The sequence below is a fragment of the Nasonia vitripennis genome, chromosome 4 (assembly GCF_009193385.2).
Source record: "Nasonia vitripennis strain AsymCx chromosome 4, Nvit_psr_1.1, whole genome shotgun sequence".
Taxonomy (NCBI): Eukaryota; Metazoa; Arthropoda; class Insecta; order Hymenoptera; family Pteromalidae; genus Nasonia; species Nasonia vitripennis.
This window is the reverse complement of record NC_045760.1, coordinates 15031263-15135000: the sequence shown is the minus strand read 5'-3', so window position 1 is coordinate 15135000 and position 103738 is coordinate 15031263. Positions and strand designations below refer to the sequence as shown.

The following is a 103738-nucleotide window of genomic DNA, read 5'->3' as shown; positions in this document are numbered from 1 at the left end:
GTTGCATAGTTTGCGACAATAACTTTCGGCAAACTCTCTTCTCCCGCTAAAAATCAAAGGAGCATTCAGGCGATAATGGAATTCGCGCGCTCGCGCGGCCTCCACCGAAGCCAGAAGTTAGCCTTGAAACTGCGCCGCGACGACGACGTCGGGTAAAAGCCGAAGAGTTCGGCGACTCCGAAAAAAGCTACCTACACACATCTGTATCAAGTGAAAAGGGGGAAATAAAGAAGCAGAGAACCCGTGTATAGAAGTGGGTCGCTATGGAGGAGCAGAAGCAGCAGCGGCAGCCGGTCTCGTAAATCAAAGTCGGCGGTCGGCGCGAGAGCGAGAGAGAAGACGAGCTGACCGCGGCAATCCTTTCGCCGAAACAGACCGAAATAACGCTGTGTGCGGCGAGCGAGGGAAAAAGGGCCAAATCCGCGCTGCTAAGTCGATTTCTGATAAGCCGCTGCTGCTGCTGCCGCGGCTGGAAGAGAGAAAAAAAGGAGCGGAAAATCTGCTTCCACTGCTGATCCTTGAGAAGAGAGCGAGGGAGGCAAGGGGAGAAAACAACGCTTCCTTTTCGTTTAATTAAATTCTTAGATATACCAAGAGAGCGCGGGCCGGATTTCTAATGGGGAAACTGTCTGGCGTGAATCGCGCGTAGCTCGAACTATTTCGAAAATTCGCTGAAATATTCGCGCTGGGAAGACTTATTAAATTACGCTTCATCCTCGACGTGCGAGAGAGGCAAATCTCGATCCACATTTTTTCTCTTTCTCTCTTTTTCAAACGGGTTGCGGAGAAAGAGCTCGATATACCCCCGCACGAGTTGTAGACGAAAAAGAGTGAGCTGTTATATACGCATATATATATTCAACCGCGAATTACACACGGAGAGTCGCCCTCGCGCGCCGCACGTCTGCGTCGCTAAAACATTTTTACATCTCGTCGCAGTTCGCTCGCACTCGACTTTTTTACGGCCGAGTCGTCAAAGACACGTGAGTAGGGCGAGAGTAGGAGGGCCGCATAAAAACTTTCGTTCCGTTTTACGGGAAAAAGAATGCGAAATATCGCACTCGCTCGTGCGGCACTGTATACACTTGATGACTGGCTCTCCGACTCTCCAGCTTTTACACAGGGCTGAGCCATCCGCATACAGGCCATATAATTCTTCAAGGTAAATTCACTTTATTTCAGCTGCGCGCGCAGGATCGAGCGCGGGAAAGAACAAAAGGCTCTCCTAATGCGTCGTTGCGCCAGCATCAACGCGCAGCTCTCAAAGCGGCTGCGGCGATGACGCCGCGTCTCGCGGTGCGTATGTAACGTAATGGAGTGTGCAACGCGATGTATGCATTTAGCCGCTTGTCGCGTCGCTCGGATAATGGCGTGTTGCGCGTGGATTTTATTCGAACCGAAGCGCGAAATGGATTGTCAGCCGCCTGTCTTGCGTGCGCGAAGTCCCTGGTGCGTGTGCATTTACACGTTGACGAAAGGAATAGGATAACTATATATAGAGGACGGGAGAAAGAGACACGTTGCGTCCTTTTGGCGCGCGCACGCGCGAGAAACGGCTCTCGTGTTGCATCGCAGCGGCGCGTGTGTTAACTGGGAGAAGTTTCAGCCCGTTTTGTTTTGCCGAGAGACCCTTTTACGTCTCGTTGTATTTTGATGTTTTGCGCCAGAGTTCTATGAATCGCGCACATCATTCCGTTCAGAGAAAAAAGCCGAGCAAACATACGCGCACGAGCGGGAGTTCGGGAGAGTGTAAATATAAACGTACGCGCCACTTTTGATATTTAAAAGCGCAAATATAGAGGAAAAGAATGGCCGGCCGTGGCCCTTTTTGCGCAAATAATACACGAGAGTTACAAAATACTTTTCGTTTTAATTACGAGAGCTTAGCGGGTACACGCGTAAAATTTCCAACGTTAATGAGCGGTTTTACGTCGCGCAAAAGCAGAAGTAACCTCGCGGCAAGGATTTTTTTGTTTTCATGCAAATTGCGCTGCATTTTTATCACGCTGTAAGGCTCCAGCAGCTGCAGCTCTTTTAATAGTGTCACGCATATTCGTGGGAAATCCTTTGGTTTTTCTTTTATTATTGCGCGCATTGATATTTATTGGCCGAGAATATTTGCGACAGCTGCCTTTTTCTTGGAAGTGAATTTTTGTGTAAAACTCTCGAAATGAGAAATATTCACTACATGAATTAGATGGAGCATTCTTATGTAAAACGGTGAGATCTTTGGGAGTTCTGCAATAACAAAATTTCCATGCACAAAGGATACCCGGTTTTTAGCGGGCGAGCAATAACGTCCGAGAGTAAGGATGTGGATGTGCGAGACCGAAAAAAGTCTCGAGATTTCTCGTCCCGTCTCGAGAATCGCTCGACATTCCTCGGAATCTTCAAAATATTTCGGGATTTTCGAAAAACTTCGGTATAGCTAAGAGAATAAGTAAGCTACGCGGGCGGGAAATCTTACTTTTCGGCTCTGGGGTACGTAAAACATATTTTTAAACATCGTACGTGTAAGCGTTAGTATTTTTGGAATTACATTTTTTACTTATTTTTTTTAGCGATATCGAAAATTTTGAAGACAATCTCGAGACTTTTCGAGTTCGAGATTGTCGAGCGAGACGGGTCTCACCTCAATAAATTTCGATTCATCTCGAGCCTGGTCTCGCACATCCTTATCCGAAAGTAAAACGAGGCTTTTGGGCGAGTGGATCGTTTACATACGAGGCTCCAGTAGTATTCGTTGGAAAACACCGCGAACTTAAATGCTGGAGAAACAAATTTTTAACGAGAAATAAGCACAAACGACTCGTTATAACGTACGTTACATATAGCCGCACGACAGAGAGAAAAATCGTTTGCAGACATCGTATAGTCTATGAGCGTCGCGCTAAAGGTTCTCGGTATCGTTAAACGAAATGCATCCTATAGAGTCTTCCTCTCCGCGGCAGGGCGGAAATGATGCTCCAATAACCGCGTGTCCATGCTTGTGAAAGCCCTCGATCTAAATACACGGGCACACACGAGTTGGCGGCGATCGTCGAGATAAGCGCAGCCTATACACGTGTGCTTTGAAAATTAAACCGCAAGAGCGAGGCGGGTCGTATTTTTGTTGGTGCCGCGCGAGCAGCAAACTAGCGCGAGTAGTAGAGCTATAGGTAGAGGTGTATATATATATATATATATATATATATATATATATATATATACACGCCTCTCGAGTATTCTGAGCATTCTGAGAGGCAAGTATGCGAGGGGCTTCAAAAGGGCGCGTGTGCTGCAAAGCGCGCCTCCGGGGCATTAGAAGAGTACGTTGCATGTATACGTGTATGCATACATACATGTGGCATCTGTAAACCTCGAGCTTTGCGACATGCACACACACACGGAAAAAAATGGTTAGTTGTGGTCACCAAGTGATAATTGGTTAATCAAAAATTGATTATGAGAACTAGGTGCTTGGTTAATTTTACCAAGCCAATTTTTTTACAATGAAAAAGTCAACTTTATAGGTTACTAACCAATTTACTTGGCAAGGACAACAATTTTTCTGGTACATCACTGTTTTCATAATGGGTCAACCAACATTTTTGTTGTAATTACCAAGATATTAGTTGAAATCCAAGTTGCGGCTTATATTTTCAAAAATTTTCTTATCTACCATCTGGATCGCTAGCGCGACGACAGAGTCTCCGCCTTTAGACTTGAAGGACCCGAGTTCTCAATCCCCAGTGAGGTAGACATTTTTTTCAGATATATTAATTGTATTATAAAATTGTAAACATGTAAATTAAATGTAAAAAATAATAGCACACTTGTAAACGGGCCTATAAAATAAATCTGCATGTATAAATAAATAATAATAATTAATAATAAATAAATAAACAATAAATAATAAATTTAAAAAAGTACAAAAATCAGAAAAAAATGTTTTTCTTCATCGTTCTGGAAACAAGCTTGACTACTTTTTTAGTAATCAGAACTAAATTATTTCTTGAACCAACAATTATGTTGGTTGTACTGACAAATTGATTATCATTGTCGATATATTTTGTTTGTATTACAAACCAATATATTGATTAAGATAACCAAGATTAAATAGTGTTTGTCGCCTCGCGACTACACAAAATACAACCATATAGTTGGTTATGGTTACAAATTTTTCTTAACTAAGTCCACTTGGTTAATGATACCAACAAAATAGTTGGTGTGTATTTTCCCAAGCAATTTGGTTATCCCAACCAAGTACTTGGTTATCACAACTAACCATTTTGTTCCGTGCATACACACACACACACACACAACAGCGTACGAATATGTCGAATATTTTCATTTTCCGAATTGTTGCGCTGCAGCGCGACGTTATAGACATACGTATACGGTGTCTCAACAACTTTGGCCGCCTCGCGCTTTAAAGGAGCGATATAACGGTGCCGATGAGTTATCGCGAAAATTGTACCTGCCCCCGCGTCGTCGTCGCCGTCGTTGCATTCCACGCGCACTTGATCTCGCTGGGGGCCCGGGTGTGAGGCTTTGATGCGAGGAGTATGCGCAGTTTGAGATTTAGTTGTTGCGTCTGAAAGTTGCCGGGTCGATTTTCGTCTGTAAGGAATTTCGGAATGTTTCGGTTTTCGGATATATATATATATATATATATATATATATATATACACATATATATACACATATATACACGATTCTGCGCGTAAACAAAATGTCGAACCGCTGCCGAAGAGCCGAGGCATCAGGCGCTTTAATTAGGAAAACGGCGTCGAGATTCGTGGCTCTCATACAAAAACTGTGTATTTCCTGCAATAACCGCCGCGTCTATAGATATAGACCGGTCGCGTATACAGGTGCTCCGAATGGGTTAATTACCTCGTATAATTCAGGAACGGAATACTTTCGCGAGCGGGGTGCTCGCGATTAATTATAACGCGCTGCTCGCGGGGGGGGGGGGGGATTTAGCCTCTTGGAGCGAGCTGAAAAAAAAGAAATACTAGGATGAGTCGAGAGCCAAAAAAGAAGGAGCGCGAGTTTTAATAAACAATATCGCTCCCTCTCGGCGCGCGCGCTCGGATGCAAATTAGTCGCGCGCGGAAACGGCGAGTTATTTAATTGGTTTTTGAGCGCGCAAGCTCGCTCGCTCGCTTCAAAAGCCTTGTTTAATGACTAACCCGTGCGAATTCGGCGTTATTATAATCGGTCGAGTGTAGTTTGATCGGGTTATTTTTCTTTCCATTTCAGTCTTGTACTCAGCGACGTGTGCGCGTCCTCATTATCAGCGCGCATAGATGACCCCATACACACGCGCGTCCGAAGCCAATAACCGTAGAGCAAAAGTTTGCGCAATAACCGTATGGAGAGGAGAGAGGAAACCTGTATGTGCTCTCAGAAATTCCAAGCACAAGGGTCACCGCGCGGAGCCATCTTTTCATCCCCCTGCGCGCAAAAGCTACATCTGGAAGTATCGCTCTCTCGAGTCGCAGAGTCTAGAAAATCTCCCGCCGCACACGCGCGCGCGGATACTCGAAAATTCAACTGCAGTAGCAGCGGAGTATTAGCAGGCAGACAGGACGAGAGAGAGAGAGAGCGAGAGAGAGAGAGAGAGAGAGAGAGAGAGAGAGAGCGAGAGAGAGAGAGAGAGAGAGAGAGAGAGAGAGCGAGAGAGAGAGAGAGAGAGAGAGAGAGAGAGAGAGAAAGGTAATGTTACTGCCGGGCTGCTTCCGCTCGTATAACCCCCGGAGGAAGAGGGAGGGTCGTTAAGGCCATAGGAAATCACCGAATTAACTGTTTCCCGCGCTAGCGCGTACGTTCGCGTGCCGCCGCCGGACGGCTGACAGTTCGGCGAAGCGGAATTACCGCGCGGAACGTAGCCGCCGCCGCTGCCGAGATGCCGCTGCGCGGCTTGGAATAGCCGGCGACTGCAGCAGAAAGCGAAATTTAGATTAGATTAGATTGTTTATTAAAGGACTAAGGTCTCGGGGACCTTGATGGCCTCAGACATTAATAATACAATGATAATACATGGTTATAATAAAAACTCCAAATAAAGGGCGCGCTAACCCTGTACACATCATTTGCAAAAGGAAAATAACATAAATAAATTCTATAGGAAAAATAAAACTAACATAATTAACATAATTAAAAAAATATCTATAAAAACAAATGAAGAAAAATAGCTTGAATCAGTTTACCAAAGGAAGTTTGCAAGCGCTTCGCTAAAGTAAAACGTATACATAAAATTACAATTATCGCAGTAATACAATAGTATATTATGCAACAAGGGGGTAAAGTCGTTGACTATTCCCGCGGGTAAGAGTTTACTGCCCGAGCGAAGCGAGGTACTATTATAATTTTTCTATTTTTTAACATTTTTTCGAAATTTTCAAAATTTTTTCAAATTTTCTAAAATTTCCAAAATTTTGAGGAATAATGAATTTATTTACCGCATTTTGAGGAAATAAACTCTTTATTATATACAAAAAAAAATATGAGGGAATAAAATGCGACTTAAGTCCCGCTTTTCAGGCAATAAAGTGGCTATTATAGTTCAGTTGTGAATAAAAATATGTACATCGCCGAGTTAGGAATAAGACAAAAATTAATCCAATATATCGCCCGCCATTCACAAAGATGATCACAGTCACAAAATCATACATTTTTAAAAAGACAGGTAAACAATGCTTCTTTGAAATAGGGACGCTTGTACAATTGCCGAATCTCAGAAGGAATCGAGTTCCATAGGTAGGCTCCACCGATATAGTGTCTTTGCACGTTTGCTCGTTAATCGAACCTACATAGGCTCAAAGAAGACGGAAAAACACGTAAGGGACAAAATATCGCCTCGTATCAGACGTCAAAAGTCGCAGAATTCTGGGTGTCACTTATTGGGCTTTTTTAAGCCTATGCAAGTTAGATTAAGGAGAAAACGTGCCAGGGTATCGAAAAAGCCCGATAAGTTACACCCAGAATGATGCTGATGCCAAGGTCTGATGGAAAAATTGGGCTGGTCGGACCATGTTTGGAAGAACTGTTACAGGACTGTTGATTCGATAGGCAACCGTTATGTATATCTGAATCTTCTGAAACTAGCACCGCTTTTTTCATATACGCGTACACGAGTTGCCGTGTCAAAGTTCATCATTATCTCGCATCTCAAAATCTCGCGCGCGCACGTTTCAAAAGAATTCCCGGAAGAGCTTTTATTCCGAGATCGATCCGGCGGCTATAGGCAACTATCCGCGGAATTTGTCTCGCGACCAACTCAGCATAGTCCGAAAAAGCGCAAAGCGCGCTCCCAGAAGTTCGCCCCAAAGATTTGCAGCGGTGGTATAACGATACAGCCGCGGAGAGAAACAAAGCGCCCGCGAATTTCCGCGCGGACAATGGGATCGCGCAAAGGGGGGTATACGTGCAAAAGTAACGTGCGGCGACGCCGAGACTTTACAAGGAGCGAGAGTATAGAGGGTCGAGAAGTCTCGAGGAATATAGAAAAGCTAGCCTCCGGCCGTTCGATCGTATATTCGAATTCGATACGTCGCCGCGCGCTCGGCGGCTCGCCTTTGTGCGCGCGTGTACGACTCTCTCCAGAAAGGCTGTTTGCCGAACCGGCGGCAAATCGCATAGAATGCTTGATAGAAAAAATTTTGTCTCAACTTATTCGGCCCCGCGCGATATTGGCTTCTGAAAGAAAAAAACCGCTGCCAATTCATTGGCACGTAGCTTCCTCCAACTAAATTTATAGTTCCAATAGATAAAATATTATTTAAATATACAATGTTAATGCTTTTTCTAATATTTTCAATCTCGATTATTTTGCTGAAGGAGCAATTAAAAAATAATACAAAATATTGTGGATCTGAATAAGTTGGAATTGAGTACAGGGCAACTACAAAAGAAAAATTTTATTTATATTTCAATTGTATTATTAATATTTTACAATATGTCAATGTTTGTGATTAATATGTTACGTCAAATATCTCTTAGACGTAAATTTTCGATCACAAATGGTACAAACTGAACGACAAGTAGCAACGTGCCGTTTCATTGATCCACTCCTTATATATTTTTTACACTCTTCGCACCTCATCCTTTTAGAAGAGTGCACATTTTGCTCATGTTTATGTAGATTACGCACTTGTTTACCACATGTTCTGCATATTTGTTTCTCATTGTTATGAAACTTTATGTGACGATTCAAATTGCTTTTTTCCGCTCAATTTTCCGCGAAATTGACGTGTTTCTTATTTCAAAAACCCAACGACTCATTCCCATTCCTCTTTAATTATACATAATCATATTGATGAACTTTCAATAATAAAACTAGTGTATTATGTACAACAAAGATTGTAAACAAAAGAGAAATGTATATTTTATTATTTTTCTAATAAAAAGAAAAAAAACAAGTGCATGTCTTGAGACTTTATTTTTTACTCTACACCACTTCTTTTAGAACGTTGATTCACCGTTTGCATTATTCATACACAGTATCGTATATCAGAACTCCGAATACCAAATCAATCAAATTATCAGGTTCCATGATTATATATATATATATATATATATATATATATATATATATATATATATATATATATATAATTTTGACATAAATTAATAGGGAGGGACTTTAACGACGTGCAACGACACCCCTGTAAGAGGAAGAAAAAGTTTTCAGAAAAATCAGTTTTTACATTTTAGCTCTTTACTTAAGATCCGCTCGACGAAATCGTTAAAAATTTTAGCAGCAAATAGCATTTTTTATGGTTAATCACCAAATAAAATTTTGAAGCATTTGACTGCATTGTTTTAAAGATATGAGGAATCAAAAAAAATTGAAACCTTGATATCTTAAGAACCATAGTGGTTTGAAAGCTGCGCAATGAACTTAGCCAAGACACATAAAATATCTACTTTTTCCCAAAATCTCAAGTGCAATAAAGCCTTTTTACTTCCGTAATCGAGGCGCAAAAAAACTCATTTTTTCCAGTTTTCAATTTATTACTGAAAAAATAAGTAGTCAAATCACTTGAAATTTTAATGGGATATAGTTTGACACGTGACCCATCGACATGATTTTTTTCGTGAGGTTATGATGTTTAATTTCAGAGATATGAATTTAAAAAAAATCACCTTTTTCATTTTATCTGCCGAAAAAAGCGGTCGATCCCGAGGACCAAACGGGGAAAAGTAGGTAATTTTATTCTCTTTCAAATGCATATTAGCTGAATTGTTTGTAACGATGGGATGATTGAAAAAAACGCAAAATAGTGTTTTTCAAAAATCAAAAATTGTCAATAAAAAAAATAGTTAGAAAAATAAAAAATAAATGTTTTTTCCGAATTCAGAATCCAAAAATATACATGCCTGTCAAATTTTATTGATATTGATCGAGTAGTTCCAGAAATATTACAGTATACATACACACAAACACACATCCATACGGACATTTTCTAAATATACGTGATTTGAACTTCTAACACACCAAAAAGTATTTTCTAGAAGTTTTGACGAAACTCAAAATTTTACTATCACAAAGCTTCCTCTAGGAGGAAGCAAAAAAAGAAAATTCGATTCGTATAAGGTTATAATAGCGCGATCGTCTGGGATTGTGAAAAGTCGCTCCGAAGCATCTCTCGTTCCATCTCGGCAGTGTTATTTACCGGAGAGTCTGCGCAGTAAGTGTAGCGCTCGACGAGCGTCATTAAAAATTTCGATGTAAATTAATTTACGGGTTAAAGGGCTTTCGCCGCTGCCGCCACTACTGCAGGGGGGGGGGGGGGTCGGCGGCGTAATGGCTCGGAAAATGAAGTTCTTGTACGTCCCTCTCAGCCTTTCCCGGCGCTGCAATATAACCCCTTCGCAGCCCCTCCGTGGCAGCATCGCTAACCTTCAACTTCAGCGTCTCTCTTATTCTCTCTCCCTCTCCCTCGTGTAACGCTGTATACACAGGTATGCACGTAGCAGAGAGGGAGAGAAGACTCGCGCCATTATCTTGAGTAAACAGAGACTGGCTATAGGCGCAGTATAGCAGCAGCAGCGCTTTCGCTGCAGATAAAGTCGCCCGTTATCAAAATCCTGAGCCGAAGACAGCACGACGTCGTTAATTCCGTTAAGTCTCGCCGCTCCGTCCTGCGCCTGTATAGATACTGCGTTATAAGCGCCGCTGCACAGAAGATTACATAGTCGGAATATCTCGGGCTGTATAAGAGCGCGCTACGGCGAGCAAGAGGGAGAGAGAGTCTTTAGAGCATAGTAGCGGGATTCTGCAGTTGCAGTATATAGTGCGCTTTAGCTCGGACGGGAGCTTTGCTATATACATGCGCACCGTTATCGTTACATCGGCCGGCAGTGCTCTGATGGCGGATAATCGCCGTGCGCTTAGCTCCGAATGGATATTGTAATAATTTTATTGGCCTCGCGTGCTGGAATAAAAGTCTTACAGTAATAATTCGGACATTCTAGTCCTTATATACGCGCGTGCCGCGAGGGCTGGCCTCGTCGAAGTCGCATGTCCGAGTGCTGGGATTATACGCGAGGGGAATCCAACGCGCTCCCGGTATGGGGACGTCCTCTCGACGGCGGCAGCGTCTCCGCCGAGGCTCACGACGCATTCCCTACTCGCAGCCGGACGTCGATCCTTCCTCGCTCTCGAGCCTTCGGAATTCGGGAACTGTTCCACCCACGCGCGCGTGTCACGCATCGCGGATCGCTCGCGATCCCGATCGATTCGAGCGCGCGCGCGAGGAACTCTAATGTGCATTGTGATGTTGCGCGCTGCGCCGCTGCGATTCAATTATTTCGGCCTGCTTGTTTTCTCTCGACGGAATTTCAGCGAAATTAAATATTTTTCCGAATACCCGATAAATCGATACATCGATAGGGGCAGAGTGAGAGAGAACATTGACGCGACGCGCGTGCATCAAATAAATGTGTCGAATTGTTCCAGTTCGATGTTTACAAAATATGCGCGTGGATATAAATACGTTTCGATATACGATTTCGATTGCGTTTGCATTTCTTTTTCATACACTGCCATCACAGCGATTTCGACGCATACGCGTGATTGATCTCATTGCCGCAGCGTTTTTATGGAAGATGGATAGAAAAACGCGCAGTAAATCGTGTAGCAAATTTTTACCCTCAACCTATTTTTCGCATATCCGAATCGAAATAACGCCGAGTCGCACGATCAGCTACGTCTCAGCTCGCAGAGAAAACATCATCATCGAGCCACACGTAGCGCAGATAAAAAAGTCACTTGAGCGGAGCTCGCGTCAATCGCGCCGCAGCTGCACTTTTCCGAGTTGAGAAAAGTTTGAAGAGCCCGATGCGGTGCGTGTCGATGACCTTCCGCACTCGGATTACCCACCGCAAAGGCCTGGGCTGCGGAAAAATATATATTTATACTGGCGAATTATCGCGATCCCCGGCGTCACGTACGCGCGGCTGGCGGCTGTGTAACCATTTATGATCTGCTTTCTCTCTCCTATACGCTCTCCTCTATACAGCTATTATATACCGTCGCGATTTATGAAGAGAAGTGGAGCTACTCCCGCGGCTTTATTGCTCATCGGATTACCGAGAGCCGCGCGATTTTTTGCTTTACCCGCGGCGCTCTTGGATCCCGCGTTTTTTCGCGAGAGGCAGCTCTCTTTATTGTGTACTTTGTCCGCGTATGCCGCCGCGGGATATCGGCGTTGAGTGATTTCTCGATCGCTCATTACGCGGAAATGTCGCGGACATTGTTGGAACGGCGACTTACGTCTCGTATAACAAGATTATCCGCACTTCCGGCAAAAGTGAAGCAAATAATGCGCGATGAAAATCGCAGTCTCTTCGTCGGGTGTAATAGCGCGCTCGCAGTAAATCATGTTCCTGCGAGCATTTACGCCGCTGGAGATGGGAGGATCCTTCTTCATTGTTCGATAAATAGGCGGTAGCGGCTCCCTTTGCGTATAAAATATAACGTACGGCGACGTAATGCGCCGTCGCGTCTCTTTGCGCAAATGAAGAGTTCCTGCCTGGACTTAAGAAAATTAATAGTCGTGTTCAGCTCTTCTCGATGTAAATCAAATAAGCATCTCCGTGGAAAAAGTATAGCCGATAACAGTGCTACAGAAATCCTTTACGTTCTCGACTGCTCGCTCAAAAATTTTAAGAGGGAAAGGAGGTTTCGCGTGCCGACTTTACCATACAGAGTACTCTTATCGTAAATAAAGCTTACAGTTTAGCGGCTTTAAACGAAACTTTTCGTCGTTTCTAAAAAGCGCGCAGAGAATTGCGGGAGGCTGAAGTATCCTGCTCGACGAGAACTCACAGTCACCCCGAAAGAGTGAATCCTTCGAAAATCATCTTTCACTCTGAAAAAGGGTGGAAATCTCGATTCTTGGAATTTCGGATGTAAAGCTCCCCCCCCCCTCTCTCACTCTCTAGCTCTCGCCAATATCCGGGCCGAGAAAGAGAGAAGCAGCGGCATCTCGATTCCTTTCTATCGCCCTGTCACCGAATACGTGACGGAACTCGGCAAGAGCCGCGGCCGGCATTGTTCCATTTCGCTTGCTACACTACTCGTACGCGCAGGCGAATCCGCTCCTTTTTACGTTTCCGCCGGCGCAGTGATTTCGCGGTAAAGTAATTCCGATATTGCCATCGCATATAGGTATACAGTACACACCGGTAGCGACGGAGCTACGATTTTTAAGGAGACGGAGAGATCGAAAGAGGAGAGGAGTGGATCCTTGCTGCAGCTTCACCCCCCGCGGCCATACGGCAAATTGCGTTACACGCCGCTGACGCGTGAACCGAGAGCAGCGTGTTTTTCTCTTTATTTGCTTTTCGATTTGCCCTATATAACCTGCTTACACCCTCTCTGTATACCAGCCCTCCTGGGTGAAAGCCCAGCCAGCCGCCTCCAGTCACGCGGGATTGCACTTTGTGCGCGCGGAAATAATAGTTCGTTCTCTCTCTTTCTCTCTCTATTTTTTTCTTCACTTATTCGAAAATCCCACGCTTTTGTTGGCGAGGCACACACTCGCCCTCATTATACGTAGCGTGGCGATTAATTCCGAGGGCGGCATATTCTTCGCCGGCGGAAATCGTTATTAATAGGCCGAAAATCGCCCCGACCTCTAACGTAATATTCTCGGCGCGCCCGCACACACAGCGCCCGTTCATCTTTTGCCATTAGCGCCGGACCTTGAAAATTTCGCCGAGCGACCGCGATCTATTAATTGCTCCGGCGGGGCGACTCGCCGCTTTAGATCGCGCTCCGAAAGTAAAGTGCAGCGTGTGATGCTATTACGGCTCGGTCGACAGGATAGTGCATTGGGGAAAATGGCAGAATTTTCGCTTCTTTTTTTTACGTTAGCGAGTATACGACGCAATATTATCATCGGAGTAATGAGGTTACAGTAGGAACGCGCGCGTAGGGGTTTTCATTGGCTTTCCCGAGATTCGCGAGTCGATTCCCCAGGGGGGACTGCGCGAAGAGAAAGAGAAAGAAATCTGCCGTGGAGAAGGCTAGAGAGTTTTGAAACAGAGTAATGCTGCTGGTAGCGAACTAATTAGAGTCCCGGTATAATACTACTCGGTGTGCTTCCAAAGTAGCGACGTACAACTTCGGCAGTAGTGAGCCGAAAGAAACTTATGCCCCGGGAACTCGTCGAACTCGACGTGGAGCGGCAGCTTTGTTCCCTTGATTCTTCCATATCTAGCAGCTTAACCTATACCCTTGAGACAGAGCTTGCAGAGCTGGGCAGAGAAAGAGAGAGAGAGAGAGAGAGAGAGAGAGAGAGAGAGAGAGAGAGGAAGAGAGAGAGGAAGAGAAGCTACGTATAGGTGTATAGAGAGGAGGAGGAGGAGGACGACGACGTAACGAGTCCTCCCTACCCAGCAGATATACCTACCTACAGAGCCCGAAAACTTGAAATCAAGTTTGTGCTCCAGCGAGCATTGTCTATTTCCATTTGGCATTTGCAAAATCGAACCATTCCGCAGCGAGCTCGCCTCTAATGCGGGAGTCAGTTTGGAAAAAGTTCGGATTTTTATCTTGAAACTCGCGAGTCCAAGACATGATACTTTCTTACGCACAGCTAATTGAATATCGATTGTGGAAAAAAAAAACAAATAAATAGAAGAAAAAGCACGCAGAGGCATTCGATCACCTCGCGCATCAAAAGATCGCGGACTATTCTGGCCGCCCATCATACCGAGAGAGACGTCGTGAAAGCGCGATTCCCACGGACCTGGAAGAAGCAATCTTTTTGTTTCCGACGCTTGGGCGCGAAAAACCTTGAAGAAACGCTTTCGTCGTATTTTCCTCCGGGCCGCGATGTCTTTCTGCAATAGCCTCGCGCGAGCGCTAACTTTGTTGCGGCGCAAAGAGCTCTTACCAACAACAATATCCTCTCTCCCGCAGCAGACAGTCGAAGAGTGAAATTCCCAAAGCTTGCCATCGCTGGATAGATATACCTCGCTCTAGACTTTCCGATTTGACGTTTTTTTTGCCTTCCTTCCCTCACTCTTCTTTTTTCATGGCTCGCTACGGCTCTCCATTGTGCCGACGATAGATCTGGATTGCCGCCGCGAAGGTTTTTAGAGGCGGCTTGTTGGAGTCTCGCGACGGGTTTTCGCTCTCGAGGCCTGTGCGCGGGATAACGTGTTTTTCGAGGATGAAACTTTTCGGACGACGGCTCATTGAAATTATTTCAATAAGCAGCGAGGAGAAACGAATCAGAGTGTTTAAAAATTCATAAGCATATTGTTCATCGACCCGTATCAAAATTTTGTAGAATCAAATTAGAGGGAAAGAGCTTCGATTAAAAATTACGATATAACTGTCGAATAATAGGCAAATCACTTGCCAATGCGAATGGCAGCGTTACACTATATCGCTTCATCATACATCGTACATGGCACAGGTAATACGCGAACAACTGAAGCCTGCCGCGATTTCATCAAAAACATTTCCTCGCGTTATAGCCTCTCGTCCCTTAACATAGATATCTTCCGCTGCAATCCATGCTGCACAACGATCGGCCGATAATCGGGTATCTCTCGAGCGAGCCGTGCGATCGACACGTACAAAAGCGTCGAGTATATATGCGCCCCGTTCCCGGCGGCGAGCGACAATTTGACGAGTAACCGGCGTGAGTATATTATCGCTCTCTGGCATTTATACGTCCACGCGGATCGTCTGAATGACGGACAGTACGTAGAGCCCGACATGCGCCCGCGTATGCGTGCACGCCCGTCGAAGAATCGCGCGCGGAATCGATATCGGTATATCGGTAATGAAGTTGACGCCTGCGCCGTCAATCGCTATGCGGATTATGTGGCAAGCGGACGCTGCGCGCGTACTGATGTCCGGATTCTACACTGATCCGCGCGCTATGCCATATATACTGCTCTTGCTCTGTCGCGTAGCTTCACCGATTCTGCCTTTTGTGACTCATTGACAAAGTTTGCGAGATCAAAGCGACGTTGAAAACCGTTCATCGCCGGCACTGAAGTCGAATATTTTTGAACATCGAGGAAGCGTGGAACGGGTGTGTAAACAAGTTATACGCCTGCATAAGAGTCACCTTCCTCAACACAGTATCGAGTATCCTCCGCGCCAAACTCTGTGCCAAACTTTTGACGACCCTCCGACGAAGGGGTAGAAAAAGGAGTTCGAAGAAAAAAAATGTGAGAGTAGCTAAACTGCTCGATAAATACACGCGGCGGCTACAAAAAGAAGTTGCAGCGCGACGACGCTAGGATATAGCCTGTCAGCGAGCGGACAAATAAATAGACTCATTTTTCTCGGCGCGGACCGCGCGGCTCTTTTTGCCGCGAATATAAGTCGCCCGACCCGTGAAGATACTGGCCTTTGTTTTTACGTACGCCGCGACCGGACGATTTACAGTACCGAGGCGAAAGTTGTCGTTCTGCGGGCCATATAGAGAGAAAGAGAGCGAAATTTGCGGGCTGCACACGCAGCGGAATGGGAAGAACGCGGACTGAAAGGCATAGTTAACGAATGTTTCGACCGTCAACGACGAATCAATTCTCTCAGAGATGTTTGCAGAGTTATGCATTCGTCGGCCGAGGAATGAGCGATAGCTATTTGCACCGCGAGTTTTTGGCCCGAATAGTTTTGCGATATCGGGAGAAAAATTCGCGCTATGAACCGGAGTGAAAAGAAGAGAAACAAAAATCGTCACAAGTATAGCTAGCTAGTATACCATGGTATATACAGAAGACCAGTTTGGCGCAAGGTCAGTCGAAGCGCCGACGCGAGAGCGTTAAAAAATAACGACCCTGCAAACTTATTTCATTACAAAGTTTCTCGACTTATCAACTACCCGCACTCGACTCTCTCGGCCTCTACTCCCTGCGCGCGCCCTTCCGAAAAAAGCCTTCGCGAAAATCCCTTCCATAAACAAATGAATTTCTCGAGGTAAATGAGGCGCTGGTCTGTAATGTATACACACACACACACACACACACACACACACACACGTCAGGCTGCGCGCTCGCATAGCATTAATTAAGCGGCATGAAAATTCAAGGGGCAACAGCTCTCGGCGCCCGCAGTACTTCTCGCGAATAAGGCGCTGAAGCTTATGCAGTATATATATAGCAGCGGCAACACTTGACAGACGCACAGCTGCGACGCTCAATGAAGATCGAAAATGGGCTACTCCCGCTGCTCGCGCGCAAGACGTGCGATACGGAGAGAGAGAGAGAGAGAGAGAGAGAGAGAGAGAGAGAGAGAGAGAGAGAGAGAGAGCGGGCTGCGGTCGTGATGAGAAAACGCGCGGAGATAAGTTCGCGGTAAGGCAGAGAGAGAGAGAGAGAGAGAGAGAGAGAGTAGAGAAACTGCGTTGCTTATCAATCAAGCGCTGAAATTTCTCAACCTCTTGCGGGGGCTGCAGGCGATGTATATATACGCACTTAAATATATACGTAGCGCGGGTCCTTGAGACGCAAACTTTGTCGGCGCGGCATTGAATTACATTTGAGCATTGTCTATATAGCGAAAGGCAAAGTTCGGTTTCACAGCTGCCGTGCACATACAGTCACGGCCATACGCGGCAGATCTTTCGATTTTTTCCGAGGGGCCAAAATTATAAGAAACAAGCAGTAGCTTTCTAAATCAATTGCGAGCAGTGTCAGTCGCACGTCACTCTGCGCGCCACTATCGCGGCAATTTGAAATTCGACTTCCGGCCGGATTTTTCCTTCCGCCACTTCGACACTATTCGATTACACGCTGCGGGACGGCCGAATCGAATTGACGAGCGCGCCAATTATATTGGCGCACGCGAGGGAGAGCGCCGAGGCGATTTTTTACACGGGACTTGCAACCGCGAGAGCCGCGGTTAATTCAGTTATCGCGCGCTTTTTTCGCTCCCATCTCGATGGGTCAATGCAATTTTCTTGCAAGCACGGTCGACGTCCATGCGCATTAGAAGTAATACGCGAAGAAGCTTGTACGTGCTGAAGAATTGACTCATCGTTAGATATAATAAGAGCAATCGTCAAAAGCATCCCCGCGAAGCTCCTTTTCGATGGGTTAATTAACGAGCGAGCCAACACCTTATCCATTCCACAATGCGCACACGCGTGGCGTGTATCAAACAAACACACGGAGAGCGGAGCAGTAGCAGCAGGCATATGTACCTGTATAGTACACGTATATAACAGAGCACAGCGCGGCAATTCACTTTCAGCCCGATAATTGCGAGATCCGTTTAAACTACATCGCCGCGCTATTATCCATCCCGAGCGTGTATATACATATAGTCGCTCGCGCGCACAGTGAACCTCGAGAAACTTTCGAGGCCAAATCCTACACGAATAGCTATTCAGAGCTCATTCGTAGGTACGCGCGCGGAAGCGTTTATCTCTCGCCGACTAAATTATGACGCGCGCGGCCATTGTCCTGGCGGCGCAGCCGAATCGATGCGGAAAATATGGCCTCGACGGCCCGGCGAATTTTCCGGCGAGCCGAGCTATATAATCCGTACACACAGGAGAGAGAGAGAGAGTGCGAATGCTCGTGTGCCGTATACGGTGCATCGAGTTGATCGTCGGCGACGATAACGATCGCCGATATCGCCGCCCGCGTATACGTATGCGCGGTTAAGCGCTGCTGCGAGACCGGTCGATTCGTTTTCCGGCTGCTACAGTGCAGTTCGCGGAGGAAGCCCTTCTGCAGCTGTCGGCGCGCCAAGTGGCTTCTGCTGCTGGATATGACCCGCCGGAGCTTTTTATGTCGTCGATATAGATCTATATAGGTATATTTTGAACGTGGGACATCAATTCATCTCCGAGCAACGCTGATGAACTTGGAAGTGGCGAATCAGCCTCGGAGGAATACGACGACTGAGACTGCGAAAATGTATACGCGCGTTATGTATAGGGGCGGGATATGCCGTGCACCTGTGGCACCACTGCCGGCGGGTATGAATTTACTCCATTCAAGCGCTAGCTCGCTCTGCCGCTTGATGGCGTTTACGATGTAGGAGCAGCGCGTCAAAATTACAAAGTTGTTTACCGGATATCGATGCGGTATTCAGAAATTAATTCTTTGTACCGAACAAAGCTTCACATGGTTGCGGTGTACCTCTGGTTATAAATAAGTGTACTCGCCCGACGTCGTATAATTTACATTATTCACGAGGCCTTCGAATAAGTATGCGGCACCCTCGAGCCGTCGTTTCCTTTGCAAAGTCCATCACCGGATTCATCCGTGCAACGTGACAATAACTTTACCGCCGGCTTCTTCTTCCGCCGATCGACTCGCTCATCGCATAACGCTGGTACCGCTTTCATGAATCCCATATATATATATATATATATATATATATATATATATATATATATATATATATATATATATATATATACATATATATACACACACAGTTGCGAAGTATTGCGTTCGCTGGTCCGTGGAAAGCCGCGAGCGGCTGCCGCGCATACGAAAATCCGCGGACTGCGGCTGTACTTCCGAGAGTCTTTTCTTCGGGCGATCGATGGGAAACGCATGTGCATTGTTTGGAATTGAAATTCACCTTTTTCCTATACGGTTATATCCGTCTTTTTCAAGTAACGGAACATTAGCCTGCAGCCTTGGAATAGAAAATTTCTCGATATTTTTTCCACCGATCACCATCAATCTTCCGATAATTAATTAATATTCTCCTTTGGAAATGGGATATGCCAATAAACTCGGACGCTCGGCCACTGTCTATATGCGCGGCCCGTAATAGAATATAGCGGTAATTAATAACCCCAGCAGTGACACCGCGGGCTTTTTCTCCGCGATAAAAAGCTCAGCGCGCGGATTGAAAAAAAGGCCCCATCGTCCGTACAATTGCGCGAAAATCGATATGGTACTGGGCGCAAATTATTGTTTGTCGAATAATCTGCAGAAACGTGCGCATATTATATATCGAATCCCGAGCCCTCGAAAGGGTTCGCGCGAGCAGCTGAAAAGCCCTCGGAGCTTTCGGTAAAACTCTCTCCCTCTCTCGTAACACGCGTAACGGAGCCGCTGTAATAGTGTCGGAATTAAATGCGCACCGACGGGACTCGAGAGGGCCGAAAAATACAACATCCAAGGCTCACGATAGCAGCGGCACATCCGAGTAGGGAGAGAGTCATATAGAGCTGGAGCGCTGACATCGCGCATTGTTCCCTCATTATAATGATGATCGCGGTAGCGAGCGGCCTGGCTCGTACACCCTCGGTCGCGTGTCCGTAACTGGCCCTATACATGCGCACGCGTAGATATATACACTCGGTCGCTGCAGCAAGCGAGATATAGAGAAACGCGTATACGTGCGCGGGACAGCCGATGATGCATAGATGCTGTTGACACGTTGGAACGTCAGGCTCACGCGAGCTCTCCACTTCTCTCTCACTCTCTCTCTCTCTCTCTCTCTCTCTCTCTCTCTCTCTCTCTCTCTCTCTCTCTCTCTGTATATAATATATGTGTATCTATCCGGCCTTCTCTCTGGATGCAGGTCCATTATGTGCCAGTGGCTGCTGCCGCCGCCTCGTACACGACTGCGCCGCGAATTGGGACAATAACCGCGAGCGAAGCGGGTTATAATTATTGTCCGGTCTTGAGGCTAAACAATCAGGACTAAGAGCACGCCCCGCACCTCCTTACGCCGATCATTCGTGCAGCGCCGAGGCGCCTGCTGCTGGATCTATAGCCCTGCACGATGCTACTCTCTCTCTCTCTCTCTCTCTCTCTCCCACTCGCCTGTAATTGATCGGACGCCTCGTGCGGATGCTAGATGCTACTGCTGCGGACGATTGTCTCCGGCTCGAGGTGTGATGGGGGCAGCCATGATTGTTGTTATTCAGCCGGTGCGCTTTCCCGAGAATTATCGCGATGCCATGCTATATATTATACAGCGAGACTGCGGGCTGCTTCTACCGCTCTGTCTATGAGCTTTTCTTAAAATGTCAACTTAAATTTCTGACTAAATCGTTGATTCCCGCGCGCGGAAGCGCCCCTTACAGTCCGGGGACCGACCATACATTTCGCGGCCACTAACTCCATTTTTTCGTAGGCGAAAAGCGCGTGTTTTCGATGCACATGTTATGAAACAGTACATTATGCAAAATAAATTAGACGAAAGTAGAAGATTTTCCCCGCGGATGAGTGTCTGCCCGAGCGAAGCGAGAACTTGGGTTCAGGCGGGGACCTAAAAGCCGCTACAAAATCCATGGTCCGTCCCCGGACAATTATTGCCAAAGCCGCCTTAAAGCAATCATACGCGAATTCGATCGAAGGCCAGCTAGTTCCACGAAACTTATGTAAACCGATACTAATTTAGCTAATCGTTGACTTCGCTCTATCGTCCGCATGATATACACCCTCTCGTCGGCTCTCAGTCGCAGTCGCAGTCGCGCGTCACGTATCCGGTGCCCACACGCGCGCGCGTACATATCGGGAATATATATCCTTTAACGGGCAAAGCTGCGCGAGCTTTCGCGTGCTCGCTGATTATGCACAATATTGGCAAGGCTGCAGCGGCTGTATCAGCCTTCCTACACTCGCCAGACACGTGTGTGCGTTATACGCGTACACCTCCGCTGCGCTCTTCGTTCATCATCGATGTAGCTGACCAAGCGACATTTCTCTCTATACGTGCGAGACGCGATCGTCATCGCTGCAGTGTTCTCTCCGGCGTATCCTCATCTTTGTTAACGCTTGGCCCTGTGTGCTGTGTGTTATATCGTAATTAAAATTTGAATTGCGGTGTCTAATACATATAACTTGTTTCGTATAGCAGTGTATACCGAAACGAGAGCGTAGCGAAATTAATGCAAAACCGCCTGTTCAACGGACATCATAAAGCATAGGAGTGTCAACGCGTCTGACGTCTATTACCTAAAACATATCACGTGCGCCGCATAGTCAAGCAGATCGCGCAGTTTTGCGTTTCAACGAGCGCGAAATACGAGCGACTGCTGCCACTTTCGAGCGCGACGTAATCGCGCACTATTCGCGGGGAAACGAAAATAAATAAGAGCAAATTAACTGAAAATTAAAGAAAAAAACACACAGGTCGCTTGACCTGCCTCGGCAGCGTATAACTTATCCAGATCGCGCAGGTCGATTCTCTCCTGGACAGAGACACCGCGCGCGCTTTCTCTATAGCTCTGCTCGCTATACGTATCGCAGAATAGGCATAATTGCAAGCTTGCAAGCTTGCAAGCGTACAGCCTCGTCCTTCATTACCGCGTGCGCCTAGTTAACGCCCTAATTTGCGTGACTTTGACTCTGACAGGCTCTCGAGTTCCTCTGCTGTATATCCATCCATCTCCAAGCTTCTCGCCCTGTACCGTATGTACCGATGTACCCATACACACGTCGTCTTTCACTTTGTGCTGTTGAAGCCCATGCGACGCCAATCGCGTCAATAGGCTGTTGGCAAATTTTTCCTCGCCATTTCGACGCGTAATTATGCTCGAGTCGTATACACAGATATGGTATATATAGTTTGAAGCTATCCCGCATTTACAGCTCATTGTTTCCTTCCCTGCGCGCCCGCAAGCTCCTGCATTGTCCCGCCACTGACCTGTGCTATACTAGCCTATTCTATATATAGCTGCAGCCATCCGAAATCTTTGGCAAACTTCTGGCTGCACGCACCTAGTATACCCATGGAGTCCTGCAGAAGCTCCGCTCAAAATTCTCTTTATCGCCGTCGTTATATGCGCGAGGGGGCGGCCAAACTCTGCGCAAGGGATAATTGCGCCGCGCGCGCATAGCCCGCGGGTATTAATTACTATCCAGCCAGCAGAGGGCTACGAGCATTTGAATTCCGGCGGCTTACCTCACCCTCGCGGGCTGCACTTCAGCTCCGCGTCCAAATTATATGCGTATACCTGTACATCTGCGAGTGTATACACAACGTCCCTATATACGTATATAGATAGCGCAAGCTTGCGAGAGCCGAAAACCGACTCTTATACTCGCGATACGACGGCCGGGCGGGCTATTAACGAAGAGCTGCTGCAGCCGCGCGGTATCGGGACAATAATGCCATTGTCTCTCGCCGCATGGGCGTATAATAGCGCGACCGAATGAATGCGGAGACGTCTCAGTTCGTGCCTATTACGCGCATATCTATATATATGTGCATCGGCTTTAGCTCCACTTAAATTCGCCGAGGTATAATGAACGCCTGGAGGGGATGCTGCCAGCTACTTACGCATAAGCGGGGCGCGAAGATGTGCGCGACGTGCGATGCAGCGAGACGTCCTCGAGGACGTCTGCTCGAGAGCCACTAGTCGCGACGACGATGCGTTAAGACTCGGAGACGCGACGCAGGGCTTTGAGCTTGTGAACCGACGCTGATGATTAGCTGAATCGACGCAGCTTGAGAAAATGATAAAGTTTAATCGCGCGCGCGGATCGTTTCGAATAATCAAGAAAAAATGCCGGTTATCACAGAGTATAGTAGTGCATGATAAATATCGAACGATTACACAAAACGCCGCGCATATTTCACGCGGTAAAACTTCGCCGCGGAACTTTCGGTATTTATGCTTTAATCATGCGGTCACGCAAGCCAAAAGGGAGCATGCAGAGCGTAGCGTCCCCGGAGATAACAGGAAGCGGGAATCATTTTTCACGGTCATTAATAACTCATTAAGGGGCCTTCCTCTTTTTCGCTCAATTTATTGAAAACTGCGACGCGCCTGCTCGGTCACACGCGCGCACACACACACACACACACACACGTACGGCATGCCGAGTAATTAGTCACCGATTTGTCTTCAAACTCGCTTTTTTTCAAACGCTGCCGTTATCCCCCTAAACGCTCGCGCGATGATATACCGATTTGCAGCCTATGGAAAACTGAATGGAATTTCATTGCAGTGAGGGACTTTCACCAAGGTATATCGTTGCTTTTTCGTTCGACAAGTCGAAGACGATCCTTTATTTTCATATAAAATAGTCATTATTCACAGTATGCTTCAATAAGTTAAGACTTAACAACTAATATCAACCAACTAACGATTATTATAGACCGTTGCAAATGTCCCTTATTAAGACTCCAGCGTCTATTTGTATTTTAGCTCTCATTGGGCATTCGAATTGGCGCAGGCATGCATGACTGACGACTCTATTTTTGTTTTACAAATGATTCGTTCTTGTCGATTAATATTCTTTGACGAACTATTGCGAGACGCAGATCACAAGAGCTGATTAGGAAACAGACTGTTGTCAAAACTACAATGTGACAGGGTTGATTTCAAATGAACGTTTGAAACCAATTTATCTTCAGTTGGATTACAATGCATGGTGCAACAGGCAGCAAATGGATTAACACTGTCTTAAAGCTAATATACGACAAATTTTTGCACATCACGACACTATACTACGAGTAATATATACATCTCAAATTTTACATACTTATGAACAATTCGTAGCATGAGAAAATAGAGTTCCACTGGGGCAGTATAAAGTTCAGAGAGTATTTGATCACGAATATTATTATATAACAAGTATAATTCGCGTATTATTTTTCAGCTCGCTGTCGAAGCTTTAACTTTATATTGTATAGCAGTGTGTTAAAATCTTCAAGTCTTTATCAAAGACAGAGTAACTCTCACTTTTTGTCAACTGTGAAGTCTTCTTTCAAGAACTTCACAATTTCATGCAAGCATCTTTTATCGTCGAAATCGGTATTTAAGATTAAATAAGAATAAGTTGAACTAACTTCTATATCAACGTTGAATAGTACTCGTCGATATGCTTGTTTTTACTGACGTCGAGCTTTGGCTTCTTATTTTTCGGAAGATCACTCGCAGATCTTTTTAACTTGTTGGGAGAACTTTTGGGGACCGGGAAAGTGTCAACCCTTGAATGGCCTCCAAATCCATCGAAAGTTTCGCCCCTCTCCAACCGAGTCTAAAAGGAAAAGCATATACCTTCATTACTTGTGATTAGTCAGCTTTGTGGAAGAGTTAAAAAAAAATTATTCACCTTCGATGATACAAGGTTAGACAAACCAGCAGGGCGCTTCGATGTAATAGTAAAAGAACCACGTTGTCCATGCCTTTCTTTCAACGCCATTATACTTTTGGACTTGGTAGGAAGATACGGCGAGTTTTCCTCGTTTTCCTTAGTCTTCTTCACGGTCGGCTATAAAATGAATTTTCCTTAAACATCAAGGTTTTTTCCTCTAATAAATCACAAAAACTTGTGCTCACCGAAACTATCACAACATCTGAGTCATCTTGGTGAACAGTAGAGTTTGACTTGGTTTTTACCAGAAGACCTTTCCTGATTTTTTTCGGTAATATCTCATCGAAATCAGATGCGATATCAGTTTCGCGTTTACGCGATGGAGGAATTTCAGATGTTAAATTAATAATTTCTTCGACGTCCCTTGCTCCATTTCCATTTTTCGATTCCTTTAACCGCCTCTGAAGCTCTTCCTTTTCGCTTCGACACATTACTAACTCTTCTTCTAGTTGTTCCCTAAAAAAAAAGAAAAATTATTGAAATAAAAAGTAATAGAGTATACACGTATAATAAAAATTTAATCATATTAAATATTCATACACTCGTTTCGCGCAATTATTGTTGTAAGAATCTCGTTTCATTTTTGACGTTTGCAATTCATGCTGTAGTCTCTTTACGGTACTTCTAAGCTCTCTTCTCTTGTCGAGAGTCGCTTCTAACTCCCTAAACAAGAAATCATTTTAGATCATTCAGATAAAAATCAATTGTAAAATTTATTTAATTGATCATTAGTATCACTAACTTTTTCATAATGGCAACATAAGTTACCAGTGTGGCTTGATCTGTACTTTTCTTTAGTAGTTGTTCGACTTCAGCAACAGTTCCAAGCAGTAACACTTTTATGCTAAAATTAGAATTAAATTAAGTATAATTAATCAAATATGGCAATAAATGTCCAATACCCACCAGCATTAATGGCTATACTCACTTTTCATATAGATCTACTTTCTTTTGTAACTCAATTTTTTCACTTTTTATTTTGTTATAATCATCAAATTTGGCTTGATAATATTGATTTTGCTCCTTCATTGCCCTAATGACAGCATTTTTGTCATTAATAATGCTTTCGTTTTTTTTCACCTCTTCTCGGAGTCCACTGTTTTGCCTTTTCAACGTCACATTCTCTTCCCTACAGTTCGATAATTCTTTCTTCTTGAGCTCAACTTGGAAGGAAAGACTATCAACCTTTTGCTGTAGAGTGCATGAATCCTCCTTTATGACATCTGCGTTGGATGAAGTAAAATATACTCTTGTGATTCTGTCTTTTCTTGTTGTTTGTCTACATTGTGGACAACTCTGTGATCTAAATACAGAAAAGTTGCAGGATAAGGATTTTCAAAGAATTAAGTGACTGTTTGGGTTATCTAGATCAGTAAAATTAACAGACTAACAGACAATTTATAAGTAAAATAAAAATGAAAACTATCATCTTGAAAAGCGATCTGTCATTAGAACTAATTAAAAGAAATGCAGCATTTGTAAAACTGACTTTCCAATTGAACAATAATCAGACTGCAAGTGCCCATAAAAACTGTTTACTTATTTGCATCCACTTGTTAGGTATTAAAATTGGAGTAGGGAGCAGGAGGAATAGCGTTATACTTGAACAACAAAAAGATTTTATCTTAAATAGCCATTTAAAGCTCAGAATTTTTTGATACATCTTAAATATCTCGTTAAATCAGGGCCTTTTCAAGAAACAATTGTTAAAACTTACTTTTCCAGCCATTGTACGAGACAGGGGAAGTGAAAGACGTGTCCGCAGGGCGTCACGAAAATATCGTGGGACGATTCAAGCAGATCTTGACAAATTGCGCACAAAACATTCATCTTGCTTTCTTGTTCAAGTGCGTACTCGGTAAAAAAACCAGAAGAAGTAAGATCCTCTCGTCCCCAGAAATTCTCTCGTCGTCGTTTTCGTTCTTTCCGCGGTTACCTCATCTTGGCTGCGGTGCGAAAAATTATCTCTACTCGAGGAGAAGGAGAAGCGTCGTCGTCGAGCTGTTTATTTTTGTGCGTATCCGTCTCTTCGAGAAAACGCGTAAACACGTATTATATACACGGGACCACGGGAGATAATGCAGCGATTCGTCAAACAAAAACGAACAAATGCAAGAGAGCATAACCTATAAAGCAGCGCGAACGGCCGCGGAAAGATCGGAAACTGCGCGCGGGAGACACCAGCGCCGCCTGATGGCGCCACCTATCAGTTTTGGCGGGAAAAGGAAGAAATTCGAAAGTGTGAACTTGGCGAACAGTTGGACTTTATTCGAATTCGGAAAGTACATGCATGCGTTTGAATAACGTTAGGTACTTTTCGATACATAGTATGCGAAAATCCCGTCTACCGAGCGCATTATTTTTCGATCGCCGCGCGCGGTTAAACCTAAAGTTATGTCGGGCACGCATTGCCGAAACTACAAACTTCTTGTATATAATAAATATAAATTTATATTTTTAAACCTAATGGGGCTGTATAATAATAACAATAATAATGATATATTACAAAAAATGTACACGAATTTCATTATGGGATCGGCCAATCCATGTGAATTCGAATGCGAATTACATAATTGTACAAATTTCGTTTGAAATTCCTCTTGGACCACTGTACGGCGCTCTTCTCGTGCTCTATCGCGAATGACATACACATTGTACAGGTACGTGCTCTTACTCGCGTAATAAATCTATTTACAATATTTACACGATGTTTTATACCAGCTATTGTATAACGGACACGGCGCGTGCCCAAGAATTCGCGGTGACATAAACGCCGCGAGAGAAGCAAATGTTCATAAGTTGGCTCTTTGTATTTACCCCGAGAGCGGCTAGGACTAATAAATATTTAGTTGCACGTGTATGTTACGCAGTAAACTAGTAAAAGCCAAAATGAATATACGTAAAGAGAAAATGTGTGTATAAATGGTAATTTATTTTTGCTTTTTTTCGTTGCGCGCGCGCGCGCGCGCGTGTGTGTGTGTGTCTGTGTAGAGGCGAGATTGCGTAAGAAGGCAAACATAAAATGCATTCAATTTCGTGGCTTTGACGTACACCTCTACGTATATAGGTGTGTATACGTATCGACGTTCAGGGGGATTATGTTCGCACGTGTCACATGCACTTCTGACAGTTATGCGGCTGCGAAATAGTAAATGTATAAATACCGACGTTATTCTTTTCTTAGCGATTATTTCTATCTTCTTTACACTTTCTAGGTTTCTACGTGTACACGCGTTAAATGTAGTACAATAGTCTATTAGGGAGTGTGTGTGTGCATACGTGCTCATTCGGGCTCCGATTTTCTCTGCGGTCTGCCTATTCATATATATTTACAGGAAAAACAAATACTGTTAATTAAATTCTCAAACTACGGATGCTAGCTCTACTTGGCTCGAAAATTCGTCCTCTTTGTAAAAGGCGTATCAAATATCACACACGCATAATACAACGTATATTATATCTCTGTATTATTTGCATCTGTGGCATGAATAGTAAAGTACAACGCGCCATCAGGACCTCTCGACGACGACGTCCCGCATCTCGTCGTCGTCGTCGTCGTCGTCGTCGTCGTCGTCGTCGTCGTCGTCGTCGTCGGTGCCAGTGAAGAACCTGGCGCGAACGCGTTCGCCCAGCTCCACGTCGAGCCTGAGCTCCGGCGAACTTTTGGACAAGCTGAGGTTGTGGGAATCGGCGCTCGGCAGCGTCATCGGCAGAACGGCGCGCTGTCGCTTCACCAGGATCTTGGGAAAGCTGTTGAATCGCGCAGCTCGAGACTTGCCGGAACGTTTCTTCGTCCGTGATGGAGCAGCGACAGCTTGGCGCGCACGGGAGGAAGACGAGACGACGCTGCTCGTCGAGCTGTACGGCTCTTGCGTCTCGTCGATGCTCGCTTCCCGGCCCAGGTAGCCGCGGTTCGCCTGGCCGCTACGCGCGTCGAACATCGCTCTGAAATCGATGCTTAGCGCGTTAAACAATCAGAAGGAGGTTGCTTGTACGACGAGTGCGCGAAACTCACTGCGATCGCTTTCTGCCGACGGACTCCTCGACCGATGGCTCCTCGTCGTCGTCCTCCTCGTCATCCGGCCCATCGAGTACGTCATCGACGGACGACTGTCTGACAGCGATGCTGGGAATGTTGAAAGACCTGCTCTGCAGATGCAGCGACTTGCTGTCCATCTCCGGCTCGGTCCAGTCCGATCCGGCGACCGGTTCGGCCTTGAGATTGGTAGCACTGGGCCAGGGCTGCAGATTGACCCTGGCTGCTTTCGCCAAGGCGAAGAAGGGCTTCCGACCCTGTGCCAAGTGATCGGTCAGTTTGATCTTGCTGGAGAACATCTTCACCGCTGCCTCCGCGAGTCCGCTCGATGGCCGTCCTTGCGTTTTTCCCTGCTGTAGATCAATCGGTGGTGGCTGTTGCTGCTGCTGCTGCTGCTGCTCGAGGTCCTCCCGAAGATCCAGCGTAACGACCGTGTCGCGAGCCAGCCGACGAGAAGGCAGAGGGCTGGAGCCACCCTGGCTGAAACAAATGGACCTACGTCAAGGAAGTGCGATGGGCAATTATACGCTGCTTCTCTGTCAGACTGAATAATGGAATTTTAAGTGAGCGTATAGGCCTACCGCTTGCCGGTCGCCGGTGAGTCGTTATTGTGCGTTGCCAGACTTGCCGTGGAGGTCCGGGGGGTTGCACTCGTCGAGACGTTCTCCTCCTCTTCGGTTATGTTGGGCAGAAACATCGTCTGTTTCTCTTCGGGCACACTGCGCAAACGAATGAAAATATCGAGAGCCGATTTAATGTGAAACAAACAAGTCGTGATAAAGTGGAGATAACGTCGCATTGAGAAGTAGAAGGAGCGACTCACGTCATGTTGGCAACGCTGCCGCGGTACGTTTTGCGCTTGTAGGCGGCCGCGGCTTCGGTGTAGGGCAGAATCAAGTTCTCCGAATCGTAATAAATGTCCTTAACGAGTGGCGGGCAGCGATTCATCAGCGTGTCGACGCCCAGATACGAGACCTTTAACCAAAGTTTTAATATATAGCAATGATGCGCAGCTCTCGCGTGTACGCGCTCTGCACATACATACCTTTGTGTGGCGATCTATCATCCAGTTGAGCTCGAAGTCTTCGTCGTCGTCGCCGAACGGATTTATGAGCTGCTCGGCGACCTTCGTGGAGCGCGAAAGACAAAAATGTCGTTATCCATCGAGTTTGAGATTTTTGCATGAATAATAAGTGTATACCACTGCGGCGTACTTTGAGCAGGCCCATGAAGAAGAAGAACTGGAGTATCGTGAAGACGGGGAAGTAGATGTCGACCTTCATCTGGAAGGGTTTGATGACGCCCTCGATGTACTGGCGCCCGACGAGGGCCACCGCGAAGAAGCTGTACGTCGCCAGCGTGACCACCTGCGTGTAGACCAACGGAATCGAGACCCAGTCGTAGCTCCAGAGCAGACCGCAGTGCGAGCGGAACTCGTTGAATTCCTGCAGCGATAGGGAAGGATAATCAAAGAGCTTGCACGGCAAGTAGAACATCGAATGCACTCTCTCTCTCTCTCTCTCTCTCTCTCTCTCTCTCTCTCTCTCTCTCTCTCTATACGTAACGTGCATAAGCATACCTCCATTATGATTTTCAGGCCTTGCGAGTCGGGCAATCGATGGTTCGTCCGCGCCTCCTTCAGCAAATTTATGAACCACGTGCAGGGGATCCAGTAGGTATTGAACTCGAGGCTCGGCACGGAGGTGAAAAGCTCGAGCTCCAGCGAAGTCATAAAACCTATGCAGAGACAGAGGCGTTAGTAGGCCGGGGGTATGATGTGCGATAATTAGGGAAACATTTCCGGGCCTCTACCCGAGTCCACGACGTGATCCAGCGTTGGAAATCGTCTCTTGACGGCCGAGCTGATGGATCGCAAGACGAGAATGAGCGACAGGTTGAGGTAGCGCATCAAGGCTCGCCGTACCATGCGCCCGTACTCGTCGTTCCCGATGACGTAGAGAGCGACCGAGTGCATCACCCTGCGGAGAATTGGTTTTTGGCGAATTTCAAAACTAGCCGAAGACTAGCAGGCAAATTACACGGACGATAGAAAGCAATACCAACTTGTCGGGCCAGGGGATGGCCATGTACTGCTGCCACCAGCGACTGGCGACGTAGGCCACGTAGAAGCCCAGCACGAAGCTCAGCGGTATGAGGTTGATGAAGGTGTCGCAGTAGACGACGATCTGCTCGAAGGAGCGCTTCTGCTCGACGCTGAGGACGTTCCGGTAGAGGGCCGAGATCGTGCCGAAGAAGGCGAGGAAGAGCAGCAGCTCCCGGTAGATGAGCTTGTAGAGGGAGCCGCGCCACATGAAGAGCAGCCGAGTGAAACCGCCGCTCGTCGAGCTTGCGACCTCATACTGGTAGGACACCGTCATCCTCGCACGGGATCTGTACTACAGGAAGAGTACAGCGTCGCTCCGGGCGACGCTGCTGCCGGCACTCGACAGGAGCGACCAGCACTGCACTCGCAACGAACGCACCCTCGTGTCCTTCTCCCGGCTCGGACTCTGCATCGTCGTACCTTCGTTTTCTGTCGACAGTTTTTCACTTGATAAATATACAAAAATCATCAAATACAATCGAGACGAGTATGCACGCAGAGAGGCAAATTTGAGTGCATACGCGCGCCTGCACTGCTCACAGCACGGCATAATAGGTTTATAGCTTCGCCGGCAAAAATAGCCCGACTCGGGATAATATCGGGTGGCCTGAACTTTGTAACTGCACACGCCTGTATAAGGACCTATCCTAGACCTACATAGATAAATATCGCTGCGGATTCATTGTCGTCGTTAATCTCCCGGCGATTGGGAGCTACTTCGGCTACCTACATACTGCATACACCACAACGAGAAATTGCTTTGCATTTTTTATTTATTCGCGAGATTCCTTCCGCTCGATCGCGCATGCGAGTAGGTGTGCGGGGTCGCGGTAATTATTCCTCGAGGAAACGCTGAAGGGCAAGGCTGTACATGTATAATAATTTTAATTTGTCGTAAGTAATCGCGTTTCTAGATGAGATTATGAGCATCTTTTTCAAAAAGAACTAATTAGATTCTGATTCAAAGTCGGTTTTTATCTCTCGAGCAATCAATTTGACATCTGTTACAGCTGGAGATTGAAGAAATCGTCGATGCACCAGTTTACGTAAGCGGCCGAAGTGCAATTGATACCCGCGGCTGGAAATGTGAAAGCAAACGATGTTCTCTCTCGCGCGTTATCAGACACCCTCGTCTGATGCAACCAATGCAAATGATACATATACTGTGCCAAATTGATCGGCTCGGGCGATCGATAGCAGCAATAATTACCTCCGCGCCGGAGTATTTCCTCAGCCCTCGGATACTAATTAATTCCGCCCGCAACAACGAGAGCCCCCGAAATTCGCTTATCCGTGTTTCGGTAGTGAAAACATCGTGACACCGCACTAAATCAACAGCAGCTTACAGACTCTATTATCGGCCGACTACAATCGAACCCGATTAATCGTCCAGGAAATTGCTGCGCTGCGAAGATCGCGAACAAAAGCAGAGGTAAAGACTGCAGCACACCGGGACGACCTATCATTCGCGCGCTCGCGACACTTCTGAACCAAAGCCAGTTACGGCTCGCGATGTAAATATAGCCTCGCTCGGTGTTGCACGTGCGCGCGCCTCTCACGCTCACGTTTGTCTCTTGGGGCGGCGAAAAAATCATGTTTTGTCTGTATAGGCGAAAAGTCGCTCTGGAGTCTGACGCAGCGTCACGTGAGTTTATTAGAGCTTGTGCCGCGCGATGTGCGCTGCCGGCATCGCGGGGCCCGTGTTTAGCGTTTGTGAAAGGTTTTAAGGAGATGCGTATTAAAGAGTATTGAAGACACGCCTTGCGATTCCATTGCGCGATCCCTACAACCCTGCAATCAAAATTAAATCGCGCTCGAAAGTATAGCGTGTCTTATATACTCGGCCTCCACTAATCCCCTTTAAAGCGGGGCGTTTAAAAAATTTGCTTTTCAAATGCACCTTCGACCGAGATTTGATACTAAAGTATATCATCGCGTGTGCACGCTCACCCCCTGTATCCACATCCTCCTCTGCATGCGCGTACAGCTCTCTTGATTTCTGAAAGTGAGCACACTCGAACTACTTGAATATATCGGTTTGAACCCATTTCGCGATGCATTTATAAGATTTATACGTTCTTGTGCTCAAATGCCATTGGCTAATTTTATCCTCATTAAAGCGGAATCACAACGTTGAAAAATTTGATTTTCAAAACAAATAAAAGTGTTTGCTTGAGTAACAGTTTCTAATCAATACAAGTCAATAAGAACATTTTTTATAATGGCGTGTCTGATCTAAGCAGCCTGAAAGTGGCGAGGGTGAAATTAGTTTCCCTTTTTGACCCACGCAACCTATATAGCTGGACACTCACTAATACGGAGAATCGTATAGGGGTTTTTAAGAAAGATTCGCTGATCTTCTGAAAAATCATATTAAAAACCGCATATTACAATACAATTCCCCGTGTATGATTTATCCCGACTTCGGCATATAATCGTAAAACTCGCTGTTGTTATCGAGTGCGGCATATTCCGTAAACGCGTTTCAGCGTCAGACACACGACGAAATTATTTATCGTCCCAATAAGTACGTGCGCCAGTCTCCTCGCTGAAGTTTTCCAATACAATCGTCAGCGAGCGCGACTGACGTCCAGAAGGAAAGGTTCTCGCTCGCGTGTAATAATTTTAGAAGGACGTGTACGCGCGTTGCATAAAAAAAGTCAAATATTTGCAAAGGAGCTCGAGACGCGCGCGTTTTACACGCGAGCCGAATTTATGCGCGTGTTTGTTCACGAGCTCTCCGGATATTTATTTACACTCTCGCGGAGTAAAAATAAATTCACTAGCCGCAACTCTGTTTACCGCGCGGCGGCCGCGAGTGAAGAAGCGCGGATCGCACACCGATTTCATCGCGCAAGCGCGTCACATATTCGTCCGCAGAAACATCGTAACTTATATGCGCCGCAGATGTGATAAAGACTGCATACGCGCGCGCGGGCCGCACGAGGTCTTTGACAGTAGTCGGCCCATCGGCATCAGATCGGCGAGGCCGCTCTCGCTTCTCTCTTTCTCGCGTCTTTTTATTTTGGTGAAAGGCCAAGCTGCTTCCTGGCTCCCATTGTGCTCTCTCGCGCGAGCGCGCCCGCCCGACTGCGGGTTAAATATATATTTTACGCGAGAGATTCTAGGCCTTCGAATCGGCCGATTAGCTGCACGCGGCGGCCGGTATGTAGCCAAAAGGACGCGCTCGCGGCTTTTGATGCGTATCTCGATCGTCTGCTCTTCAGAGTTGCGAAAACGCGCGCGCGATCCGTAAAAGTTGCTAATATGCGTCTATGTGGGAACACGCGTTACGTATAATTTATTTATAAACAGTAAACTCAGCATACGTGTGCCCTGGTAGAAATGACCCTAAGAACTGGCCATTTATTAGGTAGTACTAGCCTGTTCTTAGATTCATTTCGACCAGGGTGCCTATTGCAAGCTCGAGATCGAGCCAGTGCAGCCTCGTAATAAATACACCTAGAATATGTAATAGAGGGGTGTGGACTCGGCGTTATACGGGCAAAGTTATTTGCCTGTACGATATATATATATATAGACACACACACACACACACACACACACACACACACACACACACACACGGTGTGCACCGCACGCGAATTCACATGCCGAGGAATTAGCTCAGCACTCGTTTGTACGATGCTCTTATACATTTGGTAGCTTACACGCGTCGTAAATTTTCGTCCGTGGTAAACCGCACAACAACGCGTCAGACATATAAGTATGCGTGTACGAGTCGTTGAATATCGCTCTATCTCGGAGGGTGTATAGCTGAATGAGCGCGAAATTGATCGTAGACGTAGAGAGGCCGAAAAGCTCCAATTTTCCGTATACGGGCGCTTAAATATTCCCGAAAACATATAGCGGTACATAAGCGCGTTATTGGCAATGGCATTGCCGCTTAAAATTAGAAGCAAAGACTGCGCGCGCGTCAACGACATATTTTCGCATACCCACTCGTCGCTTCTTTCCCTCGAAACTAATAAACCGTCGCGCGGCGGGAAATCTCTCGGCGAGTATACATACGCACACACGAAGCATCAGACGCTTTTATGCGAAGTCGAATTTCCAGAAGCACATATCGCGCGCATCATAAAAGCTCTGGATCAATAAACGATAGAGCATTACTCGCGCGCAAACATTTCGATGCGATCTCAATCGATATAGGCCCCCGCGCGTACGATAATAACAAACAGCGCTCGAGTCTACGCTAAAGCTCTTAATGCAGCGCGACGAGAAGGATATGTAGAGTGTGTGATGCGTATAACGGATGCATTCGATATGTATACATCGCTTTCCCATCGATCTTCCTCGCGGCCGCGCGCTCCCCTTTGTGCTCTATCCTATTTCAGGAATCCACGCGCGAGCCTAGATCTCTCTCTCTCTCTCTCCCACTCTCTCGCGAAATTTGAAAAGTTTGCCGACAAGGTAATAACGTTCAAGCGAGCGACAGGGATCATTTTCGAGGCTTCTTCGTAGCTAGCTCTTATTTCGAGCTTGCAGTGGCTGCTAGTCGGCACAAGTATGACGTTCCAGATGTTACAGGAGGAAGGGAAAATTTGAGATATCGGAGAGACCTTTACTGGCTGGACTTACCGGAAGGTGAAAGTATCCCGGTTACCGGCTCGAGTTTATCAGGCAAAGCTCCCGCTGCGGCCTTCAAGCTCATGGTCTGTCTCTTGCACAGCTGACCCAGCTGCGATTTCCGACTGATAAATAGTAGCCAGAGTACCGATGATTCGCATCGTATCGCGAATCTTGTTCACTTATTCTATATAATTCAACACACTCGGATCGTCCACCGCAATTGCAATTTATTGAAAAACTGAAAAAGAACGTGCGCGTATCTCGAGCTTTTTTCAAAAGTCCGATCACACCGCGATCACATAACGCATACCGCTAACTGGGAGAGCACTTTTGAAAAGTTGGCCGATGCGCGGGAGTCACGGTATAGAATACGAAAAAAAAATATCTGCGGAATCGAACCCGACCGCTCGCTCGTTGGCGAACAACTAACTGGCTTTGTGACGCGGCGCCGGAGGCCCGAAAGCTCGCGCGCCGAGCGCTATTATATACACGCATATGCACACACCTCACGTGTATTGTGTGCTTGCGCCGTTGTTGCCGTTACGCTTCTCTCTCCTTCGAATTGTAACACAGACTTTTATTTAGTGAATGGATCATTTTTCTTGAAAAAAGTTATATGCTGTTCCAGATCTGTATTTTATATAGCCAGGGCTCTTTTTTAGTTTCTCTTCCTGCCTGCGCGAAGCACTGTATACGTATCTATATACTTGAGCTTCGGTGCGACTCTCTTCGGGCAGTCGCCCAAGAGTCTAAAAAGGCTCGAATGTCAAGCACAGGTGTGTCGTACATAGCGCAGACTCATGCGCGTCGCAGCGTCGCTCTCCTCTTCTTCTCTCGCTGGCGAACTATAAAGACTATACCGATGCCTGCGTGTGCGTGTAATCGTGTATTTATGTAGACAGCTTCGCGGTGATTTACGAGGAATGAGGCGAGACAGTGTTCCGATGGAAGATTTACATCGCGGGGGCACTCGCTTTTGGCTGACCGGCTTCGGAGTGTAACGTTTTTTGCACGCCCTCGTATAAATACCTACATATGTATACTTTTATTATATATATATATATATGTGTGTGTGTGTGTGTGTGTGCGTGTGTGTGTGTGTGTATGTGCACATACCAAATGCCTTCGGGCTAGTTGTTCTACACTCGATCGGGATTTTGTTTTGTCGCTGCATGATTCGAGAGTTCATTTTTAGCGCCAAAAATGAATCAGCTGATCGATCAGCTGTTCGCATTGTAGCAGACGCTAAAATTCAAAGATTCAAACGGCGATTGAATATAAAACACTGTGACTCGTTGAAACGATTGTCGTATAATTTACGGCTCAGGGGAAATGTTTAAAAAAATACTTACGATTCAAAGCTGTAAATCAATTTATTAAGTATTCGCGATTATACATCAATAATAGAACAACAAGAGGAGGAAGCTTTAGACCTCAGCGCCACTATTTCAACTCAGCGCCGCAGGCACGCAAAAGCAGTCATCGACGTTCTCGTCTCCCACCAGCACACATTCTCAGACTAAAGAGCCGAGCGCCCTAGCTCGCACAATAAATATAAGTATTTGAAATTCTCGTCCACGGTGCAATCGACGAAACATCCAAAGACACGTGCTACGTCGTTATAGTAACGTTAACGAGACGTAAATCAATCTCCCAGTGATGTGCTACTGAACCCCCTGTACATTATACCCCGTAGAGAATGTTGACTTCTCTAACCTAGACAGCTTTCCGTCCGAGAAATGAGCTGGTTGACGCCGATTCGCATGTAAGAACTAAAATAAGCTAACGCCGGTGCTTTCTCGACACAATAACTTGCCCTGTTCTCTTTTGTCCGAGATTCCATTCTTGCATACTTAGCCCCGCGACCGGCGCATGCTTGCCCTCTCTCGCTTACGTTGTACTTGCGAGTATTTTGGGAAACTAATTTCTTTTTCTCTCGCGTATTTTCGGCGAACAGAAAGACGTGGAGATGGACAAGTCAATTCTCTTGCAAAAACAGATTAGGGACAACTCGGAGGATCTGCAGAAGGAGCTTCGGGATATGGAAGCATGGGAGGAGCAGATGAAGAAGAAGGACATGGAAATGCGATTTTTGAAAGAGGACAAGGTAGCTAAATTTATTCTTCAATCGTTTTAGATGTACTCCGCGGGCTTCTGTTCTGAGTCACTGATGTTTGCTTTTCAAGGCGATACCACCTATCAGAACCAAGAAGAAGAAGAAAGCCGAACCAGCTGCAGATGTGTCTCGCGATCAGAAGCCAAGCAAAACAAAGCGCATAGAAGGCTCAGATTATAAATCTTGGGATAAGTTTGATGCTGTGAGTAATTAATTTAATGCGATTATTGAAAACAACTTGTCAAGGATCCAGGTAAACTGATTTGGTAATTACTTTGTTTAAAGGACAAGGTCTGCAACGAGATGGAAAAGAATGACAAATCAAATGAAAAAGTGGAGAAAATATTGGAGATTCCTTCCAAGGAACAGTTGGAAAAGGAACATGCCAAAGCAACAAAACTCAAAGATGAGGGAAATGCTTTAGTGCAAAAGCAACAGTTTACCAAAGCAGTAGGCAAATATAGTGAAGCCATCAGAATATTTCCTCATGACGCTGTATTCTTTGCTAACAGAGCACTCTGTCAATTAAAAATAGACAAGTGAGTATATACATATGAATTTACAACTGATTTTATTCAATAATTCACATCTATTTCATGCCTTTCTACAGTTTGTACAGTGCGGAATCTGATTGTACGGCTGCAATCAAACTTGATGAGACTTACGTGAAAGCTTATCATAGAAGAGCTTCTGCTCGAATAGGGCTCAAGCGTTACAAGGATGCTGAACAAGATTTAAAAAAGGTTTTGGAATTAGAGCCGGCTAATAAAGAAGCTGCAGCACTGTTAAGACAAATACAAACAAAAATTGAAAAGACCTCTGCTCCTATGATCATTTCTGGAGGTGAGAAACCTGAAAATAGTACAATAGAAAAACAAATTGGAGAAAAGTTGTTAGGTAAAAAATCGTCTCCCACATCGCTGACTAAGAGCAAAGCACTTGTTGAGCCAAGTGAAAGCAAAGTTGAAAAGATAAACACAAAGGAAACGAGTAAAAATGAAAATCATTCAAAGCAAGAAAAAGTAAACAAAATTTTTTCCGACGAAGAGCTGGAGAAAGATCATCTGGAAGCAAACAAATTTAAAGACGAAGGAAATACTTTGGTACAAATGCAACAGTATGCTAAAGCAATCGAAAAATATAGCCAAGCTATCAAAATTTTTCCATATGATTCTGCATACTTTGCTAACCGAGCTCTTTGTAAGCTTAAATTAGACAAGTAAGTTTTACCATTGAAATTTCAAATCTTTTACAATATACCATAATTCTAGATTCTCATAAAATTATTATGCTTGGAAAATTGTCTAGATTCCAAGATGCTGAAAGTGATTGCAATTTTGCTATTGAACTCGACAATAGGTATGTGAAAGCTTACCTTAGAAGAGCTACTGCACGGTTAGAACAAAAGAACTATGAAAATGCTTTGAAAGATGTGAAAATGGTTATGAAAATCGCACCTACCAATAAAGAAGCTGTGGTAATGTCAAAACAGATTCAAATGAAAATTGAAGAGTCTTCAAGGGTTTGTAAAAACATCTGAGATATAAAGTATGCTTCAATTGTTTTAATTCGTTTATTGTTCACACAGGGTAGTACTTCTGCTGATGAGACTGTAATCAAGAAAGTAGTCAACAAGGCAAGCAACAGTGTGGAGAGTGAATGTATAAAAATAACACACAAGCATGCTGAAAAACAAAATCAACTACTAGGTTCTGTAAAAATACCTAGTCAAACAGAATCAGCTAGCAATAATGGACACCCAGCTTGGCTGCCTAAGTTAAAAGAAGGTGTCAATATTGTTGAATCTTCATTAGAACCTACTAGTCGTCAAAAACAAGTGAGATAATGGAGTAAAATTAAAAATAGCTGCAAAGATCAATAATGAATCTAACACAGCATAAACATTTGTTTTGATTGTTTTAGACAATGAAGAGAATAACTATAAAAGAAATACCTAATGATGAATCAATATTTGAAGGTGCTGTAAAAGAGAAAAATAAAGAGAAGCCAGAACAAGTTGTTACGCAGGATGTAAAGACTACGTATCAAGATGGCAAAAGTCAGACAAAAACTAAAATAGTAGACAATACACAATCATGTATGAATAATATGGAAAAGATACCTCCTCCACCAAAGTCATCTGTGGCATTTCTTCTAAGTTGGCAAAAAAACGTGTCCCCCGATTTCAGATATAAATATCTGAAGGTATAGTATTGAAAGAAAAGTAATATATTTTAATATAATATGACAAGAAAACTAAATTAAATTTACTATTTGTTAGCAAATAACGCCAAAAGATTTGCCGGATATATTCAAAGAATCCATGGAGTCTAACATTTTCAGTGAGATTGTGTTCATTCTGAATACTAAATTCATAGGAAATCAAGATAAAATCTATGATTATCTGTATTACCTCGCAAAATTAAAAAGATTTAGAGCTCTGATACTCTTTATGACCCAAGCAGATAAAGAAGGTATGTTATCATGATTCATTATCTTAGTTAATCTGTTATGGCATTTCCACGTTTTTATCTAATATTCTTGTTGCAGCACTTAAAAATCTCTTCAGTCATTGCAAATCAAACGAGGGCAGAACGGAAAACGAAGTAAACAATCTGTATTCTGCATACGAGATGTAAAAAAAGCTTCTTTGAATTCGTCTTGTTTCGGCAAATAAGATCGACGAAAATCATTTCTCAAAAGAAGCACAATAGGCGTCGATTAAAACTCACACAAAAACAAGGGCACGCATGCGCAGTGCGAGATTCCATTGTCGTGCTGAATCGCAACTAAGAAAAAAAAGAAAACTTTATATCGAGACTAAATGAATGCTTCAATATTAAAACAACGGAGGGATGAAAAGGAAGAAACCGCCTTAAAAGTTACACTTCCAAAAATTTCTTTTAACTGTTCGTGTATTAAGAACGATAATCGTTTCAGTTTTTGATTTAGTTCAGAATTAAGTTAAAAGTGATAAGGTTAGAAAATAAGTAGCAAAATAAATAAATATTTTGATTTAAAAAACATTAGTGCTGATTATTTTTATCAAAATTTCTAGTTTGACGTTTTTTCCTGCACTACTTTTGTTCCTAGCGTACAATTCCAATTAAAATTCTTCACCGTCCGCGCATAATCTGAAGCGAATCTCGTTCGAAGTATAACATTCCCACGCGAGCGACGGAACGACGACGACGACGACGACGACGACGACGACGACGATGATGACAGAGACGGAGAACGCATGTAGAGAGCTTCTTGGGCGCGCGCGCCGATCTGGCGCTCAGTCTACACGCGACAGTCGTCCCGTGAGTGGAAATAAAGTTGAACTGTGTGCGACTCGACAGAGAGCTTATCATGAGGTATGTTGCGGCTCTCGACGTTGGCACTACGACCATTCGCTGCCACATCCTCAACGAAGCAGGCGAAAATGTTGCCATTAACTCCGAAAAGGTTTGCATATCTTTTTGCTTGTTGATATGTATATAGAGGTGACCGCTGTTCGGGTTATTGATCTCGCGGACTCACCCGATACTGCTGTTATCTATGTTAAACTCGTCTGGAGTAGCACTTATTTTATCTATTATACCGGGTATTTGAATTGTATGCAGCTTTGATTTTTTTCCAATCCGAGAATTAAGTCTGCTCTTTAGAATGTTTTTTGCAATCGTTGGAGGATTTAAAAGGATAGCATACGCCTTGAAAAAGTACTTAATTTATACGTTTTATAAGTCCTTTTTTATGAAAGAATACACTATATAGTTAAGATAAAAATTGATGTCCAATGTATTATTTTTGAAAAAACAAACAACAATGGAATGATAGCCATCAGTTGTAAAATTTTGTTTAGAATGTCGAAAGCTGCTCAATAATTTCTGCCTTTGAGATACGCATTTTTTACTGTGCAAGGCATGATTTCAAACTTTGACTTATTCTTCATTTGCATTTTGTTTTGATCCAAGGCTAGATAAAAAAAAAGAAGAAAAAACTTTATTAGCTCTTGTAAAATTTAATTTTTAGCAACTTTTTCTTTATATACTTTGAATTGAGCGTGTTCTTTGACGTCGAGTACGGTGTTACGTAGCCAAACTATTGGTATTCGTATCGAGTTTATGTAGTAACGGGTTTTTACTTTCACTGACGTTAAATTATGTTTATATAGGTTCTGTAATTATATAATCGATTACGTTTTAATTTTGTCGAATAAAATCGTTAAAACCGCATGTGTATTTTACACAAAAAAATTTGAGACTGATAGTGCAGTGGTCAGGTGCAGAAGAAAATCAGCAAGCTAGTTACAATTGAACATTTTTCCTTACATCGATTACCAAGTTGTTCTGTTTTCGCGTTTAGTCGATTAAGCGAATCTATCAGAAAAATGTACAGTTAACGGTGTAAACGAATGATGCATTGCGAATGAGAAATCGTTAAGTACACGTACAAACTTCTCCCTTACTGTTGCAAATAAAACTTTAGATTTATTACATTTTTCTGTCACAATGATTTTCCCTCAGGTGAGTTGGATGAATATTTCGATTAAATTTAAATGCTTTGAAATCATGGAAAAAGAGCCCAGACGGTCGTACTCATAGAACCGGTTTGCCGGAGGAAATTAAATATTGTGCCGAGTTATTAAAGGTCAAGGACTTTGATAGTAACGACGCACGTTCATAATTCTACACTAAAGTCTATATTACACGTGTCTAATGCATCAGTAAAGATTATCGCAATAAAGTGCACAGATTAGTGATTTGCATGATGACTATCGTATTCGTATTATTTATGTGCTCACAATAAAAATCATTTATAAAATTGCATGCTGCTACGCCAACGGTTTATGCTGATTTATAAAAAAAAGTATGATAATAAATAGTTACGAAACGCAATTAATGAGAGAATATATACGTATAGAGGAAATTCAAGATATAAAATTAAAGAGATTGTGGAATATCCTAAGCCTATAACATTGAATTCTAAGCTTTCTCACATTATTTCTTTATGTAATCTGATATTTACATATGTATTTTTTACTACTTCTTACACTCATAGGTTTTATTTATTTATCAGCTCAGAAAGTATTTACTATCAGCTCATAAGCGTATATTATTTATTGTTGCAGGTGGAGCTGTTATATCCAAAGCCCGGTTACGTGGAAATTGATCCGGACTGGCTGTGGGATAGCATAGTTCGAGTAATTCAGCAATGCATCAAGGGTAAGATCATAAATTACTAATAGCCTCGAAGTTTTAATCGCTTATAAGGCTAAAAGCTCTTGCTTCGATTAAAAGGTTCGATCTTAATTATATGCAAATTTCAGAAAGTGGTCTTGAACCATCGAAGATAGAAGCTCTGGGCATATCGACGCAGCGCAGCAGTGTAATTACATGGAACACTGATAGCGGCAAACATTATCACAAGTAGGAAAATACCCAACTTCTATAATCTCCGTCAAACTATAAATTCCCGGATATCTATATTTATATAGCTATAGAGCATAAACAAACACCAAACTTGTAGCACTCGTCATCTATTTCAATTTTTTGATTAATCGACAAGTATACGATGGAAAACGATATAATCGCTTAATGCACGCAATAAAACGTTCGCATTTGATTGCACAAGTTCGTAATTAGAAAAAAAGTCATAATGAGTGTATACAATAATTCAAATAACTTTCCGCGTGAGAGTTGCGAGTCACAATAATAATGAATCTATATTCAATAATGATGACAAAATGTAAAAAATTTTCAAGCTTCATAACATGGAAGGATCTACGCGCAGACTCGATGGTCAACTCGTGGAACTCGTCCCTGACGATGCGGGGCTTACGCCTGGGCTCGAAACTCCTCTACGCGGTATCTCGCAACAAGCGATATCAAGCTGGCAGTGTCCTTCGATTGATGAATACCCAGGTACGGAATCACGGCAACTTCCTCTTTTCAGTAATTAAAAATTACTAAGTATATTATAGAGATTTAATCGAGCGCAAACGTATTGCAGATGACGCTGCGGCTGTTGTGGGCACTGGAGAACGTGGACGGCCTGCGGGAATCGGCTGACGCCGGAAAAGCGGTCTTCGGCGGTGTTGATTGTTGGCTTCTCTACAAATTGACCGGTAAGCGGCGATTAAGTATGCGTGCAGCAGCTGTGCGTGAGAAAAGTGAAGGCGATCGTTGCGTATTACTGCAGCGCAATGTTAAACTGTACTCATTATAGTCTATATATGGATGTATTAATACGGTTACACGCTGAGGTGATCGCTGTCATATCTAACTTATCTATCATAGCGAGTACTTGAACTTTTTTACTTACATGAATTTGATAATCACCCACCTGTAGTTTTTTTTATCATTTGAAGGTTCGATGCACAGATATTTTTTAATGTGATCTGCTAGAGAGCATAAAGTTTACTCTGAACTATTTGATGACGTTTACACGTATAGATCATTCTATTAAGGTAGTTCACCAGCTACAGTGGTGCTCAATCAGGGTTTTTATTAGAAAATTCCTTTTTTAAGATATTATGCAGTGTTATCTAATGACAAAACCTTACAATTCATAGTATCAAACATTAGAATGGTGATATAAATTGTTTAGAGTACAAAATACTCTTAAAACTTGTAAGAGGGAGAAACACTGCGCAACTATATAGATATACTGATAGCATGGGATGAAAACTTTGAATGGTTGTATCTTAAAAAAAGCCTCGTTTGCCCTATCCAACTTTTTCTCGATGATTTGTATTGCTACTTTACACCATAAGCTAATTTTTTAAAAATATTCTAAGAAAATTCGCTTCGCAATTCAACTAAACGTCATCAAAATTCGGACTCGGTATAGGCTTCCCATGTTAAAATACAAAATTTCAAGGTTCAATATTTCTAAAAATAATGTCGCTTGGAGGGTAAAAAAAAATTGAACACATAAACAAAGTTTGAGCGACATCCTAAGAAAATAAATATTCCGGTGAACTACCTTAAGTATTTCGCAAAGTAGAAATTAGAAAAAACGACTTTTGTAATTTGATTTAGTTTTTTTAAACCATATTGAATGTATGGATTCGTGTCCAGTAAATTTCTGACTCAAATGGGAAAAATATTGATTTTTAAGGGTTTTTTCCAATACGGCTATTTTTGGTTGAATTTTATTTTATTAATAAATTTTGAATATGCAAAAGTTCTTTATGTAATATCAAGTTGAGGTAACTTTTGTGACACTTGCTATACTTGAAACTTGATAAAAGTTAGATGTATGAGATTTTTTCAATATCCTGTGTTATTTTCATTACTAAATAAATAATATACACTTATTTTGTTCGTGGTAAAATAATAAGGTTTCCAAAAATGAAGTTATTAATATTAAAAAATCTGTAACTTTTAAAGGCCAGCATATAACAGACGTATCGAGCGCTTCCGCTACGGGACTCTATGATCCGTTCACTCTGAAATGGGCTGGCTGGTCCCAGAATCTCTTCAACCTGCCCAGCTCGATGTTTCCGCGTGTTGTCGACACGGCTGGTAATTTCGGTCGACTACCGGCTTCGCTTTTTGGTGCGGAAATACCTATCGCTTGCTTGATGGCGGATCAATCTGCTTCGCTTTTAGCCTCTGGCTGTTTCAAACCTGGAGACCTCAAGCTAACCATGGGCACTGGTAGCTTCATTAATGTCAATACCGGTGACGAGCCCCATGCTTCTGTTTCAGGTCAGTTTTTATTTTTGAGAATATGATAAATTGTTTTCTACATCTACTCATATGTTTATTCTTCACAGGTCTTTATCCCTTGGTTGCCTGGCGATTAGGAACTGAGTTAGTTTATGTTACCGAAGGTTCATCGAATGATACTGGTACCATTATCGAATGGGCTAAATTTTCAGGTAAGCTATTTTTGCGTTGCGGTCGGAATGTTATAAAATATTCTATTGTTAAAAATTCAGTATAGCTCTATTAGAATGAATTATCAAAATTTTAAATTTTCTACTGGACTTATTTTAAATGTCATTGAATGTTATAGACCAAGCTTTCGTAGTAATTAATCAATATATTGTTACAGGAATCATTCAGGACGAATCGGACACTTACACGTTAGCTACTTTCGTGAAAGATTCAGATGGAGTTTGCTTTGTTCCCGCCTTTAGTGGTCTGCAGGTATGTTCGATCATAAACGAATCTTGTTCGTGTTTCTTAAATCGTAGAAACACATCCTACATTAATATTTATCTCTTATTTTCTAGTCACCGATCAATGATCAGAATGCTGCAGCAGGATTTATCGGTATAAAGCCAACCACACAGAAAGCTCACCTTGTTCGCGCGATGATGGAGGGTTTAGTTTTCAGAGTAGTGATGATTTATAATTGCTTACAACGCGAAACATTTTTTTCGTACCACAAGATAAGGTATGACAACCTCTTAATGAATCTCCAGGTCATATAATAAAACAACTATTAAATCGATATATGTACATATGTTTGATTAGGGTCGATGGAGGAGTATCACAAAATGACTTTACCATGCAGCTTTTGTCTGATATGACTGGATTAGAAGTTGAGCGTAGTACGAGTAGCGAAATGTCAGTTTTAGGTGTAGCCTTTTTAGCTGGATTACATCAAGGTACATTTTTTCGATTCAAGAATGGATTTTTAAAGATAATTAATCAACTGCCGGTAATCGGTTATCATATATACGTTATATATATACATCAGTAATTTATTCTGGTATTGCAGGTATTTGGAAAAGTAAGGACGACATCCTAAAGCTTCGCCGTGTCGAGAAAACATTTTATCCCAACATGGAGAGGAAAGCTTCCTATGCGAAGTCGTTCGAAAACTGGAAAAAGGCCGTAGAAAGGGTCAAAGATTGGTACTGACCAAGCGCTCCCTCCAAGTTGCCAGACCTTGAAAAAGACGACGAAGCTTTAATAGCAAGACAAGAGAGAAGGTGGAGTTGCATGAAAATCTTTATAGGAATTATCATATTGATATACATAGTCAAAGTATTGCGAACTTTTTGAAAGAATTTTTTGTGTACTTTAAAAGTATTTTCATAGAAAATGCTGAGATTATAGCCAATTTAACGTATTGTACCTATGTAATACGCGTGTATAGGAAAAAGTCGTACAGTATGACTCCACTTAGAGTAAACATAGGCTAAGACTTCCTTGTCATAATAAACAGGGTTGTAATCTTTTTAGCTCGTATATTTTCTTACGACAAATCACATGTAAAGTATATTAGGGGTGTCATACTGTTGGACAAACTTTTGTACAATAATAATGTGATAATTAAGAATTGAAGATTTACCGTGAAAAAAGTAGAGAAATCTTACGAATTGACACATAAGTCACTTATGTAAACACTAGTAATTTACAAGTGCCTTATACACAAAAATCTCTGTTACGGAGAGAATCATATGTAAATTGTGTATTTTGATACTCATATTTTCTAAAAAAAAATAAAAAAATATGCTTAGTTCATCCACAAAACGAAAAGATTCTTCTATCTATAATCATGTATTCACTCTTAGACCTATATAAACAAAAATACATTCCAAGAACTGTCGAGCGACACAAAAGAACACAATGGGAAACAAAAGAACCTGCGAGATTACGAAAAGAGAAAAAAAAGTCGGCCGACGCTCTGCTCTCATTACTATAACGAATGGAACGAAACATGGATGAAGAGAGCGAGAGAGGGAGTTCGGTAGGCCACGACGGCTTACCTATTGTTATTCATCGTTTCCGAATCGGTCTGCCGAGGGTCTCGCAGGTCGCGTCGCGGCGCTCGTTCCAAATAAAGCGCCACAGAGACTTGGCGTCATTTGCGCGACTACGTGATTTCGATTTCCATACATCAGTGATCGCACCGGGATTTTCTATGCTGAGTTCGTTTTTTACTTTCGTTGGCTTTAGTGCTGTAAGCGACGGCATCGATGTTTATACGGTATTTACATTCGTCTTGATCAAAATACGACTTGTCGTCATTACTTTTAGAAAATTAATCCACATTCGAATTCGAAAATAAATTAGTAAATGTAGGTTATAGGCACTCGGTCGCATCGATCCAACAAAATTCCATGGATACCTACCGTGTTCTAGTAAAACCTCGTCATTACTACATTAGCAGTATTGCAGTAAAACCATGCGATACTGTGCATGTTAAAAAACACGACCAATGTTTGTAGAGCAATCAAAGCTTTGTTAAAGAGCTAAAGCGAGGGAAAAAAAATTTCGGGAGTTGTTTAAATATATTTATAAAATCCGCCAGTCGACTATATAATACATGCTACATATACGTACGCACTCAGCGAAACCTCTCACATTTACAGCGAGGCATGTACTGCAGGATCAGCTATATATCGAGCCTTGGCGTCACACATACGTATCATACGGAAAAAAGACTGTCGCAAAATCGAGCTGAATTGCTAAATTTGGGAAATGAAACGAAAAAGTATATTTGATAACGATCAGTCAGCACGCAAGCAGCCGGCACCGGCGCACGTTGCGCAACGCGCCTGCGCTATCGGAGATCGCGCGGCGATGAACTTGCCGTTTTCCATTACATAGTTTAAACGAATTCTCCCGCGAGTCGCACGCAACGCATCGATCGATCGGATTCGCGATCGGACATCGAGTGCGCGTCCTCCTCGACGTCGCGCGCCCAGCAGCAACGCTTCTCTCTCGTCGTGGGCCACGTTATTTTTTCTTCCCTTTGGACACTGGTTATCAGTTTTTTTTTCTCGAAGAAGGAATCAATTTTGTTTGCTATCATGGTGAGTAATTTGACAGTTTCTCTTTGTCGTGATAGGTATTATTTTATTACTTTTGATTCGAGTGTTTGGAGTGTATTCAGCAGTGATCGAATTGCCGGCGAACAATTGCGAGTGATATTTTAGGAACATTCCTATAATTGCGGTCGAGCTTTAGTCGTTGCGATTTTTAGACGATTCGTATCGTGACAAGCGTCTGGCAGACACGTTTGTGCGAATTTACACGAAAAAGTATCTGTGCGGATCACCTTTGACGTCAAAAGTGCTAAATATTCGTGCGTTTAAGAATATGTATTGTGGTCGAATGGAAATAAAGCTACAACGAAAAATACACTACTACAACGTTCTTGATAATCCGTCGATCTTCCCAAAGCAACTTGAAGGGAAACAAAAAACTGCCATTATTTTCTCCTTTATCATCGACGTTTCGGCCATCAATGTCACCCTCGTTATTATAATCTTCTCCGAATTTCTTCTTTTTCTCGAACCCCTGGAAAATTTGATAAATTTTCAAGAATAATTTGGAATGTCCACCGGTTCGAATAGAGTCAACTAACACAGAGCGGAAACTAACTTTCCCCTTTATACAACACTGAAAAACTATTGATCGGCTTAATTTTTACGAATGAAAATATAACGTCGTTCGCGGATAAAAACACCGGACAAAAAGCACGCTATTGTATGTTGAACTTATGTTTGTGCTACACTTTTATCGGCTCCCATCGCATATATGTGCCCGTGTGATGGTGAAAGAAATTTAAAGACATTTAAAAGTTTAGTAAATGCTATTTCTTTGTACGAGTTTCATTTTCCTAATGCGTTTTAAATTATATCTGAAGCCATTAAGAGTTCAACGTGCATATTAATGCTGAAGTATAGGCCTACGCGTATAAGATCAAAGTGAGAATATCCGTTCGTGCATTGCTCAAAGTGAAATAGACATTGGCAGTGTGTGCAGTTTCTGAATAGCATTGTGCCTCTGGAGAAATAGTTGAAATTCTTCAAGATATTTGATAAAGTCGTTAAAATGCTGCATACCTTACAATTGTTAAGGTAAATCTTATATATCTACTGAACTATTTTCCGAAGAGATTGTGTGATTATAAATTCCTCATTTGTTTCTCGCGTTTAGACTAGTTAATAAAATTCTTACAAATAAACTATTCCACCTACATCTCCGGGAAACGGCAGTAAAAGAAAACACGTGCATTTACTGCGTGCAGTGGCGCCAATTTCGCCGAGGTACAGGTTTTACGCATCGGCAAAAAATATTGACCATTAAATATACGCGCGCAGAGCCGCACAACTTTGCTTCGTTCGTCAATTCTGCGTTGCAAAACACAGCAGACTCTAAAGTTTTCCAGCTTTATAGTGAAAGTGTCAATTTTTAGCATTACGAATATAAATTCAACTTCTGATGGTGACTACTTATATATTTTTCATCCTGTAAAAAATTAGAACCGGTTGTGCAGAACCATACTGATACTTATTGCTTTCATTGGCTTACATCTCTCGGCGTCGAAAAAGCTGCACTAAAGTATAGACTGCTTTATAAAAGTTCCAGCCAAGTGAAATATAAACCGGTGCATGAATACCTGGTCAGCAAGGTTATATAGCTGATGCAGACGAATTTTTCTCGAAACGACGCGTTTTCAAAATAATACTATATATATATATATATATATATATATATATATATATATATATATATATGCATTTTATGTATACAAATATATTTTGTATTGTAATACAGCGCGATGATTCTGTTACAGCAATAATACCGAGACCTCGTAAACGAGACGGATATAACAGACTTGCTTATCAATAATAACCATCCGTTAATTTATATATTGTATTTCTCCTAAGTTGAATTATGCATAGGGTATGTATTATGTAGGTGCAGGATATACTTATACGTGCACGCGCGCTACTCTCGCGAGCGCTTATATATTATCCCCAATCATCGAAACATCTTTATTTTGTCGATCACGCGCTAGTTAACGATTTGCATTATCCGAATTGAATGAGCATAAGACTTAATTATACGAATCGACGAATCTTCATATACAAAGCGCACTGTTGTGTAAACCAAAGATGATTTGGACCTGTTCCGGGTTATGTTATATTTATACTTTTTGCATTCCTGCATGCAAAAAGAGGTCGTTAACCTTGCGATTACAGCGCCGATTGGTGAGAATATTATTGAACGAACATAAACTTGACCTTGATAAAGTTCAGTAGGATTAGCAAATTTAGCTTTTTAAATTTGAAGCTGCAATGCAACGAGTAAATAATAGGTAGCGATCGCATTGATTAATTAGCGATTTTAAACCAAGATACGAAGCCCGATGAATCGAGAGACAGAAATAAAACGATTGAAAAATTATAGCCAAGATAATATAATGACACACGCGACGCACGCGATACTTGCCCGTATCTGATTAAATCGTCAACACGTAAGTAATACCGAAAGCAAGTATAGTTGAGAATGCAATCAATTATACAGTAGACGAACGAGACGACGAAAGCGCGCGCTGCACAAGTCGCGAAATCGGCCGCGACTGATAATAGAATACGAGAGCTATATCGAAATCGCCGTACCAGCGCCGCCGATGTATATAGAGAAATAATTTCACCGGTTTTGCGGGCGCTTCCGCCTCGGGCTTGTAATCACCGGCAACACTGTTTTTCTCTTTCGCTTGGCTCGCACACTTTCCCGCGCCGTCGCGCGACTCTGACAAGCTGCAGCAAACCCGCATGTCGCGTTGGACCTTTTCTAATCTCCGTCCCTCCCTCTCTCCGAGCGCGCGCAGATACAAAGCGAGAGCTATTAGTCCATATTGACTCTTTTGGTCAACATAGCCCCTTCTCTCTCTCACACACACACACACCCACACACACACACACACACTCTCTCTCTCTCTCGAGCCATGCAGCCGATAGCTAACCGCGGCGCAGTCTCTCGTTAACTAACTGGCCGATCGGTCGTGTGTATCTCGCGACTGGCGCGCGCGCGCGCGCGGATGTGCGCCCGATTGTTGTCATTGTTTCCCCGCTCGATCTGGAATTGACAATATTGTGCTTTTCGGCTGCTACAGGCGGAAGTGGTGCTGGACATGAGCGAAGTGAACGGCCGGCTGGCGGAGCCCGAGACTCAGACGCCCGAGTCCGTCGCGCTCGACATAGGCGAGGAGACGGAAATATGCCGAGTGGACCTTGAGCCCGAGGAGGCTGCGGTGCTGATACAACCGATGACCGAAGGTGAGTGAGTTTAGCCGATGTGTGCAAGTAGCCATAGTTTCAAGCGTGTATATGCGCGGGTATATTATAAGGAGCGCGGGCCGACGCTTGTTTACAAAGCCACGACTCGATGAGGTGCCTGACTGAGGATGTCGGGAATTCAGCTTGTTCGCGTATAATAGATCGTTTTTGTCGAGTTCTTTGATTTTCGAGCGGGAATATTATAAAAAAGTACAAAACATCCTGAGAAATTACGCATTATATATTTGAAACGCCTCGCGTAAGCTGAATGACCTGCCTCTATACGCTATACCCTCGCCGGCCAATTGTCGCATTAACCGACGCTGCTGAACATAAATAGACTCTCTCTCTCTCTCTCTCTCTCTCTCTCTCTCTCTCTCTCTCTCTCTCTCTCTCTCTCTCTCTCTCTCTCTCTCAGATACTATGAGAGCTCGGGCTGCAATCGCCTCGGTCAATGCCCCGCGCATTTTGGTGTCGTTGAGAAATAGTCTAGACTTTTGCGATGATCACTGCGCAGATGAGTTCTTTGAAGCGTATTCCTCCAGACTGAATTATAGTGTGTAGTGTCAGCGCATCTATACTGACATGAAAAACCGCGCATACCGATTCGTTGCCGTTCAAGGAATACTGGAAGATGCAAAAGGAATCTACATCGTGTCAGGGTTTTCTCTCTCTCTCTCTCTCTCTCTCTCTCTCTCTCTCTGTCTCTCAAAAAGTCGATTAACATTCGAAATTGCTGATGTGCAGTCTGCGGACGGTACTTACCGATTCGCAATTTCTGGAAACGTTCTTTCGCGCTTGCGTAAGAGAACTCCTCTGCATTCTTTTTAATCTTGTAAACAGCACTGGAATCAATTGCAAAAAATGGCAAGGTATGGTATAATAGATACAGGTAAACGATCGATCCCTCGACTATAGCTCTCGAAATTTCCATTCGATCTTATATAGGTGTGACGACGGGCGACAAGTAGTATAGTACGATCCTTATAATAGCATAATGCGCGATACAGGTCACGAGCGAGCGGAATCGCAGTGCTGTTCAAAGTTAAAACTTCTGCAGGACATGAAAACTTAAATGAGTCGAGACACGAAGGCACCACCGCGCGACAAATGCTTCTAATTCCAATTTTTCTCATAAAAGCTCTATTTTCTCACCCCAGCATAATTTTCGAATAATTTTGTCCACCGACCCTCGTGCTTGATGAATTTAGCTTCGAAAATAGCTTTTATGAATTTGTGTGCTGAAAAATATGACATTTGTTGAACAAATCTATCAGAGAGAGAAAGCGGCGCATACTCACAATGCGGAATAACTCTCGTAGTTGATCCACGAGCTTTTATTCTCTTGTTGCAATAAAAACTACTATTGATTGCGAGCAATCCATCAATAACCTACAGTTAACAATTTTGTTGTAATCTATACGATCCGCAAATGAATCAAATAATCAATGAAACATTATAATCAATGAAGATTCCACGCCAGTGATCATAAAAAACAATTACGTATTGTAATCGAAAACCTATCATTACTTTTCGGAAAGGATTATTAAATCGCTACATGATGAATTGCCTTGTTCCCACGCTAAAGTCTCCTCAATATTTAGCCGGCGCACAATCAAACATCTCTCGTCGCTATATTTACACGTATACAGGAATTTTACGAACGTCCTCCCGCCATTTATATCAGTGTTACACATTAACTCCATTAGAAGCTGTCGGACTATACTCGAGCTATATAGAATCTGAAAATATAATCAGAAGCATGCGCTTGCTCATAGCTGCACATTTTGTGTGGGATTTTTTCTGCGTGTTGGAGAAAAAAAGTTCTTCTTCGCCGTTGCTTTCAGCGAGCGTACATGCAGTGATTTGCATTTATTCTCTTAGTAGAGTCTCCTGCCGAACGTCTTTCCGCGACGATCGGTTGCAGACAAGTCAGTTCTTCGCTGATACACGTCGACTGCGGCGATTTCCAAACGTGCGTTGGGACAGGTTCTTTCGGCTTTGCTGACGATAAAGGCAGGTATTTGCTTTGTTGTGGTCTTATAAAGAATCAACTCGATGTGTCGTGATAGAATTCTTAAGGTGCTGGGTTGCGAAAGTTTCAAAAGAATGTAGCAAATAGTAATTGGATGACTTATATGCGTGGAACAAAATTTAGTATACGGAACAAATTGACGATCGCTGTGCCATTAACTTTTTTTGTCTTACGAAATAGCTTGAATAATTACAATTGATCGACGTTTATCAACATTGACATTCTCGTGTGCTCCCTTTGTTTTATCTTATGCTAATTACTCAAGTATTGATTCCTGAGGTTACGTCATTCGAATTGCAACAGTAGAAAATGTGAATATACTCATTTGCTAAATTTTCAACATTGCAAATTTTTCTGACAACGAAAAAGTACGCATAAACTATCAATATAATGATCGTGGCCGATAATGAATTTGCAAGTCAATTATCCAAGTTTCTTGCTCATTTTGAGCATCTTAAGAATAAATTAACGCCTGTGCGAGGACAACCCAGTCATCGCACAAGTATCACAAGTTTTAATATCCAACGAATATCTTTCTCGTTTCAATCGAAAGCGCGATTTATCAATCATACACTTATCATCTTCAGCCTTTGAATATAACGCACCATCAGTATCGGCAAAATCTCGGATGGCAAACTCTCGTATACGTCATCAGCGTCGTTCACGCAGCGGGGAAACTTCCGTAAAAAGCGCTTTCCGCGCGCCTTGTTTTGTATATAGTATACTCGTGTATTATTATTAAATCATCTCTCACGTACGTGACGTTTCTCTCGCAACAAGCGCAAGTCATCTTCCGTAAATAAAACACGCTTTTTTCACCTCTAGTTCTCGCCCAAGGGGTTGTCTCCAATTGATTATTCTCCGGCAATAAGACAAGGTCCCGCTGCACCTGCGCTTACATAGTATAAAATTCAAGTGTCGAGGAAAAGTCTGATGGCTATAATATACATACTTAGCGGGCGCGCTAAGGAGGGTCTAGTTAAGCCTCTCGCGATCTATTAATCCCTGCGACTTGAATAATGCATCAACGAGTTACCACCTCGTTCACCTTCAGTGCTAACTCGACGAGGGATATAAGCAGCTTGTATTATAATATATATATATAAATAATACGCGAAAACCTTATACACAGTGTTTCGCGAACTCGCAGCTAGAAATGCGCTCGGCCAGTTCGAGAGTCTCTCCGGAGCAGAGCGTCAGACGGCCTCGTCTGGAGCGTTCCGGTTTTTTTTTTTCATCGGGAGACGTCGATTAAGTAGCACGCGGCGTTCTTGTTCTTTTTTTCGTATCGCCTCGAAGATCCTTTTTTGTTGGAAGAGAATTTTAATGGCGATTTGATTGCCTTGGTTGAGGTTGATTTCGAAGAAGATCGGGATTGCGTCGATCTACGCGTTATTAAGGTATTTATATGTGCTATCATGGCATTGCAAAAAATTGACCGATCGTAATACATACAAAAAAGGAATTATAATTTAAAATTATTTTTTTCTTGTTGGACTGAACGCGTTTATATTAGGATATTTATTTGCGTATAAACAAATTTTAAAATAGAACAAATTTCAGATAACGGTAATCTGATGAAATTCAGACTTTTTTTTGCGGTGTTAAGCGATTCTTTTTTTTAGAGTATAATAGGCAGTCTCGGTTGGATTTGTCATTTATCATTGAATAAAAGAAATTCATTTGTATGGTTATTATAGGCGACAAAAAATTGTTACTACTGCATTGCGCCTTCGCTGCGTAATCTGTTTATGTTTTTTGTACGATAACGGGAATAGCAAGAGAATAAAATCAAATTATTTTTAACGTGACATCATAAATCTGTGACTAAATTTGTTTGTAAAAAAAAGAATGTTCCGTCAAAAACATTTTATCGCCATTTGAATTGAAATGAATGATAGCACAAGCTCTAGAATAAAAAAAATATAAGTATAGGAGGAATCGTCAGTCACTGAATCATCCGGCAACGATATCATTGCAAAATAACAAAATAAGAGAATATCCATTCTTTATTACAGTTTGAAATAAAACGACATTTTTACTAATCATAATGACGCAAACGATTGAACAGACCGTGGAGTCCAACGGAGATGCCGTCAGAATTCACGTCGAGGCTGCGAAAGTCGCTCATTACAATGGCTACGGTATAGGATGTAACAAAGAATTTTCCTCGACAACGTGTTCTTAATGTGGCACAAGTTACTGTGTTATTATATCATTCATCTCAAAAGCTATTATTTTTTTAATTTACCTCATACACGCGCTAGTTGTTTACTGCTTATAAATGGTTTCAAACATATTTTATGTTAACAAATATTCGTTTACGCTTGTTGACTTTGAAATTTTTTCATTAATCACGGCGAAGAAATTGTAAATTAATAAATTACTTTAACATATAGTGCAAAGTTTTGTTCAAATTATTCCAAAATATAGTAATATTTTGTGAACCTTGAAAGCTTTAGAACGCAAATTCAGATCTGTTTACATATGCAGTAGCACGAATGGTAAATACACATTCGATTCGGCATTCCGATTCCGCGACACCTGTATACACACACCTGAAGCTACTGAATTACCTTTACCCACTGCGCGGCGGAAGTGGCGTATCTCATATGTATAGTCCAGTAAAATTAGCTTTGAAATTGAAATGCGATAGAAATGGCTGCATTTTGGTTATAGGCAAATCGAGGTCGAAAAAGACGATTCTGAAATTTGCAGCTTCCTAGGTCAAGGGGTTCTATGCGAAAACAGTGTGCAAACATTAATTTTGCTTATAGCTCGAAAACGGCTTAACGTACTGTAAAACGACCTGCACCGGTCGAAAGAGCGTTCAATTTTGCATTGGAATCGATTTTTTACTCGTTTTCGTACAGGGCTTGTTCGCGCGACGCGTACAAGCCCTGTACCAGAGGCGCCTCCCACTCCTTCTACATTTAGATAATTTCTTTCTTATTTATTATCTCGGAACTTTGCACTCATCGAACTCGAGTAAAAAATCGATTCAAAGCTAATTTTACTGGACTATGTAAGGTAAGAAATACCTACATAATATGTTTGCTCGATATTAGCGACCTCTTTTGAGTTTTTTGACAAGCCACCGAGCAGTAACAGCTGACCGCTGACGGGGACAGTCGGACAGTTCGATTCTCCTCAATGACAGTTGGAAAATAAAAACAAAACTTTGGTCTCGTTCACAACAAAAAAGTCGAACTTATCATCCGTGCGACCTCTAAGTCTATTTATAGCTTCTTAACGTACTTATCAAGCAATTGCATCCACTGGCTGCACTTGCACGCTGTCGATATTTGTACAAAAATGCGTAAATAATAAACGGCCTACACTACGCACGAGTGAGCACGCATACACACGTGACACGCACCATAGATATACACTACGAGCTATACGAGATTGCGAGAACGAGAACGAGACGGAAGAGTGAGAGAACCGACCGTTTCGAAATGGGTGCGTCTTGTGTGTGTAGCAGTGGTGGAGCTGCGGAGCACAGTTTATCTCGGACTGCGCGACAAGTGGAAGCGCGCCGCGAAGCAAGAGATACTCTGTTGGACTGCAGTTAGACAGCAGATTCGCATCACGCATCAAAGAGAAGCTGCGTCTGCACTGCGCGGCGAGTTGTTCGCAACCTATCTCGTCCGATAAAGGAAGATAACTTACACTTCTGTCAGGTTTTCGATCGTATAACGCTTTGAAGTGAGTGTTTTTTTTATTATTGTTTATTTAGTACACGAGTACACTTGTCTAGAAATATATTATATAGCTGATACAAACGCGATTTTGCAAACCGGGCAATTCACGTTTCTTTTGATTATTATACGCATATTATAGCATTAGAAGAGAAATTTCTATTAGCTGATGTTTTCCACAAACGCATATTAGTCGTTACGAACTCACGGTGAGTTTCGAGTTTTCGGAGCCGCAAGCGCGCCGAAACTGAAAGTACACGACGATGATGATGATGACGATGATATGGCGCGTACGACTTTCCCTTCGACCGGGACTTCTGGTCTTGCGACATTAAACCATAAGTATCTCTTTCACCAGCGCGTTGACGTTGTCTATCGAGCGAATCCGTATGCGTTTACACATATTTTTGTATCTATACGTATGTATCAGGAGAACCGTCTGGAACGGGTATTTCTTGAAGTCTTGTATTAGATATATGTACATACGTGTATACATATAGGTGCTGTCGACCTTGATGTATGCATGACAGAGTGCATTTCAAAAAATGCAGTGTACTTAAGCTGGAAGACACTAGATAAAAGGATATTATATGTCTGAACTTTAAGCCTTTTCACTTTTGCATGCTAAACGTTAATTTTAATTATGTAAGGCTGTTTTAATGATTCTTTGACATTATCTGCGCTGAGCTATCAGTAACACTCAGAATAGATAAGTTTTTATCACTCTTTGGTTCTGTATTATTTTTCTTGTTATTTCTTTGCTTGCTGTTTCACTTGTGGTTATTAGATTTATAAATTCATTTCCTTTTCTTTAATGGAAATTTATAATTTGTATACATATTTTAATTCTCTCACTACAAGGAAAAATTTTATTTTGCTCAAGTTATTACCATTCAAATAAGTTACCAATTTTGTCATTCCTTTCAGTTCCCATCAACGGCAAAGACATGTCCAACTTTGCAGAGGTGAGTTTTTCAAACATTCATTTTCTGCATTACAAAGAATATTACATTACAAATGGAATTTCTTTTTTCAGCTCGTGCAGTCTACAAGAGAGACATTTTATAGTGGAAAGACTCGTCCACTGGAATTCAGGATTAAACAATTGCAGGCACTCAAGCAGATGCTTGAAGAAAACAGACATGAATTCCATGCTGCCTTAAATGCTGATTTACGAAGAGTATGTGTTAGATTTCATATTTTTTCTTTTTGTTTTAATTGACTTGTGTAGATGATTAATATTTTTTCAATCATCTATTATAGAGTAAATTTGAGAATTACGTACTTGAAATTGATTACACCATCAACGAAATCATTCATTTACTGAGGCATTTAAAAGAATGGGCTGCTCCAGAAAAGGTAATATTTTTTCTCAATTTATATCTAATATTATGCCAGAGTTATCTTTAACAATTATAAAGTTAATGATGTATCTATAATTTAGCCAACAAGAACATTTGTGAATGCTTTGGACGAAATTGTCATTTACAAAGAGCCTTATGGTGTTACTTTGATCATGGGAGCTTGGAATTATCCTCTACAGTTAGCAATAGCACCAATGATAGGAGCAATTGCAGGTGGCAACTGTGTGATTCTTAAACCATCTGAAGTATCCGTTGCTACTGCAAAGCTCATAAATGAACTCATACCTAAATATTTGGATAACGTATGTCTGTTTTTAAGTAAATAGTAAACTTCCCAGTTGTGTACAGATTTTAATAGTCAATATATTCATCTTATTTAGGAATGTTACAAAGTCGTTTGTGGTGGTACTAACGAAACCACTGAACTTTTAAAACAAAGATTTGACTATATCTTCTTTACTGGTTCAACAACAGTTGGACGTATTGTGCGAGAAGCATCAAATAAATTCCTCACACCGGTAACCTTGGAACTTGGTGGAAAGAGGTAAACTATACCTAGAATATAACATTTTTGTATTGAGAATTTGTGCAAATTAATAAATTTATTATTATTTTCAGTCCTGTCTACATTGACAATACAGCTGATTTAACAGTCACAGTCAAAAGAGTTTTGTGGGGCAAATTTATTAATGTTGGTCAAACTTGCATAGCACCGGACTATATATTGTGCACACCGGAAGTTCAAAATGCATTTGTTAAAGAGGCAAAAAAAATTATGAAGGAGTGGTACGGTGAAAATCCACAAGAAAGTCAAGATCTATGTCGTATTGTCAGTGACAAGCACTATCAGTAAGTTAAAAATGTCAAACTAAGACAGGCTTAATGCCAGCCAAAATATATTCATTATTTTATTATATTTTAGGCGTCTAACGGCTTTCTTATCTAATGGTGAAGTAGCTATTGGTGGTCAAGTTGATCCTGCTGATAAATACATTTCACCAACCATTCTCATAAATGTCAGACCATCAGAACCAGTAATGAAGGAGGAGATTTTTGGACCGATTTTACCAATTGTGAGCGTTAGCAATGCATATGAAGCTATTAAATTTATCAATGAACGGTAAGATATTAACTATATAATTTCCATTCTATTTAAATAATTAATTATATAAAGTTTATGAATTTGAGTTACTGTGCATCTGAAAGTATTTTAACTGGTCTTCCTCAAGTGTTTTCAAAATTTTTTAATTCAAACATTATCAGATAAAATACATAAAAATATTTTGCTTCATGTATTAATTGACAATGATTAATTGTTTGGTATAATATTGTTTGTTTATATCTTTTATCATTCAATCTTGCACGTAAATAAGAGTTCACAAAAATAAAATAGCAAATGTAAAATAGCAAATACCACAGAAATTAAATTATTGCATTTTCTACTTAAATATTTCACTTTTATTTGGTGTAGTGATTGCAATTTTATACATCATTTTTTCTGGCAAATAACAAATTTAAATCTGTTCCCTATGTAGAGATAATCCCCTTGTATTGTACCTGTTTACCATGAAAAAGGATGTACAAAATCTGATCATAACTCAAACAAAATCTGGCTCGGTGTGCGTGAACGATACAATCATGCAATACAGTGGTGAGTTATGCTAAGGTTTTAGGTGGTGGTTATTATACGCGAAACGCGTATGAATAATAAAAAATGCAATCTAAAATTTTGAGACACACTACTATGTAATGATCTAAAACTATTGGCATGCTATTACCGCTGATAACCCTCTAACTTGACTCAAAGTGTTTTAATTGGTTCTCACAATTGTATTTGTAACGTTTTATGTTTCTTTGCATGTCTGGTTCTGATGATTTGTTGGTTTAGGGAAAAGCCATTAGCGCTGTATATTTTCAGTACAACTTTAGAAGATGTTAACTTGATATTACAAAATACATCAAGTGGAAATGTGGTGGTTAATGATACTTTATTACACATGACAGGTAGGCTGGGTAACTGGTAGTTTTTTTTTCGGTGTCAACTGCTATTATGCTATCTCTTTAGCACTGCTTTTTGTTTGTAAACGTTGCTTAACATTAGGATTACGTCTGGCAGAAGATAAATAATTGCCTATTTTTAGTTGATACCTTACCATTTGGAGGTGTTGGATTATCAGGCATAGGAGCCTATCACGGAAAATTGTCGTTTGATACTTTCGTGCATCCTAAGGGATGCCTTATAAAGAATTTTAACATTATTGGAGAAACTCTGGCATCGTAAGTAGATTTCAAATTTAACTGTAAAAATGTTCTAATATTTTTAAACTCAATACTTATAGAAATAAAAAGTCACTACGTCAGGCAGTTTTAACTTAAATATACATGTTAATTTTCAGCGCACGTTATCCACCTTACTCGGAGAAAAAGTTGAAAGTGCTGTCTCTCTTGGTTGCTAAGAGGCCCGATATTCCTGGAATGAGATATTTGCCACACTTGCTAATGTTCGGACTGGGAGTTGCCGCGACTTTTGGCATCAGAGCTCTTATGAAGGTACAAAAGACAGGGGTGCGATAAACATCATTTCATCTAATACACATTTGGATAATGGAAAGTCAATTATAAAAGCACAAAAACGTTGCTCTCACATAGTAATTAAACGTACTATAGAGGAAAATTTCGTTTGATATTAGAGATCCTTTTGATCTTATTATCTTTTTGGATTGTAACTTTTTTTATAAATAATAATTTTTACTGTCAGTTTTCTTTAGTGCTTATCCATAGAAAACAGTATTACAATCTTGTTAAACCTGAGATGTCTAAATGTTTGGTTGAACATATTTACGCATTGTTTACAAAGTTGTCACGCACATATTAAGTTTTTGTAATTTTAACGACTTAATGAATAAAGAACTAAACTTGTCAATCTGCTGCATACGTTTTTCCCTTTTTTAACGAGAACAACTTCAAAGCACAAAACGCCAATATACATTATATCAGGTAGAAAATTAAATATGAAATAGCTGATAATATAACGCTATTATTACATTTTTCCAGGATTCCCCTTACGAGGACCAGCCGTGATGTGGCTAAAAGCGGAAAATATTTGTCACAAATGCACGCAAAATATATTATTTTTGTTTACGCATATTTTTATAAAACCCAGTCATAAAAACTCAGAAGTAAAAATGTTCGCAGTTACGGTCCGATAATTCCAGATGTTATAATTGACAAAGACTAGTGGATACATACTGCGATCAGTTTTTCTTTTTGTTTACTGAATAATTACGCAAACATCACGTTAATTTAAGATTTATAATGCAAACATCACACGTTTGTTTCTATCAAAGTAATTTTATCTGTAAATGTTTGTTTGTACTATTTTGTAATGTTAAGTTTTAACGATTTATGTGCTAGCAATTACTATGTAGTCGTTTTGCGAAAAGAGTTATTTAACTATTCTATTTTATGAGTTTTTTATTTTGTGCGCGTGAAATTTCAAAATTAAAATTTTGTTTTTAGTCGCAATTCTTGTTTTAGAATGTTGCAAATTTTTTATCAACTGAAAATTAGGTAAGAGATTGCATTATAAGTGCTCTTAATAAACATTACTAGTGTGGGTGATAGTGTGATGTAAAATACATTTTTTATCTTTTTATGTAATCATTATAAATGATTAAACTATGTATAGTTTATATAAATTATATGCATATATGTTTCTTATAAAAATCTACACTCTATTATTTTCTCCTGTACTATACCTCCGATTCTCCCGTTGGTTCAACAAGTGCAAAGTTTAATTAGTCACTTTCCCTGTCACCGATCGCACGTTCAATATTGATGAAATCTGCATTTACATTATTACAAATTCGACCACTTGGTCGTTTTCCTCGTGCCTAATTTTGCCCATTGTGACGTCAATTTGTCAAACGCTCGACGCGAAATCTTCAAATCGATTTCAATGAATTAATGTCTGGATTCTGCAAGCAGGAATCCCGTTATCGAAGTATTCTAATTAATTGGAAAAAAAACCTTACGACTACAACGAGCACTAGAACGATTTCGCAATCCACGCAGCCGCGACAGACTGTTATTCGACTCGCACAGTCAACGACCGACTCTCATGCACGTGTTTATTCGCCCACAAGATTTCGGCGAAAATAATGACGTACGTACGATGTACGTGTGTGCGAGGATGTCGCATTGACGGCAGATCAGTCATAGTCATCGTGCGCATAGTAATCGGTTATAGGGCTGTGATGCGAGTTTGAAATAAGTCACGCCTGGACCGATTAGCCACGCATCGCGACGTGCTTGCCGCTGCAAGTCCAAGCGGCTGTGATTGATAGTCGCCGCAGATCAATGATTCACATGCAAATCTTCGGGCGGTTTTAATGAATATAAAAGGCAATGCTGCCTGCTTGCTTTGCAGAAGTACCATAGGATCTTCAAACGGCACGAGATGACAGGTTCGTTCAGTTTGCGATTGCTATTACGGGTGTGCATTTTCGGGAATAAACTGAAGATAGTGATTTTTTTGTTGTTGAAGAATTTCGTTTTAAAAAGCAATTATAAAGCGGTCATTTCTGTGAATCGTCGAATAGACCATATCCTAAAATTTGCATATTAACTTCAAACTTTAGTCGAAACAAAGTTCAAGAAAAACGTAGATTTTTGAGATATTTAGGTATACCTTATCCTTAAAATTAAATTCACTCGAAATATGCTTTCCTGTATTCATCTAAACCTGTTCGCAATCGAAACGGCAGACATGAGACCCGCATTCTACATATCTCTGATGGTGCTGGGATGGGCCGTTTCCCTATCCCTGGCGGGCGACCCCTTCGCCAGAGTAAACGACATCCTGAGCAACGAGACCACGCTGCAGTTCTACGCCAAATGCTTCTTGGACCAGGGACCCTGCTCCGGAGACGGTCGTGCTATTAAGAGTGAGTTTTTTAAATTTTCTGACGCCTTGCGAATCGGCGATGAGAATCTGCAAATAAAGAGTGTTCGGTTAACGAGTTTTGAAATTTTAATTAAAAATAAAATTTGCAACGAAGTTCTAACATATCATCTGTTTATTTAGGACTTCTGCCCGACTTCATCTCTTCGAGCTGCGCGAGGTGTTCGTCGAGACAGAAGCAGATGGCCTGCAAAATCCTCTACACTTTGCAGCAGGAAAAGTACGCAGATCTGTGGGTCGACTTTGTGAAGAAGTACGATCCGGTCGGGCAGCACCAGACTAAGCTTCAGAACTTCAGAGAACTCTGCCTGGATAGTTTCAGCATCGCTGTGTGATCATTTGAATTTATTAGTTCGCGAATATACATTTTTCGTTTGAATTTTTACAATAATAAAATATTTGAATTGTAAAGAATGCCTGTGCAATTCATTTCTAACTTTACATGTATCATTTCGCATTTGACATTTCATAATTTGGCAATCGTAATAATATTATGATAAATATTGCGCATGCACTCTTGTAATAAATTTTAAAACATTCCGTAAGATGATCTTTCGCGATTAATTGTTTTGGAAACGTTATTTTTTTGTCCCAAAACTAGCAGGCAGGAATTTTGATCGAGGTACCGAAAAAAAGCACTTTTCAAGGAATACAAATTTTTAGCTGCACATTATACTTATTATAGTTTTATTTAAATAACATGTGTACATTTTCATCGTCTCGTCGGGCACTCGAAACAAACGAGTGTATGAAACGCATATAAACTTGAAACAAAAACAGAGATGCGTCGCCGTGGACAGCTGGACGAAACAAACAATAAATGAAAACAGAAACATTCAACACATAATCTGAGATTCCGCGCAAGCTCTCGTACAAAATACATAATTACATCTCTACTACATCTATTTCTCATTCCCGCGCGCACAAGCGTAAAAGCTTAAGCCGGCGCGCAAGATTAAGAGCTAAAACATCGCGGACTCTCCGAACGCGAAAAAGTCCTTATACGTATACGCTATCTTAGGCCGAGCCGGGCGAGTATCATCTTCGTTTGCTTCGCCGCATGAATAATTAATCGATCACCGTGCGTTATTTTATGTACAATCGTCCTTCCATGACATAACGACTATTTTAAGATTGTGATCTTATGCGCGGTGTATTATCATAATTTGGCGACGAGATGTTCCTCCCGTCGAATCCTTCGCTCAGATCGTCGGCACCAAGTTCGGCTAGGCGCGTACGTGTAATACCTAGACTTTGGTGAAGCTTAGTTCTTCTTCTTCTGCGAGTTGGCGATGGCCTTGGCGAGAAGCATCTTCCACTGCTCGGGCTGCTTCTCCGTGTAGTATAGGACTATCTTCTCAAAGCTGTCCTTTTGCTTTTGGGTGCACTTTCTGCACTTGGTCACAATGGCTTCGGGGAACTTTTCTGTAAGAATGAAGGAACACCGACTTTATAATGCGGAATTCGTAGTTTCGAATAACGTTGTACTTTTAACTGTATACTGTGTTCGTACAAAACGATCTTTTTACTGTTTTCTATGTAGTACGTGAGTAAGCTTTACGATAAGATATAGAAAGTTGCTGCAAAACTTTGTCAAAAACTCGAGGGCGTAAATTCAGAAAGAAACGTAAACGAAGGTTGACTAAATATTCCAGCTTACAAATTTAAAACATTCTAAAAGACTGCGCTGTAAAAACAAACTTTCGTACTAAAAACAAATAAATAAGCATACCTTTGAAGAACTTGGCGTCAGGTGTGAAGCAGGGCGCGAAATCCATGAAGCAATCGTAATACTGAGTCCTGATCCTGTCGTTGGCCAGGATGGACACCACGTCGACGTAGTCGTACTTGTCCGAGTAGACCTCCTCTGCGGTGGCGCAAGCCGCGAAAGCGCAAAGCGCCAAAACGATAGCCAAGCTCTTCGACATGGTGCGCGTCTAGCTCTTCCTTGATCTCACTGTGTACACTGATGCGCGTGGCTCGACGATTGTGAAGTCTGTGTTTAACCAACGCTCGCCGGGATTATATATATACAAACCGCGGGCCCATCGAGCAGCCGCCTGACGTCACTGCTACAGCCGCAGCTGCGATTCCTTCTCTTTCCCCCCTGCGCGATGCGCGAGATCCAATACATGAAAGAGATCCACGGCGGGAGCGCGCGCGAAGGACGCGGGGGTCACCGCCAGCCGATGCAAATGAATCGATTGTAAGCATGCGTGTGTGTGTGTGTGTGTGTACGAGATTCCGAGAGTATAATATACGCGTGTGTAGTGGCCATGCCAGGGGCACCCTGTTTCACGCGAATTCGGATAGGCGGGAGCCGGTAACCGAGATTATTTGTATGTACGGAGGATACTGATGCAGGCAGTGTTGTGAGAGTTTCCGTACTTTTGGGGAATTCCCGAGCGTTCATAAGAGTATACCTGTACTGGTCAAGTTGGGCGAGAGACTGAACTTTTTTTCAAGAGTTTCGTTTGCGTAGCTGATTTTTTTTTTTTTTTTTTTTTTTTTTGTATAGAATAAAAATGAAAAGTCAGCTACAAAGGATTGCATCGGTATCGACATGGATGTAAAAAGTTGCAGAGTACGCATTTTGCAAACAGTTGGTGGTTACTTTGTGAGCAACTTTGATTCCTCTTTGCAAATTTGTACGTCGAAGATGATGTCTATAACAGCTACTCCGGCTATTGAATCATTTATAATCGTATTGTTAGATCTCGCTATATCGCTTGTTCATACATTTTTTCCAAACTTATATACAGGTGTCACAATTATTATTGCAGTATGTAAGATCAATATCTGGATCTGTAGGAGAACTCAAGTTTAGTTATATAAGAATAAAATAATTAATTGTCACCTTTATCAATTTTTCATTCAGCTATATAATTGCTTGCTTACTGCTGCTGATGAATCTAGCAATTACATTAATCATCATTTGCATGAATAAATATTTTTCTGTCACGTTTCTGATCATCTTGTACCTATACCTATTCGTTTATGATTGTTTATAAAGATAGATCAAAACGCGACGAGCGTGACGTGATGTACATGATGTTTACAAACATAATAAAATCTAGTTTTACGTTTCTGATTGAAAACCGCTTGGACTTCGATTACGAATTACGAAAACAGTCGTTTCTCTGCGTATTCGATATTTATCTGGATTTTTTTATGCCTATAGTCCACAAACCGACACCTGTTTATCACAGCTCTTCGCGTCATTCTTATGCTGCCGTGCGGTTGAAAACACGCGGAAAAAACCTTTTTGCCATCTAAAAACTGCCCATATATTTAGACTGCAAAATATCGATTAACGAAAATCAATTTTCAAAAATAGTCTCTAGCCTGTTTTTGGTATTTCTTCAGTTATTTAATATACACTATTTGAATGCGTAAGCTCGTCGTTTATACGTACGTCATTCGATTCTGGGAACTCACCTCGGTTCCAGAATAGCAGATATGAAAGTCGAACTTAGATATTCTTGACCGAACGATTTTATATCGGATGACCTGGGAATGAAGAAGCTGCGTTACATGGAATTTAAAACGATTTTCCCGTATGGCGAATACAAAGGAAATTTTAAAAATTGCGCGAAAAAAACGATAACAATAAGGAACTTATTGTCGAGCACAGTGGATACGTGAGAAGCGAGCTAACCAGTCGACGGCACATAAAATAAAAACTTTCGACGCTGTCCACGTTGTCGATGGAACGTCGGAAGAGCGAGTGTCGCGAATTCGCTGGTCCTGCATTTTTAATTCCAGCCGCGGAAGAATGCTCGTCACGAGTTTCCGCCAAAGCTCAATTACCGTCAGCAGTGCTCTCTTCCACCCATTCAGCTTCACCAAAATATCCTAAAATACATTCCGAGAAACGCAGTTCTCGCTGGCTTCATCCAGTCCGTGCCGTCACGAGCATCAGCCGCGTAACGTGTTTCCATATACGCAAACCTCTCATTACCCGGACAAACATTCAACACCCCCGGCCTCCATTGCATATACTTAACGCCAATGACTTGCTCTTCTGTCGCTCGCGCCACGGCCTCGGCCCGTACAATCCGGCGGCGGCATTCGTGCGAATTCATCAAATTTCACGCTTTTAGCGAGTCGATTATTAGACCGACCGATTGGCGTGACCAGTCTATATATGCACCCGTTGCCCGGAGTACAGCAGTCAGAGCGTGCCTCGAGCTAGTCCTACGGAGCGCAGTGAACGCGAACGCAAGATTCTAACGACCAGGGCGAGCCGTATCGAAGCATGGCATCCACGAAGCGGATAGTGATCCTAGCGGCCGGCGTCTGCCTCGTACTCGCGCTCGTTCAGCCCAGCACCGCGAGCGATCAGAAGTACTCGGGCCAGTACGACGACCTCGACGTCGAGGCGATTCTGAAGAACGACGAGGAGCGCGAGCGCTACTACGCCTGCTTCATGGACACCGGACCCTGTCACACCGAGGCTGCCGTCTTCTTCAAGAGTGAGTACCCGGATTTTCGATTCTCTTAATCTTTGAAAGTCGACTGGTTACGAGAAAGAAAAATATTGTCATCGTTCCAGGCAAGGCACCCGAGGCTGTGGTGACGTCCTGCAAGTACTGCACGGACAAGCAGATAGAGATGTTCGAGAAGATCGTCAGCTGGTTCGTCGATAACAAGCCGAAAGAATGGAACGCTCTGATCGAAAAGACTATCAATGATGCGAGAGCAAAGGGTATCCCGATGCCATAAACCGAGCGAACGCTGTATTCGCTGTTGTAATATTAAGTACGCTGTAATGGTCGATGCTTTAGTAAGTTAAGTCCCTATTTTGTAAACTTTCTGTCGGCTACCCACATATACACTTACACGCTGTATCAATTATATTATCAATAAATAAGAAAATTGAACCGCACGACGGTGATGATACCCGACGGCTCTATCGATTTCTTCAAAATAGCTTCCGATATCCTAGCTCTCGAGTCGGAACGATTACCACGGCTATAGGTAGCTGTTGGAAAGTAAAATGTAAATTCGAACATTATTCAGAGGAGCTGCTAGATTATCATCAGCTCTGCAAAAGCAAACAGGTAGACTAAGTAATGCGAAATTTGCCGCGTCGATTGAAACGAAAATTGTTGGCTGTAATACACCACCGTCGTATGAATTAACTATCGCCCAATGGAATTGCATAAGCTGAGCGATCGCGTATATATGTTTGCTTTGTGCGAGGAATATCGAAGCCGTTAATTCGAAATGTCGAGTTCTGAACATAGCGATGTTCGAAAGATAAAATAAAAACAACTCACATCATTTTCAATGAAAATAACAACAACTATTTTATTTCGTACTACAAAGCTTCCTATGACTGACGGTACGATTGTTGTGTTAGAGACTTTGACGTTCAATCGCTCATTCAGCGCGAGGGGTAGTTTGCTGCCTCCGAATTGCTCCTTTCATCTGGAATTCGTTCACTGCTTTTCGGATGACGGCGTCCCAAGCCGGAGGGTCGTTGCTGGCGAACCATTCGACGACCTTCGCGAAGGCTTCCTTCTGCCTAGCTGTGCACTTGCGGCATTTCGTCACAATGACTTCCGGGATCTTGTCTGCAACGTGCGTTTACGAATAATTTTTCAACCTTATCCCTCTGGTTAATTAGTCTCGCGCATTTAATCGATATACTCCGAAAATCGAGAGAGAGAGAGAGAGAGAGAGAGAGAGAGAGAGAGAGAGAGAGAGAGCTTTTGAATTTTAGCGCGGCGGCTCAAGAGAAAGCGTACCTTTGAAGAAAATGGCATCGGGAGTGACGCACGGTCCGGTATCGAGTATGCACTTGTAGTACTGATTGCGAAGTCGATCGTTAGCCAGAACGGCGTCGACGTCCAGGTGGTCGTACTTGTCGGTGTAGGTCTCCTCTTCCTCGGCGACAGCGGCAGCCACGAGACACACGGCGAAAAGCGCGACGAAGCTCAAACTACAAGCCACCATGACTGCGACGGACTAGTTCTCGCGCTGCAACGAAAACCACGAGACAACTTTCCTGATGACGAACGAGCCTCATTTATATACGCGATCGCGAATTATTAGCGCTAAAACTATGTCGATTTTTCCCACTAATTAACCAGGCGAATCTTTGAGGCACGCTCATTCAGGATTGGCCAACGGTTTTTTTATTTCATTTCGTCCAGTTTTTCCAGTCCAAAGTCAGGCTAATAAGAGATCGCTCGTTTATGCGAGGGTGAAAAAAAGTCAGTGTGCGAGGTGTTACGTAAATCACGTACACGCAAGGTGTCGCGACGCGGGAGAACAAGGCAGTTGGTGCAGGCGCTGAGAAAAAAAAGAAGGAAACTGTCGCAGCAACGCTGTTACTGGACATTTAATCGAAATTAATGAGCTCTTTGAATGCATGCGCTTATTTTCCTGGTACATAATGTAGAGTCGCGTGTGATTTCGTATTTATATTAATATAATTTATGATTATTTTTTTTACTCATCTTAAAAGAAACATAAACCATTCGATCGAATATTCACAGCATTTCATTCAATTGATAATACCAAAGCCATATACGTATCCGGCGAGACATCCCATTTTCATTACAGCAGTGTAAATACAGTAGCTGTGCATATATCTGGACATTCATTCGAATGATACCAGATGCATATCGATTCATCTGCGCGAGAGAGCGAGTAAACACAGCGATTCTGTATATTTGTTAACGGAAGCGCAATACCTAGAATCCCCTCGTAATGATAGCATCATCGACTGCAATTTATCCGCGCCCCCTTTCTCTTGATTCTATAATATTAAATTGTATCGATTCTCGCAACTGCGCCCGGTTACGCCAGCGAAGCACTCGATGAAGCATTAAACAACGTATTGTCTGGCGAAGATATGTCGTTGAGCCTGTTTCTAATCGCGACGACACTTTTCTCTCTCGTCGGAGCCGATGAGGCAGACGTCAAATTTATTCGCGACTACTTTCGCGCGCGCACCGTTAGCCAAATCGTAGCTTTTGGCTGCTGGGATTCATACGGTAAAGTTCAATTCGAAGATACGCTATACACACTATTGTTTATCATGCGAAAATAGCGGCTGTTCTTTACGTCTCCGATTATCGTCGCGCGTGGCCAGAAGCGCACTGATTCACCCGTCCATCGCTTTCTTCTTTTTCGTATTTGTGTTTTTTTTTTAACGGAAACGCAGGCGGCGTTTTTTGAATCACCTTGTTTACGATCGAATATACGATGCGCTTGCAGGAAAGATGGAAGTTTTCCGTAGCTTGGCAGGGTTGGACACAAGGCTATCGCTGATGCCGATTTCCGTTGGCCAGGACATGCGTGAACTCATGAAGGTGAATTACTATAGGATCGGCGTATTCCTCGACCTGGACTGCGAGCAGAGCAATTTCGTTACGGACCAGGTATAATCTGCATTCACTAATATAGTGGAAAAGTTCTCGAGTAGATTTTCTCAGACGGTAGACAGGGCTTATCGATAAATATATAATATAAATATACAATAAATCGATACCAGGAAGATAAACACGCGTGATTTATAGATCTCTTCGTCTTCCTAGTTTTTCCGGGTGAAAAGAGCCTGGATACGAATTTTTTATAGACTGAATGCCGTTCTCCGTATTATACATTCTGCACCAATGAATCAGAATCGATAAAGACTATGGGAATAATATTTTTTTTTAGAATAGCTAGATTCTCGCATCCCGAACAAAACCGGAAACTCTACTTGATTCCCTTCTCCCAGCCTTGCGAGTAGCCCTCTCTCTCTCTCTTTCTCTCTCTCTCTCTCTCTCTCTCTCTCTCTCTCTCTCTCTCTCTCTCTCTCTCTTCATCTTCCCCACATTCCAACTCCAATCTATACTATAAGCTGGCTAACGTCGCAGTTCATAAGCGCTCGTCTGCCCTTCAACGAGTCGTACTTCTGGCTGATGAAAACGATCGGCTCGAGAGCACCTCTCGAGATGCTCGACCTGTTGCCGCTCAGCATCAACGCCGAGCTGACTCTGGCTACTACTGCTACTGGTGGCGCTCACAGGTACGAGCTCTACGACGTCTACAATCCAAGCTACAGACACGGTGGCAAACTCAACTTTACACGGATGGGTTACTGGGATCGGGACGAAGGGCTGAGGATTCACATGACGCAGTACAAGTACAAGAGACGCGGCGATCTTCGGGGCATGGTTCTGAATTTTTCGATCGTGGTGAGTATTGGTAACAGACAATTTCGATGTCGAGTTATAATTTGATTTTCGCCGGTTATAAGAGCTGCATGAATGTAGCGTCTAGGAGATCAAGCGCTTTTCGAAGCTACACGGGCTCCGCACACCCGTTTAATTGTTCTCGTAATCGGTTTGGCTTAACAAGCGCTTTGCGCTGCGGTAATCGAGCGGCTATAAAATTCTTCACCGGGGCGTTAATCAAAACCGCGCGTGTCGATCACTCGTCGGTGCGGTGGGTAGTTTTTGTTCTCCCGCAGCCATTGACAAGGAAAAAAGCCGATGGTCGAATCGATTCCTTTCTCGGAAAAAATTATATATTAATTATACAAGAAGCCATCATCAGCTGTGGCGATTAATCATACCAGCAGCTGCACCAGCGATATCGCGATATGAATCTTCATTCGATTCCCTGTAGAGCACGGGTACTGTATGTGCATTATAAGGACGCAGCGAGCTCTGGTTCAATTTTCAGGTGGACTTTCCACCGGCGAACGTGGACATGGCCACCTATTTGACGACGCCGATTCAGAAGCATCTCGACACCATGCACCGCTACAACTACGCCCTGACGCTGCAGCTGCGCGACTACTACAATTTCACGTATACTGCTTCGTTGCGCACATGTTACAACCCTGTAGATTTACAATTCACAGTCCTACACGCACTATAGATTATATCATGTACTAGTATTCGATGACTCGGCACGCGCACAGACAAGGTATCGCGCTGATCCGACGTGTGTTTGCATAACGTTTCCTAGTCGCATCCATCATCGGCTGCGAAGCAAAAAGAAGGCCTGCGCGCGCTAATCACTCTATACACCGATACGCACAGGATTTTCTCGATAGCGGTTCGCTCGTACAATGTGTGCAAGCGTTTCAGAATGAACCTGATGCGCGGCGGCACGTGGGGCTACCTCATCAATGGCACTTTCAACGGCATTGTCGGCGACATGATAAAGGGAATCGTCGACGTGGGAGCGACGCCCTTCCAATTCAAGCCCGAGAGAATGGACGTGATGGACTATACCGTCCAGGCGTATATGGCTAGGTGAGATTTATGACATCCCATCAAACGAGACTGCTCGGCCGTATCCCGTATATTCGATTTGGCCAAGAGCACATAACTGGCTGGTCCTGCATCTTTTTCTCGTTCTCCCTCGATCCACAGAGCAGCCGTCATATTTCGGCACCCAAAGAGGCAGACTCTGAACAACAGTTTTCTCGAGCCGTTCTCCAAGCAGGTCTGGTGGCTGACCGCCGTCGTCGGCCTGATCAATTGGATCCTCCTGTACTTGACCATCAAGATGGAGCAGCGCTACGTCGGCAATGTTCAGGGCAGCACGCTCTTTACGCAACCCGAATCCGAGACCTTCCTCATCACCAGCGCTGCCATTTGCCAACAAGGTGCGAGAGTTTGAAAAAATGATTGACCCCCGCAGCATGCACGTGTCGGTCAAAGGCAAATTCAAACTTGACCCCGTAAATTTTGAAAAACCATTATTACGAAGATGCGTTGAGCGCCGGGCTAACGCAACGGCCCTTTGTGGACGGAAAAAAATGACGCAACAACGTTTTTCTTTTTTCACTCTCGCAGCATTATTATAACTCAGAGCCTCATCTGAAAAAATGATTGATCACACAGGCTTGAGCGACACGCCGCGAGTATACTCGGGCCGAATAGTCTACATGTCTCTGTTTCTGTGGGCTCTGCTGCTCTATCAGTTCTACTCCGCCAGTATAGTCGGCTCGCTTTTGTCGGAAAAGCCGCGTTTCATCAGGAGCATAAAGGACCTCGCCGAGAGCAGTCTCGAAGTCGGAATCGAGGATATGCCCTACAATCACGACTTCTTTCGGGTAAATAATACCTATATACGAATGTGGGCCACGGCCGGCGCTGCCCCACATATTGATATCATTATCGCCATCGTCCTGTATTATAACGACAGCTCTGCAAAATAATTGCATAACGTTCGCGCCAAACTGCGTGTGTCCCGCAGACCACGAGCGACAAGAACGTCATTGAACTTTTCGAGCGCAAGATAGCGCTGAACAAGCGCCGAAAGAAATTTCCGTACTACAAGGCGGAGGAAGGCCTTCGAAGAGTTCAGAGAGGCGACTTCGCCTTCCAAGTCGACGTGGCGACGGCTTACAAAATCATAACCGTGAGTCGTGTCAGCGAACTCTTTCGCATTGACTTTATGTTAAGCGGAGAAGAGCGATTGCAATCTCGCGGAAGTCGCGACGTAAGTCCAAATCCACTGATGATGTAATCGCCGCGGTCTTCGTTCGCGAGCTCTTGATTTCGATGAAAACGAACGCGAAACGATGGAGAACGACATCTTGAAGCTGGATAAAAGTAACGACGCCAACAGTAATATCGAACATCGTAGAAGGTATTCGAAAAATTTGACACACATAAAATTTCCGATGGATCGTAGCGCTGAACAAAAAATCGCTTAAAATCATAACCGGCCACGGACGACGAATCATCGACTTCTGAGGGGGAATTGCCAAAAAATATAGCCAGAATCCGCGAAGAATTCGAGCTCCGGCGATACGCCGACCTTGGGGTATGCGTGTATTATAATATATAGTGGACCTGGCGCCGTTGAAAGTGATTCTCCATCAGAAAGAGACAAAAAAGAGCGGCAACGCCGGCCATTCAGATATACATATGCTACTATTATATACGCCAAGGTTACTCTGTCACTGTCACCGTTCCACTCGAATTATCGCTCTTACCAATGGAACTTTACGCGCGTTTATCGTACGCGGCGCTAAATGCGCGCGCGAGATTATGTCACGCAATGGTTATTTCTGAGGCTGTGCGGGTTTTCAAGAAGTGGGTTTGTTGTTATTTTTTGCCGATGAGAGTTATGGTCGAGCGCGAAAACGAGTTCTGCGGAGTTGTATACCTTGTTTTTAGGGACTATGGCCAAATCCGAGCGGTGATTGATGATTGATATCTGAAAAATGAAATTATGCACAATTTTAATAAATACATTCTACGATGTATGCGTTGATGGATTGATATACTCGATTGATAATTATAATCGATCAATGATATTGAAAAAGTATAAAATCAATCTTTAATTAAAGCATTTCGAATGTTGATGTCATTCGAAATGTTTTTGATGAGAAAAGAAGATTGTGCGGGGTAAAGTGGCATGAATATTTTTTGTAGACTTTTATAAATTTAGCTATAATCTTAAAATTATACATTTGAATTTCCATCGTCTTAATACAAAATTTAAACCCGAAATAGCTGTATGGTTAACGCGAAAATAAGATCTAATGAAAATAAATATGTAGTTCAAGCCTAAAATCTAGAACCGGTCGATAGTTTGTCTAGAGGGCATCGTGAAAATTTGGACAATTGCTTTTTTAATCGAGAGAAACCAACTTTTTCTTTCAAATTTATCACGACGCAATACGAGAATAGTATCGGAAAACGTCGTCAAATTTCACTCTTCTCTGTAGCACAAACGACAGTCTGTTCGATTAATCGTTCGCATACACACGTCGTATTTACTTGAGTTGCTTGTGCAGGATACGTTCAGTGAGAACGAAATTTGCGATCTACAGGAGATAGAGCTCTTTGGGCCAAAGCACACCGCTACTTGTACCGCCAAACACTCGCCTTTCAAGAAGATGATCACTTACGGGTGAGCGAGCTCGCTTATAAACACATTTTCGAGTGTTCTCTCTGCGGCTCGAATCATAATGCCGATAAGCACGCTTCACCGAACTTGCCGAGGCTCGAGCTGAGAAGTAACGAAATATATTTTGAATTCTAAAAGATTCTATGTGCCATCATTCTCTTACGTTGCAGCTTACGCCAGATAGTGGAGCACGGGATGGCACAGCGATTGGGAACAGTCTGGAAGCAGAAACGTCCATTGTGCCCCGAGAGTCACAGCTCAACCCCGACTCCAGTGAGTCTCGACGAGTTTAGTCCGGCACTCGTCATGATAGCCGCCGCCTTCTCCATTTCTATCTTCATAATGCTCGCGGAGAACCTGGTGCGAAGGTCCCTACGCAGACGGCGGCTACTGACGCCTCTCTTTCGACGAGCCAGCGCCGAGAAAATCGATTCACGCGACGAGACAAAGGTGTCGCAGGAGACGTAGAAGGGAGAGTCCATACTGATGTCTTACTCGTGCATACTCTTTTAGTTCCAGATTGAGATTCCGTGTTTTTGTTTCAGTATATTATTGGATTTCTGTCGCACACCTGACCGAATGTATTATTTTTATAAAGTATACGTTTTAACCGTTTCTTCGAATAAACGCATAATGAACGCGACCGCATATGAGATTATTCCCTCTTATGAATTCTCCAGCCAACGAAAGCTTCGTGCTGTGCTTTTAATTTTTAACGAGTCGAATAGCGATCTGATGTACTCCATTAGAGGCAGCGGTCACTAATCAAAGACGGATAATTCAACGGCGAGTCGCAGCAAGCAGTATCGCGGTATATAGGTAAATTAACAAGCACTTTTTGTATCGGATGTGTCTCGACTGTTGTATCGGATTACACTCGTCGTCGTACCAATGAATGCACAATCGGATTTGATAGTATGGCGGGAGACGGGTGTAATTCCGGCGAGAGAAGCGCCTCGCATTTAGAGAGAAAATTTGATGGTCGTTGCGGATGTATACTTAAAATAAGTGCAGTCTGGCAGAAAGACGTGGAAAAAGAAATGGGAGAAAAGTAGATCGCGCGAGGCGAACACACGCCAACAAGGGAACGAAACATCAGAGACGCTCGAACAGTTGTACGATGTGATTGATGGCTATATCGTTCCTTTGCACCAGTGCAAACTTTCGGTTCATGAAACGTGATTCAAAATAGAGCCAAGAGTTCATTTCTTTCAAGCAAGAATAAGAAAGGTAAACCGCAATGAAGCCGGATTGGAGAATATTTTGCCTCTTTGCTTTAACCATTCCATGGATTAGCTCTAGCGTTATCAGTTCAAGGCTCGTTAGCGATTATTTTCTGCATCAGGGAGTCAAGCAAATCACTGTGTTCGCTTGTTGGGATTTGTACGGTTTGTACAATAGCTGATGTGAAGATGCATGAAAAAGACTAGCATATGACGCCAGAAGAAAAACAAATAAAATATGTGCTTTACTTTCAGAGCGGGCAGACTTCGCGAGAAAAGTTGTTGAATTAGATTTGAAGTTGGCGTACTCGCCTACACATCCGTTAGTTGCGGATATGAGCAAAATGCTGAAGTTTAATTACTACAAACTTGGAATTCTTCTGGATCTCGACTGCCCGGAAAGCGAAGAAATTCTTCGACGAGTAGGATGAGAAAACACCCTGTACATTCAACATCGTCGTACAATTCTTATTTCACTGCATACGTCGAATTTTGATTTCAGGTCACGAGCAATCGATTGCCGTATAACGAATCTTACTTCTGGATGATGACGACGACGAGCGACGTAGTGCCCTGCGAAATTTTAGAGCCACTGCCGCTGAGCATCAACGCAGAAATGACGGTAGTTTTACAAGGGAACGACGGATTTTACTCCCTCTACGACGTTTACAACCCGAGCTACAGACACGGCGGAAAGCTCAACGTCACGTATATGGGTAACTGGAGTCCTGAGAACGGCTTGATTGTGGAACTTACTCAGTACAAGTATAAACGTCGTGGGGACCTTCATGGCATGTACTTGAATTTCTCCATCGTGGTGAGCATTCCACTGATGCTTAAAGCTTTGTGCATAAATTTATATGATAAAGTTCGCCGTATGCGTCACATAGTAATGAGAGGGATGTTTCATGTTTGAATAATAGCAATGTTTCCCGAATACCTTTCTATGATGTCATGTAACGAGCTTCTTTTTCTAAAACTGAATTTGCAACGTGCACATCTATGAATCGATTAGAATATCAATGACCAGTCGGATGAAACTTTTTCTCTTTTATACAAAGTTTTACGAGCGCACATGCGCACTTTTATGAGCTTGTCAAGCTGGGACGATATATAAACTTTACTTCATGAATTGCATAAAACAAGTTTATACACTGCATGCATGCATTTACAATTCAAAATTCAGGATTGATTTGTTCTTCAAGTTTCTACGATTAAAACATTTTTCCTTAAGGTTGATCATCCGCCCAAGACAGTGGATATGAATACTTATCTCATGAATCCCATCGACAGACATCTCGACACGATGCATCGTTACAACTACGCATTGACGCGGCAATTACGTGACTACTACAATTTTACGTAATGTTTTGGCTATACTGATCACATTATTCGTGCACGTGCCGGCTTTGCTTAATTGAAATTAATCGAACATGCAGAATGAATTTACTGCGAGGAACGACGTGGGGCTATAAAGTGAATGGTTCATTCAACGGGATCTTAGGGGACATGGTGAAAGGCATCGTCGACGTAGGAGCTACTCCATTCAGATGGAAAATGGAGAGACTAGACGTTATGGAGTATACGGTTCAAACCTGGGTCGCTGGGTAGTTAATTTTGCAATTCCAGACTATGCTTGTCATATCAATATAGAGTTTAATATGTGTTCTTTAGACCTACAGTGATTTTACGGCACCCGAAGAAGAACGATTTGAGCAATCAATTTTTCAAACCTTTCTCGCGAGAGATCTGGATGCTGACAACGGTCGTAGCGATCGTCAACTGGTTACTCCTTTATTTGACAGTGAAGGTTGAGCAGCACTACAATAAAAATTACGAAAAGAAAAACTTGGGCACGCTGGACACTCATCCGGCATCGGAAACAGCTCTCATTACTACGGCAGCGCTTTGTCAACAAGGTCTCTTGTTGTATTCGTATCAAGCAATATTATCATTAAATTTTTCATGAAATCGTTTTGTTACAACGATTGCAATACTTGCATAAGGTTTGAGTGATGGTCCAAGCCTCTACTCCGGTCGTATCGTATTTATTTCCCTGTTCCTCTGGGCTTTGATGCTCTACCAGTTCTACTCGGCCAGTGTGGTCGGTTCCCTTCTGGCAGTACCTCCAAGATTCATCACAACTCCTCAAGCTCTGCTGGAAAGTACGATGGAACTGGGCGCGGAAGATATCGCCTACAATTACGACTTTTTCGCTGTGGGTATAACGATTGTTTGTTAATTGAACTTACTAATATTGTGGGATTATTAACGCAACGATTTTCACAACAGACGCATCCAGACCCCATCGTCCTCGAATTAAATAAAAAAAAGCTGATGGTTAATAAACATCGCAAGAAAGCTCCGTACTTCACTCCGGAAGAAGGCTTGAAAAAGGTGCAGAAGGGCGGATTTGCGTTTCAAGTGGATATCGCCACGGCTTATAAAATCATCGAGGTAGATTGATTTCACTATAGGAAAGATCTACAGGTGGAAAAATGATATCGTTGTATCGTTGCAGGACACTTTCGACGAAGACGAGATTTGCGATCTTCAGGAGATACGATTACTGCCTCCTGCACACACGGCAACCGGAACAGCAAAGCATTCGCCGTTCAAGAAGATGGTCACTTACGGGTCAGATTTACACCGAAAGACGATTCTCTCGATTCGCTTTTCAATCTTCAATGATTTCTACGTTCTTTTTTTTGTAGAATGAGGCAAATCGTAGAAAAGGGGATGGCAAGTCGACTCCGCCACGTCTGGCATCACAGACGTCCCCGATGCCCGGAAAGTCACAGTTCTCTCCCAACACCGGTTGCACTCAAAGAATTCAGCCCAGCCTTATTGATGTTCGCCACTGGGATAGCCATTGCTATATTCGTCATGTTGATTGAAAATCTCTTCCGTAAATATTACTACATCGTGGCGCGGAGTCCGGCACAAATTTTGCCAGTACAAAATGGAAATCAAGAAGAAAATGGAAGGGTGCTTTCAGCCGGATCAGTATCCGATGTGACGGAATTATAATAGACTCTATGTGTAGTTCCTCGATGTTACTTTAGCGGAATATTAATTAGCATAGAAATATTTTTTACAGCAGGATGCACTCGTAATTCTAAAAATCAAACGTTGGATTTAATGGGTATAATAACGTACGAGTAAGCCCACTCACCTCATCGAAACAGACTGACTTAATCCATGCGATTAAGGAAAAGAAAAACATAATGTACGTGTCAAACTTCATAAAGCCAATAATAAAAGTATACGTCAACTTTTCACGGACGATAAAGAAGAATTCTGTGTCTGCCCGTAACAACGGCAACCCTCTCGACGCCAGAGTACAAAGAAAAACCATAACTATGAAGCAGTAACCTTCTCCCCGGCACATTCCTTCCAGCGCGGGGAGAACCACATCGTTAACCCTCGTCAATACTCTCCCGCATGTACAAAGCGGCATATCGAATATGCAGCGTTTCTCCCCGGAAAATGGCACGCCACTACATGCATATTCGCGCGGCCGCGGCGGATCTACGAATGCGCGGTTCCGATAACAATAATTTTAGTATATCGACCGCCCGCTCGCGACGACAGCCTCGTATTTCCGACGCATAATGCGGACTGAGGCCGATTTAATGAACGCGCGCTCTGCAATTTGCACATCGTAGATGGGAGGGAGAGGGGGAGAGATATGCGCGAGTCCGGTATGAAATTTTGACGAGCATACCTTTAAGTAATAGAATACAAAAGGCCGTTCCCTTTGCATATTATGCACTGCCGCTCTCGTCGCTGCAGCGGTCCGCGAGCGCGCGCTGCATTTCAGCGAATCACCGCGCGAGGGAGCGGGGAATATTAATTGGGAATTTCGAGGATTATACGACGCGGCGCAGCGAAGCGCGGCGGATATAGTATTATACGTATATAGTCATATCGCTGATTGACAAAACATGCTGGCAATCGTGGCTCTCGTCGCGCTGATACCGACAGTCGCTGTCCGTGGAAAAGTATTGGATCCCGGATTTACCATGGAGTATTTTCGTCCGAAAAATGTCGAGCAGATCGTCGTGTTTGCTTGCTGGAATGAGTCTGGTGAATCATGCACACGAGTGACGAGATATTACGTTATTATACAAGTGTAATTATTCTTCTCTTCTCCGCTTAGACAGCTTCGATTACTCCCGGCAAGTCGTCAGCGCGAACACGAGGATCTCCTACAGCGACATTCGCGACGACTTGGAGATGGAGAGGATTCTCAAAGTTAATTACTACAAAATCGGCGTGGTTCTCGATCTGGACTGTCCTAAAAACTATGCTGTCTTCGACCAGGTGGGTATATACTCTCTGCATCTTGCACTAACTATATGCATAGATACACTATTCAAATCAGACGAAAAAATTCGTACTCACGCACTTGCGATTACGCAACGGTCGAGTTTCTATTCGAAATTCAGTCGCGCGCGCGTGATCGTTAAGAGGTGAAAGTAACAGATCGAACGTGATACTCTCCCACTGTACAAGTTCTCAGCGGCGCGTCTGCCGTTCAACGAGTCATATTTTTGGCTGGTCGTAACTTCGGCCACGGAAGTGCCCGAGGCGAGTCTCGCCGGACTACCGCTAACGATCGAATCCGAACTAACTCTGGCTCTGGCTCGCAAACCTTCGCTCTACGAGCTTTATGACGTCTACAATCATGCCTATCGCCACGGTGGCAAACTCAACGTCACCAGCATGGGTTATTGGGACAGCGATGGTGGACTCAGGAACTACCTGACGCAGTATAAGTACAAGAGGAGGCAGGATTTTCACGGGGTTACGCTGAATTTTTCCATCGTCGTGGGTTTGGAATTGTTATTTTAAAAAAGCTTTAACGGAGTAGAGTGTGTATGGCTTTTGGGAAATGGATTCGGATGAAAGTTCAACGAAACTTTTGATACAAGATTTGCAAAGAATGTCTGATTCACACGAGTATATTAACTGTGTGCTGGATTACTTATTAAGAAACAATGATATGTCAAAATGTGAAACCTTGTTTTTTTAATGTTTCAACTGAAGCAGACACGTATTCAATTCGATTAAAGTAATAGCGATCAGTTTCCACAGTTAAGGCCAAATCCACTTCCAAGAAGTCTTGCACTCTCCTCTTAAATTTACAGAACATAACAAAACAATGTAAAAGCGCAATTTTTCAGCTGATGAATAAACCCAGGCCAGACTTCGAGACCTACCTAACTACGCCAATAGACCCTCATCTGGACTCAATGATTCGCTTTCATTACGCCCTCGTCCTTCAGCTTCGAGACATGTACAATTTCAAGTATGAGCATCAACTTTTTTCACTTCTCTTCATCATTATATTCACGCACCAGTACCGAATTAACGATCCCGATCCCATCTGCAATCAGAATAAATCTCATGCGAGCAAAGACCTGGGGCTACGTCGTTAACGGGAGCTTTAATGGCATCCTCGGCGACATGATGAAAGGCATCGTCGACATAAGCGCGGCGCCCTTTCAGTACAAGGAGGAGCGGATGGACGCCTGCGAGTTTACCGTCGAAACCTACGTCGTCAAGTAGTTGCAATTTTTTTCGAAGAAATAGCGAATATCGCGACTAATAATCTGTTCGTCGTCGTCGTCGTCTGTTCAGGCCGTACCTGATGTTTCGTCACCCGAAGAAGAGCGACGTCAGGAATCCGTTCTTGAAGCCGTTCAGAACGAACGTCTGGTGGCTCACGCTGAACGTCAGCATCGTCTGCTGGATTATGCTGCTGATAATCGTCAAGATCGAGGACCACTACAACTCGAAACCAGATCACAGGCTTTACTCGAACGCTTGTTCCGAGACCGCGCTCATCACTTTCGCAGCGGTGTCCCAGCAAGGTTCTATATACCATACATCTATCGAATGCGCAATTGCCGCACGCATGCGTTATGTCACTCGTTGCGCTTATAAATATCCATGCTTTATCTTCGCATCAGGACTGAGCGAGGGGCCTCATCTGTATTCCGGGCGCATTGTATTCATCACGCTCTTTCTTTGGGCGCTGCTTATGTATCAATTCTATTCAGCGAGTATAGTCGGCTCTCTGCTCGCCGCGCCTCCGAGATTCATCAACAACCTGATCGATCTGGCCAACAGCGATTTGCACGTCGCCTCAGAGGACATACCTTACTCGCACGATTATTTCAAAGTCTGTTATCCTCGCGAAAGATCGCGTCGGTCTACATTATAATTTTGGTCATCCTTTCTTCTCGATCAGACCACCACGGACCCGGCTGGCAAGTATCTCTGGGAGAAGAAATTCAAGCCACCGCTGAAGAAGAAGTCTTGGACGACTGCCCAGGATGGACTCAACGAAGTCAGCAAGGGTGGATACGCTTTCTTCATCGACAGTGCTACTGGTTACAAGATCATAGAGGCGCGTATATTAGAGTTAGTCGTGATGCGGATTACTCGAAAGCGCGAGGTGACTTGAAAAGGAAAACTTGTTTCTTTTTTGCCTGCTTAGGACACCTTTACGCAGGCTCAAATTTGCGACCTAACGGAGATTGAATTACTGCCGCCGAGATACGTGACCATAGTTACGGCCAAGCACTCGCCTTTCAAAAAAATGGTCATCTACGGGTGAGTTTTTCGCAATGCGATTATCGCTAAGCGCAAACCTGTCTGTCCGCTCGCGCGCAACGACGAATGGAATATTAGTCTCAGTTCATTGTTTTTCACGCGGTAACGTTAATCTCATAAGCTCTACAGTATCTATTCGTGCAATTACTTTTCTCGACAGCCTCCGCCAGATAGTAGAGCGCGGCCTGACGAATCGGCTGTTCCGCATCTGGCACCACCGGCGCCCGAGCTGTCCCGAAAGCTTCCGCTCGCAACCGGTCGCGGTGGAGCTTCAGGAGTTCAGTCCAGCGATGTTCATGATCGTCGGCGGCCTGATCCTCGCGACGATCGTCATGGCCGGCGAGCACTTGTACTACCACCCGAAACACCGTCGTCGACTCGCCCTACCTTATTGCTGCTGTTGCAGCTCCGACGACGTATAACAGACTCGAGTGGCATCCACATCGTCCCCGGAAACCGGGTCTAGGAGCTTCTCCGGGGATTAGACGACACTCTGGAGCGACGCCAAGTCATGCACCGATCGAACGACGAATTCACCGAGAGTGACACACATACAGGCCTCGTGCGGATAATGAGGACACGGCATTGTTTCGCGGAAGAGGGATTATACGAGCTTTTGTTCTTTCTCGCGATTTCTGTCGTCGATGCATCAGCCAATAAATAGATTTTATTCTTGATATCATGTCTAGCGCACGTTTGACTTTCGCCGTAGTCCTCGAACTTGTACTTTCGCGGAGATGTCGCAACAGATTCGCGCCGCGGCGTATTCACACCTGAAGATCGTTAAAACTTTCATAACGAGCTGCGAAGACGCACATGGCAATCTGCATACCGGTATACAGTCGCGCATTAAACTAGAATGTGACGACCGAGAGTCATTTTCGGGTACAGGCCTCAATATCAGCTGGCAAAGAGAACCACGATAATCCCTATCGCAAAGCCGCTTAACCCACATACGGAACTCGCTCGTCCGGAAACGCGAAATCAATAATTACCGTCGCTCGCGTGAAACTACGTATGCGCGTACATAAAGAGTACTCAGCATCCTTTTCGAGCAAAAATTTAATGTATAACGGCTTGGAATCGATCCGATCACAACGGGAGACGAAATAAAGCAATAACGCCTCGAAAGTGTAAATAAACAGAACGAGTTTTCACTCGAGCTCCTCCTTCGCGTATTTAAATTAGCGAAACGCCGACTCGCGAGAAAATGATGGGTTCTCGGCTGTGTATATGTGTGTAGATGTATCGTGTTTGAAACCAGGTCAGGTTCGCGTCCGCCAACAGGTTTCTCGCGACGGGTCTTGCGACATGTGCTGTACGTTATAGTGCCCGCAATTTTTGGGATGAGAAGTAGCGGTTCTTCTGGGCCGCGCTGGTGTGCGATCAGGGCTTGTGGGTCAGCGACGATCGGCGGGAGACAAACGCGCTGTGTGAATTGGCAGTTTTTACTCTGTAATAAAATGAACAGAGCTATAATGCGCCGTTAGACAGATAAGAGTGTAGAACCGCGAATGAATCATTGAGAAATTTCTATTGTGTATCGCTGCAATGGTAAATGCTCGCGCTGAACCGTCGTTTCGTTGGGAAACAATCATCTTGTATAAACGAGTTCTCTCTTAAATTCGTCGGCAGTTATGAGAAGCACTATCCTATTGTCAGCTGCAAAAGGGATGTCTTTGGGAAAATTCTCATCGCGACTGAGTGAGTTATTTTGTCGACGCGGCTGTTGAGATAATTGTCCCGGTTAAGAGCCATGGTCTCAATCTTCGTCGATTTTTCTTCGCGCTTCAACTATTGTACACGTTATACACACAGTCGCGCGCGCGCATTCCGGCGAGAGAAGGCGTCTTAATGGTCGTTGTTCAGCCGCTTCCTGGAATATCTCTATATCAATTAGCGGCACGCTAAGCTCTCGGTTACTCGAGAAATTAATGATACGTCCTAAACCAGCATCACAGTTACGCAGTTAGCAATGTGCTCGCAAATTGCAATAGAATTTTGTCGCAATTTTCCCTAGCAGATAACGTTAATTGATCGAGCTATAGTACATACACAAGAGATTTTTGATTGCCCAACTATTCCTGGTGTTCACAGCGATATCCATCCTCCTTTGTTTACCAACAACGCAAAATAAAAAAAAACACATCTCACTCGCTACCCGTCACGTGTAAATAATCAGCCATATCCCGACGCACAATAGCTCGACGCTCCCAGCATTTTTATGAAGCGTCCGTACTGTGGCGTCGCGGGAATTTAAAATTCTCATAAAAATATTCTAACGGCTTCTCTTTTTTCCGCAAATCCCGCTTCGCTCGTATACGCAGAAGTAGAAGCAAAGGAAGAAGAAGAAACGAGTCATGAAAATCATACATGTGTCCCGCAGGACACGACGAGGGCCGTATACACGAGGCAAGCAGTATTTTCTTCACGTTCTTCAGGGGCGCCGCATCGTCGCGGGCTTTGCGTGAAAAGCTCCGCGGAAAGCTCGAAAGCTGTATAGCCACAGCCGAGCTTGCGGCAGAAGGAATTCCGCGGCTGCACAGGTATGTACACCGCGCCCGCGAGAAATGCGCGAGCTGTAGCGGCGCTCGTGACTAACGTAATAGATAGTACTGTATAGCGCGAGGATGTTTCCGGTATGTACCGTTTATGGAGTAATGCCGATTTAATGGGCATGGAGTTGAAGAAAAACGAGCGCGATGCGCGCCTCGTTATTTTTATTTTTATTAACGTACGCGCGTTTTCTATTCCTCATATTCTTTATTTCATCTAGATCGCTTTAAATTTAATACAACAATTAATAATACAACAGAAAATTAAAAATAATAATAAATTCTCGGAAAGGGAACCATCAACTCTCCAGAAAGAACGCGAAGGTCCAAGGCATAAAGGAGCACCAGGACAAGAGATAGAGCCCATCAAGATAAAGAAAGATCGCCGGGCCCGCGAAGTTCAGTGCCGCGCAAAGGTCAGCCAAGGTCAAGAGCAAGGACCGCGACTCCGAAAAATCATCGCTCCAAAGTCGAAACGAAGCGAAGCGTCTCCCTTTCAGAGATCGTTCAGAAAGACCTCTGCAGTCGACAAAAGCGTTCGCACACCTTCGAAACGATTGCTCTGCGACGAAAAAAAGAGACGAAGAGAAATGATCGAAAAAAGGAAAAGCGAGAACGGCATTCGCAGCGCGAAAGCGCCGGCAGCATGCGGAGAGCGAGAGAGGCCGTATGCTCTCCCGCCCCTGTCTTCGTACACGCGGCGCCATATAAAAGCACAGCCGGGACTTTTTCTCGGCTTCCGCCGCGACTGTATACGCACTCACGAACGAACGGGCGCGCGCGATGGACAAGCGGATGTGCTGGCTGGCGCTATGCTGGCTTCTCGGCTGTCGCGACAATAAGCGCGACACGAAGATCCACGCCGGTGGTGTCAATAGCCTCACCGGTTCGGTTACCGATCTCACCAACAGCCACGGCTATCCTTGGCCCCAGCCCAACACCTACATAACCAGATGGGACAAGGTCAATCTCGACGAGATACTCGACAGCAAGAGACTGCTGCAGCACTACTTCAATTGCCTCATGTCCAAGGGACCCTGCCCGCCCGATGGTCTTGAGTTGAAACGTGAGTGTGCAGTGCTGCGGTACCGGTACTATCGTATGCTTACACAGTGAAGTGCGCGGAGACGAGATTTATTGCTTTTGTGTGATTCCTTTTCTAATTTATTCGAAAATTTGTCGTGAGTTTGAATACTAGTGATTTATTTTTTCTTTTTTTTTGAGTTGAATTCTTTGTTCGTCGAGTCGCATCGAAATGGCGTGATTTCGATCATCCTCTGGAAATTCAAATTATCTTTGTGAAACGCAGTTGAATTCTTCATCAAGCGCACTACACGCACTGGAGTGAATATTCTAATCTTGAGTGGTAACGAAAAAAATTAGAGATTGTATGCAGTCTATAAAGAAAAACATTATCTCAACGGTATCGTTTATCCATTTGAAAACCAGCTAAATGACGAGTTGTGCACTTTAAAGACGCATGCTTTACTTAATTCCGCGATTACAAGGCTTGACTCACGCAGATAATAGCAAAGTAAATACGCATGTTTAATCTCGAATTAAGTTCTAGAAAAGACTTGTTATTCAAATTTTTCAACCTCATAACGACGTATTATCCTTCCGCGCAAAATTAAACTTTTTATAATGGGCAAACGTAAACAAAGATTTTGTATTCTTATACGGCTACAAAGAGCAATTTGTGAGGACAAAATTGAATGGACTTGATATGTATATTAGTAAGCGAAAAAACCACGCGAGTTGAATGAAAACATAAAAGTTCAATGACATGCCAGCGTCAATGGAATCCCGGAAGATTAATCACCGCTCCTCGTTTTCATATAGAACGATTTTAAATAGATCCATCCGAGCCATCAGTGGCATGCGTATTACATTCGGCTGGTTTCAAACAGTGCATTCATCACGTTCTTCCGCTGCGCATTTTGTCGCAAGTTGTTTACAATCTCAAATTGGGATCCGCTTATTCCGCGGTATATTTTTAGCCGCGCAATACAATGGAATCTACTCGCTCATATTACTATTCTAAATTTTCAATTAAAACCACTCGCTTCTGTATTCATTCGACGCCGAATACATTATAATATACCGCGACGATCGATCCAAACTTTCTATACAATTCAACGTTGACGAAATCCAGCCGCGTGCATGCTTAAAACGCCAGTAAGATCTCAGCCATGACGACTAGCACGACGACGACACGCGTCCGCACTCTTGTCTCTCAACTTATTTCGTCGCAACCTCCTGCGTACACTTATACGCAGGGGGCAGAAATCTCACGCAGTAGCGCAAGCGGAAACCGCGCGCACACAAGGTCGATCGCGCACGTGACTTACGCAACTGCATCGCGATGCACGAATCGCCGGCTTCGCTGATCGTTCGCGGATAGAGAACGCGTATGACTTTATGGTGTATACTGTTTCCCGTCCAGCTTGTAATTAAAGAGCTCTCGCGCTTTTTTTTTTTGCTTATCATAAACTCGAAAGTTGCCGCTGCGCGTAATCTGATCGGCGAAGAAAGGACGGTTGCGTGCCGCCGCCGCTTCTGTCGTTTCTGTGTCGAGACGTGTATTGTTGTTGCGTCCTTTTTTCGTAAGCGCGCGCGCGCGCGAATTGGAAAAGTTTGAATCGTTACTTATCTGTTGCAGGTAATCTTCCCGAGGCGTTGGCGAACGCCTGCGCGAAGTGCTCCAAGAGCCAGATCGAGGGCGCTGTCAAAGTTATTCGCTACCTCAGGTGAGTTTGACAAAGTAGTTATAAGACAATGTAACCGATGATTGACACTCGTGTAATAGTTTCTTATGCTATTGCTCCGCGTAATAGCCTAAGCTATTGATATGCATCGGTAGTATGGAGGCAATCGATTAATCTTCGTTATTTACCGTCGCTCGATCAGCTGCGAGAGAACAAAAAATATCGCGCATTCTGTCCCAGAATTAACAAAGACTATACGTTTCTACTCTCGCGGGTCGTCTCTTCCTCTCTCGACAAAAAACGAAACGGAGGCAGAAGCAGGAAGCGTTCCGTCGCGCACGCTAATCGCGGATGCTCCCCCACCCACGCGTGTATGCTCGGATTTTATCGGGGAGCGAACCACTTTCGTGTCCGGAATCCAAATAGAACGAAGCGCATGACGTGCGCGAGTAAATATGTACCTACTCCGCAGCAGAGCGACAGTTGGTCAATCGTTATTAATCGTCTCTTCATTGTGGGCTCGTATACGTATACGTACGATCGCTTGTTCAGTGACTCTCGCGAGGGCCTTTTGCGGACTGATTGATGGTGCAGTAGACTAAGTGCGTGTTTGCTTTCGAAATCAATTGCTGTACGGGTAATACATTTTTTTATGATCGAAACGTTAAGCGAATCACCGCTACCTACCCGAGCATTGTCCAAACTTTCATGTTTTGACGAACTTGTCGCATAGTCGCGAGGAGAAATCAAGGCGGGTTAAACTTCGAATGAATCACAGCAGCCGGAGATATCGCGCAGGAGATACGCAGAGCCAAATATTAATTACGACTGTAGCGCCGGATTATCATTCAAGAATGTTACGTGCCTCTGCAGAGCAGATGTATTTTAAACCTTCTCTCACGCGGGATTATATAAAGAGAAAATTGGCGAATTCGAAATTTCTCCTAATCTACATAAAAAGAAAAAAACTATATATACACATAAATAAACATGACTGAAGCGCCTTTTCTCTTCCGATTTCAGAGAATTCGAGCCGGTCAAGTTCGAGATCCTAGCCAACAAGTACGACCCGCAGGGTATCTACCGGAAAATGTACTTCGAGGCATCGCCCGAGGAGACGAACAACAGCCTGAACAACGATCAGCAGTCTATCGATAATCGTCGCCGACGACGACGTCGACGAAAACGTTTAGCTCGTTGACGTAGCGCGACAACGCGTTCCTTTATTATGCAAATCTGTTGGGATTCGAGGCTGCGGTGCGTTCGATCGCGTGTCTGCAGTCCGAACTCGTGTTTTATTTATGCTAGTTATTTATTACATGCCATTAGTCTATAAGTGTTGTTATTATTATTATTATTATTATTATTATTATTATTATTATTATTATTATTATTATTATTATTATTATTATTATTATTATTATTATTATTATCATTTTTATCACGACGATTGTATTGTTAGTTGACGAGCCGAACGCGCTATTTTTATACACGAAAGATGATATTGAAAGTGCGAATAAACGAATAATATGCTTTCTCTTCTATGACAGTGCAAAATTATTTTTATTTTCTATAAAACCATAATAACGATTCTCATTTGCAGCACCTAAATATATATCTTTGACTCTTCTACAGGCGTATAATTACTAATCGATCGCAGTATATTCATCAGTCGGTATGACAATTATTGATTCGACTATAGTCCAGCTGTTGTTTTGGTATAGTTTGAGAATCAGCAATTGATACTGCCAAACTTCTCCTCGAACTTTCTTCGAAGCGCTCCGCTCGGGTCTCTTATTTTGCGTACCTCTTCGTAGTCAGCTCTTCGCTTCTGGCATATGTATTCTAAGCCTTCCTTAAACTTCGCTATGTGCTCCGGCAGGCATTTGGCGCACTCGGTCTCGATTATTTCAGGAATCAATTCTGAAAGCGAATCGTGATTTTTTAAGATTGATATTTGAGAATTTTTTTTTTTTAGATGGAATACGCTTATCTTATATAAATTTTGAATTTTCTGACTTTCATTTTTAGCAGCGAAATTCGTTGCAATATTAAGATTGCAACGCTTAAATATTCACCGTAAAATTTAAGGAGAAAATTCGTCATTAATGTTAACCATATCCACCCTTTATCGAAAGTCTACAAAGAGGCATCTTAGCCCTCTACAAAGCGTATACAAACACGATACACTCGCAATCGATCCCCATCCGATAAACGCCACACATATACACGCGCGAGCACTTACTCTTGAATTGAGTTACGTCTCGAGGGCATCCAGAGAGCTTATCCGCTAGCAAGCACTCCTTGTACTTCTTGAAGAGCCTGTCGTTGTCCACGATCGGTTTGAAGTCTATTTCAAGCCACGCCTTGGGATAATGGTCCCCGATCTCCTCTTTCTTCTCTTGCGCTTGAGTTACACCGACCATCAACAAGACCGCCAACACAGTCAGGTAAACTCCGTACTTCGACATTGTTCTCGGCTGCTCTCGGTATGCCTACACGATTCGACAGCTTCGCGCCGATTAGATCGATCGCCACTGCATTCGGACTCTTTTATAATGATCGCCGGCAGAGTTTTTCCGATCCGTATGAGATCCTCGAGGCAAACCTGTTTCCAACACAAGTGACTTTGAGATTGTGTAATTTGCGCCGGCCAGTGGGTTAGATTTATGTGTAGAACACTCGGAATCGCTGACGCCAACCTTTTTTTCTCTATTTTTCACTCGATTTGCATGTTCAACAATAAGAGTATATGCGGACGCCCGATCCAAAGACGTCAGAGTGCGATTTGCGCAGGTATAGATTCGCTTTTACGAATCGGAAAAAAAGAAATGACTCGCTTCATTGTTGTGCTCGCTAAGAGATGAACTTCAGTTCGTTTACGATTTCCATCAAAATTGGTTTATAACCTCTCTAAAAAAATAGCTAAGGATAAATTCTGCATTATAATATACAAGGATTTAAGATGCGTCTATAAAAAATTTTAGGGAACAAGGAAGCGCTCCAAATTATAAGATTATCTCAGCATGGAAAAAATATGTTTACCTCCGTCGCAAAAGAGAACAGGTTCTGCAGAGGTGGGCCCACACGATTGGAGTGGAATGAATTCGCAGCAAAAATTGTCACTTTCTCGAGCTCTGCGAAATGTACATCCGGACGACAAGCGATTGTACCGGTGTATCGAAGCGACTGCAAGAAAAATGATCGATAATCCAAATCAAGACGTAGCTACTACAAGAAACTCTGAATTACTTACCGACTGCGACTGTTCGGAAGACTCTTCAGATTTGAACAGCTCATTCTGGGACTTATTCAAATCCAAAAGCTACACGGAAGAGCAGCTTCAGCGCTTCCTCGACGTCATTCAAGAAAGACTCAACGAAGAGCTAAACAAACGTATCACCAGTAACGACAAATGTAAAGTATGCACTACGAAAAAAGCTGCCGAGTACTGTATCGTCCGCGTGATCGTGAGCTCGTCGAGTGATGACTTCAGCAGGTATACTTTCCTTAAAAATCGCTTACACGGCTTGCCGATTTCTCAACCGATCGAAAACATTTCGAACAAACACGAGCAGCCTCGATGAACTCTGCTCCTGCATCAGCGATACGGAATCCGTCCCCTTGTCGTGTAGCGAGCGAAAACTCGCGCGGGGCAAATGCGAATCGAGAAGCAAACCGATCGTCTTCCGGCACTGTGGAAACCTGTTAAAGGTCCCTTCGGATTCTTTCGACCTTCCGTTGAAGCCCTTCAGAGTAGACTACGTCGGAAAATCTGAGGAGATCGGCAAGTGGGGCGACTTCTTCGATCTTGTTGACCGAGTATTAAGGGAGAGGGATTTGAGGTTGATGAGACGTAGAATGAAAGATTGGGAAGGTAACTATTGCGCGGACGTCTGCACGATGATGCCCAGGCGTAGGGACGATTTCGAGAATCTGGAGAGATTCAGAGACATCGAGACCTACGGGTTCTCCACTTTCTGCAGAGGACTCATGAGATGGTTGTCTACATTATTCCCCTACGATCACAAACTCTACGTTGTTTTTACGTCAATGATTTTTATTCTTCAGGTCCAACTGTACCACGAAACGGTGGGACTGCATAACTCGTTACCCACACCTCGTGATCCACTTGCCGTCGATGAGCTTTCCCTGTCATCTCAGATGCACAGCTCGAAAGCATTTCGAAGCTCTGCAAAAGATTCAAGTATCGTAGCCTCGTATCTTCTACATCGGCAAAGAAAAATGACGAAAAATATCCAAAACGATCATCCTCCAATGTAGATCGGCAGATTGGGTTGGCTGGTAAACGAAAACGCCCAAGTTCTCTACGTGTACCCGGGTAAATCGAATTTCGAAACGAAGTGCATCCTGGAAAACTTCGTGACCATCGCCAGACCCGACGTGTCCCTGTCAAGGCTGTGGATAGTCGAGAACGACGACCAGTGGTTAATATCGAGAGACAATCGTCGCAGACGATGAGTAACCGGTAATTTTCGAAACGGAAAACGGTTAATCGATATGTTTACTTCGAAGCCTCTGCGAAGACGTGGAGGAGGATTACCGCAGCGGCTGCGAGAGTCTCTTCTACACGCCCAGCGTCTATCGGCGAGTGAGGCACCTCACGGCCGGCCGTCACGGATTCATTATTCCGGGCGTACTCAGCAAAACGGACGTACTCATCGCCTGCGAATTAAAAACGTCGATCATAGGTGAGGAGCGCTTCAATTAAACGGAATACTTTTCGAAGAAGTATACCATACAATGTGACGCTGTTCTGTCGTTGATTCATCTAAAGTTCGCGGCCACCGCGCAGTAAACGGGCAATTTATATCCTTATACAAAAAGTTTTTATTTGCATCTGCTCTGTCGCGTCCAAAAAAATCACACTTTTAACGACGAGCACCAAAAGCGTAAACACATCGATCGTTGATTTACGCACCGGCTTGATGATCTCCCAAAAAGAGAAACCGCGTCGGTCAGCAAAAGAATGGGGGAAAAAAGGCAATCGCGATAGTCGCATCAGCGACAAAGAAAACACGGAGCGGTAAGCCAAGTCGCGAAGTCGGCTGTGCCGCCGCGCGACAAATGCACGTTGCAGGTGAACGACACACACGTTTCTGCCTCTTTCTTTCTCTTATCTCTATCCGCGCGCAGGTCCCTGCTTAAAGTTCCAGGAGCGTCTGCTCAACAAGCGCTACGTGCTGTCGCTGCTGGCCGAGTCGCGTGTCCCGCATCCGCCGTTCACCGACGTACGGAATTTCAGCGACGTAAGGGATATGCATGTTTCGTGTTTACATTTGAGATACACATATGGGATTCGAATTTCCCGCTTCGATGCGTCCATCAGCTCGAATTTTCATACATTTTCTATCTTCCCTGGCCATTCGTATAACACAACGTGGTATACCTGTACAGCTGTGCGAGAAAATGTCCGAGATGATGAGGGCACCGGAGGAGAGAGGAAGCGGGCCGAGGAAATGGCTGCTAAAGGTCAACTGCGGTTTCTGCGGCAATCAGAGCGCGCTCATCTGTCTCGACGAGTGTCTCCGGTCCAAGGTGAGCCGAGATGCAACTGCGGATATCATTGCTTCGCTCAAGTGCTGCGTATCTATATCGATGACTGCGATCGAAACGGGGACGATTTGTGATCGCCTATGTATATAGCGTCTTGCCATGCTCGGTTGTTTCTACTTAGACAGTACGTTATTTTTCTCTCATTCTCTAGCTCGCGGCTTTGAATTAATCTACGCGACGCCTGATTTCTTCTTGTGCATTTGAATACGCCGAGCTGGCTGCACGTGAATTCAAGTATAAGAAAAATGCATCTTAAAAAGTGGCACACTTTCGACGCTGATGACCTAGTCCGCGCACAGCTGTACAACATATGTTCTTAAACACACATACACATTCGCGCACGTGGCTCTGCAGCTGTACGGTTGTATCGGAATAATTGGAATTTTACATTTTCCTCTCGAAAGGAAGAAATGCCGGCATATCTGGCCGACTTGCTGCCACGAAAGCTTAAAGTGAATAAGGAGGCTTATAAGGACGTCAAAGATTTCTTCGTCGAATTGGAGCAACACGGTGAGTGTGATATTGTAATTTTAGCTTCTCGACGCTGATTGACATTTCGAGTAGAGGATGATGATTTGTATTTTTGAAATATAAAGTCGCGGGAAACACTAGCCGTATATATCGTAACGCCGATGTTTACACGCGAGAGAAGGAGTTGCGCAACGTTTACGGAAGTAGAGGCGTAATAACAAAGGTACATGAGCGCAATGTTTTGATCCGAGTTTTTCGGAACGAAAAGTTTACTTCGTTAGCGATTGTGAAAAATTAAATTCGCATACGTATAATATGTCACGCGACGATACGTTCGCTATATGAGGCAGACCCTTATTTCGACGACGTCTCAGTCATTAAAGAGACAAACAGTGTGCGTGGGTTTTGCGTGCAATGATTGGCTTCGTTATTAACGACCATCCATAGAGATAGAAAGTTAAGTCAGTGCAAGCAGACATGGTAACGCTCGTAGTGATGCTTCTGTTCGTAACCATCGAGGTGATGATGGTGAAGGTCGCGATAGTCGAGTCCGATAGAGGAGACGAGAGTCCTTGAGAATCTACCCTCGTCGAAGAAAAGAGAAACAAAATAAATCGAACCTACTCTCGTCTTCAGGCGGAGTGCTAACCGTCTGCCCACCCGGCAATTACCGCTCGGTGAGCCTGGGCTGTTTCATCGAACACGACACGGCCAAGGCTTGTCTGCGCACAGCAGCTGACGTCATCCAGTGTCACGAGAACTGCTGCTGGATCGACCTGGGCTACGTCGTGCCACAGACCAGTCTGCCGGAGGATTTGCTCCAGGTGTTGGTGTCGAAAGTGGGCGAGGTAATGGTGACGGAGCAGTACATCGGCTTCTTCGGCGTCGACGTCGTCGTCTTTGAAGAGGAAAAGGTATGGTTGCTGCTGGGATTTGAATTAGAGAATATAGCTGATGTGTATTATTTTTCCTTGTACGAGTGAGATAAAAACTTTATGGAGGATCGTATGCAGGCGTCCTTCGTTGGAAATTGCAACTTATGCGTTTATACTTTGTCGTATTCAGTCAAGAGAATCTGCATACGCGCCGGATCAAAGTAATAAGCGTTGTTGTATTTTACAACATTTAAAGGCATGATTTGATATTGAGTTATAGTATAGCATGCATCGATTCATACGAAATCCGGTTATTGCTTTTTTAAAAAGACAAGGATCTATATTATGTGAGAGATTCAAACCAGGATATTAAATTAAATTTTTTTAATTTTCACATAATTATAGAATTCATATCTTGATTGAAATTTTCCGGAAAATGTATATCCTCTCAAAAAATTGACGGCCGGGCGTTTTAAATAACTGGAATACACAATTCAATCAGCTGTTTCAAAAAGAAGGATCTTCCATAGGAATTAAAGTACTGGGTGGTGGACATCGATCCCTACTACACAGACCTACTTTCATTCGACGACTGGAGAAGATTTTGCTTGGACATCCCGATCTTAGCGAGGTAAGTAAGGCGACCGCAAAAAATTCTCTTCGTCTTCACTACTTATCCGAAATCATCATCCGATTAAATTCTAGTTACAGCGAAAATTGTTCTCCATCGCCATGCGAAGGATCTCGAAGACCGTCGAGCTTGACTTCGAATCATCGTTTCGTCGTCTGCAGCGGAAAATTGTACGTCGACGGTCTACTCCTCTCGTCTCTCCATCTATTCTCCGATCTGTTAAAGCGACAGAAAATCGCCTATAGTTTCAAGGTATACAACTTACACTATATACTCGGCTATACGATAAACAAAAAACTTTACGATCGTGACACTGATTCGTCATTACGACTCCACGCAGGCCAAAACGGGCTGCATGATCTGTCCCCTCGACGGCGAGAAGCGGGCTTTCTTGCTGTTCAGCTTCTGCAGATCGAGGGAGTCAGCTCTGAGGAACTTCGTCACGGCTCTAAAGGCTCTTAACTCGGCAGCCTCGAGGAGTGGCGACTGCAGTAGCCTGAGGAGCAACGTCCTCGTACGTATACGGCAGCTAATATTTTCATTGAATCATCCTCGTAAAACGATCCGAGACAACCCTAACCGAGCGCGCTTTTAATTACACCGTGAAAGCAGCCGTCATTTTCAAGAAAAATCGTCCAATCTCTTTTCAGAATCTCGCGCGAGATATGGAAAGAGTCTACGGCCTGGCCTAAGAGACGCGAAAAACCAAGAGAAATGTCGCGTCTCGGCTGCATAATGACGAGAAGAAAAAAGCGCTTTTCCTTTTTAAGAGAGAGCGAGGAAGAGAGAGAGAGAGAGAGAGAGAGAGAGAGAGAGAGAGAGAGAGAGAGAGAGAGAGAGACTGACCGACGACGACAACAACACACTCTCTCACGACTTCTGCTGCTGCTGCTGCTGCTGTGGCCTCCTCCGCTCAATGGGTTTATTAACCGCGCTCCCATTGTCTCGTTCTAACAATGGATAAACTCACGTCTCGTTCTTTTGTCGCTCGCGCTCTCTGCATATCCATATACATTGGCATTGCACACACACAGAGTCACCTGGCTCCGCCATTGTCGCGCTCATCCGACAGTCGATAAGTCGGGTCAGGCTATCGAGCGAGAAACGAGAATTTATGTATTATATAGCTCTTATACATGCAAGTGTACGGCCGCGCGAGAGCGACGTGTATATGTGTATACGCATAGTGCGCAGAGAGCGAGGCTTTGTTCTTATCGACGACGGGTACGGCAGACGCTGCTCGCGGCTCGACAGAGGCCGCGCGTGTGTATCCGCAGCACAGAGCAAGAGAGAGAGAGAGAGAGAGAGAGAGAGAGAGAGAGAGAGAGAGAGAGAGAGAGAGAGAGCTGAGGCGGCTTTTGTTGAATTATGCGCCGCCGCGGAATTGCCAGTGAGCGCTGAGCCGAGCTGAGCTTGAGATAGGAGGCCCGAGGAAACATGTGTGTCATTGTCTGCAGCGCGCAGCCACAACGGCGAGCACAGCTGCTTTTTAATGATTACGAGCGGCGGGTGCTCGCTAGAGGATAAGCGATATTTTTTGTTAATTTTTTTTTCTACCACTTTGTACACATCGGTATGTAGAATATACCTACGTTCCATAATAATAGCTCAACTTGGCGACCGTTGAATCGTCGCCTCCAACAACCCTCATCAAAGTTACAGCTCAAAGCACATATAATCCGACAAACGCTACCGCCGCACCTTTCGCAGTCCATCAATCAAATCGGCCCAGAATCCGGGAGCGTGGAGACCGCATCGCGCGCGCTTATATGCTCGGAATTTCGCGAGCTCAAACGCCCCACATCGGTGATCGAATCGTGTAAAAAAAGCGTGATCACTCCTTTATCTGCTGCACGTTTTCATCCCGAGCGTATATATGTATATATGGGCGAGTTGAGGGAGAGAAAGAGAGAGATAGGCGCACGAAGGCTCCGACGATCGACGTATATACGTATAGCCCCTATCGCCCGGTATTAATCGGCCTGCCGCTCAAAAGAGTATATATGCGCGCGCTCACCTGGGCTCTATATCGACGGGTCGATTCGTCGCTTCGCCTATACACTGTATGGAGCTTCTTTTTATTCTCTTTCTCTGTATCTCTCGCGCCCTTTCGGTGAAATTCTTATTTTTAGACCGTTTGAGAGAAGGCCGCTTTATTTGCGGCCACGGTGATTGGCATCGGTGTATATATGCGTAGCTCCGCGAGAAAATATGGTTGGAAATTATAGGAAAATATCGATTTTATCGCGGTTCTACGTACATTATATCTATAGGTATGAGTTATTATAAACACACACACACACACACACGCGCGCGCGCGTACAGACGCGGAGAAGAGAAACGTATCGCGTTCCTTTGCACCCTTTTTACGAAACTCTGTGTGTTTATCGACGAGGTGCCCTTTATAGCTCTCGGCACATACAGGCGCGGGGGAAATTCAACGGCGACAGCTGATACGACGTCGGAATATAAGTTGCGGGAACGTTGATGTAAACGTATCTGCAACGCGCCGCGAGTTGCGACGAGAGGCGATACGAATGGACGAGAATTTTAGAGCGTATCTCCCTTTCGTGTCGTTCGTCGCTACTGTGTACAGGTGACAATAAAACTCGCGTTGAAAAGCTCGCCTGGCGTCTAATTACATATCGAATTATTCTACCGCGAAATACTGGGTCGATCGCAGCCTTGAATCGCGAATGGAAAGATGACCCTGCGTGTACACGCTGCGCGGGAGAAAAGTTGACGCGCGGCATCTCCACTGTCATCCGCTTCTCTTCCTCTCCGTCGAAAGGCAATTCCTGACGCGATAAAGTCACTTCACTATAGATATATACTCGACGTGTCAACACTTCTGCTCATACGTGTGTGTATATACGTACCTGTGTGAACAGAATCACGACGACGAATTTCACAACAGGTGCATAAAGTCGTAGAGAGAAAAAGAGAAATCGCCGGAAATTGATCCGCGTGCGTGTCGATATATGTATATGCCCTTAGGAAAGCGAATCTACGACTGACTTTGCCTTTTGATACAGATATTTTCCACTATCGCGTGACCGCCGTGAAAATGGGAATTCACGTGTCATACGGGAGAGTCTCCGGGAATATCGAAAGATGCGCATCAGTGACAGTTCAGAGACGGGTGTTACATTTTCCCTCTAGCCAATCGGTTTGGCAATCAAGTGGATTTGCTCCCGATTGAGAACGCGAGAAAATTAAAAAAAGAACGAAGGTTTCACCAAACTTTCGAGTGAACTACGAATGCGCGCTATACACATACGTTTTCCACTGCCATATCAAAAATCCTCAATCGCAACCAAAGTAATACCTATAGCAATGTATACAACCATTACTACCCGCAAGCATGCACCCGTTACTCATTCGCCCGCCTAGATCAATATTACCGCACCTCACGCACACACACACACTGAACCCCTCACTTTACAATCCAAACAAATCCCACGTCAATCGCGTTTCAAAACAACAACAGCAACACACTGCAACAATAACCCCGAAAACAGCGTCTGCGTGACGGATCCATATTTCTCTCTCCCTCGACCGCTTCCGCAACAATCGGCTCTAATCTACCTGCGCGTCTTGCCGAAAAACGGCGCAATAAAAAAGGTACAGTAACGCCACGCGCGAGTGAACAGCACGCGAAGAGTCTCCCGAAAAAGGGAGCTCGCGCAAAGGTGGATAAAAATAAAGAGAGCCCCTCCGCCCAAAGCAATGCGCGAGCGCGTTTTCACGCACGCTATATGCTTTTTCCGCTTTAATCACCGCCGGCGCGCGCGTTTATACCGCGTGTTTCGGATTCAGACTTCGTCGCACGCTGCGGCAAAAATTAAAAAAAAGTAGACGGGCTTAACAAGACACAGCCGCAGCCGAGACAGAAGAGGAAGAAGAAGGGAGGAAAAGAGACGAAAGAGACTCGGAATATCCACTTCGCGCGCTGTCTCTAACGAATCGGACGCGCAGAGCGCAGTAGTGCAATCAACGAAGCAGAGCTTTTTCTTCATCCGAAAAAGGCGAGATCCACTATTTCGACGCTCTCTCTCTCTCTCTCTCTCTCTCTCTCTCTCTCTCCGCGACGTTTTTGTGTTCTCTCGAATAAAGTGGCTGTATAATATCGATTGAAAATCCCCGACCTTTTACGCGCCGAGAATTTCCATGAGCGAGGGCACTGCTACTCCAGAGAAAGAGAGAGGGAGAGGTAGAAACAGTAACGAATTGCGCCGCCGGTAATAAGTCGCTATAAGAATTACCTGAACGAAACGTAGCTCGGTCTCGTGACGGAATTCGACCCTTTCGCGAGCTTCCAGGAAACAGGAGCAATATTAAGTTTCGCGCGACAGCCTTTTTGCCAGGGACAGGTCGAAAAATACAGTCAATTGCAGACCACTTCTCTTCTTTATCGTCCGTTTGAATATTCCGCAGCTTTTGACCTCCCTGCATCGGATGTCGACCTCTTTCGATGGATATTCAATGCTGTGCAATCGTTATATACCTATATTCAGCTATGCCATCTACGTATGCGCTAATTTCCATCGCGACGACACGGGCTTCTTAAAGGAATCCGATAAGTCGCGAGGAATTCTCATTACGTACGACGCGAGCGTAAAATTCTCCCGACTACTCCGAGAATAATATCTCTCTCTCTCTCTCTCTCTCTCTCTCTCTCTCTCTCTCTCTCTCTCTCTCTCTCTCTCTCTCTCTGTACTTACGTGCGTATGTATTTCGCGTTCCGGGAATTGATATAGATAGATATACACGTGGAGTGTAACACGTCGGAGTCGCGTGGCGCCTTATACCCCGAATAAGAAAGTCCCGGCGATGAGCAGCAGCAGCGACAGCGGCAGAGCAATCTCGACGCCGCGGGCACATGATTGCTGCGAGAGCAGCCTCTTTTCGCAATCAAAAGTGTTTCAGAGCCCCGTAGATTGAAGCGAGATGTATAGGTGGCTGGCTGTATAGCGCTGTCCGTGGGCCGAATACTTATATGTGTATGTATAAAAGCAGCCTCGTGAAGGACGTATCTGTACGCGCTATCAGCTCATTCTTTTCGTCGTTTTTCCTTCATTTTCAACCTCGGCACGTACGCGTGTGCGGCGCACAACTCGATTCTTCGACCAAAAAGTCTGTCTTGTGTATAGCAGCGGCTATTGTTGCCCGCGCGGAGTGTAAATTAATCCTTGTGTACGTATACGTCCCGAGATATTATAGGTTGGATAATACATTTTTCCTAAAGCATTTCACGCGGAATTCACCCCCGAACTATAGATCAGCTATCTCGCGAATCCAATTCCGCGCACGGCGCATCTCTGTGAACGGAAAAAGCACATATACGCGTCAGTTGAAATTAAGTCGATAAATCACAGCTCGGCTGCTACACACATACGTACAAGCGCGAAACTTTCAATGAAGTCATTTACGCGCGCGCGCGATCGATCGCGCTTCCAAACAATTTGTCGCAAACAAACGAGCCGCATTATACGAGCGCGTGTTCCAATTCATAAATCCTGGGGGCGCGGGGGAAAAATAGTGCGAAGCTGTCGATCGAGAGTGGAAGCTTCCCCTCGTAGTCAACACACGGGTTTTTTTTTGTTGCGACGCCGCAGAGTAGTAGAGCTTGGTTCGCTCCTGAAAGACCCCCCGCGTCGATCGTTCGTCAATAGGCCTTGGTAAATCGAATCACATTCGGATTGAATCCACTTTGGTCTACGCGGGAAACGACGCGGCTGATTTCGTTTAGGCCTTTGGACGCGTGATGACGCCGGGGCTTTAAAAGGGAAATCGAGTGCCGATTGGCCGGTGAGCTTGGCCAGCGTGTGAAAATGTTGTCGCAGCGAAAACAAATATCCGTCTTTCATCATTGCATTATGAAGAAGCTTTAAGAATCACAAATTTATGAATAAATTGTACATTCGAGTTCTGGGCTTGGGAAAATCGTTGTTGCCTCTTTAATTCTATATATCTATAGATATATGGTAAACGAGAAAATGATCCTTTGCGATGTATTTTTTGAAAAAAAGTACTAGGTACACCTAAAATTTAGATAAAAATTATGTCATTGCTTGAAATCATTAACAGATGCGTTGTCAGAGCTTTTCGATCTTAAGGGGCCACCACACCATTTATATAGATATACTATAAATGTTAATTTACGCGATCACTTGCTCCCAACTTCTGGAAAAAGGAGGGCTTTTATGACTCTCAAAAAATTACAGGACCCAGCATTTATCAACAGAATCCCATAGGAAAAGGAATAATTAAAATATACTTTCCAGATATGTCAAATATTTAGGGTCTCGAAAGGAAAGCGTACTTTGAAGTATCTTTTTCTCCAGGATCCCTTTGACGCATGATGTCCAGCTCACTTCCGTGCAAAGATCGTACCAACATCTACGTTCTATAATTTTTTTAAAATCATAAAAAAAACCCGCACGCATTGCGCCGATCCCCTTCATCATCGGTCGCAACTATATACTACTGCGCCGAGCCACTACGTCAGCTGCAGAGCAACGTCGACGACTTTTTGCCCCCGAGAAGCAGCAGCTCGGCGAGTTATTTATCACTTACTCGGCCGACTATTTTCCAGCGCTTATGACTTTTTATTTTCACTCCGGCCCGCGGATGCAGCATACGAAGAAAAAAGAGCGTCCGAAGCGACAAAGAGCAAGAGAGGTAGAGGAAGGGAAAGACAGAGGCGAAAAGAGCGCGCGAGATGTTGGCGAAAACGGAACAGCAGCAGCAGCAGCAGCCAGCAGTGCACACCCCCACCCCACCGTTCGATCAATACGCGCTATGCGACTCTCTCTCTCTCTCTCTCTCTCTCTCTTTCGCTCTCGGCTCTGACGTGGTGAAATGACGTATAACACAACCTTCCCTCTCTCCGCCGGTAGCATACGTGTACAGTAGGTGCATGTGCGGCAACAGTAGCAGCGCAAGTTCGAATCCCCGCGCTCGCCTCGATTTAGCCGTGCGTACGCAGGTAATGGACTGCGAGGGAGTGGGCAAGTAGTAGGGCTCTGCGACAGACCGGCTACTGCACTTGAGAAGGAGGAGAGAGAGAGGCAGTGCAGCAGGACAATTGGAAGAGAGCGTCTGGTGTGTACTTACCGAGGAACCGAGGCGCTCGCGCTGCAAAGTAAACGTAAAAAGAGCGAGTGGAGCACAAGGTCGTTAGCCAGAAGCGGCATATATATATATATACACACACACACACACACACACACGCAATAGATGGCTCGACGATCGTCGCTGCAGGTGGATGTCAGTCTGCGGGGGTAATTGCCTCGTGTGCTCAGGCCATTCTTGTTAAGACGGATAATGGATGATTCTCTTTGTCGTCGATAGTGATCGCGTATAGACCCTCATAAGTATACGCGTCTAAAGCTGTGCGGGAGTATAAATGCGCGCGCTCGCCATTAGTAGTAACAGTCGAGTTGTGTAAGCCGCGCGTTCCTCCTCTCTTTTCTAAATTGTCGAAAACAATTTGAATTTCCGTTCGTCGAAAACCGTCGCTCAGGACGGCAACTTTTTCCATTTTACAGCAGTTTCTCGCCGACCCTCCTCCATCAGCAGTACATCCGACATTCAAGCTCCGATAAACTCCTTTTTTTTTAATCAGCATATCCGGCAGCGAAAGTTCGAAAGAAAAAAGAACAGGAACGAATATTTCCTCCATCGAGTTCGGTAAACAATAAAGCA

At 43.6% G+C, this 103738-nt stretch overlaps 13 protein-coding genes across 35 annotated transcripts; 9 read left to right on the top strand and 4 right to left on the bottom strand.

Moving 5' to 3' along the window:
• Window positions 1-23421: 23421 nt before the first annotated feature.
• LOC100115187 (E3 ubiquitin-protein ligase TRAIP) lies at window positions 23422-26755 on the bottom strand. Its single transcript, XM_001599934.6, has 7 exons — window positions 26270-26755; window positions 25481-25855; window positions 25295-25396; window positions 25093-25215; window positions 24738-25008; window positions 24511-24669; window positions 23422-24435 (listed from the first exon to the last, which is right to left on the bottom strand). The coding sequence occupies exons 1-7, from the start codon at window positions 26380-26382 to the stop codon at window positions 24247-24249; spliced, it is 1332 nt and encodes a 443-aa protein (XP_001599984.1). The 5' UTR covers window positions 26383-26755; the 3' UTR covers window positions 23422-24246.
• Window positions 26756-26796: 41 nt separating this feature from the next.
• On the bottom strand, window positions 26797-35723 carry LOC100115225 (bestrophin-4). Of its 6 annotated transcripts, none has more exons than XM_031929607.2 (10): window positions 35295-35723; window positions 30653-31121; window positions 30401-30567; window positions 30168-30325; window positions 29803-30033; window positions 29634-29714; window positions 29412-29563; window positions 29170-29307; window positions 28568-29083; window positions 26797-28497 (listed from the first exon to the last, which is right to left on the bottom strand). In XM_031929607.2, the coding sequence occupies exons 2-10, from the start codon at window positions 30964-30966 to the stop codon at window positions 28062-28064; spliced, it is 2193 nt and encodes a 730-aa protein (XP_031785467.1). In that variant the 5' UTR covers window positions 30967-31121; window positions 35295-35723; the 3' UTR covers window positions 26797-28061. The 6 variants fall into 6 exon arrangements, with proteins under 6 accessions (XP_031785467.1, XP_032455718.1, XP_008208507.2 ...); XM_032599827.1 differs by having other exon boundaries at window positions 28568-29068; window positions 30649-31121; window positions 35295-35722; XM_008210285.4 differs by having other exon boundaries at window positions 28568-29068; window positions 35295-35722.
• An 851-nt stretch (window positions 35724-36574) lies between these two features.
• Window positions 36575-40263, top strand: LOC100115266 (RNA polymerase II-associated protein 3). The gene is made up of 10 exons (XM_008210168.4): window positions 36575-37050; window positions 37243-37392; window positions 37472-37603; window positions 37687-37940; window positions 38012-38620; window positions 38710-38923; window positions 38990-39238; window positions 39325-39606; window positions 39683-39875; window positions 39952-40263. Exons 2-10 carry the CDS (start codon window positions 37255-37257, stop codon window positions 40038-40040), a joined length of 2160 nt encoding a protein of 719 aa, XP_008208390.2. The 5' UTR covers window positions 36575-37050; window positions 37243-37254; the 3' UTR covers window positions 40041-40263.
• A 172-nt stretch (window positions 40264-40435) lies between these two features.
• On the top strand, window positions 40436-46880 carry LOC100115301 (putative glycerol kinase 5). The gene is made up of 11 exons (XM_003426874.5): window positions 40436-40851; window positions 42518-42611; window positions 42716-42815; window positions 43151-43310; window positions 43399-43513; window positions 44781-45101; window positions 45170-45274; window positions 45451-45545; window positions 45632-45795; window positions 45876-46009; window positions 46123-46880. The coding sequence occupies exons 1-11, from the start codon at window positions 40756-40758 to the stop codon at window positions 46263-46265; spliced, it is 1527 nt and encodes a 508-aa protein (XP_003426922.1). The 5' UTR covers window positions 40436-40755; the 3' UTR covers window positions 46266-46880.
• A 172-nt stretch (window positions 46881-47052) lies between these two features.
• Window positions 47053-62250, top strand: LOC100113596 (aldehyde dehydrogenase, dimeric NADP-preferring). Of its 14 annotated transcripts, XR_004344935.1 has the most exons (14): window positions 47053-47337; window positions 51262-51424; window positions 58088-58125; window positions 58197-58340; window positions 58424-58519; window positions 58605-58826; window positions 58905-59068; window positions 59143-59373; window positions 59447-59644; window positions 60060-60175; window positions 60413-60528; window positions 60666-60801; window positions 60921-61074; window positions 61579-62244. XR_004344935.1 is itself a non-coding variant. In XM_031929621.1 (13 exons), the coding sequence occupies exons 1-13, from the start codon at window positions 47056-47058 to the stop codon at window positions 61603-61605; spliced, it is 1971 nt and encodes a 656-aa protein (XP_031785481.1). In that variant the 5' UTR covers window positions 47053-47055; the 3' UTR covers window positions 61606-62250. The 14 variants fall into 14 exon arrangements, 12 of the variants coding, with proteins under 12 accessions (XP_031785481.1, XP_031785480.1, XP_003426923.2 ...); XM_031929621.1 differs by lacking the exon at window positions 60060-60175 and having other exon boundaries at window positions 61579-62250; XM_031929620.1 differs by lacking the exon at window positions 60413-60528 and having other exon boundaries at window positions 61579-62250.
• Window positions 62251-62841: 591 nt separating this feature from the next.
• Window positions 62842-63901, top strand: LOC100115372 (allergen Tha p 1-like). 2 transcript variants are annotated; one of them, XM_001600061.4, is made up of 3 exons: window positions 62842-62990; window positions 63291-63470; window positions 63611-63901. In XM_001600061.4, the coding sequence occupies exons 1-3, from the start codon at window positions 62984-62986 to the stop codon at window positions 63820-63822; spliced, it is 399 nt and encodes a 132-aa protein (XP_001600111.2). In that variant the 5' UTR covers window positions 62842-62983; the 3' UTR covers window positions 63823-63901. The 2 variants fall into 2 exon arrangements, with proteins under 2 accessions (XP_001600111.2, XP_031785497.1); XM_031929637.1 differs by lacking the exon at window positions 62842-62990 and adding an exon at window positions 63009-63208.
• Window positions 63902-64143: 242 nt separating this feature from the next.
• On the bottom strand, window positions 64144-70196 carry LOC100113667. Its single transcript, XM_016987935.2, has 4 exons — window positions 69241-70196; window positions 68876-69066; window positions 65220-65424; window positions 64144-64912 (listed from the first exon to the last, which is right to left on the bottom strand). Exons 1-4 carry the CDS (start codon window positions 69446-69448, stop codon window positions 64752-64754), a joined length of 765 nt encoding a protein of 254 aa, XP_016843424.1. The 5' UTR covers window positions 69449-70196; the 3' UTR covers window positions 64144-64751.
• On the top strand, window positions 67572-68394 carry LOC100113624 (ejaculatory bulb-specific protein 3). The gene is made up of 2 exons (XM_001601396.6): window positions 67572-67962; window positions 68043-68394. Exons 1-2 carry the CDS (start codon window positions 67746-67748, stop codon window positions 68210-68212), a joined length of 387 nt encoding a protein of 128 aa, XP_001601446.1. The 5' UTR covers window positions 67572-67745; the 3' UTR covers window positions 68213-68394.
• A 50-nt stretch (window positions 70197-70246) lies between the features above and the next one.
• Window positions 70247-76007, top strand: LOC107981675 (ionotropic receptor 75a-like). 2 transcript variants are annotated; one of them, XM_016987944.3, is made up of 10 exons: window positions 70247-70494; window positions 70718-70881; window positions 71362-71682; window positions 72173-72300; window positions 72583-72750; window positions 72871-73106; window positions 73345-73556; window positions 73700-73864; window positions 75252-75367; window positions 75535-76007. In XM_016987944.3, exons 1-10 carry the CDS (start codon window positions 70353-70355, stop codon window positions 75830-75832), a joined length of 1950 nt encoding a protein of 649 aa, XP_016843433.1. In that variant the 5' UTR covers window positions 70247-70352; the 3' UTR covers window positions 75833-76007. The 2 variants fall into 2 exon arrangements, with proteins under 2 accessions (XP_016843433.1, XP_031785485.1); XM_031929625.2 differs by lacking the exon at window positions 73700-73864.
• A 110-nt stretch (window positions 76008-76117) lies between these two features.
• Window positions 76118-83888, top strand: LOC103316484. The gene is made up of 20 exons (XM_031929640.1): window positions 76118-76752; window positions 76843-77009; window positions 77090-77404; window positions 77822-77949; window positions 78027-78194; window positions 78262-78506; window positions 78594-78805; window positions 78880-79044; window positions 79109-79224; window positions 79302-79614; window positions 80532-80676; window positions 80750-80913; window positions 81106-81420; window positions 81777-81901; window positions 81990-82157; window positions 82234-82466; window positions 82566-82777; window positions 82847-83005; window positions 83096-83211; window positions 83372-83888. Exons 1-20 carry the CDS (start codon window positions 76605-76607, stop codon window positions 83631-83633), a joined length of 3876 nt encoding a protein of 1291 aa, XP_031785500.1. The 5' UTR covers window positions 76118-76604; the 3' UTR covers window positions 83634-83888.
• A 113-nt stretch (window positions 83889-84001) lies between these two features.
• LOC100115474 (ejaculatory bulb-specific protein 3-like) lies at window positions 84002-90192 on the top strand. Its single transcript, XM_001600138.5, has 4 exons — window positions 84002-85757; window positions 86059-86832; window positions 88429-88516; window positions 89498-90192. The coding sequence occupies exons 2-4, from the start codon at window positions 86550-86552 to the stop codon at window positions 89673-89675; spliced, it is 549 nt and encodes a 182-aa protein (XP_001600188.1). The 5' UTR covers window positions 84002-85757; window positions 86059-86549; the 3' UTR covers window positions 89676-90192.
• LOC100113725 (putative odorant-binding protein A10) lies at window positions 90014-92132 on the bottom strand. Of its 3 annotated transcripts, XM_032599855.1 has the most exons (5): window positions 91731-92132; window positions 91520-91663; window positions 91177-91387; window positions 90720-91082; window positions 90014-90397 (listed from the first exon to the last, which is right to left on the bottom strand). In XM_032599855.1, exons 4-5 carry the CDS (start codon window positions 90943-90945, stop codon window positions 90207-90209), a joined length of 417 nt encoding a protein of 138 aa, XP_032455746.1. In that variant the 5' UTR covers window positions 90946-91082; window positions 91177-91387; window positions 91520-91663; window positions 91731-92132; the 3' UTR covers window positions 90014-90206. The 3 variants fall into 3 exon arrangements, with proteins under 3 accessions (XP_032455746.1, XP_008208395.1, XP_032455745.1); XM_008210173.4 differs by lacking the exon at window positions 91731-92132 and having other exon boundaries at window positions 90720-91101; window positions 91520-91662; XM_032599854.1 differs by lacking the exon at window positions 91731-92132 and having other exon boundaries at window positions 90720-91387; window positions 91520-91650.
• On the top strand, window positions 91501-101974 carry LOC103316478 (IQ motif-containing protein H). The gene is made up of 13 exons (XM_008210171.2): window positions 91501-91973; window positions 92053-92475; window positions 92546-92681; window positions 92759-92922; window positions 93011-93186; window positions 93632-93744; window positions 93893-94033; window positions 94456-94561; window positions 95159-95436; window positions 95928-96028; window positions 96103-96280; window positions 96369-96542; window positions 96679-101974. Exons 1-13 carry the CDS (start codon window positions 91501-91503, stop codon window positions 96718-96720), a joined length of 2505 nt encoding a protein of 834 aa, XP_008208393.2. The 3' UTR covers window positions 96721-101974.
• The last annotated feature ends 1764 nt before the right edge of the window (window positions 101975-103738 follow it).

Bases quoted from the DNA above. Each gene is read 5' to 3' on its own strand.
- LOC100115187 (XM_001599934.6), bottom strand. From the start codon at position 26,382: ATGAATGTTTTGTGCGCAATTTGTCAAGATCTGCTTGAATCGTCCCAC. The intron at 25,397-25,480 runs GTGAGTATAGCC...TTCTAATTTTAG, and splicing joins AAAGTAGATCTATATGAAAA to CATAAAAGTGTTACTGCTTG. The intron at 25,216-25,294 runs GTTAGTGATACT...TTTCTTGTTTAG, and splicing joins TATGTTGCCATTATGAAAAA to GGAGTTAGAAGCGACTCTCG.
- LOC100115225 (XM_031929607.2), bottom strand. From the start codon at position 30,966: ATGACGGTGTCCTACCAGTATGAGGTCGCAAGCTCGACGAGCGGCGGT. The intron at 30,568-30,652 runs GTTGGTATTGCT...AATTCTCCGCAG, and splicing joins GCCATCCCCTGGCCCGACAA to GGTGATGCACTCGGTCGCTC. The intron at 29,308-29,411 runs GTGAGTCGCTCC...TCGTTTGCGCAG, and splicing joins GGCAGCGTTGCCAACATGAC to TGTGCCCGAAGAGAAACAGA.
- LOC100115266 (XM_008210168.4), top strand. From the start codon at position 37,255: ATGGACAAGTCAATTCTCTTGCAAAAACAGATTAGGGACAACTCGGAG. The intron at 37,393-37,471 runs GTAGCTAAATTT...TTGCTTTTCAAG, and splicing joins GATTTTTGAAAGAGGACAAG to GCGATACCACCTATCAGAAC. The intron at 38,621-38,709 runs GTAAGTTTTACC...AAAATTGTCTAG, and splicing joins TGTAAGCTTAAATTAGACAA to ATTCCAAGATGCTGAAAGTG.
- LOC100115301 (XM_003426874.5), top strand. From the start codon at position 40,756: ATGAGGTATGTTGCGGCTCTCGACGTTGGCACTACGACCATTCGCTGC. The intron at 40,852-42,517 runs GTTTGCATATCT...TTATTGTTGCAG, and splicing joins TTGCCATTAACTCCGAAAAG to GTGGAGCTGTTATATCCAAA. The intron at 45,102-45,169 runs GTCAGTTTTTAT...TATTCTTCACAG, and splicing joins GCCCCATGCTTCTGTTTCAG to GTCTTTATCCCTTGGTTGCC.
- LOC100113596 (XM_031929621.1), top strand. From the start codon at position 47,056: ATGGAACGAAACATGGATGAAGAGAGCGAGAGAGGGAGTTCGGTAGGC. The intron at 47,338-51,261 runs GTATTTACATTC...CGGCTGCTACAG, and splicing joins ACGGCATCGATGTTTATACG to GCGGAAGTGGTGCTGGACAT. The intron at 58,126-58,196 runs GTGAGTTTTTCA...TTCTTTTTTCAG, and splicing joins ACATGTCCAACTTTGCAGAG to CTCGTGCAGTCTACAAGAGA.
- LOC100115372 (XM_001600061.4), top strand. The intron at 63,471-63,610 runs GTGAGTTTTTTA...CTGTTTATTTAG, and splicing joins AGACGGTCGTGCTATTAAGA to GACTTCTGCCCGACTTCATC.
- LOC100113624 (XM_001601396.6), top strand. From the start codon at position 67,746: ATGGCATCCACGAAGCGGATAGTGATCCTAGCGGCCGGCGTCTGCCTC. The intron at 67,963-68,042 runs GTGAGTACCCGG...TCATCGTTCCAG, and splicing joins GGCTGCCGTCTTCTTCAAGA to GCAAGGCACCCGAGGCTGTG.
- LOC100113667 (XM_016987935.2), bottom strand. From the start codon at position 69,448: ATGGTGGCTTGTAGTTTGAGCTTCGTCGCGCTTTTCGCCGTGTGTCTC. The intron at 69,067-69,240 runs GTACGCTTTCTC...CGCACGTTGCAG, and splicing joins CGATGCCATTTTCTTCAAAG to ACAAGATCCCGGAAGTCATT. The intron at 65,425-68,875 runs TGAGCGATTGAA...AGGAAGAGCTAG, and splicing joins AAACTACCCCTCGCGCTGAA to ACGCGCACCATGTCGAAGAG.
- LOC107981675 (XM_016987944.3), top strand. From the start codon at position 70,353: ATGTCGTTGAGCCTGTTTCTAATCGCGACGACACTTTTCTCTCTCGTC. The intron at 70,495-70,717 runs GTAAAGTTCAAT...ATGCGCTTGCAG, and splicing joins TGGCTGCTGGGATTCATACG to GAAAGATGGAAGTTTTCCGT. The intron at 75,368-75,534 runs GTGAGCGAGCTC...CTTACGTTGCAG, and splicing joins AAGAAGATGATCACTTACGG to CTTACGCCAGATAGTGGAGC.
- LOC103316484 (XM_031929640.1), top strand. From the start codon at position 76,605: ATGAAGCCGGATTGGAGAATATTTTGCCTCTTTGCTTTAACCATTCCA. The intron at 77,950-78,026 runs GTAATGTTTTGG...TCGAACATGCAG, and splicing joins CGTGACTACTACAATTTTAC to AATGAATTTACTGCGAGGAA. The intron at 81,421-81,776 runs GTGGGTTTGGAA...GCAATTTTTCAG, and splicing joins CGCTGAATTTTTCCATCGTC to CTGATGAATAAACCCAGGCC.
- LOC100115474 (XM_001600138.5), top strand. From the start codon at position 86,550: ATGGACAAGCGGATGTGCTGGCTGGCGCTATGCTGGCTTCTCGGCTGT. The intron at 86,833-88,428 runs GTGAGTGTGCAG...TATCTGTTGCAG, and splicing joins CGATGGTCTTGAGTTGAAAC to GTAATCTTCCCGAGGCGTTG. The intron at 88,517-89,497 runs GTGAGTTTGACA...TTCCGATTTCAG, and splicing joins AAAGTTATTCGCTACCTCAG to AGAATTCGAGCCGGTCAAGT.
- LOC100113725 (XM_032599855.1), bottom strand. From the start codon at position 90,945: ATGTCGAAGTACGGAGTTTACCTGACTGTGTTGGCGGTCTTGTTGATG. The intron at 90,398-90,719 runs GTAAGTGCTCGC...ATTCGCTTTCAG, and splicing joins AGACGTAACTCAATTCAAGA to AATTGATTCCTGAAATAATC.
- LOC103316478 (XM_008210171.2), top strand. From the start codon at position 91,501: ATGGAAAAAATATGTTTACCTCCGTCGCAAAAGAGAACAGGTTCTGCA. The intron at 93,187-93,631 runs GTGAGGAGCGCT...ATCCGCGCGCAG, and splicing joins ATTAAAAACGTCGATCATAG to GTCCCTGCTTAAAGTTCCAG. The intron at 94,034-94,455 runs GTGAGCCGAGAT...TCCTCTCGAAAG, and splicing joins ACGAGTGTCTCCGGTCCAAG to GAAGAAATGCCGGCATATCT.